Here is a 144,179-nt window from a genome sequence, read left to right as displayed (position 1 = left end):
AAGACAGCCAACAGTTTTATTTCCAGATTTCAAACCAGTTTCCTGCTAAATTGCATCAAATCATAGAATATGTCACTCTAAAAAAAAATAAAAAAAACCTTGGCTGCAAATGTATTTGTCATCTGTGAAGCAACACATCATTATCTGTCAAATGTGGATGCGTATTAGTGACAGAGCTAGCAAGCATGTACATAACAAATTGACGTTTCACATTGTGATTGACATCAGACTGCACATAAAGATTGGAGACAAGGCACAGATGTACAGTAGAAACAGATCAGGTTTTGATAGAGTAAAAAATGATTCTGAGACAATCTATTGAATATATTTAAGTTGCAAGAGAATTTGTAACTTTAGATTGGGGCAAGTTGTAGCTTTTCTTTTGCCAGCTATATTAAAAACTGCACATTTCACAGTGTAGTTTTACACATGCATACTATGGCTGAGAGCAGAGTTGAATCTAATTGACTTGACCTTAAAGTGTCACCATATGACACCACATGTTTTACAGTAGGTAACGTCAGACTCTGCGCTTCATCAGCGCTTTCTGTCAGATTACTGCAAATCTGCGTGCATACTGTATGTCCTGTTGAAACCTGTTCGCCAAAATTTGTAGTTCAACGCCTCAAGTGCTCAGAATATGAAGGAAGAGCTGCTGCTGATGTTTTTGCTTTGTTGGTTCTCAGACAAACTTCACCTGCAGCAGCACTTGGCCACAAACGTCCAACGCAGGGTGAGCGAGTGCCTCACAGCCAACTGCAACCGTTCCACTGCTTTTTGCTTACATCCACTGCGTTAATTTAAGTGTACAAGATTATAAGGTTGGAAATATAAAAGAGTTGTAAAGAGTTGAGAAGACCGGCGAAGGAAGTGCAGGATTAGGAGCATAGTAATGAACACAAAGAGAGCTGGAGGACAGGAATAAATGAGAGGAGCAGAGAAACACAAAAGGAGAGGAAAGGGCAGAGAAGGGAATTATAGGAGTAAAAAGGAATAGAAGAAAGATATAAGGTGGAGACTAAAACGGCAGGAAACAAAAGGGACAGAGCTGAAAAAGTGGAAAGGAGCAGCAACATTATATTAAGAGGAAGGTGGAAGAGGAGTGGGGATAAACAAAAAAGAAGTGTGGATGACAAAATGTAAAAAAATTGACAAAAAACAAGCCAAAGAGGGGACAGATATAGAAAATTGAACAATGAAACTGGAAAGACAAAGCACTAGTTGAAAATTTTAAAGAGTGAATCAACAAAAAGGAGTGTAACCTTTTATTGGTAGAAATTATCATTCATTGTCTTAGAATTTTGTAAGGTGGGAGATGCAAGAAAGGTTTTTTTTAGTTTTAATTTTATTTTGGCATTTCATTTTTCATTTTGTAAGTGCAGTCGAGACAGACAGGACATGTGGGCAAATATATTCAGTAAATGTCCTGCTGGCCAGTAATCAAGGTGGGAACTGGCATTTGCACCTATGTAGTATGCACGCTAGCCTCTCAGCTACTGGCTGTTCTACCCAGGTGAGTTTAAAGCACAGTTTAGAAGTTTCTCGTCTGAACATCTACATTTAAATATGACAGAAGATAGCATTTTTTTTCTTTTTAAGTTGTAATCATTGAATATGAAAACATATCCATTTCAAAAGTTTATCTACTAGATACACGACAATTCCTACACTATTGAAAGATCATTCTCAGTGTATGCGTTCTTGTTTTTCCGACGAGCTGTGATGTCATCCTGCCTGCTCGCAGGTAAACAGCTTCAACTCAGATGAGAACAGAGAAACTTTGCAGCTTCAGTAGAATAATTTGAAAGCAGTCTTCGAGTGTCAAACTTTGAACATACATCATTCTGCAGTGGAGGTCAAACATCCAAGAGAATTGTCAATGACCAAAGCACATGTTTGAGTGGAGGAAACTTTAAAAAAAAAAAAAAAAAAAAAAAAAAAGATAACACTGGACTTCTGAAGATGCCACTGCTGCACTGGTGAAATTGATGTGTTTTAACATTTGGTCACACCTAAATGATAATGATGCAGAATATCAACAACGTCTGTCACTAAAAGAACTAAATATGCTCTCTTAATGTGCAGAAGTGTAAATTCTATACTCTGCCTGGGTATAATTGGTCCTTAAAAGCACCAGTGAACACGACTTTAGTCTGACACGCTGTGCTGTCTTCAGTCCCTCTTTTGTAATAAAAGAAATATGCAAAAGCATTTGGAGCATTTGGACCAGTTTTGTGTGCCCAGGCCATTTCCTCCACTTTTGTGACAGTTGGTTTGTTTCGGCACACACAGCCGAAAATAGCTGATACAAGGGGGTGGTTGAGCACATTGCAGCTCCTCGTGGAGGACGTTGGAGCTTTGCTTTTGAGTTGAAGTAGGCTCCGATTATCTCACCACTGAATGCCTCTCACCTCGAATAAGGTTTGAGCATCAAACCTGTGGATGTATAAATCATTACTGCATGTGCTGAGGATGATTGATCCATCATCCTTCATGCACTTGTCCATAAATATTTAGTGAACTCCAGAATGTCAATTTTAAGTCTTTTCATCCAGTTGATCATGTGAGACTTGAACGTTTCATACACATTCTTATAAAACCTTGTTATGCCTCGATATCAGAGAATTAGTCGGGGCTTGTTACTGAGTTCGCAGGCCACTCCAGTGCATCTGTCCTGGTTGAAAGTTCTTAATTACGGGTTTCTGAGGTTGCTGAAAGGCAGCATAAAATATTCACTGTTTTGTCTTCCCTAAAGCTCGAGGCGATTTCTGTTGGTTGAATTAATAATTGGGCTCACGCATGAAAACAAATTAGGCTCACCCAAAGGGTACACTGACCTGTCAGCTGGAATAATGACTGGAGTGTAGCAGATCACTAATGAGAACAGTAAACAGTCAATTGTTCCATAGTATGGCGAGAAGATGAAAGGAGTTGTGCTTCGGCCCGGTTAAACTGCAATACAGTACAAGTTGAAGAACGGCAGGTTGAGACTGGAGAATGACAGTTTACATCATGAGGAAACATGCAGTCGACAATCCAGTGTGTAGAGCAGAAAACAAGAAGAAAAATGAAATGCCAGAACACTGCGTGAGAACAATTAGCACTGGTTAATGATTTGTCGGTCGAACAGAAAGGTCAACAAGGTAGTCTTTGAGAAATTATAAAAGCAGATTGACACGACAGCAAACACAGACAGAGGAGAGAGACTAAATCGACCTCAGATAACCTACCTCTGTTTTAAAGAAAAGAAAATCATCCAGCCCAGATATCTGCAAAAAAAAAAAAGAAAAAAAAAAGATAATACAAGTGTTGTCCCTGTCCAGAACAGTAACCTCTAAAAATAGGGACAGAGAGACAAACACAATCACAAATTCCACACGGGTATTTATTTGATCTTTTCGAACAACAAAATCTTATTTATCTTCTCCCAATTTATTTCTTCAACATCGCTCACATACTGTATATCTCACACATTTTACCATTATTAACTTCAGAAGTGGATGTGGCAGCTCGCCTCTTTGATATTTTACTATAAAATATGCTTTTATCACAATACTTGGGAAATGTAATTGCACATGCTTTCAACTTGTATCACTAGGGGTCAATATGACACCCGAACTCTGCACAGGTCTAATTTGTTATGTTCTCATGTATGATAAACAGTCGTTTTCTGACTCGTACGGTTCTCCTCTTTTCTTTCCCAGTGTGGACTGGCTCATTCACTATGCCATGTGTTCCGTGTCCCCGCGCACTCAAACCGTTGGCGGATGGAGGTGTAGGCAGCCGCATACAGCAGCCATGGAGTCGCATCACCCACTTCTTTTCATCTGACAGTGAGGAGCTTGACTAGGAAGGCCCTAATCCCCATGAAACTTCATGGCACACTGTTCGCCCCTGAAGATCCCATTCTGTTCAACCAGCAGGATTCTGGAGTGCAGTGAAGAGGGTGTGATCCCTCGCTGAATTCATGCCTGACCACGCTGCCAGATGTGTTTGGTAGGGCGTCTTAAGTCAGAGGAGATGCTTCTGGGGACTCTACCCGGGTTCCTGCAGGTTTAGGTGAGTGAGATTGCTTTTTTGTTTGCTTGTTTTTAGCTCGGCTCTAAGGATGACTATCTGTCCATGCATCTCTTCAGACAGGCCTGAAATAAATAGATAGATAGATAGATAGATAGATAGATAGATAGATAGATAGATAGATAGATAGATAGATAGATAGATAGATAGATAGATAGATAGACAGACAGACATACATACATACATACATACATACATACATACATACATACATACATACATACATACATACATACATACATACATACATACATACATACATACATACATACATACATACATACATACATACATAGACAGACAGACAGACAGATGGATAGATAGATAGATAGTTACTTTATTAATCCCACAAGGGGAAATTTTTTAGCTACAGCAGCATTATAGGTACAGGACAGCAATAAAACAACAGTAAAATATTAAATATAAAAATGCACTGTATATACAATAAATAGAATAAAATAGAATAATTAAATTAAATTAACACTAACTAAACAATAGTGCAAAGATTTAAACAAACAATAAAACAGACAACCAACGGTGTTATTGTTGCGTGATGGATTTTGCCAGAGGTGAGTTATTGTACAGACTCATTGCAGTGGGCAGGAACCATCTCCTGTATTGGTCCTGGTGACAGCGGAGCTGAAAAACTCTACTGGATACACTCCAGGCTGTGAGATGATGTATCCTATCATACTGATTTTAGTGATCCAATGACCTTCTGTCGAAGGCTCACATTTTGAGGTTTCCATTTGTGCCATTATTTGATTTATGTTCTCAATGCCTGACAGTCTATTGACATTCTCTTTAGCCTCAGCTGTACTTTGATTTCAGTGGTAACTTTCAAATGGTAGCATGTGAACACACCTAACTAAGATGGCCCCACATGCTAAACATTAGACACTCTAAGCGTCAGCATGTTCGTGTGACCTCTGCGGGCATGCCAGTAGTGATGATAGCATTTAGCTTAAAGCATCACTGTGCTTAAGTACAGCCTTGCTCACTTGGCAAGCATTAAGTAATACTATTCTTATCTAGTTGATAAGTGGAACCAGACTGGAGCTGCTGTGAAACATCAAAGGTCATAAAAAAACATTTTAAAAAACCATTAAAAGTAAATTAAAAAAAATAAAATAAGCAGATGGCCCTTTTCGAAAAACAGGACAGTTAAGAGGTGTGAAAAATGACCGGGTTGTTAGGCTGCTGCTTGTTTGTTTTGTGTTGCTATGCTAAGCGAAGATTTCAGGTAAAGCTGAATAACTTCATCATGTATTTTAAAGATTACTTTTGAGCAATTTATGACTTTATTTATCTGTGTAAAAAGACAGGAATTGTGTGTGTGTGTGGGGTAGGGGTGGGTGGGGGGGGGGGATCAGGGGGAATAACACAGTAAAGGTCCAGCCAACTGGGAAACAAACCGGCGGCTGCTCAGGGCGTTTGCCCCCATGTGGTATACGCCCTAACCACTCGGCTATCGGTTTGCCCCTTATTTCCCTCTCCCGTCTGTCTGTCTGTCTCGCTCACTCATCCTTTCCATCTAACTAGTCTCTCCTTGCAAGTGTGTCTGATACAACGGCGCCTCAGATTTCACACCTGCTTTTCCTTGACGTAAAATGTCAGACACAGTTTCCTCTGTCGCAGTGGTCAGTCTGCATTAATAAATCAGCTCTTTGCAGAATTGCCTTAAAGTACACATGGCAAGACATCAAACATGCTATTTTCTGTGGTGCCGCCTTTCCTCAGTCTCACCTGTGCAAAACCTCAGTGGTCCTTCAGTAAATATTAAAAGATAAACATGTTTTGATTGTTTATTATTCAAAAATGGGCATCAAATCTCCACTGGTCTTGATCTTTGATAGCATATGGGGTTGCCATCTTACTAAATATTACTAAACCTCATTAAAACTTCTGTTGAAGACAAATCTTAATCATATTAATCACATTATAACCACTATGAATTGTATTTTTCATCAAAAAATATCTTGCGTATAACCCAATTTTATAATATCTGTTTGTACTGCTTGCTAAATAAGCTGAAGGTCATAAATGATGTTTCTTATTGCACAACAGTTCAACCATAAAGACTGTGCAAGAAAACTTCAGTTTCAGGTATTACTGATCATTATCTCATTGAAAACCCTTTTTTTTTTCCCTTCCCTAATGTCAATACACTGTATGGCCAGTGATAGAACTTACAATAAATGTTTTAATGGTTCATTAAAATGTTGGCATTTGTAGAACAGGTGTTGAATACTGCAGTGCAAGCTGAATTTTATCTTCACAAAAGCAGATCTTGATTCAAGCATCGAGTGGGCAGCTGATTCACTTCTATTATAAGTCTTGTTGTGGTTAAGAGCGATGCCCTGGGTTGTCTTGAATGGGCATATAGTGTATGTGAGACTCTTAAAGAAAGGTTCTCATTTTATCAGTCCTTATAAGACTGGTCCTGTTAGGCAAACCTCGCTGCTCTTTCATGCCTTGCTCATATCACCATGGCAACACACCAGCCCCTGCAGGCGTCTGCCAAATTGACAGTGTAAAACAGAGCGCACACATCCACCCATTCATCCAACCCCCTCTCTTTCTTTAGCACAGAGACACCGCTTGTATAGTTAATTAGTTTATGTACACGTTTCTCACTAATAATTTATCAGCTGATTGTCATATCTTGACTATAAAATCAACGAGTGCTCTGTTTCTTTTTCAAGGATTAATTTGTTGGAATTCAAGAGAAGCAAATTGCAGTAGGTGTTACTGACCAAAAGCCTTACAGGTTGAGATAGAATCAGGCGTAGGAGCAGGATCACAGTGTAGGAGGATTTAATAGACCCTTACCTGCAGGGTATACAGGCATTTTCAGCAATTGAGCTGTGATGTTAGTAAGCTGTTATAAAGCTGGAGATGACACACTGTGACAGTTCACCACTGTCTCGCTACATAAAGACCATCCGTGTACTTTCAGCACACAGCGAGCATCAATGCTTTTTAGCATTACAAATCCATTATTTTTGACATTTTGCATTTGGATGAAAGAGCCGAGCTCCAAATGTGGATAATTGACATGACTAACATACAAAATTGCATGCACAAAATACAAAATACATGTCTGAAAATGTACTTTTGGATTTGATTCAGTGAACACCAAATGAACAGTGCAACCTTATTTGAAGACTTTTTCTTTTTGGATGTGTAAACTGTGAACTGATTGCTTGCAGCCTGCATGGTCTCTTTAATAGACACTCCCAGGGGACTGAAGAATGCCAAAATGCTGTGAGGCTTTTTATGATGCACTTGTCACTCTTGACTTGCTTTCAGTGCGGGAAATGCATATTATAATTAAAAAATGTTACTTTACAAAAGGTTTTACATCAGACATACAAAGACAATTGAATCATTTTCAAGGTTTTATTTTTATGTTTACAGTGTAATGTGGAATCTGACAAGACACTGCTTTGCTGTCCTCTCAAATACACACTGAAACAGCTAAAAAAACAAAAACAAAATTATATTTAGAATACTAAATAAAATCCGTATTAATTTTAAGTATGTAAAAAAACATAATAATGATACAAAATGACTAAAATAATGTTTAATGCATGTTTTAATGCACATAAATATTTTAACAATTTGAAGGTTTTTTTCTAATGAATAAGAACTAATTAATAAATTAACAGTGGTTTGGATCATAGTAGCCCAGACAGATCCCCAGCTATTATTACACACAGTTAAAAGATTTTACCATAATCAGTATATATAGATATAAGAAGATATTTCCACATATATGGTCACAAACAGTTGGTAAAGGCCTAAATATCAAAATGATCTACGCTCATTAACAGTCCCCAGTGCAGTCTAATTAGCATGTAATAGGACACCAAATCCAGCACAGGAGGCTTGTTATTTAAGGATAAAGCTCATCTCTCATTTGAATGCATTTTTCATAAGCTGCTCTAATTAAGTTTCATTAGCATTATTAATTAAACATGAAAAGCTTCTCATTTCCTCTGTATCATGGCGTCTCCACTTCAAAACAGCACAGTGACAGTTCTCATGGTAATGGAAATCTCTATCATCGTATCTAGCCTCAAAATATGATGTTCTTGAATACTTGAGTTGAAAGAGCTCGCAAAATATCTGTTCATGACATGACCAGGTTATTAAATCAGCTTTTTCCAAAATAGAATATGCTAAATAAGTACCTGTGTACCTTTTGCCCAGTGTAACCCTGTGGAACAGACTGGTGCTTTAAAACATTTTGGTACAAAGTATCTCAATGGGTGGTTGAGGACTCCAGTAATGGATCACAAAAGCCTGCTGCTCACAAAACTGCTGATCTGTATCCCCTAGGTTCACCCAGGATAGCACTGAAAGTCGCAATTATTCATTCCCAGTCAAAAGCCAAAGCACTGTCATCCTTCCCTTTTCAAAGAAAAGCCTTTTGAAACCATATTAATTCTGTTTCTGTCGCCTGTGAATCACAGAGCTACAATTGTAGAGCCCATCTGGTATACTGGCAGGAGATGGCCTTGATTTCAGGAAGCACACTCTTTTTTTTTTTTTTTTTTTTTTTTTTTTATTAACCACATTAAATACAAGCATTTATATATGATGAGAATGCTTACAATTCATTCACCCTTTAGTTAATATTAGCTGTAAAGGTCCAATATGGTATAAATTCAGATTTACTTGACTTTATTATTAAGCATGTCTAGGTGCTGTTTAAATTGTGGCAAAGCACTTGGTCCAAAGAGAAATGCTCAGTCGCAAACTGACTCTTGTGTCATAAGTCTGCCCTCAGCACGGCCCACTCTGCAACCTCTCATGTGGGAAAAAACACAAAAAACCACTGAACATTCATTTTGTCACACAGCTAGCATACTATACGAACAAAGATAACCTGTGATTGGCCTGGAAAATTGTTAGCCAATTAGAAGAGAGGGTTATTGATATCATCATGCCTTAAAGAGACAGACACAAAACTGCCTGTTCTTGGTAGAGTTCCAAAGAGAAGCTTAAGAGAGGAGATATAAAACTATATTTTCATGTTTTTTAGCACTCAAAAATATCTTGTTAATATAATGACTGCAAATAAAACACGGGAAAAGTGTAAAATATGGGACCTTTAACAAATATTCCTCAGCATGACTCTAATTAGAAAGCTGTATTATCGTTAATCAACACAATTCTAATGATCAAAATCTTATCTGGTGTTATATGATATGATAGCACTTTGTAGTTTGGCTTTCTTGAAGAAATTGTATTTTCTTGATTCCTGTTGTTCTGGGTTTTGTACCCTCATGGTTGAAATGCACTAATTAAAATATATAATAATTAGTTTGGCAAATATGTAAAATATATATAAAAATAAAATATTAACAAAATGACTACTGTTGTACATCAGTATAGACATCAGTTGTTTCTCTTCTGCACCCTCTGTGCAAAGTTTGATTCCTTTTCATATAATGTCCTGTATCACAATTTTTCTAATTCCAGTGAATATGGTTTGGGACGTTATCAAAAGGCCATTTTTCTTCTCCCGATTCTTTCTTTAGCACACGCAGAAGGAGACACAGTGCCTGTGCTGTGTCTTTCAAGGAAAAGTTTGTTGAGGAAATGCAAATAGATTCAGCAGCAATTTTACAGAGAGAATGTGAAACGTCACCCCCTGCATTGCTTTGCCTGAGCATTATAAAAATTGCTCACTGTGTATGCAAAGTTTCAACAGTCTCTTTAGTACCTCTGGTCAAATTTTGGTCTATATCCTTGGAGCTTTGGAAAATATTTGCGTCTTTTAAAATGATTATTCACTCGGTAGAATGCGCTACGAAAGACTTTCTGGCCAGATGGTGGTAGAACACTGAACAAGCCGGAAATCAGGCATGTTTTACATCTTATTGCCTTGTCAAGAAAATGTGGTTAACGTATTTGGAAACAGTGTGGACTGGGACTCGAAGGTAATGACTGAGTTTATAGATCGCAGGGGGATTGCAGAGATGGATGAAAATTCTCGAGATTTGGCACTGCAAGCAACCCCTTTAACAATATACATACTTTACCATTACAATGCAAAAAAAAGCCTTTTGGAGTGTGCGGACAGGCATATATCACATAGCCTTGCGCTTTATTGTCAAACTGAAAAGAACGCAGCCTACAAAGAAGGAATAGAAAAAAGAGAAATTTAGTTTTGTGTTCACAACAGTCCCAGACAAAGATGGAGCCCCATTGTCTGAAAAGCCTTTGCAGAACATTTGTACTTCAGAAAGTTGGCAACAAATAATGGAAAGGTAGAAGTGGCAGCGAAACAAAGAAGCGTGATTGGTCTTGATTGATATTGTGGAGGCAAATAATGAACAAGCAAGTAATAGCTAACAACAAGGAAACGTGAGCAAGGAAACAATAAACCTGTAGAATGCTTGTTTTGTTTCTATGCAGAAATATTGAAAATTACTATAACGTGCCTACTTGTGTACGAATCCAGTACATCGACACAATGTCCTTGCCTGGTGGACAGTTATTGTTTCTTGTGCTGTCTGTGATCCTTTTATTACACAATGCAGGGGAAATCATGAGGATATCAAAACAGTTTGAAAACAGCACAAACACACTGCTTGTTCCAAACAAGGTAATTACAGTGATAAAGTTGTCATCTTTGTCAAAACTGAAGGGAGCTCAAACTTTAAATGCGATCACCCTCCATTGGGCTCTGACATTCTTCCATTCTTTTAGGTAAATGACAACAATTTGTGGTCCATCAAATTAACTGTAGACATCCAAAAATACCTCAAAACTGTTTACTTATAAATTCTGTCATACTTCACTCCATGCTTACAATAATCAGTCATACTTCATTCCGAATTTTTTTTTCTCAAGTCCCATTGGCACAATTACGTCCACTGATTACACAAACACTCAGAATATACAATTAAAAGCCTTTTATGCATTCACAAATTAATTAAAAGGCATGAATAATTTTATATTATAAGTAAGATGACAGGAAATGAAGACATAGAATGATTACAGCATTCACTGCTCCACTGCATTATCAGAAATTGTAAGTGTTAAGTAACAGCTTGCATAGAGTATTTATGACTGTAACATAAAGCTGCTTTGGTCATTTTGAATGTTGTAAAGAATAGTTTTTAAAAGACCTACCTCCAAAAAAAAAAGAATTCTGGATTTGATCAGTTCTTTAAATTCTGCATCTCAGAATTTAGGAGTTCCCTCCAAACAAAAGCATTTCAAATTACTCGCACATCATCTTTTTTTTTTAAACAAAGGTGGCAAAGGCTGGAGATGTGGCATGTGCAGCGTGCACAATTGTGTGTGCTTAAACAAAAATAAATACAGACTGTCTGTCACAATTGACAGGTGATCGAGTATATAAAGATTTAAACTTCATAGAATAGTGTATTAAACTGCCCCATGCTGTTGCAGTCTAAAGATGTTCAAATAGCCTTTTATAGTCTGTCTCTTCTCTTTGTGCTTCTGTGTTCACAGCTTTCTGTTAAAATGAAAGAACACCGTTATATTTCTTTATAGTTTATAATACATGTGATTTTTCTTATGTTGTAGTTTAATAGTTATTTATTTTGCCCACAAGAATGCGCTTTGGGTTCATTGTTGTTGTGTGCTTAGGGAAACCTTGAGACTGTGAAAGCCCACATATAGCTGCGGTAGCCAAGAGAGATACATCATGTACCACTGAAGTTCACTAAAGGATTTGGGGTGCTTTTACACCTGCCTCAACATTTTTCTGTTCGGTCATATCTAAAATATCAGGTGTAGAAAGTGCCTTGGAAACCCGTCCAGACGAAAGGGCTAAAAGAGGTAAAACTAAACAATAGTTCGGTTCTTTTGCAGTGTGGAAACACTTTCTGGATGGTTTAGACTTCCGGACCAATTGCAGGAAATTGAGGCAGTGTGTCATTAAACAATATAAGAAGAAAAAGGAACCAGAATAGAAATAAAAATGAGCTCTGTTAGCATATAAAAAGACAAGGAGAGTATTTAACTGTAATTCGGTCCGATGAAAAAAATTAAACTCATCTTGAAAAACCCTTAATATTCTGGAACTGATAACTTACTTTCTGAGAGAACAATAAGTACCGATCGTAACACCCTCATGATAATATAGTGGCAACTAAATTATTCTGTTCATGTATTTTTCTCCATTCAAAAAGAAAAGGCTACACGCTGAACTGACAATGTGCTGACGTCAGATGGATACTATCTCTAAGCCAATCAATCTCAAGTTCAGGGACATAGGTATGTCATTCAAATTATTTAGTGCTCTGGAAAAATTGCAATGGTAAACCAAAATGAACCAGATCAAATGTATCGAATGGCACGGAAACATGAACCGTGGTTTGGACCTTGGTCCGGCATTTCAGGTGTGAAAACGCCCCAAAATACTGCTCTGCTGTTGATTTTGGAATTTTACACGGACAGTAGGTGTCCTGTTTGTGTTTTCAACAGCTGCTGTCATTAAAAGAGAAACTATTTACATCTATAACTAGCTTTCATTACGAATGCGCATTCATTTTCGTTATGAATAAGTTTTGAAATCCTTTGAATTTTTGCCGGACATTTCAACAAAGGCCTTTGAGTTAGACAGGGAAAACCTTAAATATTTCCATCTCACCTTGATAACTGCAAGGCACTTTTCTCATGCCACAAATCAGTGTGGCATGGCTCCAGAAAGTGGCAGAACCTGCTGTTGGGTTATCTAAAGAAGATGAAACGCATGGCAGATCATTTTGTTCTACTTTCTTTGAACTGGTTGTCTGTTACTGCTTCAAGTCTGTTGTCTCTCTGTTGGAGTTAGTGATTTTCGGTTGTACTGATTACTTCACCATGGCCGTATTACAGATTAAAGCTATCTCTGATCTTTTAACCTGACAACCTCAGGACCCCCGTGGCCATTCTGCAGTCGAGACTAAAGACCAAAGGCAATGTTAGAACATCTTACCTGGGGCGCTTCAACTGGCGAAGTCAGTGCAGCTCACAGTTTCTTCGTTACGTGGTCGTGCACAAAGTAAACCTTTATATATTTTTTTATGATTATCATAAAAATCCTTCTTATTTCTTTATCACTCTGTAATTGTACTATTTTTGTTTGGAATTCATTGTCAAATTAGTTTTATTTATTCAAGAAACCAATGCATAGCGGTGTTTGAAAATCATTCCTCTCCTTAATTATGGAATTTACCAAATTTATATGGTCATATATTTGGAAAATAAGTCAAGAAACATAAAGTAAGTTTTCTTAATGTCTTGATAAATAAAATATAAAACAAATCCATGAAGAAAAAGAAAATCTTCAATTTTACAGGTTCAAACTGTTTTTAATTACAGAAAACATCTAATCCATTTAGATGATGAATCCAACAGTGTGTGTGTCATTTATTTTATTCGCAGTATTTCATATGGTGCAGCTATGATAGGTCAGTGGTAGAACATGTTCAAACATGCCTTTTCAACCACATGACATAAAGCAAGACTGTAAAAGGGACTGTAATAAGTGAGAAAAATAGCAGATTGTTAAAGTCAAACTGAGAGTTGAAATTTGCTCACCTTTTTTGCAAAGAAATATAAACTTTAATGATACTGCAGCACTCTCCTCCATTTTTCAGAAGAGAGTCAATTATACATATTTAACTTTATACATATTTGTGATAACGGTGTCTGAGCTTCAGGCCTCTTGGAGGGTATTTTCCATGGAAGCAGTTGTGCAATCTCTCCGAAGTCATTCAACTAAGAGGTGTGCTGTCAAATTCTGTGGTATATTTTATAGCCTTCAAACATAAATACAGAATGGTTTTTTTTTATTTTTATTTTTTTTTACCTTTTTAAACAAGCCAGCAAGGCATTGGTTATGTAAAATTCAACATTTGGGTCCATTGTTCAAACAGTCTGTCTTCCAGTGGAGAAGTGGCAGTTTAGTGGTAGTAATGGTTACTCATCTCCCTTTTGTGGGTCCAATTGTGGTGATGGCAAATCACCAGACTGCTAAAACTCACTGCTAAGTGTTGTTTTGTAATTCCAGCATTCTCTATGTTACCTCACAAGTTCAATCACAACATGGACTAACACAGGGAGGACTCAAATCACAGATGGAACTAAGCAACTGCGAGCAACTTCAGGCCCACAGCTCATTACCTGCCAGTGTGGCTGTTGGAAATAAAGCGATATTACAAACTATTTTTAGTGCAAGCCCTCACACTGTAGTGTACCATTCGAGTTACCTGTCCCTACATTGTCAGTCAGAATCAAAAATACCCCCATTGTAGAACCCAGGGCGCTATCCCTGCAGACAAATGAATACAAATGTATTTATCTATTCATGGTAATTACAATTTGACCAAATGAGTGCACAAGGCAAAACAAACATCCTCGATATAAACTCATTTCTGGACTGATTTATTTGTCTTATTTCACCTAGACTTTAAAAGTTCAGCCCATGACAGAATGTTTGGTACACTCGTGATTCACTGTCCTAATAAGTTCTTTCGACACACTTCTTTTAGCCAGTTACTAAAGTCACAAGTGTTTTTACAGGCTGTGACACAGGGGACAGAGAAAATGAAGGATCTTTTATTCTGTGTCCAAGCTTAAGTCAGCAGAAAAAAAAAAACTGTGCTGAATTGCACATTTTAGTTTGAATGATAGTAAAGCTAAGCAAGTACTCCGTCTTAACAATTAAAGGTATCTTCTCATTGAGCTTATGCAAGGGCAGGCTGACCAGTCTAAAAATACAATGTACAAAGGTGGCTGAAAAAACTGCCCAAAGAATGCTTGGAGAAAGATCAGACTTCACACTTTGAACCCATTTAGAGAAGTGAAGCTCCAGTTTTTCTACCTGTGAGATACAAACTCACTCTGGGGTGTTTTAGATAGATAAGAGTGTATTTTATGTTTTCAGTGCAAGCTGCACCTCAGTTGAACTGGTCTAATTTGCCCTTATGAAATCCCAAATCAAAGAAATAAACTGACAAAATAACTTGCTTGTTTACAGTGTAGCTTTAGATTTAATGATACAGCCCCAAGTCCAAGTCTCAGCAGTGCTCAAATCATTGCAATTTCAGTTTTTTGTAGCATGTGGAGATTTTGCTGTACTGGGCTGTTCCTGTAAAATGAGTTATGAATTAACATTTAGAAATAAATGGCATTCCACTTTAAATGAATAGTTTATATTTTATTTCACATCATGTTGTCAAGTATTCCCAGAGGAAAAGAAATACCCTCGTACGTAAAATGAAAGAAATCCCGATGGTAAATCTAATTAAAATTTGGAGGCCAGATGTTTTGCCTTCTCTCTTTTCCCCAAAGTATCCTTTTGGCAGCCTGTAGCCTCTGTATTTTTCAAGAAGCTGTTTGGATGCACAATAAAGCAAGAAAAATGTCTTTCATTTTCAGCCAGGGGATATTCTTATATAGATGTCATTTTCTGAATGTTTTTCATCCGTAATGCCCTATAAGACCACGAGGGTATACACTGTTAAAGGCCTGCTCCCATATTATATCTTTTTGCTTTATTACCAGCATGGTCAACACTTTTGAAATCGCTGGACTTGTGTCTTCTGCTTTGGATATCAGCCAATATACTGGCTTCTATTGAGAAGAGGAAAACAATATTTTTTTTGACAAGATTGCAAACATAGGTTTTCTTCATTGCCCAATGGGATTATAGAAAATACTGAAAATATTATGTTCCAACTCTCCACACTCATAAAGATTTGACAGTGTACAGTTCACTGTACAGGATTTAAGAGGATCTATTGGCAGAAATGGAATATGCAAGTCATGATAATGTTTTTATTCATGTATAATAACCTGAAACTAAAAATGTTTTCGTTACAATAGAATGAGGCCTTTATATATTCATATGAAGCAGGTCCCCTTCCACGGAGCCCACCATGTTGCACCATCTATTGCTACTGTATCCCAGGAGGGTGATATGAAGTGATAATACGTATTTCTAATTGTTTTATTTAAAAAGGATAAACTGGCCAGAGACAAAATGTATAACAATCTGTTCTACCACAGTTTTTACCTTCAGTAAGTGGCAGGTGTCGGTCTATGTGTACAGGTTGCGCACAAAATAATAAAAATACTCCCTAAAAGGAAGATAGTATATTCCTGGCCGAGGTGTTGTTTGGTGCAGGGTAGTGGGATTGCATTAGACTGTTACCATTATTCTGGCCAGTCCTTTGTAAATAGTCGCTTTTTTAATCTGAGGTTTATGTCATAAATCGACCGCCCAGTTTGTACTAAACAATAACCTGGAACAAGTAGAACACATCAAATGTGACTCAGATTTAAACAGTATGCAACATTTTGCTAGAATTGTCTTATTTTTCTGCAAGGAACACTCCAAATTCATTTGCAATTAAAATGGGAAAAAATATTAACATCTGGCAACATTACATTACACAAACCTTAAAAACATGAACAGCATTGTCATTTGGATGAATAGTCTCTCCGGGTCTGATGAAAAACTGTAGACATACCTCTTGAATTCTTGTCTATGTATTCAGAAAAAAAAAGATTATTTAATAAAAAACCTAGACATTAAACTAGACATTAACTGAAGCAGCACAAGCACTGAATTGGAATAGAAGAAGTACATACAACAGAATATGTATAACCAAGGACGTGTTTTTTAAAATTTTTATTTTGAAGAGATTGTTATGCAGTGGGTTAGAGAGTGTAGAAATTCACTCTGGTGTTTAGTAACAAGAATGCAGTAATGTATTTAATGTGTTCGTGAGATGGGAAAATAGTTGATGAAGATTGCTGGTAATAGAATTAGGAGAGAACATATGTAAGTATAGGTTAGCTCAATGTGATATTCAGAAAATATGATTCAAGGTGTGACTATTTGCTTCCTTTTGTATAAAATAATTTGTTTAGCTCTTAAATAGCTGAATGAGAAGTAAATACAAATTAAACCTAATGACCTGGCTGAAAACGTCCTCTTTGTTTTGGTATTATGGTACCTCATTACTGCTCATGTGACCAAAGATCAGTAGTTTCACTTTCACGGTTGAGGTGTCATTATCAACAAACACAACAAAAAATAATGAAATATAAATTCCCTGTGGGTTTAATATTTTCACAGAAGTTCATTCATACTTAGATACCGCAGTTAATGTAAGGACGAGTTTGATAGGTGGATTGAAAGGTGAAGATCAACGTTATAAAAACCTGAAGAAAAAAGTAGAAAGAAAAGCAATGTTGCCTTTACCTGGCTACAGTGCCTTTGAATAAAGTTGTGTGGCTGAGCTTCAGCAATCATCAGATAATTTATTCTCCTATCAGCCAATATCTACAGCCAGCTAAGGCAATTAGTGAATGTAACATTTATAAAACCAATGAACCAGGGAATGGGTCATCTTCTTTCATTGGTGGCTGAGGTCTAAAGGCTGCTGTTTCTAAGGAAACACCTCATCTATTACTATTTTACCACATGTCACCGGGTTTGTGTGACAGGCTGAGTGGCAGAGACTCCTGCACACACAGACACTACGATTGTGCTGTCAGACATCCAAATAGGAAAACTGTTTTTGTTTGCGTCTCATATCTATTATAAATACGGTGTTCATTAAGTCGACTTTAATCATTTGAAAATGATAAAAAAAAAAAAAAAAAAAAAAAAGTGATTTCCTGCCATAGCCCTTCCCCAAATTTCTTTAGAGGTCGGAATCTGATTTTGAACATTATTAAACTCATGGAAATGAGATCTCATTTTACCAACATCAAATAATGAAAATAACAATACAGTTAATACAGAAGCACTGAAGTCTTTCTCTCTGCAACCCACATATTTCCAAGATATTTTCAAGTTTTATGTGGAATAATATATTGCCCCACATGGAACTTTTACAAATCATCAAATCTTCAGTGTTATATCTGGCGCTAGGACATGTTGAAGTCTTTGATATTAAAATCATATGATTCATTTTTTACCGACTTGAAAGCCATACACACCGTTCTGCATAAGCCAGTCCTCTTTTTCCAGAGCTCACCATGTTGCATTGCCATGTTTCTGCAGTAGCACACAAAGAGGACTATTTGTGTTTTTGTGCCGCAGCCTCCGTAGATTCTCCTACACCCTTGAAAACGAAGAAGGATGCAAATGGTTCTCAATTTGTTGCAGTTTGCCACCTCACTTCTAGATGCCAATAAATCGTATACACTGCTCCTTAAAGCTGCAGTGGATCTTTATTTATGCAAAACACGGCAAAAATAAAAAGCAATGCAGGATAAATCCTTCATAGAAAAGATCAAGCACATCTTGTGAGGGAGAAACATGATGCGGCAAGTCTTTTGTACAACAATTAAGCTCAAATGAAGTGACACACCATTTCTCACTTGATGCCACATAGGCTTTGTCATAATGCAGAGGACATGTGTTATCTAGCCATTCTAACTAGTGACATTAGACCAGCTAAATCCCAACTTCCTATCTGGTATTGCATTGTAGTATACGTTTCACAAATGCTGCTTGCCTGTTTGTTTCTTTTCATTGGGGTTAGACAGAATGACCAAATAGATACTGTATCTAAAGCAAGTTTTCTCGTCTGTTACCCTTATGCCATACACTTGTTCCTGTTTTTCTCATTCAGTCATCTTTTGAAGCTCTGCAGAGTTCAGAGTCCCAGTTACCATCCAGCCATGTAGATGAAACTACACCTATACTGAAGCTCATAGAATTAAATCAACTATAAGATCAAAACTTGAAATATTTCCACTGCTATTAATTCAAGTCTTTAATCAACTGAATGTTTTGGCACAAAACACAAAAAAACACAAGTTTGAGAAATTTTACAAAACAACTTGATCCACAATTTAATTAGCTGGTCCCTAATTCAGACTGCAGACTTAGATGAATGCTACCATTTGCTAATCCATCTCCAGCAATTTGTATGACTTTGTACATAATTTAATCATTTCTAAAAGAACGACCAAAATGCTAAGTAGCTTAATTTCCTCTCTCACTCTCTTTTCCTGGTTTGTGTAGAAGGTGTGAGGGTTAGCAGCTGTGCCGTGCAGCAAATGACTGTTTTTAGAGCTCACTGTTTCCCTATCAGAAAGGTTATTGTTGCTGCCATTGCATCCTTAACTGTCAGGATCATGTGAATATAATCCCGACCCGGTGGCAAACATAAACAATGAGCTAGAAAAATACATGCAAACTACTGTAGCTCGCGGCATGGCAAAACACACTGCAAACCCCCACCAACTCCCTAGAAGAGAAACACTGACATCCACCACTGCTGCACAGAACCTGGGATAAATGCACCGAATAAGAAGAGAAAGCCTGAGGATAGGACACAGAGAAGTGTTTACATGACAGTAACAGGATTACTTAGCCCTACAGTGCAACAAACTCATCACACTAAAGTGTTTGAATATTAATTTTTAAAAATCACTCCATAGGTTGCTTGTTTGAGGTCCAGTTTTGTGAGAACGAGAGACCTATTTCCGAAGCATTTTGTTTTCCCCAAATTCAGTTATTGCATTTATTTTTTTCTACAAGAAGGGAAGAGTGATGCGGATCCTCCCACCTCTTAATACTCTGCTTGCTGGAGATCCCATTCTGTTAATTAACCAAACCACATGGGGCCAAACATAAGTCCAAATGCTCTCTCTTGTTTTGATTTAAGTTCACTGTATAGTCTCCCTCCTGAATAAGAGCTAGAAGCAGAGCCTGCACATGGAAATATGCCAACATACTGCAGGCTTGTGCTGCAGGTGAGTTGAGGGTCAGACCTCAGACAGAAAGAATAACAGAGTGAGAATACATACAGCCTTAACCCGTGACCATAACCACCCTTGACTTTCTACTCCTGCCGGGCCTGTCACCTCACCGTCTTCTCCTTCTCTTCGTTTCAGACATCCGTTCCTGTCATACGACGAAGCTCCTCACCTGTCTCATGTACGCTCTTGTTTGGGAAAGATGAACAGATCTGCATGAGTTGAAATAAGAACAGAATCGACAGCTGCTGGTGGAAATATTAGCGGCAAACTGTTCAGCCTTTGTAGCTGCCAATCAGACAGACCGAGCGAAATCATGACAGGGATGATGGTGAGTTGTTCATGTGGGGCTGACAACTTTATAAACACACACCTTTTAAATCTCTTCAGATGGCAGTCTGCTGGTAGGAAATCAGCTGTCTCTTAACATATTTCAGTGGTTAGATCACATCAACCTGCAGAAAATGATGGATTTTCTTTTCCCTGGTTTCTCCCTCGAGCTTGGTTTCTTATTGACACGAAAAACATCTAAATTAGCAGGTAGAGTTTTAAGACTAATTTGTCTTGCGTGTTTATAGAGGCGTTAAGACTTTTCAGTGATACATCAACATGTTCATTAAGGTTTACAAAGCTAAACCTGCTGTGCACTGCACCCGTTATACTGTAAATAATTCTCAATTCCAGCTCTCCTCACCAAGTGGGGTTTAAAGTTATATTATGAATCCGTGCAAATCTGTCTTATTGTAAAATCTGCAGCTGGGAAAAAAAGTTTAGCTTAGACCCTCCAGAATTGCCCTGCATCATTAGGGAAGCGACATATATTGTGCACCAGAATATGGAACTAAATGAGGAAATTAGCGCTGTAGGAAATCATTGAAACTGGGCACGGTACAAAAGAGAGTTGCTTTTACGATCAAACTATTACTGCCAGTAAAATCTCAAGAAGGGCTAATAAAAGCTCATGGAAATTAAATTTAGGAGTTCAAATTGATTGAATTCTGGATGATGAATGGTGCCTTTGAATTCAACAATGACTGCACGGCACCGGCCTTTTTTGTTGTACGTACTCCTGCAGCCATGTCAGAATATATGAAGTTCGCCTTCATCAGCACCATGAAATATGTTCATTTAAATCAATTTTAAAATGAATGTTATTCAATTATGTAAAACTAATATTTTCATATGATTGAACTGTCATTGTTTATGTTTGTTTGATCAAATTAGTATTCATAGCAATTGGACATGGACATCTTAGTCCATTTGTTCAAGACTTCTAGGTGTATTTCAACCATTCAGTTCAATATTTAGCATAATCATTTACTATGTGTAACCCTTTAGCTGATGCATTTCACTTTTAAGACAACAGCCACAATAATGTTAATGTAGCTGTCTGTCATGAATTACTTGCAACTATTTAATTATTCATCTATTTAAAGCAATTATCCATGACTTTTTGCTAAGTATTTAAATCTCTCTGCTGCATGCTAACTTGTTTTCTCACACCATAGTGAAGAGGTAAAGGGTCGACTCAAAACATTCAATGACAAAATATTGATTTATTAACAGAAATAATCAAAACTGCATTTTAATTTGTTTTGCATCAATAACTTAAAACCTCATGTTACTGGTGATTTACAAACCAGATTTATATGTGTGTTTATCAAAGTTTGCCTCCTATACTGCTGACACTGTGTTCCTTGGTTTGTATGAGGGCTGAGCAGTTCGAGAATCGTTAAGTTGCCCGTACGCCTCACTGCTCTTTTAATCCGCCGGTTGACCCGTCTGTAACTGCTCCTGCTCCACAAGTAGATTTGAATGCAACATATTCTTCAACTCAGTGACAGCCCAAGAAGAAAAGGGGGGAAAAAAAACATCTAAGATAATGGATGTTTCTCGCCACAGTTTCTCTCCACAGCTGAAATAGCTCACTTTACTTTTTTTTCTTTTTTTTTTACTGGGTTGACAGAAAACTACTGCTGCACTGATGCCTGTGGGCGTAAATGTTGTCTCATCGCCAGCCACACCCCAAGACGTCACCGTGGGTGCTTTTCAATCGTCTGTCGGATGCAAAACACCTTCTGTGACATCACTGAGTGGGATGTGACCCGCCTCGCAGCACCCTTGAACATTTGCACCCACAGAGAGCAGTGCAGCAGCAGTTTGTTTGCCCAGTTTCATTTAGTGTGGAAGTGCTCTTCAAAGCACACACTAACCGTCTTTTCACCTCATCTTCCTTGCTTTAGAAGTCCATTTGTGTCGTTTGTGTGTGTGTGTGTGGGGGGGGGGGGGGGAGGGAGGCTCACTTCTGTCCTGTGTTTGCTTTTTCTCTGTATCTGCGTCCTGTGAAAGTGTGTGTGTTTGTGTGTGTGTGTGTGGGGGGGGGGGGCTCCAGGTGTGGTCAGTGATAGGAGAGTAGATGCAAACGTATACAGATCACATTCACACGCCGGGTTGCCATGTGCCGCAATAGCAAACAAACCATGAGCTCAGAATTATAACAGTCCGCCAGACTGCGAGCCTCCCGAGCATCAACGTTTCCTTCATTCGTTGACGCAATGGATATGGGTCTGAAAACATCTTTTTTTTCATTTATTATTTTAAACTTGCCAAACTTTTAATTGATATTTGCTGAATGTGCTGTCTGCACTAGGTCAGCTTTGAAAAAAAAACAAAAAAACACTCAAAGCCAACGTATGAGGCAGTAATATTCAGAGCACTGGCCACAGACAGTGTGCTGGCCAGGCACTGCACGGTGGGGCGACTCTTTTGGGGAATGTGAGAGTTTGAAGCCATTTTCTGCCTTTCTTCTGATGCACTTATTAGCCTTGTCTTCATCCCCCCCCCTCTCTTGTCCAAATATGGCCACTAGGAAAAGGTGAATGGGAATCAAACAGGCCTGCGCTTTTTAAACTCACTAATGAAGACATCAAATGGAGCAAGAGTTTCAGCCCAGACTACCTGAAACAGACAAACACCACTGTTCAATCATGTACATGGTCTGGATTCATAAATACATGATGACCTCTTACCTTAAAAAAAAAAAAAAATCCTCTGATTGAAACAATAATAAGTTGACAATACATGCAGTCAGTTTAAGGGTAATTATCTTGAAACACTGCTACCAATCCCCTAATTGGATTCATGTGATTAAAGAAGAAAAACAGATGAACAGCTTGAGACTAAATATTTAATGAGACACCAAAATATCATCAAACTTCATTTCTGTCAGGTGCCAAGAAATCTGAATCACATAAATGATGCTTTAAAAAATGCAAACTGAAATATAATAATTTGTCACAACAAGATCGGTCACTCTGTTGAAACATTGACTCACAGGCAGCATTTGCTAATTGTATGATAATTATCTTTTATTTGTCCACATAACATTTTAATTCCAGTTCCCCCGACCATTTTCACCTCTTTGTGGCTGCATGCTCTCTGCTGTGGCAAAGTATGGGCCACCTGTGAAAATACTTAAATGTTATTAGTATGGCTGTTGAAGAGCAGCATAGCGGTGGCAGTGCATGGGCGGGAGCTCTAATATGATTGGCTCAGGGACACCGTAAGCCTGAGTGGCAGCCCTTAATGGGAGCCCTGGAGAGGTAACCCAACAGCTGTGTGTTTGCAGCTAATGAGAGATGGGGGAGGAGTAAAGGATCACAGACTGGAAACATTGATAAACTCTTACCTCGGAATGGCTGGGGAAGATAGGAAATCAAGATGTCTCTGGAGGACATTGCTTAAGGCTTTCCTTTGTGACAAACCCCCGGGTTTGACTCCTTGCTCCTGGTCCATTGCTTTATGCTTAAGCAGTTATGATCACTGGCATCAGTGTTAGGGAAGAAAGGAAGAGAGTTAACTGTGGCGTGGGATGGATTGCACTCCCTGCTGAGCCATGCTGATTTATAGCCCTGAGCAAAAGCATTGTTTTTTTTTTAATTACACTGCTGCAGTTTTAACAGATGATGTCAGGCATAACTAGTTTATCCCAATGTACACCAACAGCATCTTCTATTTTTTTTTTTTTTTTCATTTGCATTAGATAGTGCTCGTCTACACTGGGAAGGAGACAACATTATAATGTGCATTATTCTTCCGACATCAAGCAATTCCCCTTAATTTCCTAAGCAGATAGAGGAGCGCTTCATTTCCTTACTCCAACCGCCTGAGGGTGGCGCCAAATGAATAAATAGTGGCCGAGCAGCTTCCATTTTAGGCCACTCATTTTGCTACATGTAATGCATATCAACAAGTAAACTGTCAGAGCAAGGCTACCTGTTACATCAAATTTAGACAAGCTGTACAATCAATGCATTTCTATCAGGTGGTGATATGGTTTGCGGCAGGAATAATAATAATAAAATATAAAAAAAAAAAAAAAAAAAAGGAGTGCAGGACAGGCGCAGTGATTGCAGCTCCATTTAATAAGGTGCATTCCCCCGGTTTGAGGTGACCCAGTTTGATGAGATCTTCTTAAATTGCAGGAATCACACAATTTCCTGGGAGGCAGCCCTGACATAATGCGATGTTGAGTGTGAAGTTGCCTGTGTGCTGCGGTGGATGGCAGCCCCACCTCCTCCCACGCTCTGATGAGTAGAGAGAGAGAGAGAGAGAGAGAGAGAGACAGAGAGACAGAGGGGGAGAGAGGGGTGCAACTAACCTACCCACAGTGTCTCACCACTTGCTCTCTGGAAATGCTTCAGATGGGCTTCTTGTTTAGAAGCGGTTAGCTCTTTTTCGTGTTGCCTTGCAAAAATGACATTTGTGTTGCAGTCGCTGAGACACCCAGTGCGTCCTTAGAGTGCGCTCGAAGCTACTTGTATATTAGTGGGGGGAAAAGCTCTGGAGAAACTTGGACCAAAGGGATGCGACAGCGAGCGCATATCTTGGCAGGGATCAGTTATTGAGGATCGGAAATGGCACACAGTGGGGCATCCCTACGGAACGACACTCTTCATTTCCCTGCTCTGTCATAAAATAGCCTCATCCAACACAAACTGCTCGTAACTTCTCATATTCCCACGGACAGAAAAGCTGCTCTGCAAGACTGCCGGACGACGGCGGACACCGGATCCTGAATTTTGATGCGGAAAGTTGTAAATACTGTGAATGGATTTTGTGACTGCTTAAGAGATTTTGATGTCAGCACTGTGACGGAGGTTTGAGGGTTAGACACCTGCCTCTGGGAGCACCGGTGGACATACCAAGCGGCCGACCGATTGGCTATATACATACGCGACAAGCGCTCCCATAGAAGTCTCCGGCTCAGGTACTGACATTACTGCAGAATTAACCAAGAAAGTTGGTTTTGATTTGTCGGCATTGTGAGTGAAGTTTCTTTTGAAAATGGTCCCGACTTGCCTGGAGTGGTGTCTATTAATACAGGGCCGTGATTTAAATAGACCGTTTATAGGCTACAACAAGTTGCGCGCCCTGCACTTTATAATGGACAAGCAGCACAATACAGCTCGGTGTTACAGGTTGGAAGGGTGCTGTGGTGGAAAGGCAACATGTCGTCTACATGTCTCCCACAGCAAAGCTCCTCCGCATGATTAATTAGACGATGCATCGCAATTAAAATACATCCGAGTCGACTTGAGTTCTCGCCTGCGTGAGTGATGGTATTGAGTCATTAAGTCTGCATATCATCGCACTTGAGCGACTATATGAGCGCATATACGCTTCAGTCTGATCTGTACTGGCGATCCGCTAATTGCATTTTATTATAGCTACCAATATGATTCTGTGAAGCAGAAAATGTGATCCATTTGTATCCTGCCTGTCTCGCCATTTATTCCAGCATCATACTAATTGCCTTTATTACTGGATCTTTATTTGGCGCTGTTTCCTAGTAACTAATCCTTGCGCAAATAATGCTGACGTATAGCCTGTCACGTTAATAAGTATTCAGGCAGTTTTCTTATGAATTCGTGCGTACACTCTAATTGGCGGACACACGCAACCTTACACACACACACACACAAAATCTTTGATCAGCGCATCCGCACGGATAAATCTCCTGTGCTCTCCAGCGAGAGTCTGGGGTGTTGTTTCTCGCCACTCCACCGACCACCAGGCGAATTTTAATAGTCTGCTCTACATAGTGATGTCGGTCTAAGTTCCCACACATAGTGCAGGCTACAAGGCTGTCAAAACAGAGCAAATCAAAACAGGCCTATAACCCACTTCTACCCCATATCTGACTGCCTCTAAGACATAAAGCTGATTATCTATCTATCTATCTATCTATCTATCTATCTATCTATCTATCTATCTATCTATCTATCTATCTATCTATCTATCTATCTATCTGTCTATCTGTCTATCTATCTGTCTGTCTGTCTGTCCATCTCTCTACATTGTCTCTTTCATAATTTTATTCACAGGTAGTTGAACAATGGGGAACTTTCTTCTGAATACTGTACAATAGCATGCGATGTGCCATGTAATTGGGTTACTGAAGGAAGGATAAGTGTGTGCAAAACAGATCAAATTGTAGAAAAGGCAAAGAAGGATTTCTTTTTCTTTTTTGTTTTGACTTGACTGCTCAAACAGGTATTTCAGCTTGAGAGCGAACCTTTACAAAACGGTACAAAAGCAGTCAAACAACCCTGTAAGGAAACCTAAACCTAAGAGGATACCTAAACTAGTCACATATAGCTGCCAACAAGGAATAATAATCATGACCTGTCAGTATGTTCATATCTCCCTCTAAAGACTGCTAATGTCTGAATACAGCCTCTTTGATCTCAGTCTATTAAATGGGATTTGTGTGTGTGTGTGTGTGTGAGAGAGAGCGAGAGATGAGAGTGACCCTTCATCAGTGTTATTGTGTGGCTCAGCCTACATATAATCAAATGCCCATGCCCTTAGCAAGTGTTTCCAACCAAAGGCCATTGCTTTCTCATTACTACTGGCCAGGGTTTGCAGCCAGTGGAAAGTGTGCAGCCTAAAAAATTGCAGTGAATTCTATTGGTAGATCAGCTGTGTAAGGAGACTCATAGCTGTGATACTACCCATCATAAATCATGCTGGTGGGAGGGTAATGGATTTTACCTGTTATACTACCTAAAGGCGCAGAGTCAGCCAATATATCAAATCACATCAGTTGAGAAAATCATTAAATCATGCGTTATCTTTCCACACTCCAGCAAAACAGGGGAGAGCACATCCTCACTGCAGAAATTCATGAACTTGATTTGGAGCACGGAACAGGTGAAAATTCAGGTGGGCTCTGGTGGTGTTTGCTGGATCAAAATCTGTCCTGTCGTTACTGCAAAACATTCAATTCGTGCAAAAGTAATCCATTTCATTATATCGTACTGTTTTTTGTTTTCCTGACCCAACACCAACCCTTTCACATATTAGCGATTTACAATGATGCCCCAGTTAATTCTACGCTTGAGTCATTTTCTGGCGGACCTGTGGAACGGCCAACTTAAAGAGCAAATGTCACCGAGTCAGTCACGGGGTTGACTCAGTCAGTGGATAGTCTGTCTCTATGGCAACCATAGCAGGCACACATGGACTGCAACACAATTATATTTTTTGTCATTTTTTTAACTACCTGTTTTTTTTTAATGTCTATTATGTATATTCAGCCCCACACGTATCCTTTTTCTTTTTTTTTTCTTTCGCTTTTATATTTTATAAAAGCACTTTTGAGCCACTTCACTGGCCTTTAAAATAATGCAGATTATTTTATTTGACAAATAAATTGTGACATTTTCATGTTACATAAAGCAAACGGGTAATAATGATGCTGTTGACAGATTGATGATCTAAATTTGGGAAATATGTGATGGTAAATTGCTTCAGTACATTTTGATAATAATTACTCAAATATATCTCCTGCACAGAATTCCTTCTCAGTCAAACTCAGCCTTTTACTGAAATGTTTCACCTTTTATTTTACCCAACAATTGTTCAAATAAATAAGCAATAAAATAAGCAAAAAGAACTGCTGGATCTAAATGTGAATATATATTACAGTTCTTTTGTGAACACACCGCAGAGATTGAGCTAATGTGAATGCATTGTGCACAATGTTTTGTTTTCAGTGTAAAAATTATAACACTTAGCTCAGAATGCACAAGTTAACCTTCTGTTTTTCTTTCCTCCCACCTATAAAATGTCAGCATTCCTGTAGACAATTTGACAACTGCCTGCGGTGCGAAAGTTCTTTTGGGCAAAACACATGCGAGACAGTTTTGAGTGAATGAGCAGGATCCTCTACGGTGGTGGAGATGCTGCTGCTCCAGTCGGTGCTGGAGTGGGTCTGTCATGTAAACTGGGATGCAACCAGTTCTTGCAGAGGTCATTGTTTTGACTGGGTTCAGCAGCCGGGGCTTCATTAAGGCAGTGAATTGTTTACTCGGGGAACAAGTGCACAATTTGACACCGGGTGGAACGTTAATTGTAGACACCAAGAAGTTGAAATGTTCTCTTGGAGCTGCGGGGTCAGCCGGTCGGTGCACTGTGTGAGGTCTCGGTGTGAGACTCAATCAGACCTTGTAGTTTGACTGATGTTTAGCTGCCAGAGGAGTCTTGCACCTTCTCCTCAGTGAGCAGCAGCACTGAGCCTTTAGAGAGAGATGGGGGTGGTGGAGATAGGAGGGAGGGTATTATATTGTAGTCAGTTACTAGGAGGAATTTGGGTGTTCACTATCATTCAAAATGGCATTGGAGGAAATGGGTACATCCATGAGGTAAGGCAGAGATAAGCAGGAGTGAGAAGGGAGCCACATCGGGGAGAGACAAACCTCTATCCTGCATCCTTTGTTGAAATTCAAGTCTTTTGAAGTTTGTTGCAACTATTCCAATATTCTGATTGGGAATGCAGCAGCTTTATCACTTTTGCATATGTTGTTTTCGAGCTCTCTAATTCTGTTTTTAAATAAAAAAAAAAAAAAAAGCTCTATGGTTGCATTAAAAAAATGTGCACTTGTAACAGATTTGTGTATTTGTAGTGGATTTAAGATATTCAACTGTTTTCAGATTAACGTAGTTTCACATAATATCGGTATTGCTTATGTTGGAGGTCTCTTTTGTCTCTTTTTAACAGCAATACCTGGACAGAAAACCTTTTTTGTTCATAGGTCAGATAGTCATATAGTCTAATATCAGTCACCACACTTCTAAAGTACATTTCAATGAAACCCAAACGAACACACAGTAAGTGACTACAGACTCCCAGGTGACATAGTGGGCATGAGTGAGAACAACTCTTTTCCTAGAGCCACTTTTATCTATACAGGTCAGTGGCAGGTGAAGGGGTATATTTGGGTGAGCCTCTCCAGCAGATTGTGACTGCAGTGAAGGCCATGCTGAGCATGAGTCACTGATTCTATAGTCTGGTTTTACACTTACACTTGGCATCCTCGATGGTCTTTGTAAGCTGGGTTTTGGCCAGGCCGTGTTCTTGTCGCGTGGCGAGCCTTCTCGGAGGATCCTCAGGGTCTTAAACTCCACTTCTAAGCAGTTTCACCGCTACTGCATTATTTGTTTCAAAGTTCAACAGCAGACCCATCAGGCAGTTTGAGACTGTCTTTGAAGGTTTACATCCATACTGTGGTGCAGGCTGCCCTCCTTTTTTTCTCTGTGTTGGAACCATCTGGACCGTTGCATGACCACAGCATGAGGGTATATGCTGAGTGCTGCTTCACTGGTAGAATTAAAGTTCTCCCCTCAGTCAGACTGTGGATGCCCTGATTGTGTTTGGAGGGATTGTGGTTTTTTTTTTTTCAGAATATTTGCTGCTTTGGATCAACTCCATAAGGTGTCTGGCTCAGTATGTTTGTTGGTTTGTTTATCTGTACAGGATGCTTTTTGCAGCAAACGGTACTTAAGGGAATTACAGTATTAGCCCTCTCGTCATTACCGAGACCTGATAGTCCTGCTTGAAGGAAATACAGTATGTGCTGCGCTTACACAACTGGTACTGCAGGAGGGGTCATCTGAGTATGAGCCCGGTCTGTGGCGCAGTTACCAAAAAGCAGTAGTGTCTAGTTCTAATTGGTTGTTCAGTGGTCAAATAAAAACAAAGATCTGCAGTGATGCTCTTTTTAGTTTGATACCACAGTGCTGCCAGTGCAAGGGCATTGACAGGGTGATTTTTAATATCCAAAAAGATCTCACTCATAGCCTCAGATGTCCTGAATATTCCAGTGTTGCAATCCCTTTGATTTTATGCTGAGTTATGGATCGCAATCTGACTGAATCAGCTTGTAGTCTTGTGGGTCTACCACACCATCTGGGATGGCAGATGATAACCAAGGTTCTTCGAGAAAAAAACGCTGAGATGCGGGAAATGTCACTCCCAGTCATGGTCAGCACTTCTAATTTATCAATTTTGCTGCTCAGGTAGTGAACTTTGGTGAGGCATGCAGTCGTCCGAGAAGTCTCACATCCTCCAGCAAAAAAAAAAAAAATCTCATCACGAGCTCCCCTTTGCCACCACCTTAAAGTACTTTGAGATGAGGAATAGAAATTTGATGCTGCCGAGCTTTTGATACACTATTTGTGCGATAGCTGAAGAATGCGAGATAAAAAAAAACCCCAAAAAAACCAGCACGGTGTCAATAATATTAAACTGATAAAAGATTCCCTCTGAGTGATGGCAAAACGCATATTTCATGAACATGAATGTTAATATAAATGTAAACAAAGAAAAAAAAAGAACACCGATTCGCTGGGCTTCCAGGCACGGTGCCATCTGGAAGACAGGCATGAGGCCAACTGGAAGACATTAAGTCATGAGTGTCATCAACCATAACAATCATGTCACTATCAAAGCACGCCTACTCGTCCTAGAAGTGGTTGTAATGGCAGGGGGACAGTTAGAGCTAAACAAAACATTATGAAATCAATTACGGTTTTCATTTCCAAATGGCCATTTTTGTAAAAGATAATTATGCAAACTTAAATTCAACAGTGCATATAAAAAGAAAGGGAGGACAAGAGATGCATGCGTCTAGCGGGCTAAATCACATATTATCCTATATGGAGACATTTTGTAAGAGGAGGATGATCATAGTGGGATCAATGAGGGAGGCTGTGGCTCAGACGGTAGAGTGGGTTGAACACAAATCAGAAGGTTGGTGGTTCAATCCCCAGCTCCTCCTGTCCACATGCCCAAGTGTCCTTGAGCAAGACACTAAACCCTAAGTTGCTCCCAATGTTGTACCGTCAGTGTGGGAATGTGCTCCTGATTGCAGCGCCTTGCATGGTGGTCTGTCTCATTAGTGTGTGAATGGAAAAATATGTTAAAGCACTTTGAGACCAAAAGGTGATAAAGCACTATACAAGTACAGACCATTTACCATAGTCCTCAAATGACAATGCATTAGATTGTTTTTGACTGATTACCCAAACATTTATTTATTTAACAAACCTTTATTCAGCATTATGTTAAATTGAATGAGGGGTAGCAATATGAAACATTTACAATTCGATTTAGAAATACCTTTACCTTTTTATTATGTCACATAGGATAATGTTTCAACATTATTCCTAGGTCATAGGTATAAGGAATGTGTTTTGCAGTGTATCTGATTATGTTCTTACTTCTTCCTATTCTTTTTGCCCCGCACACGTGAACATGCAGAAAGCATACTCACCGTTCACGCCACATTGACTAGAGGTTCCCCCTGCAAATGTAAAAAGGGACACGTCGATAACGGAGCAATTAGTGCATCAATAACCTGCACTTCCAATTTTAATGTATTCAAAAGGAATTGGATTCCTCATCGGATTTCTGTATATTTGTGTTTTACTGTCTAGCTTAATACACATTTGTTTTACTCTTCTCTGGAACGTTGTTTCATCTGAGCAGATGCACTGTGTACCGATTCTGGTCAGGATAACACTGTTTGCTTGTATTCACCACCCAAACCAGCTAAGGACACACTGATTCCACTTGACTGGAACCATTTTTGTATGTTTGAGGTAACATACGGCTTTAACTGCACCTGACTTTTTACTAAAGGAGCCTTCTTCAAAGTCATGTGCAAAAATTCAGTTATAAGATTTAAGAAAAGTTAAAACAAACTTCTATCTACCAGTATTGTTAAGAATTTGGCTAAGAAACAGTATTTGATATTAGAGTCATACCGTTGGTGAGTTTTTATGGTCATTGCTGATACCGATATTAGGAAGGCAAGGTATTTTACAGTTAACTGTCCACATAAGTGCACTGAGAGAGTAAACTTCAGAATTTTGAAAAAGGAAAAACAATTTGATAATTATTAAAGACTGTTTAAAAAAAAAAAAAATCACAAGTAGCCGTTTTCTAATTTACCCTAAGCATCTTTTTCAACATTATATTTTGTCAAAAAAAGTTTCATTTCACCGCATTTTGGCTAATGTATACACCGATAACGATACATCTTTGACAGGTCAATATATCAGTCGGGCTCTATTCAATATGGACCCACCAAGCCTGACTAATACCTGAACCATATCGGAGCCAGTAATGACCAGTACAATAAAGTGATGGGTCACCAACACAAGCATAGAACAATAGACTCTGTACACAACAGTCTGCACTGAAAGCATCAAACTGGAGCACAATATGATTAGTGAGTAGACATGGAAATACCACAGATACCAAACTTTTCAAGTGTTGCCACAATGACGGTTTTTTTTTGAGCACTGGACTTTGGTACTTAACCTCAATGTTTACACCCATTTCAATTACCAATAGCACTCTACACACACACACACACATACACACACACACACACACACACACACACACACACACACACACACACACACACACACACGCTCACATGCTCACGCAGTAGAAATAATTATAGTCTAAAATCATTGCAGCATGAAAAAAGCCCGAATTCTGTAGCTAGAGGGAATGCAGATCAAAGAAGACACTAAAATAATGGGTCGTAATTACGGAGTTGAAAGGTTCAAAATCAAACATATAATGATTACAGCGTTTGAGCTAGCCAGTAGCAATGGAGTGTGGATAGAAATTTTTGCATTGTGCATTGTTGAAAGCTGCATGTGATGATAATGGCAGAGTTGCATAATCTGCATGGGAAGAAATTGCCTCTATGACCCTCAGTATGAAAGCCGCCGTTGTTAAAGGGCTCTCTGGTAGACAAATAGATCAAACAGTTCATCTCTTTCAGCAGAGAATTCCTTGGCAGGTTAGTGAGGATTCATTCTTGAGGGCAGGTTTTATACCATCGGTTATTTCAGAGCTACACGTCTAGTAGTGTAATACAGAAATAATGAGTCTCTTCGGCTGTGAGATTTTGTATTACATTTTTATTTGATTACTCAGCTGAAACAATCCACACCGGCCCTCAAGTTTGTTTTGTGTGTAAGCTCACAAGATATCATTTCTTGTTCCTACATTTATTTCTACATGAAATTGGGAAAGCCGAGATATTCATTGAAACTCATGAAGGTCTGAAACAGAAAAGAAGCAATACTGGGGAATACAGTAGTTAGGATTGTATTTCTTTCTTCTTCTTTTTTTTTCTTTTTCTTTTTTTAAAATCCTGTTTCCCTTTATTGTTGTTGTCTAATTATTATGTTGTGCTTCTAGGCCTGCTGCAGGTTTTGGTACAAGTTATTGACACAATTAATTTTACAGCTGCAGAGCTAAGATACAACAAGAGAGTGATGCTTTTTCTTTCTTGCTGACTAAATGTTTCCCTCTGGTCTTTATAACTTTGTGGTGTGTGTTTTGTAATTTCCCCTTAAAATAAAAGTGAGGTAATTATTACCTTGCTGCTGCTAGAAAGCATGTTATAGCTAAAACTTGAAATGTGATTTACAAAACGATACAGCATTTTGACCCAGATTCTTCTTGTCATTTTACAGGCAGATCTTCTGATGACCTAATGGAACTGAATTTACGAGTAATACTGTTTTGGGTCGTGGTGGTGCACTGTGGCTCTGCTGAAGGCAGTATCCTGTACCGGGTCCAGGAGGAGCAGCCTCCCAACACTCTTATTGGTAGCCTGGCAGCAGACCAGGGACTGCCAGACTCGGGTCACCTCTACAAGCTAGAGGTGGGTGCCCCTTACCTTCGTGTCGATGGAAAGACAGGAGACATTTTCACCACAGAGATTCCCATAGACAGAGAGACTCTGAGGGACTGTCGGTCCCTGGTAAAGGGTAAGCCCTGCTACCTGGAATTTGAAGTGTCCGTGACAGATCTGATCCAAAACCCGAGCCCACGACTTATTGAAGGACGCATTGAAGTACAGGATATCAATGACAACACTCCACAATTTCCCTCTTCTGTACTCACCATCTCTGTCCCTGAGAACACAATCATGGGGGCTCTATTCTCCATACCTCTCGCTACAGACAGGGACTCAGACAGGAATGGGGTGGCTGACTATGCGCTGACGGCAGGGCCAGATGCAGCAACCCTATTCGGTTTACAAGTGGCTGATGACAGAGGAGGGAGGCTACCACAGCTTATTGTCCTGGGCAACCTAGATCGAGAGTTAAAGGATTCATATGACCTCACCATCAAGGCAGTGGATGGAGGAAACCCTCAGCGCTACAGCAGCGCTCTGCTCAGAGTGGTGGTGACCGATGCTAATGACAACTCCCCCAAGTTTGAAAAGTCGACCTATGAAGCAGAAGTTTCCGAAAACAGTCCAGTGGGGCACTCTGTGCTGCAGGTGAGACTTTGATACTTTTCTTTCTGTTGCAGAACTTATTTTAGATCAAGTTGCTGCCCTGATTGCAAAATTAAGTTGCAACCAAAATTGTTGGTGCTGGTTGAATATTTTGATTTTATATTCAGAAATACAGCAAATATCAGCCGCTTTACCAAGATGTTATTGAAAGAAAATATGTTTTGAATAACTTTTGCACAGCCTTTACGAGACATAGTGTCAATGTTTAAATTCAGATTAAATATAGATGTTTTAATCCAGTGTACTGGTTTGAAATATTCAAAATAGCCCTTATGTACAAAGTATACATAATTTAACCTCTTAACCAGGATTTTTTTTTTAATTTAAGGTCAGTGACTGTCAAATCACATATTTTTTTATACAAGTTGTATGCAAGTTTCATTGACTCCTACAAATTTAGTGGGCATTTTTGAGTAATATCAGAAGTATTACAGCATTATGCTTGTACAGGTAATTAAGCTGCTTATTGCTTTTGTTGTGCTATTATACTTGCAGAAACATAGTAAGAGCAACACAATGTCTGCGTATGTGTAGGCGTAAGATGATTTGTGTAGGATTTTCTCAGCATACTGCTGTGAAATTGCACTGACTGTCAAGAAGTAAACAGCAGTCTTAATATTTCAGCATGTGTTTTCATGGGAACCTAGACAGGGACAAATATTTTTCTTTAAAAGAAAAAGAAAAGAAAAAAAACCCGGCAATGACATAACCATCTAAGGCAGAGAGGGAAGGCAATAATGAAATAAAGTTGTTCACATGCCGTGCTTTGAAGTGAGCAGACTTCCATTGATCCATATACTCATTCATTCAATGGCCAATTATTCAGTGGAGAAAGTACTACACTGTTTTTCCTGTAATTCTAACCCTAAATTGTTGCATGTAATTCATGCCTCTAACCACAGAATATGTTTTGATTCTAGGTAAAAGCAAATGACTCTGACATGGGACCTAATGGAGAAATTGAGTACACCCTTCATCAAGCTGTAGACCCAGTCCCGAAGCTCTTGCGAATTGATCGTTCTACTGGCGTCATCTATGTCAAAGGACCACTGGACAGGGAGGAAATCAGCAGCTTGTCCTTCTATGTGGTGGCGAGGGATAAAGGTCCTCAACCTAAAAGTTCTAAGACATTTGTAACCATTGACGTGACTGACCAAAACGACAATGCTCCAGCTGTGGAGATCCGTGGGATTGGGCTTGTGACTCACAGTGAAGGAGTGGCTAACATTTCGGAGGACATGCCAGTGGGAACAGCTGTTGCTTTGGTGCAAGTTTCCGACAAAGATGAAGGAGAGAACGCAGTGGTCACTTGTGTGGTAGCGGGAGATGTTCCATTCCAGCTTCGCCCTGCCAGCGACTCGTCCAGCGACAACAAGAGGAAATATTTCCTCCAGACCACCACTCCTCTTGACTACGAAAGAGTCAGGGATTACCGAGTAGAGATTGTGGCTGTAGATTCTGGAAACCCAGCACTCTCTAGTACAAACTCCTTAAAGGTGCAGGTGACTGACGTGAACGATAACTCTCCGATATTCTCCCCAACGTTGTTTGAGGTTGATTTTGCCGAAGAAAACCAACCAGGGGAGAGGGTTTTGGATGTTACAGCCTCGGATGCTGATAGTGGCACTAATGCCGAACTCCTCTATAATATCGTGGCGGACTCGACCATCAAAGGTTTGTTTGAGATCGACCCAAATACAGGCGAAGTAAGAGCCCGAAGCCCACTTGATCGTGAACATAAAGAACGATATGAATTTCGGGTCACTGCAGCAGATAAAGGGTCACCTGTTCATAAAGGAACAGCAACTGTTGTAATTAAAATCCTTGACCGCAATGACAATGACCCCAAGTTTATGCTTAGTGGCTACAGCTTTTCAGTTCTGGAAAACATGCCTCCTCTCAGCCCAGTTGGTATGGTGACAGTCCTAGATATGGACAAAGGTGAGAATGCTCATGTTCACCTCTCTGTAGAGCCTGATGGAGGGAAGTTTGTGGTTCAAAACGGAACAGGCACCATTCTCTCAAGCATCTCATTTGACAGGGAGAAGGAAAGCAGCTACACATTCCGTCTAAAAGCAGTGGATGGAGGAGAGCCACCCAGGTCCTCATATGTGGGCGTTACCATTAATGTACTGGATGAAAATGACAATGACCCTGTGATCACCAAGCCCTCCAACTCCTCCTTCAGGCGCTTGTCACCTCTAGCTTCCCCAGACAGCCACGTTGAGATCGTGGAAGCTGAAGACCTGGACAGTGGGCCTAACGCAGAGCTGGTTTTCAGTATTGCCGGTGGGAATCCTTACCAGTTATTCCGCATCTCCCCCTCCAGTGGAGAGATCACCCTGGCAAAGGAAATGACCCGCAAACACGGAGGACTACATCGTCTGGTGGTACGAGTGAGTGACAGGGGGAAGCCTGCACGCCATGCCACTGCCCTAGTCCACATCTATGTCAATGAAACCATTTCAAATGTCAGCCTCGTGGAAGCCTTGGTTGGACACAGTCTTTACACTCCACTGGACAGGGACATTGCTGGTGATCCTGACAATGGTTTTGCTGCACAGCGTAGTAACATTTTGTTTGGAAGCCTTGCTGGAGTGGCAGGCGTTGTAATGTTGATCTTGGTGGTGGTATTTATTCGACACCGCATCCAAAGAGAAACTAAGAGTGGGTATCAGGCAGGCAAAAAGGAAACGAAAGACTTATATGCACCCAAGCAGGCACCAAAGAATGCCAAAGGCAAACGAGGGAGGAAAGGAAAACCCCAGAAGTCCCCAAAGCCACTTGGGGAAGAGGAAGAGGTCAGCCTTCAAAAAAGTCTCAAGTTCAACCTTGATGGAGTCAACGATAGCCCCAGGATACATCTGCCACTAACATATTCGCCTGGAAGCCCAGATATAGGCAGACACTACCGCTCCAACTCCCCCTTACCCTCCATCCAGCTGCAAGCCCAATCCCCCTCCGCCTCCCAGAAGCACCAGGCCGTACAGGACCTTCCCGCCGCCAACACCTTTGTAGGAACAGGAGGAGACGACAACTCTACCGGCTCAGACCAGTACTCAGACTACAGCTACAAGACTAGCCAATCCAAGTATAACAACAAACAGGTAAAATCATCCCTTACTAAATGTAACTTCTGTCTAGATGGTCTGTCTGTGGACTGGATGATTTGTGTGCTACATAATTTGAGGGTATTGAAGAGGGATCATTAAATTCTAGAACTGATATATATACTATTGTTGTTGTGTGCAACAGTTTTAAAATACCTTATAAATTAAACAACTCTCATTTTGGACTATGTTGTCAGTTACAGTAATTTGCTATGATTTACTTTAAAGGCAACAACACTATATCAAATTTGAATAGTGTAAAAGGGATTTGTTGTTATTGTGCCATCAGTCTGTATCATCAAAATGTAAAATGATCCTTAAAAATTTATAGCAGATTTGTTACTGCTACTCCTTTTTTTTATTCTTAGTTTCATTCTCTGCACACTGCCTATAATATGAGATGACAAGGAGACACAAAGCGCCTCCTTCAATGTGTAATTTATATAACTCGGTTAAGATAACAACAAATAATCTGTAGTCACATATAACTTCTCTGTAGGGTAAAATTGGATATGCAAAGAAAGTTGCTGCAGGAAAGTATTTGTTCAACTGTTGCACTACTAAAAACCTGCGATGACCTGTCGTATTTAGTTTTTCTGTCAGGTTGGCAGTAGAGCTGAGCAGGGAAGGTCCATTTCTCACCTACTTACTTCTGCTCTTCTGCCTGACCTCTCGTACTCTGATCTCTGCAGGTCACTTGCTCTTATCTTCGTGCTCCTTATGCTCTTATCTCCTCTTATCTGTACAACATTTGACTAGACCTGAATCGCCATGGAAACAGAAATATTAATAGACTCAGAGGGGATTACGAACACAAAAATTGTAGAGTCTGGGGGATATAAAGCTAGTGTGTCTCTAGGTTTCTGTGTCATCTGCAGCTGTGTGAAAGTGCGTCTTGAGCTAGACATGTATAAATGTGTATTTTTGTGTGTGCGTGCAGGAGGGGGATAAAGCAGGCATTATCCTTAAACAGTATAACCGTCTGTGTTCATATAAGACGGTGAAATGTCCAGATGTCTTGATGCCAGTTACATAGATATATTTTAGCTGTAGAAATGTATCTCTCTTTTTTTTGAGTAAATAATGTACCAAACTCTGATTTAACCTGAGAAAAAAACGCCAGGTGTCAGTAAGAGGTAAAATCTGTATCACATAACTTCAAACAGCCCACATCTCGAAAGCCAGCCGAGTGCAGGGGGATCGCAAACACGATTCATAAAAGCAGGGTGTGATTAGCAACCTATCATGACTGATACCTCTGAACATCACTGTGATATATCTGTAAATCACACAACAAAATAGATCCAACAATACCATATTCATTTTGCTCCGGCAGTACTCAAAGCACGGCCATTATTTTGCACTGAAAACATTTGACATTGATGTATACAATTTATTTTCATCCATGATGAGCTGACATGAGCTTTCAAGGCGCCTTCTACATCGCAGTGTCATACATACAAAGCAGTTTGACATTCTCCAAGGCTTTGCAGATAATGTTTGCCACATAAAAAAAAAAAAAAAAAAAAAAAAAAAAAAAATTAGCAAAAAATAGAAGGGGAAAAACGTGCTGCTGAGTTCTGAACGTGTAGGTGACACATTTTCTGTGGAGATATCTTCAGAGCCACTCTCACAGTTGGCTGGTTGGTAGCTTCAGCAGATGCTAGCTGACAGCTGAGGTGATCACAAGCCTTTGTGGGTGGAGTCAGTTTAGAGAACAGTCACCACTGTCTCCTTGATGGACAACATAAGGGACCAAAATGACTGCAAGCCACAGGGTGTGTCTGGGTATTTGTGTGTAGTGCCAATCTCCCTGTTTGTGTGCAGATTTGCTGCTAAGTGAAAGAGTGTTAATTGTAACTGCTGCACAGATGCAAGCTCTCAGCACTCGACAATATTGTCTACGTGGTGTCTCAATATGATAACATAAACGCGTATGAGACATGACTCAAGTGATTGACAGACTGTGTAAAAACATGGACAGATGTTGAAGCTCATGTGACATACCTCAGCAGATGCTGTCTCATGTATGGCATCCCCTCTCACATCAGGAAGAACAGATTGACCAAAATATATAATTAAAGTAACTGCCAAGTGATGTGACAGATGTAGAGTGGTGCCCTTGCTTTAATTAACTGTGCTTCTCTTGACAATAGCTCTTCATTTGGAATGTGGTCAGGTGTCTGCTAAATTCCTTGACGTTACATCTGAAAGTTACAGTTTGCGTATTTACGGATTATGAGAACATGAAAGATAATAAGCATTTTCCATAGAAACTTTTTTTTTTTTTAACTCTTGTATGCGTGTCTTTGTGAGCACTGCTTTGTGTACATTCATGCTGAGGGCATTTTTAAAACATGAGGATATTTCGTCAGGTGTGGTTTCGGACCACTAAGGATTGCATAATGCCACAGCGTCATGGCATCATGGCGGCATCATTACAAATGCAAATCGCGCATGTGGTGAAGTGGTAGGTTTGGCAGGTAATAGTAATTTATAATTGCGGTAGGCCTGTCATAATTATTACATCATCCCCTGATCGCAATCATTTTGCATAATCGTTAAAATAGTTTTCTTTCATCTCTGTAAAAACAGCTCGATGAAACTAACTGAAATATCAGATGTGCATCACAATTTCTACGTTATTTTCCCCATTTGTGATTGTCATCTCTTTGTGCCCCTTCTTCTGTTTATTATTTAGTGGCACATGGGAATGAACCACTGTTTATTTTTGATTAATGGTACCTTTCATTGTCAGCAATTTATTTGTATATTTTGGTAAAACTATAGTGTTTATGTTGTTGGTTACAGACAGACAGACAGATTCATCTCAATTAATCACACTGATCATCAATCACAATTATTTATAATAATAATAATAATAATTAATGTAAATGTTAATACATATGTTGCTGCATAAATTATTGATCAATTAATCTACCATGTTAGACTAATAATGGAGCATTAGACATGCCCTACTGTGCTAGTATGTATTTTATTACAGGATTACTAGTTATTAGCATTTACTATGTAGCCCTGTTTGCTGCATCTCTCAACTCTAGATTATTTCCATGCATTAATTTAGTTGTTTGTTATAAGATTACTTTGTTTTTCATCATAGGATGTTCTCATTTTATAGAAACGTCTCCACCTATGAAGGCTAGCTTTGAGAACAGCCCGGGGCTGAAATGTAGAATATTTAAATACTCGGGAAAGGCTTGTCGAGGGTGCCAAAACCCCAAACAGATGTTTAAGATGCCCTAATTAGATCAGAGTATTATCCAAGTATGTGCCAGCTATATGTGCGAAGCAATATTTGTTTTGTTTCCTACATTAGCAGCTAGTACTGCTATCAATTCCGAAACATTTTAATCTTCTCCCCAGGCTCCGTAGAGAAATTTTCAGCCCTCTAATTGCTTTAGATTAACCCACTTTGGCACAGAATTCCTGAAATGCAGTTTTCAGGATATAGTATTTTACAACAAGACACGCTCACTCCAAACACAGATGAAGGACGTTAAACCAAATATACCGATTGCCACACAGAAAATTCTAAATAAATATTTTTTTCTGTAAAATGTTTGTCCCAAAGAAAGAAAGAAATAGAAAAAGATGCAGGAAATGTCATGAATAGACTTAGACATCCCAAAACCCTTGACCACAGTTGTAACCAACGGTTGTCATGTACTGTGAGTGTCTTGAACCAATGAAATTCAGCACCATGGACAGTGCTTTTGCTGCCAACTGCTCAAAGCCTCTGTGCAGATGGAGAAGCGTTGTATCCCGGGCAGAAAGATGAGAGGCCCGTGTGAGACTAATAAAGACAGACTCCATTCCTCTGTGGTCCTTTGTCAACACTTTGGAATCGTACTAAACACTAATTAAGTGTTTGAAATGCTAAATGAAAAAAATAAAAAAAACAGAAGTATTTTACTGTAAGTAAAGAAAGCTCACCAACATCGAGAAAATCAAAAAAGACCTGACTCCTTTTCTCTCCCATTTCTGACAAGAAAGCCTCTTTATTTTGGGCAAGAAACCTCTTAAGTGCAAATGGTACCGTCAAACAAACCGAAAATGTTTCTATACTAGATTCAAACAAATATGATGAGCTCTCTGCATGATAGGGAGGATGCCGTAGCTTCCCTATGCTGAATTTAAATAGAGGTCCTTACAGTTATTTTCATACTGCCTGCACCTGTTCGGGTAATTTTGTAATTAAAGTGGGGAGGCTGGGAATTTTCCTCAGGGTGTTGACAAGTTAAACCATTCTCAGGTGTATGCTACAATTTTGTTATTTGAGCCTGGGAAGGCATTTACATTGACGATATGTGGGTATTTCAAAGGACTAATCAGGAATATAGCAATATCTTGTAAACTCATAATGTGCAGTATGTATACAGTAGATAGATAAAAGTTGTTCCAGGATTATTTCGAAATTATTTATTGATGTATACAATATATTTGTGCAAAAACATGCACACCAATTTCCTCATTGAAATTGGGTTTAATGAGTTGTTGTTTTTTTAGAACGTACGTGTCCTCAAGTCAAATTTAACCAACAGTAATATTCATCATGAGACATGAACTAGGCGGCAACATGCTGCTACACAATCATATTTTCGACAACAAAACACATCAAGCTGTACATTTGTCAGACAAGAAGACACACACACACACACACACACACACACACACACACACACACACACACACACACACACACACACACACACACACACACACACACACACACACACACACACACACACACCCCACATGAATGTGTGATATTGCATGATGGTTGCTGGAGAAACCAGTGACTCACATTAGCCATTAGAGCTGATAATTAGCCCTGTAGGGTCTAAGAGCTGCCACCTTTTTTCACACTCTACTTGTGAGAATCTTACATTTGAAAAAGAAGCAAACGGAGTAGCATGAATCACCAAGAATTGTTTGCTACATTGCAATCATCAGTCCTTTAAAAGCTGTAAATGCATTCTTTATATACATTCGTGCTATTAAAATGCTTTATTCAACCACAACAGTTGAGTGTTTTCCTCCTCGGGGCTACGTGTTCATAGCCGCTCCTGTCTGCAGTTACCTAAAGCCTATCCAGTGGATTCTCAGGGAGTCGAGTGAGTCAGTGTGAGTCTTAATTAACCTGCTTCTTTGTTAAGCAGGGCCCACACTTTGTGAACTTTAGGTATCCCTTTGAGCTGGGATTAGCCCAATTTAGTCCAATACTGCTGTTTGAAGTCAGTAGAGGTGTATTACAGACGAGGCCGCAGGCAAAATTTGCGCTTGTTCTATAAGACTGTGACACATTATTCTCTCCTACTTGTACTCACGACCAGTGAAACCTAGAAATCGTTGAAAAGATGTCATCTGCATTTCACTGAATAGTTGTGAAAGCACAGAGCGCAGCTGACTTATTTTCCCCATCTTTCCCTATCTCGGTTTCCAATCTGCCTTCCAGTATTTTTCAAACAGACACGGCACACACACACACACACACACACACACACACACACACACACACACACACACACACACACACACACACACACACACACACACACACACACACACACACACACACACACACACACACACACACACACCCAAGCACCTATGCAGCTCTTTGTGCACCACATATTTGCCCAGGCTGATTACCCAGAAAAAGGAGGCTATAGAAGGAAAGTGAGGTAATGCTGGAGTAATTTACCCTGCATGTTTTGCTTACTGTTTTATAGTGTAAAGGCATGATTCAATACATTGTGTTAGCACTGTATTGTGCTGAAAATACAGGGCATTTTGTTAGTCACCAACACTGCTGCCATTTCACAGCATTATGTCCAAATGTTTGCCCATACATACACCGGTGTGACCTTAGTCTACAATACAGTATATGTAGCACTCACTCTGTTTTTATAATTACAAATTACCTCTGAGAAATGCTGCTCGTACAGTTATATAACTGAACTACCTAGAAAACACCTACCTTCTACCCAGTGTTTGCTAAATCTATCTGTCTGTCTGTCTGTCTAGATATATATGATCAAACACAGTAGATGTATTGATATAATAGTTGAATGCTTCGACCAACATACCATCAGTTAAATCAGCCAGTCACATTAGAACATTTAGTTCTTGCTCCTATTTTTAACAATTATTTGTTTCAGCAGCATTTAAATCTAGCCAAACATCCCAGTACATGAGTTTTTAAACACCAACCAAAAAGCTTGTTGAAAGAATCTATCCATCCGGGGATACATAATGCGATGTTTGTGACATGGAAACAACCACGTGAAAGAGCGGTGTTAAGAGAACCAGCCATTAATGAATGTATGGTCTTTGATCCAGCCTTGATGCAGCTGAGGCACGGCTGAATCAAACATACAGTAACCACAAAGATGACAGGAGCCTATTCTCCGGAGGAAGATTTCCTTTTACCATTCAAATAACTGACACGGGAAAGTGCCCAATACAGTAGACAGGACACAGTAGAGCTGACAGACAGGCAGGGCCATAACAACAGGTAGTCAGGTACAGACAAAAAAAAAGATGTTAGGCAGATACTGAAACAGACAAACATGTAACGAGAGGAATAGCCAAACTGCTAGAACAGACAGGGAGTGCAGCCTGGCAGTGAGCAGCCCTCTACAAATAGTGGGACCAATTGCTGATGAGGGAGCAGCACGGTAGACAGGTGATAGGGTCAGGTGGTCTGCAGTGGGGGCAAACAGCAGGAAGAGGAGGAATGACAAACAGGAACAGTCTGAGACAGGCTGTGTCTGAATGTGTCTGTCTGAGGCTGAGAAGAAAGAAAGAGAGCTCAAACAAAAGCCAATGTGGCTCTTGCTAGATGCAATGCCCGGTGTGTGTGTGTGTGTGTGTGTGTGTGTGTGTGTGTGTGTGTGTGTGTGTGTGTGTGTGTGTGTGTGTGTGTGTGTGTGTGTGTGTGTGTGTGTGTGTGTGTGTGTGTGTGTGTGTGTGTGTGTGTGTGCATCCGCAGCTGAGCTGTGGGTTTGTGCATGAGACACAATTGGACTTTATCAAAGATAAATATTTCTTTGTGTATGTTGCTGACTCAAACACAATGCAATTTTGACTGAACAAGATTTTTTGGCAAAGTATATTTTTGAGATAATACCACAGAGGAATTGATAACATGGGTTCAGTTAGATTGTCAATACAACAATAAGCTTTGTGTCCTCCACCAATTGTCTGCAGGAAAACAGAAACTACTAAAAGCCGTGCATTACACTGTTGAGCTGCACAGATCTTGAGGATTGTTAGTGTTTGAGCTGCTCCCGTCCTGACTTACTTTCTGTCCCATTAGAAAATGAAGACTCCAGAGGCTTTTCATTACTTTCTGCTGAAGCATTGCATTTAAATACTGTGTGCGTTTAATTTCATTTTGTTTAGGGATGGCTGAACACAAAGACTCGACTGGCAAACTCCCCTTGGGACTGTAATTAAATTAAAGCATCAAACAATATTTTTCATGCATCCTGAAATGATTTGGACTATCCACTCATAAGAATATTCATACAAAAGTTTTATACAAAACATTCTGCTAAAAATAACTGTTATAAAGTTGTAAATATAATCATGAACAATGTCCACTGTTTTGCCTTTGCATTTCTTCATCATAGCAGCTAACTACTACTAAATTTGGGAAGTATTAAAAAAAACTTCAAGCTTTCCTTATTTCCATGTGTGCATCTGGCGCAAGTGAATATTCATTAGAATAAATGAAGCAAGTGAAGCTTTCAAAATGATTAATCTAATTCTTAAATCTCTCTGACTCTCTCAAATGTATTGTAAGTACTCCAGGTTGCTGCTTATTGAGGACAAAGAAGAACATTGGCTGACAAACTAAACTAATCCACCCACGTAATATTGACAAGACGAAGAGTTAGAGAGGAGAACCCTGAAATGGAATAAACAGACCAATGTCAACTTTAACTTTTGATTCATATGTTTAGATCATTGTTCAGTGTCCATCATCAAGATTGGGGGCACAACAAAGTCTTAATAGGAGATAGACAGAGTATGTTCCCTAAATCTATATGACAATGGTGTATAGATTAGGCCTTAGGTATTCGTGGTACATTTATTTCTGACTAGTCATGCTAGATGTTAATAAACCACGCTCAACAGCTCACAGTGATCTACAACAACATGTGTATAAATGTCAAAAATAATGTCTGTAGTTGATTTTCTGACTCACTTCTGCCTCCAAATCGAAGTTTGTCCTTGACCTTCCTGTTAGAGCTGCTGCCACTGCTCCGGCAGGCAAAACCTGTGTAAGTGCGTTACAAACAAGCAGGCATCTTTTTTTTTTTTGACATTTTAGACAGAAATAGCTAGCCAGCATACCAACATCTGAAGCAGCACTACAAACTAACACATCCCATCCAAAGCCTAGATGTACTCTTTTTTTTTCAGTGCCTTTGAACAAAAATCTGTCTTCTAAAATGTATGGGGAAGGAACAGCGGGGAGATTTTGGATTGTGGAAGACTAGGTGTGCACAATAACAAATTATACGCTGCACTGTTTATGTGTAACATGCAGTCAAGACAGAACTAAAACTGAAAGGAAAATAATACAATTAATACAACCACAACAAGCTGTATAAATCTAGTGGGCTACTGCCTAAAATCCTAACTCCACCCATTTGTATCTTCTTTGGTGTGTCTGCTCATTGCCACTGCAAGGCAGGTAGAAATAGAGGCCAATAATATTCACATGACATCCGCAGACATCCTTTGAAGTATCTTGCCAGGATAGAGAAGGTGTGTGTTACCTTGAGTTACAGTAGACGGATGTCAGCTGCGTGATCTGGCTCTGCACAGTATAAAAGATGGCACAGCTCAATAATGAAGGCTTATGCGGAAACACGGGTTGTAAGGACTGCCTGCTATCCTCAGCACATTGACACTCTCTTGGCACCCTCTTGACGCTGTCTGTTTATGCACACTTAAAGGCTGCAGCACCTATATTGCAAGATACGTCCTAATTATTCAGAAGCCAATCAACTGTCGAAACTTGGATGGACACTGTTTCTTTAAGATAGTGTGACTTTAACAAGTCAAATCCTATTTGATGCTGCTCATTAGTATGCACATTTATGACTTTCCACCAGCAGACCAACGCAGTGCCAGGCTTGTTGGGGGGTTCCAGGTAGTTGAAGGGAGAAGATTAAAAAAGTGACTTAACCACGAGTCAGAATTCATGGATCATGATGTGAAGTTGGACACGCCTCTGTGTACATATTCAGCACCTCAAGTGCGCATCTGGCAGGAGGCTGTATGTTATGGGGATTAAGTGAAAAGTGTCAGTGGGATTGAATGTAAAAACATAACCAATTTATACATAAATAATAAATTACTGAGATGTTAATTAGTATTTTATGTCCCAAATTGGCAACATTTAATTGAAAGGATTGTCCATATGTAGTATATTATGGATACAGTTATTTACAATTCTTAAATTATTTAATGTAGTATTTAAATATACCTCACTCCATGTGACCCAACTTCTCTTAATCTGCTAAAAGACATGACTACTTAAGGAGTATTTATGTACAAGAATGTCTGGTAGGCTTTATAGACGGCAAGAAATGGAGGTAGCAGACTAGTAGTAGACTACATTTTTTAGTATTTGTACCGGTAAAAAAGTAGCAGTAGTAACAATATAATATCTGTATGGTCCATAAAATAAGATTTTTAGAAATTATAACCAATCTGAACTGAAGTATTCAAAATAACAAGAATTTTCAAACATAGTACATCATCAGAAAAATAAATGATGAAAATGAGAAATCCTTTGCCAACACTTGTGTGAGGAGATGATATTTAGAGGTTTCCCACGAGGTAACAGAGGAGGCATCGATTCCGAATACTCCTGATGAAACCCTTTAACAAGAGGGATGATCAACATGGTGAGGGCAAGAGAGACAGCAGAGAGGCAAATGACTTCAATTAGCAGACTTGCCCTAATGAGTGAACCATCCGTTGAACTAGGACATGAGGATTGATTTCATTTGCCCCTCACTCTTGCTGAATGATCAGAGTTGGCCCTATGGGATTGGTTGGCCGGAAGACTTGGTGGCAGAACTGACAGGTATAGATAATGAGCTGATAAGATGTACAGCATGGCGTATGAAACTTTTCAGTGTGGAAAGAATCATAAACATACTTCTGGACTTATATCGAAGGATCCCTTTTGGCCCAGTTACTCTACATGTAAAATCTGTAATTCTCAACACATAGTCCTAATGCTAACTAGTTTCACACAAAACCATGTAATACATCCATCGGTCCAACAGAGCTTATCGTGTTAGTGTAACGTTTTGCCGCTTCTTGCCGTTATAAACGTTTAGGAAAACAAAACCACGTCGTTAAGGTTAGGTACAAAAAGCTGCTTGGTTTGGCGAGGAGAAAATGTCTTTCAAGAAATGTACGTCGCTTTCTCACAGACTCGAATCCCGGTGTCCTAGATGAAAGTCTTACGTTTGATCCATCCAGCCATCCCCAACTTGCCTCTTTACTAGGTCTTCAGCACTTTTTGCACTGTCAAATGGGCTCCGTCACTTAACCTTCGTCACATCCATCACGTTTTACGTTGAAGGAAGGCAAAACGCTTTTACAGTACCCTCTATTGAACTGGTGGCAGTATTACATGATTTTGCGTGATACTGCAGAGGCAAGAGGTGATTTTCTCTTCTTTTTTTTTTTTTTTAAACAAAGCATTACAAATAATATACTGACAAATTATGGTAACATCATGGGACTCTTTATTTCCAGTTTGCTCCTCGTTTTAAACATATTTTTCTGTCATTGTACACTAGGACTGATCCAAGTGATTAACATTCCAACGGCAGGATATACTCTAGTCTGTCTCCAATCAAGATGAATGCCTCAGTGTTGTGATACTCTCATAATAAAGCATTATGAACATTAGCTAAATGAGGACTCCTGATAACCACTTGAGGTTTCACTGGTAGATTTCTTTTTTGCCTCAGCACTTCCGAAGATTTTAATTGTCCGTGGCACTTTCTATGAACACTGTTTCATTCATCATGTCAGCTTTAATCTAGTTATTATGCATTAAATTGTTTTAATAATGTAACAACGTATTGATTTAAGGGCAAAAAGCATCCGCGACTGAAGTCTTACTGATGAATGGCAATAATAAGTGAACTTTCTGTGCAGCTAGTCCTCACTGCCAACCACGAGCCCTCTTGATGCCATCAAAATGTTCAGCAATGCTGACTTTCTCTTTGATGTAGAGGGAAAATAATTAAAGTGAAGCTAGTGATCTATATACGTATTAAAAAGTGATGGTCTTTCCCTATCGATCAAGCCTGATGAAATGTCTGATGAAAAGCCAGTGGTTCACAATGATCTGCTCTCATTTTTCCTTGGGCTCATATGCTTTCTGCGAGTGGCACATGGTCAGATTCCGTCATATATATATATTTATATATACATATATATGTATGTATGTGTATATATATATATATATATATATATATATAAATAAAATGAGTAACTCCTTTAGGTAAAGCTGTGTGGAGGCTCAGCTCCCTGATGGCATTGCCTTTAGCTGAGATATTATATCACCACACAACCCAGCCTCCTTACCTTCTGCCAGGCAGATTAGTGCTTTTATCAATAAGCAGCTTAGCACCAAAGTGTCCCTCAATAATATGCCATGGTATTTTTTTCTCCCACTGCTTTAACTCCTGGGCTTCTTTTTTCCACATCTTTTGCTTTTCCACATTCTCATACTCTCACATTTCGCTATTTTCCAAAATTCTCCACTTTCCAAAATCCTGGATATTAACCTCTGACTTTAGAGAAACTGCAATACATTACGTATTCTTCTCTTCGGGTCACATTAGGAACCTAGACGGGGCCCAGGAGGGCCAGAGAGCAGCATCCCCATCAGACATACTACCCATTAGAAGCCTGCAGTGCACCATAAAACCCATTAAGGTCCATTAGGGAAGTGCTCTGGCCCACAGACACCTTTAAGGCCAGTCAGCCACAAAGGTGCACAGTTACAGATGGTGTAAAATGTATTTGATTTGTCATTGAAATACCGTGTATTCCTTAGGATATTCCTTCAGAGCCACATGTCAGATCGGGTTACATAAAGAGCATTAGTTCATATGGGAAGTACAGTATATGTAATGTATTATGTTACATGATTGCAGAAATTGTCTTATAATAGTCACATCTCGTTGTATCTAGCTGTTTGGTGACAGCTGTTTTAACCATACAGTTAAAATATGACCTTTTCTGTTTATAAAACCAGCACGCAAAGCAGTGCAATAAATATAAATTAGCATAAGCATTATTGTGCTTAAACAGATCCCAGCCGAGATTTCACTCAGTCTTTTGTAAGTGCCCGAACATGTTCTCCAGCAATTGGCAGCTCTTTCACCCTCCTTCGATTGGAACAATTGCATACAGCTGTGAGGTTTCAACACGCTGCCTCTCATGTGATTAGAGCGCTGCTTATTACGTTTGATGAGCCTGACCCAAATCTTCCAGAGGCAGACACATTTTTCAGAGCGAGTTTAAAATTCTAAATCCTAGATCAAGTCAAAGGTGAATCCCTGACTTGGCCACAGATTGCTATTTCTGGTGCTTTTCTGAGGCAAAATGGGCATAAAAGGTCTGCTGCAACATGCCGTCTACCATTTGGTCTTCTGGAAGATTCTTTCTGACATTTTAATAAACATTATCAACAGCATGTGTATACCAGTTTTAAAGTAGTATTATGTCTCAAGCAAATACAGCACATTATATTCGTCAAACTAGAAGTACGCCACACGGAGCGCTGCCTAATGAATGGTTTTTAATTAGCTTTAGGGACACATTTCTTTTTGTCGCAAACTGTTGTGGAGTTATGATTCATTTCATGTGTTTCATTTCATACACTTTTTTTTTTTTTTTTTTTTTACTTCCCTCGCAGCAAGTAGAGAATTCTTTTATACAGCCAAGAAGATGTCTGGTTAGTTTAGTTATTTGTGTGTTGTATTTCTGTAATACATTTTTTTTTTTTTTAAAGAGCTGACAATTAATGGCTACACAAGGTTAAAAAAAACATTCTTTGGGTTGTGATTATATTCGTATTCTACATACAAGGCTGTATAACTGGTTATTGCGGTTCTATTGTTTTAGATTTTCACTATATGGCTGCAGCTCTGAGTTGTGTGTGCTCGGAGCATGGTTGGATTACTAACTGGGCAACGCGGTCAACTGCCCCATGGCCCCCCAAAAAAGAAACAGGTTCACTACACATCATCTGAGTCTTGAATCAATCACAAATTAGCAACATAATATAAACTAACATTTTGTGTCTCTGGTGCTGTGGAAGGACTGTGATAAAATCTACTTTTAAAACCTTAGTTATGAACTGTTTTGTTAAATTGCTTTCGTAAGGCAGAGTATTTAGAAGTAACGTAGTGTTGCAACCGTCAATTATTTCCATTATCAGTAGGTCCGACAATTACTTTCCTTAATAATTGATTGGTTACTCAGTGTATTACATGTCATTGAGTGGGAACAGGTCCATTGTTATTCCCTGAACATGTTCAAATTGCTTTTTGTTGTCTGACTAACAATCAAAAACCCAAATTAGGAGCCATTCACATTTGAATTGTTGACTTTGATTAAATATGACTTAAATGATTAATCAAGTATCACAACTGTTGCCAGTTAATTTTGTCACTCAAACAACCAAGTAATGTAGTTATCATTTCTGCTCTGGGGGCTGGTTGGTTTCTTGGTGCCTGAGGAAATAATCAAACTGTCAACATGCACAGTGGGCGTCAGTAGGGGCCCAATGCGACACATTTCTGACCCTTTGGCCCCTGGAGGTTAATCCACCATTGGATTAGAGTTTAAAGATGTTTTATATTTTCTAAAGTTGGCCTTCAAAGGATTCTGTGGGGGGAAAAAAAAAAAAATCCATTAATAATCCTGTGTATTTGGATATATAGTAATATATTTAGGTATTTATATAAACTAGATTTTTTTTTTCCAAAACAATGCCATAGAGCTTCCTAAGGAGGGAGGTCACTTCATACATATTGCCTTAGGTATTCCACTGTGCACATGAACTCTTTTCACATTACAATTTGCCAATGGTTGCCTCATTCCGCTGCTGTTCTTCCTGTCACCTTTTCCTCTTCACACCCATAATGTGTCTGACAGTATAATTTACAGACAATTTATATTTCACTTAAAGTACATTCCCTAAATTCAAACCATTAAGAATCAGAAACATGGCATTTCCAGCAATCAGAAATACCTTTTAAGTATCTTATTATAACGTGTTTTATGTAGTTTGTTGTCTCGGAGCTTGCTGGTGAATTAGTGAAGAAAAAGTCAACAATAACATGTTTGGAGCTCAAGTGTGTTTGGCCTTGGTATTATAATAATACGAAATGGCTCTATGAAAAGGGCTTTGACGGGTTTGACTCTTCCAACGTCTAATCCATGACAATGAGTAATTTAGTGTTATCTAAAAGACTTCTAAATGCCTTGTAAGTTAGTGAATGGGGCTAAAACTACAGTAATGTGACCGTGCCATTTATATTTGTGATTAGAGACTTTACTGCTCAGATGCTTTTTAATGGAATAGAGAAGAGAGAGGAAAAAAAGAAAATTGTCAAGAGGAAATAATCTCATTAATTCTGATGTGCCCATCATTTAAAATGTGAATCAAAAGATTACATCAGAATTTCTCACAAAGGTTTTACTTAATTAGCGGAACAGACAAGTTTTTATTAACATTGATGACATTGGATAGCATTAGTTTATGTCAATTTTGAATTCAACTGGAGAACATTTTGACACATCTAACACTTACAACAGCTATTAAGCAATTAGACTCTGTTCATTTTACATTTAGATACATCTGTAAGTAGTTCCAGTCTCCTCGAATAACTTCAACTTGTAAGAAGTGTCAGAGCAGCGCCTGTGAACGTGCTAACAGGCTACATGTGTTGTTGGTGTTGTTTTATCAGTTGTTTTTCTAAGAGATATTACCTATGACAGTTGTAACTATTTAAATCTCGGCAGTTGAGGTTCTCCGTCCGCTAACGACCCGACAATGCAATTTATAGATGCAAAAAAAAAAATCACTGATATAGAAGTCAGAGATGAATCAAAATTACAATTATTATTCTCCAGAATCTCAAAATACTGCTTGCTATAGATTAAACTACAGTGCATCTATTGCATTAGGAGTAGTCAATGAGGGAACCAGAAAGTGATATCTCAACACTAAGTATTGATCACACAACAAACTTTGATCCTCCAATCTAACTCTTGGCAGCAAAGCAAATGTCACAATGTTGCAGATTCCTTTAAATATGTCATTCTCGCACACTTCTCATTGGACAATGTTAAAGTTAAAACCCAATTGATAAATGGGCTGCCCCATTTTAATGTCCTATATTGGCCTATCACATATATCAGTAGGCCAATTTAAATACATTTTGAGAAAAGATGCTTGGGGGTAAATTACAAATTCTTTTATATAATATATAATATAATATCTTTGTCACGATTGTCAAAAGTGTTTGATAACCACATTTGAGAGACCATTGCAAAAAGTATGTTTATATAAACTGTAATTTAAATATGAATAAAATAATGAGGAAAAGAAATCAGTGATAAATAAAGCACCGGTAGATAATATACAAAGAAAAAATAGTGTAGCTGTCGTAAGGCAGAGAGGGCTGCAAAGAAACAGTTTTAAACTGAAAAAAAGACTCCAAAGCGAGGAGTGGAATCCTTACGGAAACAGTCATGACCATTCTTATCATTCAGAAACGCATTTGCTTGTCAGATAACTGCCCAAGCAGCAGAAACATCTCGCAGTTAGGTGCAGTAATTGCAGACTATACCTACACACCACAAACAGTTCGGGTTAATTACACCTGGTGAAGGATGCGTAGACACATTACCCACCGGGGACTGAACATGCAATATGATTGCCAACTACGCTGCGCTTTCTGAGCCAAAGAAAGTGTTTCTTTAGCCTCCAACTGAGGAAGCACCGCCACGGTACTCATTACACGGCCCAGGATGGGTTAGACACTCAGCCAATAAAAGTTTGTCGAATTCTGCCTGTGATGCATCCAGGAGTGCTATATCAGCATGCTGCCTCCGCTTCGTTGCAGGAAGTACAGAAGAAAGAGGGGCCAGGGTGAAACTGAGCTGGAAGCAGCTGTTCTACGATATTGAGTCGCAATCAAAAGTTCATCTTCTGTATAGAATGAGAGTTTTGTAAAAGACCACAATTGCATGGATATGCCTCATGAGTTATTAATTTAGATCTGAAAGAAATGCTAATATAATTTAGACATGCCTATGGAAAGAAGATTTTACTCCAGGCTATGGGTTGCCACTGTTACTGGGACATGCATTTGATTAAGCTCAGTGAGCATGTCCACACAGGCAGACATAATTGTGTGTGTGTGTGTGTGTGTGTGTGTGTGTGTGTGTGTGTGTGTGTGTGTGTGTGTGTGTGTGTGTGTGTGTGTGTGTGTGTGTGTGTGTGTGTGTGTGTGTGTGTGCGTGTGTGTGTGCGTGTGCACGCAGCGTGCACTGTAGCAGAGTTGCATCCTCATCTCCAGTGATAGGAGAGAGGGCAGGTGCTGGCAGAGGTTAGAGGATAGATGGTGATGGGTGGTTGGCTTAAGAACGGGGAGGATCGGGGGCCGGGTTGTGGGCCAGATCTCGTCCTTTGCCGTTATGAAGGAGAAACAAACCGATCTGACAGTGACAAATGAACCATCTCCTCTTCCCCAACTGCCAGTTTTATGCCTCTCCAACTCCTTTTCTCACCCTCAGTCTCCCCCACCCCCCTCCCGCCATTTTCTTCTTGAGCGCCCTCAACCCCTATCTTCTTCATTCTCACCTACCAAGCTCTTTCCCAGCCACAGTTTCCCCTGTCCTACATTTTTGTTTCGTCTGTTCTCTCTGTGATGCTCTTTTACTTCTTTTGCCTCCCACTATTACCTTCCTCATTCTTCTGCTCGAGAAGGTTTTTTTTGCATCTGAAGAGGTCCTGCGATCTAGTCCTTCTTATTGATAGACTAATTCATGCACACCAATAATTACTTCCCTGCTTCTTTTCCCTGTCACCAATGCGGCTAACATGGCATTTAAACACTGTAAATGGCCTTGCATGTTTCAACATTTTATTGCGTTTGAGTGGAATTGTCATAGCTGGGTGCCATTAACCAGGAGACACTGAATAGCACGATGAGGATGAGGGCATAGCTCAGCAGTGATTATTGTTGAGGTTTAATGACTGTCTTGCTCCTGTAATAGACCTTCTGGGGTGCTGAAATGAGATGCCAAGCAGAGAAGACAATTAATTGCTCGGCTTCCTTTTGTCCCCGCCCCCCATCCTCTGTGTATTGGACTGAAAGTTGATAAGATAAAAGCTTAGGGCCACCCTAATACTTTAAGAGACTCATTTGACCATGTTGCATCCAGTGTAGGAACATTGTGTGTTGTTATTAGACATACAGGAGGAAATGTGTGATGTTCTGCTGCTCTGCAGGTGTTCTTGTCCCAGAAAACACAGAACAATGCAAACATCAAGTAAAATGCATTGGATTATGAATGTATAGCCAGTTGTCTCATGCTGTTCCTGAGACAGACTGACTGACAGTGTGACTGAGTCATTGTGAATATCAGGACACTGTGAGCACAATGCTGTAGCAGTACATGAGCTGTTTCTTTCTTTCTCTCTTCAGTGCCCAACATGAATTCTACCCTAAATATTGATGTATGAAGTAGCATACAAATTGATAAATTTATCATGCATACTCAGTCCTTCCTTGTGCAATCTGTAAAAACGTACTTCACTGACAGGTTATTAATATAATCAAATAGCAAGCATCTAGACCAATCTATATGCATCTAAAAGTGCTCGAATACAGTATTTACACGCATCATTTCATTCAGTCGGGTAGCGCCTGGAGGAATGAAGGAGCACTGCTGCAGCGCCCCCCTCAAGCTAATCAGGGTGATTTTAAAAATTGCTAAAAGCAGTGACATACATAATTCCCTCAAGTTCTGTCAAAAGCTGATCAGTATCAAAACACCAGGTCTTCAATACTGTGATAAGAGACACATCATTAATTAGAGGTTTCTCTCAAAGGCAGGGTTACAAACATCACACTTTCTACATGGCTATGATCAAAGTCAGTGTAATTTAGCTCCCGTCTTAGGCGCCTCAAATTCTAGTTAAATATCTGTCTTTCGTGTTTCTGCTAAAGCACTTTTTTTTTTATCACAATTAGTCTCATACAAAAGCAAGAGCAATTCCATACGACGGAGTTGCTGCAAAATGTCACAACCGCATGCACAGTTAAATGGTGGCGTAAACATATTTTGAGAGAGAGAGAGAGAGAGAAAAAAAGCAACAGCACACACTCTTGTTTATGAGCATTAAAAATGCATTGGTGTTCTAAATCATTATAATGCAAATTCTGAGTCTGTTAAGCAGCAGTACACTGCACACATTAGATGAGTGCAAATCCATCAGGCAGGGCTAAAAAAGAGTGTGTACTGAAGGTAATTGTAATAACAAATAGTGGGCTATATTATTCAACATATGGTCAATACTTTACAGATTGGAGTGAGAGTAAAAAAGAAAAGAAAAAAAGAAAGCAAAATGTGCATGTTTGCCTCACCATTTCCTTTAGGCAGGCACAATATGCAATGCCATTAAGAGTACCACTCGCCACGGATAATGGGAAGTGTGATGAATAATACAGCTTCAAATAAATACTGTCAATCAGTTAGCGGTAAAGATTAATAGCAAAGAAGCCGGCTCCTAATGCCTTCATACAATTTCAATATTTTGTTTCCACATTTATATAATTTGTGTATATTTTACTCAAGCAAAAATCCTTCAAACAGCATCGATTTGAAAACGTGATCTCTGTCTCTTCTCGCTTTCTGCTAAGTGTCAGTACAAACAAAGCACTTAGAGTGAAGACTGGAGCATTGCAGTGTGGAATTTCAGCTCTCAACATAATGACTCTCAGAGGCTGCAGCAGCTCATACGGGGAAGGATTGTTTCTGGTTTTCAGTCATATGAAATGTCATCTGGAATTTGACAAGATATGAAGAAGCTATCCCCTTTGAGAGCTCCACTGAACCGCACATTTTCTTATATTGTTCTCTTGTTATAATCAAGCCCTCACGGCTGACCCATGTCATTCTGTGATAAAACTAATTATTTGCCACAAGAATTATTGTGGGCTCTGCTGTCTCGAGGTCAGAATAACTGGCAGCCGTCTTATACTATTAAAGTGATTATACTGTGTGACTGGCCAAGCATTTGCACATTGGTGTTCATATCGCAGAGCCAAGCAGATGCCGTGCTTGTTTTTTATTAGCTCTACATTGTCAGTGTAAGATATTGGAAAACCTTTTTTTTTTTTTTTTTTTTTTTTTTTTTTATGTGTATTTGTGTAATTCTTCTCTGATGTGATTATAAATGTACCATTAGGTACCAGTGAGGCAAACTAATTTTGAACTGTTATTTGGCTATGACGATGCCAGCATCAAATATTCAGACGCTTTTTGTAACACATCTGCTCATTTATTTATTTCCACCTAACATGGATTTGCAGACATTTGGCCCATTTTTCGATGTGGGTCTTTTTTGCAAGCGCTCCCTGAGGCACTTGTCCAGTTTTCTCCCTAACTTTACCCCCCCCCCCCTCTTTGTGTCATCTACTACCTTAACATTCAATGTAATTAGGGTTAGCTAGCCACCAGTGGTAAATGTTCCTTCTCCCCCCCCCCCTTTTGAAGACTTGCTCTGCTATATTTGACTTTGAAAAATGTGCCCTGATCAGATCATAGCATTACTCACTAGTTCTGTGATACATGCATCTGTAACATTCTGTCAGTTCATAGACTGAAGATCAATGAATGTTAGTTGTTCAAACCTAAGCTTTTCTGTTTGTTTGTTTTTATATTATAATTTATAATTCATTTGTTCACAAACTCTCCTGCCTCAGCCTCAGAAAACCTTACCCTTACACTGCAATGGATTGGTAATGAAACAGGCCTGCTCAGACTCGAATGTTGGCTTCCAGCTGCCGAGAGGTGTGGTGGCACAGCTGGGGTAGGTTTTCATCTTAGGCTTCTTTTGCCCAGCACATTGATATTTCCATGGCTGCACAGTTGGAGCTCCGGGGCATCCTACAGTAGGATGATTGTCACCGTCCACTTCAGTTCAGACAAAATGCATCAACTGCAGCTACATTCACTGTTCGCTCACATTGGCAGATTGAGACTGTGTCTGTCAAAGGGTTATTCTGCTTTTAACTCCAGCGAAATGTATTCACAGTATATTCCCAGAAATTCAAGTTCAGTGCAGACTAATAAGGCGAAAAAAGTTTAACCCCAAAAAGGGTTGCAGCAGAAGCAATTTTTTTCTTTTTTCTTAATGTGCTGCAAAAGAGTGGCTTTAAGTCCACACCATTCTTTGGATGAATTGAACATAAAAATTTCAGTTAACATAAAACTTTGTTTAAGTGTCCTTTTTTTTCTTTCTTTTTTTTTTTTTTTTTGCCTCCGGGGAATTTTCTTTATTGTGCGTTGTCGAAACAAGGTCAAACTAGCAACAAAACAAACCTATACATGCTTTCAAAATTGATGTTTCCTTTTCATAAGTACTGTTTCCAGTTTCACCATATTTAAATGTAGTCAACACGGTTAAATGAACTACCGCGGCTGCTACGGTTCAACTTCTTCGGCAGTTACAAATGTGATGCTTCAGGCGCTAGATCCACTGAAACTAGACATCAAAAGTGAGAAAGCACAAAAAACTTAAGGAAAATGTCACTTAATAATGTCCTCTGCAGTCGTTTACCCTCCAAAACAGCAGGCATATGTGGTATGCACAATTAAGGAATCAGAAAACAACAAAATGACATGTTGGGCATCCAATTGGGTCCACATATTACCAGTTATAGTTGTGTAACCATTGATTTTGACCACGCAGTAATTATACAAAAACTTGGAGGGTATAACGAATCATCAAGTTTTAAGTTACTGAAAGGTTCCCTCAGTTCTAGGAGAACAAATAACCAGGTATTGTCATTCTTCCCATGTGGCTTACTGAAGTCAGAATTGCTTACCTTGGATATGAAGCAAAAAAGAAACGGATCTATGATTACTTGATTTGCACAGGTGATACTCTTTCACTACAGTATATTTGTTATCAGACAGGAGCTGCTTATATCCTCTCCCACTTCCTTTGACTATTTCCACCTTGTTAACACAGCAGCAGACAGTCTGCAGAGATGGATAAGCCCAAATACAATATATCAGAAACCTGAAGATTTCAGGGTCTGTTTGTGAGAACCCCAACAATATGTCAGAACGAGTTTGGGAATTTAATAGTGTTCCTGTATGGGCTGGATAAGCACATGCCGTAAATCAATGTGCTGCAAGTGTGTGATAAGCCTTCCATTTTACTACAGCTCTCCATGAAGCCCATGTCTTTGATCTTGTGTTCTCTGTGCATTTAACACTATGTTTTTTTTATCCTAACTTGGTTTAAATGTATTTAAGTTTATGAATTATTGTTTGTAGTAGAGTACTGACTGTCTCATATCCTGACTATGGTTTGTGCTGAGGAAGGACTTTGTTGCATTTTAAACACTACAGTTGTGCTTGTAACTCTGTATGTGTCCTTCTGTGGCATAACTTTGTGTCTGAGCATAGATTAACAATATCATTGTTTTGTTTTACATTTTTTAAGATAATACATCCAGGTCTGCATACCAAACTGAATTGCTTCAGTACTATCTACTGTTGAAGATGATTTGTCATTTGGAACCAAGTTTTGATAACTACCATAATTTTTTATACATTTACACAGAAGGAAATCTCATCACCGTCAGTGAGCCACAGCATTTACCATACGTGGCTTGTATTTACGCGGCCCGCCTATACGTCACTTGGTTTTAACTTAGCTTAGTCAATTTTACATCGAGACGCCTTATTTCACTCTTTTCAAACAGATTTTTGTCATGTCTGAGTTGCGTACACTGCAGTAACCTTAGACTTCTCTGTTGCAGCTTGAAAGCTGCCATCTAATGATAGCGTGTGAGGCATCGGTAAAATGTATGTTGTACTGATACCGTCCATGTGGGGTGTTCAGGAAACATCTATACATTTTAGCATCTAGCAATAGTTTGCATGTGAGGTGTTTAGGGAGCATCTGTTAATTGAAGCTACAGGTAACAACATGGGTTACACTGCCCCCCATCTAAACTGCATAAAAACTTTAGAGTAATTCTGTAATGTGTAATATAATTTAATTTTCCTGAAAAAAAAATATTTTATGAAAATGGTCTTAAAAAAAAGAAGAAAAGAAATTATGCCCAGCCCTAACTGCATACTTTCTCATTCCTCATGTATTTTTATCTGGCTAAGCCAAAATGTCAACTTGCTCCACAGATGATGTCTGGCTGTGATAATACGGCCGTTTGGTTTATGGTTTTGCTAACAATCTTTGGGATAAAAGCACAGAGAGAGCTGTTGCACAGTATGTTTTAATATTATCAGGGTATGGATTTGATTTTAGCCATTTGCAATTTGCTTATTTTTTTTTATTTTTGTGTGTGTGTGTGCGCATGCATCTCTCCAGCTGGGAGCTTGTTTGTATCTTTCGGCTTGTCTGCCTCACTGTCAGAAACAGTCATTGACTCAGAAACAATTACCCTTATGACTTGAATATAATTCAATTAATTTCCTTCATTTCACAAGTAATAATGCATAACAGAGTTCATTATATTTATTCCTACAAAAGACAAGGTTTCCACAAGAGAGTACCATCGCCGTTGGCTTGTGTTTTTTTTTCTGCTTTCTTGGAGACACAGTTTCATTAAAGTCCTTAATCTTCTCTACTCATTTGAGATGATTTATGAGTTTGCAGAGAGACTTTAGTCTGTTTATGAAAATGTCCAGTGAAGAGTAGGACAACCAAGCACACTTATATCTTCACGTGTGTGTCTACCCCTTTAAAGTGTTTTGCTGCTGCCAGTCACAATAGTGATGATTGAATAGGTTGGGAGAGAGAATGCGCCTCACGCTTTCAGTTTAAATTTGACATGTATTTAATAATATGCCACAGCCCCACTGCAGACGTCTTGACACCTCTAATCTACATCTTGATGACATTTGCTGTTATGTAAAGAATCCCACACCAACGGGATATTTTCAAAGAGTCTATGAAAACGATGTGACTCAGGGCTTTATGACAGTATTTGATGTAATGCCAAAATTTTCATCAGCTTAGTCTCCCTGAAATCAGGCTTTTTCTTCATATCAAAGTGGCCCCTTGGTATATCATTTTCTCCGGGATTAGATCAGAGGTGAGGTGATGTCGCTGTGATGCCCCCCAGTTTTGGTCATAAGTGTTTCCGTATTGTACAAATCCTGCACAGGATTCCTGTCTTAATTGTTTGCCTGCCTTCAGCAGTTCAGGGTGGATTTCACTTTCTCTTTAGGCTTGGCTTTTCTCTGATAATTAAGGCTTTCGGTAATGTTTTCAGCAGTTAGGTCAAAGCATAGAGCAAAGAGCTTCAGGAAATGTAGGAATATCACAAAATGATGGTCTCACTTTTTTATTTTGGCTATCGTCTGGTATGTGGCGGCAATACATTAAACATGTCTGACATTTTGAGGCATGATTGATCCAGTGAGGGCTCGTGTGTGTGTGTGTGTGTGTGTGTGTGTGTGTGTGTGTGTGTGTGTGTGTGTGTGTGTGTGTGTGTGTGTGTGTGTGTGTGTGTGTGTGTGTGTGTGTGTGTGTGTGTGTGTGTGTGTGTGTGTGTGTGTGTGTGCTGGTCATTTCAGAGGGGCAGAGTTTAACGTGAGAAAGAAAATGTTGTTTTTCATATTTTATATACTATATCTGTTAACCACTAAATGCTTATATCAGTATCATCAAGTGGCAGTTGAAGTGTGCTTATGGAATGAAAAAGTCATAAACTTCAACTTTCATATTAATGCAATGCAATCTGTGTCTGAATACAAGGTTAGAGCTGGAACACTGCTGCTTCATGGTGTGTTACCTGTGTCTGCCAACCTGTGAGCTACTCACTAAGGTTAGCAATTACCGTCCTTGCTTTGTGCATGACACTAGCATTTAATCTGTAAACAAACATGTCAAACTAAGCAAAGACTTTGCATCAAATACCGTCGAGTGAGAGCAATGACACATGCAGGGTGGGTATTTTGTGTTATTAGGAGATTCAAATGACAGCAAATGACACAGCTCGTCTGTTTTGTGTCTGTCCTGACTCTTGACTCATTGTGGAAATCCAAATCTAGTATTTCTTTCCTGTATTTGAAGTCACTGTTTTGCATTGCTGAGTACAGGGAGACAGCGATGTAATTCAAGTAAACTTCTTCCCCAAGTACCAATTAAATGTTGTCTTTATTGATAAATCTGTTGTAGTGCTTTTTTGGATTAATCGTGTTTCAGTTAAATCTAATGTATAATTAGGCTTATGGATAGAATCATACATTACCATCTTAACTTCGTAGTATTGTAAAAGACATACTGTATCGCTACATTAACAATGTAGCAGGATAGAGATGTAACTTTTTATTATGACAGCAAATTTCTGATTTTCTGAGCATTAAAAGAACCTTTTTAAAAGGAAGGTTGCTTTGTGCTTATAGATAGGTAGGGACATAATTAGTAATACCATAATGTATTCAATACTTTGAATGTATTTTACTGATCAGACATATCAGATGCAAATTTATCTTTAATGACACTGAATGGGATAAAAAACTTGGTTTAAAAATGAATAACTGATGAAAATGTTACATGTTCAGGGAGGAAGGACTTTGATTTTATCAACAATTAAGAGCAATGCAAATAAAAGTATTTGTTTTTAATTACAGTTCCTACTTTAGGACAGATATTTCAGAGATTTAAATCATTTTACCCCGAGCATAACCTTTATACACATTGAAAATGTTTAACTGTTTTGGTTCTTCATTGACTTTTTAACCAGAAGATTAAAATTTTTGAAAAACGTGTACTCAATGTAATCCTCTGAACTTTCAAGAAGATCTTTTGTAACTTTACCTTCACCCGTTATTAATTGCATTTTTTCAGTTTGCTTTTCATTTCCACGACACTTTCAGCACTTTCTCTCAGAATTTATGGCCAGATTCTCCAATAAACCTGCACTTTTCTTTCCTCTTTCATTATCTGATTTTAGGGGAGGATGGAAATTGTTTATTTTAATATTATAAAAGAAAGAACTAAATGCGTTAAGCAGGAACATCACGAAGGCTCCACTTACTGTGAGTGGAAGCTGAAGAGCAGCATAACTGGCCTGCACTCTGCGTGTCAAAGTGCACCCGAGATAAAAAAAAAATCCCCACCACACAGTTTTTGTATAGAATACATTTAGAGAAGAGAAATGGAGAAAAAGCCGAGGAGCTTTGAGGTTTGTCTTTATTCTTTTATATATGTGTCTCTGCAGAGAGAAAAAAAAATGAGTGGGTTCGGGTCAAGGTTAAGGAAAAGTGTAGTAAGAGATTGGAGGACGCAGCTCACCTGGGGATGGGGTCAGGTGCAAAGAGCGGAGACAAAGGGCAGGGAGGAGAGGTACGTGGGATTGCCGAGTAGGAGTGTGAATGTTACAGTATCGTTTGAAATGGAGGGGGTTGCTAGGAGACGCGGCAGGAGATCAGATACTCATAGAGAGCACACACAATTTGTCGACTGGTTTGGCATTAGCAAAATTAGAGCCAATGATTACTACTTGTTTAAGAGAAAACTACGGGGTGTTAGCATTTTTTGTGATCATTAGGTGCACTGTAAAATCAGCACTTTACCACCTAAAAATATGCAGCGTATCTTGCATAGCGTTGCAAATTAGTTCATCCTCACACTTTACACAGAGCAGGTGTTGAATACAACTTTTAGGTGCTTGTGGCTACAGGCTACAGATGTCCAATTTGACTGTGATATATTTGGCCTGAGTTGGTGCGTTAATGAAACAAATAGGTAGCTTTCTCTCTGAAGAGGCCAGTCTGACACAGCAGAACACTCTGCAATGTGTCAAAAGGAGAAATCACTACACACAACCTTATCAGCTCTGTGTATGCATAATTTAAAGGGGAGATGTTCAGTAATTGGCAAGGTTTAAATATCTTGAGCAATGGTAATTGAATAGTCTCCCCACTAATGGAAATGTGTCAGACATGCTCTTACACTCAGCAGACCGCAGACAGTGAGTGACGGAGCACCAGGGCAAGAGAGTGAGGCATGGAAAGAAAAAGAAAGGAAATTCTGTCTTATTATTTGCTTGGCTGTAGAGAAGAAGATGTCATGATGAGAAAGAGTGGCTGGGTCATGTTGTTCTGCTGCCATCGAGCTGCTTGGAATTATTCCATCTTTTTCTTCTAATATTTATCTTATGATAAACCCACTGTTAGCTCCAGGGCTACCCGAGTCCCGTTGATTTTGTTCTCATCATAACCCTCCTGGCTATTTAGTTAGGTCTGACTGCAGACTGAGGAAAACCACTTTTTTCTTTCCCGTGGGAGTTATCTTTCCAAAATGAAAAATCTTTTTCAGAGATACTTAGCTGATCCGGTATTCATTTTAGCTGAGCTGCAGTAGTTATATGTCATTCCAAAATCTGAGGCTGTCTGCTGGGAACCACAACACTGAGAATTTAAAGTTTTGGAAAAGGCAAACAAAGTAAAATGCTCTTACATGAACTCAGTCTGATGCCCTCCTTCATCATTAACAAAATAATGCATTAATAACTTTATCCATGTGCTCAGGTTTGCACAATGATTTCCCTATGCAGTATGTTAAAAACTACTATTATTGTACCCTATTATATCAGTTAGGTCTAACCACAGTCTTACAACATTGTGATCTGCAGTTACAATAATCATATTAAAGTACAATACATATATTAAGATTTTCTTTCAAATAAATGTTGCCCAATGAGGTAACACAATAGTAACTGAGCCTGTGGCCCACTGATGAAAGTCCTTGGATTTGCATTATTATAAACTGAATGAGCTGGGTGTCGGCTGTGACGTACCTGTGAATCATTTTGTGTGTTGTACAGTTAGTAACGCATTTCCCATCCCCGAGCAGTGGTTATTTTCCAGAGAGCGTAGAAAAAGCTTACACAACACGCTCTCTCTGTCTTTAACTCACTAATGTCTGAAATGGTGAATGAAGCAAACGTTTTTCTCTACACAGTCTCAGACATCACGATTCTCTTTTTGTTTTCATGTGTACTGGTGACCTCGAACTGTTATGGAGGTTCCGCACCGATGTCCACTGCCAGTTGACTGATTTCGCACAGGCAGCACTGTTTAGACCCGAGAAGTCTAAAGCTGCAATTATTTGCCACAGGTAAATTTCTTGTACACTAAAGAGTACAAGAAAATCTTTAAAAGTGCAATTTGTAGAAAGTAAATCCCATATTGTAATACCACTCTGTACATTAAGAGGCGATAGTGAGTCACTGTAGCACCAGTTCTGTGTTTCACTGAACTTTTTTGACCAATCACGTTAGGTGTGATCATGAGGAGTGAGGTTAAGAATATCAGGGCAGGTCACAGAATCGGGTGGGGGACAGATTTCAGTGTAACACCGGCTTTCTTAGTTTGGTAGACTGCACATCTTCTACCCCTGAATTCCATGTCCAGCAGGATAGGATGAGGCAATGGTGTATGCTACTGTGTTGTTTTGGAGGGTGGTTAGCTCCAGTTTCCTGCAAGCCAGCAGATTATCTTGCAATATTGACAGTGCCAGAGAGGTGTATCAGAAGGGCTGACTATTTCATATTATGAGTGAGGTTCAAATCCATGTTTTATGAAATATATTTCTCCTAGAAGCCATAGCTGACATTTTAACATGGTCAGAAATTACAGTGAAGCTGAGGTGAACAGCCCTGATCTGCTGATATTTGAGGTAGACTCATGATATGGCATGAGTTAAAATAGCGAGACGTGACAATGACGGCTGAACTATGAAACAAGTATGAAAGAACAGATTATACCACCAAATGGGATTAGAATGTAAAAGGATGTGTGCAGATCTGCATGTGGTTTCTCCGAGATCAAAGCCACACTGAGGCACAAAGTGGATTTTTGTGGGTGTGTGCATAGAGCTTCTCTGCAGTAATTTTGTACAACCCCTTAGAAATTGCAAAGTTCAATACATCTTGTTCTTTATAAATCAAATTAACACATTGATCAGCCAGGAAGCTGTCTAATAACAACACAAAGTGGGCCAGTAGCAAATAGTCTCATCAGTCTTTTGAAGTCTGCAGCACTTGCTTCTTTTATAATTAATTCAAGTGAGCTTTTGCCCCTGTAGGAATCTTTTGTACCTCGAGTCGAGCAAAACAGCAAAAACCTGTTTGCATGCCGAGCAAATATGCAACTGACAAATCAACTCAAGAGCAAATAAATTAACTGGCCTTGCACAGACACAATGTGCTTTCACAATAAATTCACTTTTTTTTTTCTTTCTGAATATTCTAAGTTTGCTAAGTGTGAGCAAATGATAAAGGAATTCTAACCTGAGCTTTGTTAAGCACTCTGTCTTTGGTGAGGTGAAATCCAAAATGTCAGCAGCCTCTCCTGTCAAACTGCAGGAGCTGCTTCAGAATCAATGTCGTGAGGACGGTTGAAACTATTTCTGTTGTGATTGACTGGCGTGCCAGCAGCCGAGCAGCCATCAACAGCTGCAGAAATAACCCCACATGGGGTTATAGCTGTTTGTTTTATGGTTTGATTTTTGTGGGTCAGGATGCAGAAGGAACATTACTTAGAAAGGAATATTTAACAATCTGCCAAAAACTGAATATCAGGGGACGCATACTGTTGAAACCAGGACATATTCATCTATTTCAAAGATTCCTCTGGACACCTACTGTGTCACTGAAACTGGAGACACAGGCTATATTTCAAGTCAACTGTCTTGACAGTTCCGACTGTGACAGAATGTGGAATGATTTTTGTCATTTAAGACAATCAAATAAATGGGCATTCCTTATTTGATCAGCAGCAGAGCACAGTTTAGTCAGTGAGCAAGAAAATGTCTAGATCTTGCTATATCCAAGACATAATTGAGCTTTGTTGCATTAGCACCGCCAGATATACTGTTTCATTCACTCTTTGAACCTTCGATTGCATCACCCTGCAGCATAATAGGCCCACTGTTCTTTCTGCCTCGGTCCCCAGTGCAATTAATGAAACCCTATATGTGCTCAAAAAAATGCTAGAATTTGACTGCCGGTGTCTAAATCATTACCACCAAGCACAACATAATATAGACTGCAGTATATCAGAGGAATGTGCTATCGTAATATTCAGACCATTTGTCAGGTAGTGGACAAATAATTTTGCTTCACACTATTAAACTAAGAAATGGGAAAGTCATTGTAGATAGAGTGCGAGAGAGAGATGGATTTGATGGGGGTTGGGAATAACAGTCTGACACGAAAGAAATTAATCCTCAATATCCACTGCTCCCAATGCACCTCCACAATTGCAGGCTCAGGCTGTCTAGTCCATTCATGAATCACTGGGCCTAGGAGACACGCAGGAGAAAACCACTAGCTCTCATAAATAAGGCAGGAACCTACTACTGTAGTGCCAATGAGTCATCCAGGTCTGTTCTCATTCAGTTTTCGAAAGGGGGGAAAGCATGACAAACCACCTCCAACACTTGTGCAAACCGACCATGGTTGTACTCTAAAAAAAAACCTAACCTCCCTGCCTCTGCTTCCATCAGCCCGGGAGCAGCATTAGCCACCATCACATCGTGATAACACACTTTAGTTATGAGGGAAGCTCTATGAAGATTAGATAAAGAACACATTTAATTTCCTCCTATTGATTGAGGGTGGTCGTTGTGGATTTTGGATTCCGCGATCAATCGGAGATAAATAATACGTGGTGGTTATCGGGCGCAGAACATTTTTTATTTTTTTATTTTTTTTATTTGAACATGCACTAGATTTCTGGCCAACTCACCAGAGATGCTTCACATCAAAATGTCACTAAAATGCCACCAGGGAAATAGAGCTATTTTTTTCCTCATATGCCTCTAATGTCTGAAGGAAGAAAAACACAGCTGAATTTCTAGAGTGGCTGCTCATTATCTCCATCAAACAACGTGGTTAGGATGAGTCACGGTATTTGAAATTTGATGGCAGTAAAAAAAGTTTAGGTTTACAACAGAGGACAATGTAGTTTTATTTTCAGTGTAGCTTCAGATTTCTGTAATTAGCAGAAGACCCTTGTTGCATACTTTTGTAGCGGCTGTTGCAATGTATAGGAGCCTGAAACTTCACTAGTTTAAGCATCTTCTATGATAATCAAGACTCTTAAGACTCCTTTGTGAAACAGTCAGCACTCACCAACTCCACTGATATATATATATAAAAAAAAAGAAAACAAAAAAAGCTTTGGGATGGTGCGCTAATAAGACCTCATTATTCACATGTTCTCAAGACATTAAGCATGACAACTTGCAGTGATTTTGCAATGCAAAACTTGCTGTATGTATAAATATATAAACTGTTCCTTGCACTCAGTGACATGGTGAAACCTTTTAGGGTTACTTGGCTTGCTACAGACCTCAAAAAGGCCTCGTAGCAGGAACCATTTTAAAGGCAATTTCGAACTATTTTTGCATAATGATTAGGAAAACCTTACTGTACTTTTTTACTGCTACTTTGCAAAGTTAGATATGTATTTTTCATTGCCCTGAATATAAATTAAGAAAAGAAGATGAGAGTTGCAAACTATATAGCCTGCACACACTACAGTGTGTGACATGATTCAGTTCAGTGAACTCTCGTTGCTGTGTTTCTGTCACATAACAAAATGAATAAACATGAGATGTCAACTCATGTTTTTCCCGTCCAGTTAAATTATTTAATTCCCACTCGACGAGCTCCATGATACACACTGTAAGGAACTGTGTCCCTGGATACACCACACTCTATGGAAAGACCTGAAAAGTATTTCTTGCATTCGGGGTATAGCTTTATTTTGAAAATGCTTTGAGTTATGGCATGCATTATTTCGCCAAAAATCTGAAAAATAAATGTGCAAAATGAGTTAGGAGGCAGTCCACAGATGGGCTCCCATTAGATTGTGGGGACAATAAAATATTTCCAATCATAAAACACAGACTCACCCTTTAAAAATCCCTTCCACATCTATTAATTTTATTAATTGCAGCTTTGGGTGTTTTCTCTCCAGGAAAACAGAACATGGAATTAATAAACAGCTATCTACTTTGAGAAACCACTTTGTAGTTATAAATGTCAATAAAGATAAAATACTACTTCCTGCAAACTATTAATAATCTGCAGTTTTTCTTTCCTGTGTAAAGACGCAGGTGTCCAGTTTGTGTTATTAACGAAAATGCCCAATAAAGGTCATATTTTCAGAGCTCGAGGTCACTGGTTCGAGCACCGACAGTATGCCCATGGCTGGAGGAGTGAGATCCACGCTCCCGCTGCAATCGAATTCCTGTGATCTTCCGAAGTTATTTCCTTTCAGGTAGTACTGAAAAGGTCTAGCAGATGGTGATCAGTATTGACATTTAAGGTTGTTGTTGTTGTTGTTGTTGTTGAATGTTTTCAGGGAACAAATATGGCATCTGTTTGATACACACAAACATAACAGGCTTCCGGCATTTCCCAGTTAAATTAAAAACTGCGCTTTCATTTAATAGATGAAATAAAAAGGTCAAATAACCGAGCAAAATGCAGGAAAATTGAGGACTCATAGTTGACTCGGCCCAGTGGCCCCTGAGGTGTTGCAAACTGCCGCTATTATTTCGACTTATTGAAGTGTGGCCCTGTATCTTTTAGTGACAAAGGTTGGTTTGTGACTCTATAGTGCAGAAGCCACAAGCCTTTCACTGTGCTGATGGACAGGGTCAAATACCATGATCTGTATTTATCAGCGGGATGCTGCTCCTGTGCTGTAAATGTGATTTTAAAGCCTCTTTATCCTCTTTTTGAGGATTTGCAGTATAGCAGATCACATGTGAGTCCCTCTGCACTTAAGCTACACTATCAGCGGCTCAGTAGGCTATCCATAACACACACAACCCCTTTTCATTTTGTGTATTTTCTTTTTTGCATTTATGGAGGAGCTATACTCACTGGATACTGTTCAAATTCATGAAGCAATCTGCTAAGTGCCTTAACGTTACTACTTTAAGTCAATGAAAGTACTGTGAAAAAAATATCAGCACTGCATCTGTCTTTGTTGCCTAAGAAGCTCATTCGTAAATCACTTGTTCCCTCTTAAAAACAAAGATTAGATAACCAGCAATTTATAGATAACATTATGGTGTAGTTTGTATTGGAATAAGGTACACGTTAAAGGCTTTTTTTATGTTTTCATTCTAGAAAGTCTTAAACTGCTTGTGTTTGTGGCAGGACACAGTGAAATGAAAACAGATGGAGACGGGAGGCAGCAGCATGTTTATTCATTTAATGTTGAAAGCATCACAAAAAGTGACAGTTTGTCGATCGTATTAGGAGAGCTCTACTACGTCTAATACGTCCTTTGTGGTTGAGGTTCATTACAGGATACTCAAAAACTTTTGTTTACTAATGAATTAGTAAACAAAAGCGGATTACTGATCTGAACTTGATTTTTAGAGATCTGCTAGATCTCTAAAAATCAAGTTCAGATCAGTAACCCGCTGAAAGCACGCCGAAATCAAATGGAGATCAAATGCAGCATGGCACTGTAAAGCTACAGGCCTCTCATGGTAATTACAGAGCACTTTATGTTAAACATATACTAATGGATGTCCATTTTATTAGACCATGATCCAATAAGCCACCTTGTCTTTTCATTCACTGAAGATTAATAGATTAATTTACGTTATACTAGCCTATGACCGGCCACAAAAAAAAAAAAAAAAAAAAAAAAAAGCATATTTGAATCGTAAAGGTTAGATTTGAATGCACTTGATGGCCTGTTGGTTCTGATACAAAAGCAACTCCTGGATATGTGTAGTTATAAATACCTGCTGATGTCAGAAGAATATGGAAATTGTATAAAATTTGTTGATCAGGGCTCATGGTTATTATTGTTACATCTCCCAAGCTTCTAAAGCTCCTCAGCGGTGTCATCTTATTGTAGAGATGGCTTTCTAACATGACATTATACAAGCTTACAAAAAGCAAAGGTAATATGTAAGTGAATCTATTTTGGCAGCATGTTCTGTAACCACCCAAACAGACTTCATAGGGAATAAAGAAAGTGGGGAAGCTGGAGGGCGAGGCAGGCAGTGAGGAATCATGGGCTGTCAGAACCGTGTCTGTCTTAAGCTTCAGGAATCCAGGAAGCTAATGCTGTTTGATGTATTAACCATGATGGAGGGGGCAGTGTCTGTGTGTTCATGCACAGTCCTGTAAGGATTTGGGTACACTGTGCCTTGTGTGTGCGTGGGGTGGGGGTGGGGGCGTGGGAGGGTTGTCTGTGCATATGTGTGTGTGTGTGTGTGTGTGTGTGTGTGTGTGTGTGTGTGTGTGTGTGTGTGTGTGTGTGTGTGTGTGTGTGTGTGTGTGTGTGTGTGTGTGTGTGTGTGTGTGTGTGTGAGTTTGTCCCTGTAACGTGGATGTGCGTGTGCACTCGTTGACAAGTGGAAGAGGAAGGAGAATTGATGTTTGATGTATTAATCATGCATATGTGGGATTGAGAGGCTCTGTGATGGGTTGCTCGGGCACTGATTCTATCTTCAATCAAGGCTCATTTGGGCCCCTTTGTGTAAATGCTTAACATTGTTTAGCGGAAAATAAGCAGTCTGCCTATTTGTGTGTGCGGCATTTGAGACACAGGAGGAGGGGAGCGATGGGAGGCTGGAAGGAGTGTTTCTCAGATTTTTCATCTTGTTCATACATAAAGCATATTAGCAGTATTGTTTTCTACGAATCGGTTTTTGATATATTTATCATGCAGCATTTAGTGGCCAAACATGAAGAGGAGACGTGTCGTTCAGGCCGCAGTAGAGTTAATCAATTATTGTATAGAAAAAAAGGTATGACACTGATCTATATGCTGTCATGATTTATCAGCTTCATGTCCCTTCATAGATTCAAGTTGAAGCTGCATGAAGTGCACTAATTAAGGCGGTCCATTTTAAAAGTATACAGGTAATTAGTTGTGCTTATTTTTCTTTCTCATTCAACCATCCACATCCAGGTACGAGTTCATAAAGTTATTGACGTGCAGAAAATAATTTGCCTTTTTCCAATTCACTTCGCCCACCTTAGCTATTGAAGAGGCACTCCTACTGTCTAAAATTTAATCCATGTTGCCTTTGGATTACAAATGTATTTCGTTTGACACTTTAATTCACTGCAGAGCTCTAGTTCTGTTGCCAGGCAACTCTGTTAAGGTGCACACAAAGGATCATTATGGATTTCTTGGGTGCAACTGTTAACTTGTACTTCTTTAAAAAGATATTGTACCAGTCTGTAGCCTGATAAAGCCTCTGTTTGCTTCCAGTATGCTTCTTGCGTGCCATTCAGTATAAAGCAGTCAATCTTTTCTTTATTCGACTAAATAGGCCTCCTTGCAAATAAATAAATAAATAAATCATTCCTGCCAGTAAATTCACCAACTCTGGGCTCCTGCTTCTTTTCAGCACTAGGGAAGAATCAAGTTGAGTGCCTCTTCTTATGCATCTATCAGACATATGTTACTAACCGGAGATGACAGCATGGCCCACAGTATTTAAATGGTTCATGGTGCTTGTACTCTGATGGCTACGATATGACATGATGAGCCATAAATATGTCAGATATGACTCAAATGAGCTCTGAAAGGATATGGCAATAGACTATTCATACTAGATATTCTGCTCTGGGGCCCTGTCTAAATCCCATTGTGGAGGACTCCACCAAAATTTCATCAGCAGATTAATCAAATCTGTCATCAATATCCTACCATATCTGTATCAAGTGCATTCCCTTGCAGTGTTACCAAAGTTGCAGACAGACACAAATATAGATTTTTTTTTTTTTTTAGGACTTCAAATTCAAAACTTCCTACATTGATATAGTTAAGACAGTTTGCTCAGATATTCTTTAGTGATACATATAATATTCAGAAATGTTTAAACGTAACCAAGCCTTGGTGACGTCAAGTACATGTACAAATGTGGAAAACAACCCATCTGTTGTTCTGTGCCTGGAAATCAGTAGGGCATCTATTTTCTTTCTGGATGGAAGTTGTAAGTCATCTTTTGTTGAAAGCCTCCAGGAAGATCATTGCTCACACGCAGACTGGTGTTGCGGAAAGGGGAGAGAGAAGGGTAGCGGGGATGCAAAAGGAGAAGAGATCAAAAGTAGGATCGGAGAGCGAGAAGTGCAGCAGGATTACATGTGCATGTCTGGCAAATGGGCGACGAGACCGAGGGCAGGACTCAATACTTGTGGGTGAATTTGTTTGCACTGCGACTGAGATGCTGGATTACAGAGCTCTTCTCACAAAAACACACGTTAACTCCTAAAAGGCCTCCACACACAGAGCGGCTCACTCAAACAGTGTAATCTCTTCATCTGATGAGTTTGATATGTTGTTTTTCTGCCTCGTTTCACCGCGCCGTGGTCTTCTCAATATCCGGGTCTGCAGAAAGAGAACACATTGCCTGTTCATAGCCAGAGATGAAGAAGGTCACCATGAATCTAATTAAGCATGATGTTTCAGTTCCTTGATAAGATGGCGGCACACGAGGGCTCCCCATCCAGTTGCATCGAAAGGATTACTTTGAGTGCAAGAATAAGATGCAGACCAAAATCGTCCAGCTCTCAGAATGTATTGCCAATCGGGACATCTCGGATGCCGGGTAACAAATCAAGACAAGCGAGACCGTGAGAGATGCTATTAATAGCGCGGCATACGTGTCGACGGGCACGCACGCGCGCGCACGCGGTGAGATACCGAATTGCACACTCTCATGCACATATTAGAGGAAGTTTTAAGTATGGTTGAAGGCTTTTTCATCCCTCTCCCCAATCCAATTATGTCCCAGTTCAAACAAATGCAAGTATATGCATGCTTTTCAGCCAGATGCGGCAGCAATAGAGATATTAACTCAGAAGATGGGAAGTTTGAGAGGCAATAAGGTACCCAGCAGGGAGTGGGTATTGAGGATTAATTTCTGTCATGTCTGATTCTTTACTTCCCCCATCAGCCCATCTTCTTCTCTGTCTATCTTTCGCCTTCAGGCATTATTAGCTCCTGAAATGTCTTTCGCAGAGACCGTTTCGACGATGTTTATTTTACAGGATATTGTAGGACACGGAGAAATAAGATATATGTAAAAACCTTGACAATTTGCAACGTGTATCCGAAGTATCAGAAACCTGAAGGAGGTTCTTGACGTAAACCTTGTTCAACTGAGTTCACCATTCTTTGCTGACACGAGTTCACTGACAAATTGTATAGTGGCCCACAGACAGCTATTAAGGTGTGGTGACTGCAACTTCTGCTCTGGGCTTAAAAACACTAAATATCGATTGGTTTCACAGAACTTGAAGCAACTGCTCACAAGGATAAACACATAGAAAATGTATTGTGAAGTGCAAATATCACTGATAATCCATGTCAGACAAGGCTGTGAATTGATACCAAAAAAAAGCCCCAAGGTTTCAGTAGTATATGCCAACACTCCAAATGAGCCGGTGGCTGTGACCCGTTTCTCCTTACTATCAGCATGGTGGAACACGGGTCCATTGACTTTACTCCTTTTCCCGACTCTCTGTTAAAGTATTGCCCTTAAATTCTGTTTGTCTTTAATCCAGTTTTGTTTAGCACCACAGCTCTCACAGATTGAATTGGAAACTTGCCCTTGGGACATTTATTTAGATAAAAAATAGAGCTAGTAGTGACCATTAGAGGGCTCTGAACCTATAGGCCAAACACACACACAGACTGCAATTGGCAAAACTGCCAAAGCGTCTGCTCAGCAACATTCCAGAGCATGACCAGATGTGATCTGACAAACTTCGGGCCAATTCCAGACAGTTATGTAAAATGTGGTTTCTCTTGCTTTTGGCATAAAATAAATTATGGACTCTACTTTAAAGTTCCAAAAACAGATGCTGGCTCGAGTTTGTAATATTAGATCACCATAATATTTTTTTTTATACATGCAGTACAGTGATGGGGGCTTAATTAGAATACATTGCATGTCATAGCCGTGGTAAAGGCTTCTATCTTTGTCAATGAATTCAGATCCTCTCACTCCCATAAAAAGGAGTAAACTTTCCACTGGTGGAGTACTGAATGTTTCTCCAGAGGAGCTTCACAAAAGAGGCTAGAGCTGTGCTTGTTTCAGAGGTGCACAGTCACACAGTGCAAATATATGCCTCCTAAAATATCCTGCTGAGGTCAGATGGTGTCAGGTGAGAGATGAAACCAAATTTCTGAGAGTATTAAAATCACTGTCACTGTGTTTTTCATGTGTGGTGATGTGAATCCATAGTTCGAATGGTGGGAGACAGCGATCCTCACAACAACATATTATAAAGAGAGCTGCCGCTGTCTTTGTAGTGTTCCCACTGCACACGCTGTTTATAAATTAAAGCTGTAGTATATTGTATATGCAGATAAAATTAAAACTAGATCACCTTCTATGTAGAGTTTAGCCCTCACCCTAATGAGAACAAAGATTAAATTTCCTTAAATAGTACAGGTTTCTCAACATCTGTCTACCTCCGTGCTTCTCACTTCTCACCCGGCCCTATCCAACAATGTCGCTGCCGCTCTGATTGACAGCAGTTCTTCTCTAAATGCAAGCGTTGGTGTGGAATTATTTAAGCTGCAAATATGCTTTGGCCTCCAAGAGAGAGTCGACGCCTGGGTCAGCGGATCAGTTAAAAAAAAAAGAGTTGTTTTTTTAAGTTGTTTTTTTTTTTTTTTAGCTTAATCACTCAAGGAGAAAGTGATGAATCTTTAAATCTGAAGGAGAGGATGCAAACATGAGCTCCTCGCACACACTCTACTGGTGCAGTGCTTTATTCAGTGTTTCCCATAAAAAAAACAATATTTCAATAAAAGCACACCAAATCCGTGTACATTTTATCTGCCACTATTTATTATGCACTTGCGGTATGTTCTGGTTTTTGCATTCTTTGTAGTTGTAAAGTGTATTTGGACCATGTTGCATGGTGATTCAGCACTTATTTTTAATATATATCTTTATATTTAAAGTTCACAAGTGGGGAAAACAAAATATCTGAATTTGTAGCAGAATGGCCAAAGCAGTAACATTTTTCTTCCCTTTGAGGCAGGCGAAAGCTCCTGCTGTTCCTTTCCATCTTTATATTCTTCTGACTCTCTTTTCTTCTCCTCCTTCATTTCAACCTGTCAACTTACATCATATTTTCTGTGTTTTGGACATTGATTCATTGTCTGGTAGCACTTTCCTTGCAAACCCTCAACTCCCCCCCCAAAAAACACAGTTCTTTTCATAAGATTTCCTTTTGGCCTCTATTAGCCCATTCATATTAGCATATTTAGTCCCCACAGTTTTAGACAATGAGAGTGTCACTCGAAAGACATCACAATCTAAACCCTAAACCAATCAAAACTTTAATCCTGTGCCCTTCCCAATTAAGTTTCACCACTGATCCTTTCTCTGGCTTCCCCAAAGCTCATCCCTCGCCCCCAAATCTCTCCTGACACTGAAGAATATTACATTTGTGTTTCCCCATTCCATCATCTTATTTCATTATGTCAGAAAAATACCAATTAACCAAAACCATATTGTGCATAAAAAAAAAAATCAGCTCTGACAATCTGCGAATGTTCTTAATCTGTGGTAACTTTAACATTACATCCACAAAAAGTGAAATACATATTTTTTTAATTGACAAATCTATTGCAGTTTGACTGAAGCGCAAACAAAAGGATGAGATGGATATTAGATAAAGAGTAAACATGTTAAAATAACAGTCTGTCATACAGTCATGATGCTCAGAGTGGCAGGTATTATATAACTTTATTACATCAGCAACTGTGGCTGAGAAATAGCAGTCGAGATTCCATATTTTAGAGTTTGGTTTTGTGGTTTTATGGTTTTGTTAATGTTCATGTACACGTGTGCCGTCATTAAAACAACACACAATATCTCCACATGTCACCTGCGTAGACAAAGACTTCATCAATTAGTTCTGCGTAGACCTGACTCTCCACTGCACTCCTCCACCTGCGTCAGAACAGATGATTGCACCACCAGCGCAGTCCTGGCATGCCCTTAAAATTACCAAATGGGAGCAGGTGTGTGTGTGTGTGTGTGTGTGTGTGTGTGTGTGTGTGTGTGTGTGTGTGTGTGTGTGTGTGTGTGTGTGTGTGTGTGTGTGTGTGTGTGTGTTTGGGGGTGTGGGGGGGCACTTATGTTCACATAACTACCCAGTTTCCCATGAACAAGAGTAGAGCACAGAAGATTACTTTCCAGATTTGTTTTTGTGCATTGGAAGCTTTTTACGCTCTCATCAGCTGCTAAATGAACATAATTGATTTCAAACCAGGTCAGCGGAGGTGGGAGGTGTGTGTGTGTGTGTGTGTGTGTGTGTGTGTGTGTGTGTGTGTGTGTGTGTGTGTGTGTGTGTGTGTGTGTGTGTGTGTGTGGCTGTGGCTGTGTGGCTGTGGCAATGGCAGTGGCAGTGGGACAGGATCACTGCTGAATGATGCCCCGCAGCCGACAGCAGCAAACCGACCAGAATCAGTTTCATACACTCGCTTGAAATGTGTTTCTATAGTGAGAAGTGTTCTTGTAATGGGGGGTTGGGGGGGCGGGGGGAGAAAAAGCCACCCATAGCTCATTGTGGGACAGAGAGGCTGACGGAGATCTTTTTGTCAAGGGGTGATGCATTCACACCAGCACTCCCACTTCCTGTCATATGGAATGGCATGAACAGTCAGATTTGTCATTAGATGTGGCAGCTATATTCACACTTGGTGGGTCCTGCTGCAGTAATACTTGGTATTACTGTGACAACATTATGGTATTTCAAGGCCAGCGCTCCCATTGAAATCAAATTCTCTCTGTAGTGTAAAAAAAAAAAAAAAAGAAGAAAAGAAATACTCCAGAAAAGGCGGCGGCACAGACAGTGAAGAATGCAAATCCAGTCTTGCCTATCAAGACCATTAAGGTCTATGTGATTGTTTTTTAATGCATTCATTCCAGTGCTTTTCTCTCTCTCTCTCTCTCTCTCTCTCTCTCTCTCTCCATTTACAGTAAGCGAACAAAGGGGACTTCTGGTCTTTATCCACCCCTCACCCTCACCCCTCCCCTGTCTGATCACTTCATCCTCCACCCAAACCCATGCTGACTCCTACTGCACTCTTTCCCCCTCCCCGCCTCACGCTTATGTTCTTCCCTCCCCCTCTCCAGCGTGTCCCCTAGTTTTCTGGTAGCTGTGTCTCTTTGATAATCCAAGACTCTTTGAAGACTCCAATTCCACGCTGCTTGCCTCGGAGCTATTGCACCTACAAAAACAACTGTGTGTGTGTGTGTGTGTGTGTGTGTGTGTGTGTGTGTGTGTGTGTGTGTGTGTGTGTGTGTGTGTGTGTGTGTGTGTGTGTGTGTGTGTGTGTGTGTGTGTGTGTGTGTGTGTGTGTGTGCGCGCGCAGAGAGAGAGAGCAGTGGATGGGAGGAGAATGGAGGACATAATGGTGGAATGAAAAATAAAAACAGTTCCATATGCATTTCCTTTGCAACCGCTTCAGTCTTTATGATTTTATGCTTGCTGCATACACTGAGAGGTGCACTTCTTCATTGTCATATTTGTTGGTGCAGCTCATTTTTTCTGTGCCTTCAGAGGCAGCAGCTCATTGATTCCTGCACACACGCCCAAAATGCCAGAGCCAGGATGTACTCACAAACACTTTAACTGAATGGAAATTCGAGGTCCCACGTTGGGGGAAACTGTCCCAGGCTATCAAAAGAGGCACATTTTCTAGCTAATGTTACACTTAGACTAACACAACATGTAGATACTGTAGGTTTTTGCTGTATACCAGCGCAGAGACGTTTGTCCCGTTAGATCTCGACAAAAAAATAAAAAATTCTCAGCTTTTGTCGGTTGCTGCAGATAAGTTAATTAGAGAAAATTAGTTGGCTACACTTAAAATTCCAGTGATCAAAAACAATCATGACAAAAAAAAAAAAATTCTTCCATCCACTTCCCCTCCACTTTGCATCGCTGCCTCCTCCTCTTACCTTTCGCTCAGTGTGGTTGCTCTCGGTGACTCCGTCTCCATTTCTCCATTGTTTCAGTCTCAATCTCCTTCCCCTCTCCTTCCATCTTAGTCTCCAGCCCTCCCTTTTTGTCTCTGTCATCCTGCCTCTCTCTGGCAGAGGAGCTTGCCATTGGGATTTAGACGAAATTGAATTGAATTATGAAGGAATTTCTCTGCAGTACGATTGGCATCATTTCCTCCACACAATAGAACATCATTCTCATATCTCTCAGTGTGAGGGAATGAAAATAGGCCGTGCACCATTCTTTCTCTCATCCTTTTAAATTGAATTTTTCATATCACAGGGGCACTGAGACATCAGCCGTTTCCTTTAACATGGCCAGAAAACCCATTTCATAATATCAGAGACACATAACTGTGATTCAATAGGAGAAGTCTGGCTTCCAGCACCAGTACACATACGATATACCTGAACTCAGGATAGATAAACAGGGCCACATAGGTTTATCTGCAGCTTGAAAAGTTGAGGGTATTCCAGGAGAATAGACTATTGCCGTTTGGCTTCATAACTGGTTAAAAGCGCTCCATTGTAGACTAACTGAATACAGCTCGCACTCATACCCCTATACATTCCTTTCTCCCCTCTGGGCTCTGCATATAACATGCAGCACAGTGTGCATTATTTGCCTTCTAAAGCCTCCCATTTCACCAGTTTACTTTTATTAGTAGAATAAAGTTACTGCTCCCTAATTGTCCTTTGCAGAAGCTGTGTTTTCTGCTCGCAAATTGCACCCAAGGTACAGCAGTGTGGCAATGACTGCGTTTAGTTAGCTATCATCCCTGATCACGAGTCTTTCTTCAAAGTTATGAAAGTGAGGCCATCGCTGTGCTTTGCTCCTCCAACTGCAATTCAGGGATGTTCGCCGTGTTTCTCTGGCCGCAGTGACTCAGCTTGAACAATACCGCTGTGTAATAAAAAATTTAAATAAAGACATTTAGCAACAAACATACTGTGACACATACGTTGTTATCCAGCGGATGTGGGAAACAACAAGCAATTTTACTTCTGTTGTTGATTGTTTTTGCTTTTGGGAAAATAACATTCTCCTGACATAGGCCTGGAATATAAAGTGGTAATATTTTTAATTTATTTTTCCAGCAAGTAGCATATCTATTTTTTACTCCTCCACGCCAATTTAGCACATGTCATTATTCAGCGCTGCAGGAAAATGGATAACTAGATTGATTAAAAAGGATTAGCTTATGATTAATTCATAAAAATGATGCAATATTTGACTGTGATCCGGATATGTTTTAGCCACAAAGTAGCATAAATTTAGATGCAATCAAAGTGGCATAAATGGGGTATCAACCACTTTGTCTTAAAATTTCAGAGGTTAATGCCGCCAAGATTAAATGCTTTATCAAGCCTTAAATCTCAAGTTCCATATTTAAAAAATGTACAATTATTAATATTCATAAGAAATAGGGAGGAGGGTACATCTGTTGAACCACCAAAGTGTTATTCTCCAATAATAATAATATTGATAACAATAATGTCATCCTGTGTTCAATTTGTTAAAAGTATTTTAGTTTTATGTGAATACCTCACTGCCTCTACACTACATGGATTGTGTCTTGTCGTACAGCCATCCACTAATATCATGCTTCCTAAGCGAAACAATACAATTTGGTTAAAGTATGTACAGTGCAGTCACCAGCTTGATCACCAAATGTTCCCCCTGCAGAACAGTCCAAACACAAATGCAAACTTGGAAGCACAACACATGGATTTCAAGCACTAAATCTAACTCACCTACGACTCTGCTGGGAGTTTGCACCAAACGTGGCAGAGAAGATGGAACAGCTCTCCCATCTGCATGAGTACCAGCAGCCCCCGTTGCACTGGCAATCAGTGAGGCTTGGCTGGATGACAGGACACCTGACGGCAGAGTGGTGTCAGGTAGCTCCAGGGCAGCCACAATGGACTGGGGACTCAGTGCAATATGAGAGCATAACAGTAGTGGGGTCTGCCATCCCATCAGGGATCAGTAGTGCAAATCAGCAGTGGCAATAGAGACACTCCACAGTCACCAAAATGCTGCCCGTGTTGCTTATTAGCCCTGCAGGAATCTCTTTTTATCCCTTCATCCGTGCTGAAGGCAAATACATTATTTTTGGTTTCAAATCCAATCTTTAGCACCGACTGCGCCGACTGTTATGTGCAAGTGATTAGATATAACCATTAACCCATCTGCGTCCGTTGTCACGGAAACAGCATAGGCGTGAGTACATTCACAAACTGGTGGTGCATTTTTCCAATACAGACACAAAACAGCGAGCCACAGGCTGGGGTGAATAATGGAGATGTATCCTCTCGCTCTTCACACCATACCAATATCTAGTCTCAGTGCAGAAGTCCTCCATCACAGCCGACAACATTAGAGACAGAGGTGGTTGATGTATGGTTTTCTGCAGCAGTCGCAACCAGCTAACGGGGCTAACAGCTCTCTGGACGTGACGTCACAGTAGCGTGTCAAATAGAGAATGATGTAAAAGGTAGCTTGAAAAGCAGATTTTTAAATCGGATATCAACTCCCTCATGAATTTGGTTTAAATCTGATCTGATGAATGAAATATTTATTCGGATGTCTCAGTGTGCCCATTTAATATGGACTGTCAGTCTCGTCATAACCGAAAATGCACTCTTAACTTCAGACCAGCAGGCTTCTCTTCCCTTAACCTCAAGCTCGTGATTTAACTCACAGAGCTCATCACTTGATATTATCTGCTTCAAACTATTTCACTGCTTATCAGTTCAACCATAACCAGAGCTCGTTCTTTTGTGTCCCATTGATTTGATATCTGTTTGATGTTTTATCTGATATATTCGTCAATTTATCACATGAAAACAGTCCAATCCTGACAACTCACCCCACTGCAAAGATGTATAGTGAGTGTGCATATGCTATACTGTATATCGGCTTCTGCAAATCAATAAAAGGATGAGAGAATGTGTAGCGCTCACGAGCTCAAATGTCTTTTCTTATCGACGTTTTTTTTTATATTACATCAATAGTTCTGTTAATTAACATCGGTAAAATCAACTTACATAACAGCCTCAAATAAAAACACATCAAAATGCTTTCAATGTACCTTTTTTTTTTTTTCTTCTCCTTGCTGTTTGTTTTCTTTGAATTTGACATTTGGTCATCGTAAATAATGCAGGAATACCACCGTTCCACCTGGCTGAATATTTACCATGGGGCTGGAAACATCACTTAGCTCCAATTTTAGTAGAACAGATGTCCACACGCTTAGATCCATGCAGTATATCACTTTTATTTAAAGGTTGTGCCATGTGAGATCTGATGAAGGTCTGCTATACTGATATACTGCAAGGATCCAAGTGTGTGGATATCTGTTCTACCCTGTTTGTGACATTTGGTCATCAAAAATCCCAGGATAGGGTTCACGTATTGCGTTGTCAACTTAAAAAAAAAAAAAAAGCTCAGGTATTGACCCATTTTTTTTTTTTAAATTACCACTATTATGTACCTGCGAAGTAGCAGACAGGAAATAAAGAAACAGGTTGTCGTTCAGTGGGCTGTGTTTTCAAGTGAATTGGGTTCAAGGCATCCCGGCTCTAAGGGAATAGGTAGGGTGGTTTGGGTGTCGATGGATCAGCCGTACTGAATAGCTTGAAGCAAACAGGTGAACGTACAGTCCCAGCCACTCTCTCTTTTTCCTGTTGTTATCAGGCTGAGGCCGTGGAAGACTGCCGGCCTGCCATAGTTTAAAGAGGAAATTTATGTAAAAAAAAATAGTACACTTGATCATTTTAAATTTTACACTAGACCATAGTCGTGTCATGCATACAATAATGAAATGAAGACGTAATAATATTATTATCTAATTGAGGGCTTCTCTTTCGGGCTGCCAATATTGAATATTAATATGGAGCTGTGACCATGTTTGGCTTGAAATTATTCCGTGGTAGCAAGTTATAGATAATATATTTTTCAGTATGAGATTAAAAAAGGAGGCTCTAGGTAGGCAGAGGGTGATGGCTGTTTATCACAACATTAAAATGTGTCCTGGGCGTCTTGTGAAGACAGAATCCTGCTGTATCTTTCCATCTGCTTTTAGGATTGCATTATTGTAAACGAGGCCATTTTTGCCCCATCTAAATGGGGTTATGAATTCAGATGTCATCGTAAATGTCCCCCTCTTTCATTCGCAGCCCTGTAGCTTTTACTCCTACAACAATGCCCAAACAATCCCGCTCTCCCGCCTCCAGTCTCCCAGAATCTAATCCGTCTGCTTGTCCCCTCCAGCCAAAGCGCCGCCCGTGTCTGCCTGACCAACTCCCCGTTCCTGCTCAGCCTCCCCTTTCCATCCTTCCGTTCTTGCCGCATCCCTGCAGCCCCCAAGGCCTGGCAAAGGATTTGTGCTCTGACTAAAAGGAGAATCTATTTCCCATCTCTGCAGCCTTAGCTAGTTATCATACTCAGGAAACATGCTGACTCTCTGGAGTGATGCCTTGAGGAGAAGTTTAAGCAATAATCCATATTTGAACAACTAAATGCCCCCTCACATTTCAGTCGTCGTCGAGCCTGAGAGACGACTAGTCAGAATTTGAGAACGCACCATTGGCATATATAATTTGTCTGGTCCAGTCACATCAGTCAATAGCAAGTTTATTGAAATACCGCAGAAGAACTCATTGTCACCTGGTCTGATGGAGTCCTGTGTTGATAAGTAAGGTCCATTTTCCCCATTTCTACTGGAGTATTTTCAGAACTTGAATTAGATCAATCAATGCAATTTATATTCTTCTTCAGTATTAGAAACAACGTGTTCTTACTTTGTGTTTTTCCCTTCCACACATAGCTGATAAGCACTTTTTTTTTTTACAGTTGAAAATGTTTTATGTGTAGCTGCATCAATCAAAGAGCATGTTTAATAGGAAGAAAACAAACCAAAACCTTCCATCGTCCTCTTTTTTTTCTCATTTGTGCACCCACCACACAAATCACTATCTGAATCAAAGACATAAAAAGTCACCGCTTTTCTTGGGTTTCAAGAATATTGTTTCTGAAAATGTGGTTTTTAAGTTCTGTTAAATGTTCCAGATAATCAAGAAGTCCGAGACAGCTTTTACTCTGTACTATTTACGGTTTACGGGTGTAGTTTTGGAGCAGCACTGCAGGAAAAAAGAAAAGAAAAGACACTCTAATAGTTATTATTTCGATGAAAGTCTGAGATGCATCGATGCAGTGGGAAAAGTATTACAGGTTGACGGGTTGATGGGGAGATGAACAGGTTTCAGGAAACATTTCGAAGTCCACTAACGGTATTAAGAACATGGTGTTGATGGCACTTAGAGCAGCTCTAAAAGCATTTCTCAATATCTGGTGTGTACGTAGTAAAAAAGCTGACGGTTCAAATGATTTCTGCCATGGATTTGTTTGCCAGAAAAGGGGTTGAACGGTGGAAAGCGCAGCCCCATTGTATCGATTGGGGCCGACTCGTGTAGCAAGGGTGGGGAGGTGGTGGGAGGAGGGGGGGGGCAGGCTTGTTCTGCTGTATCAGTGCTTTCCTGACTTTTACGAGAGGTGCTCATGTGGGGTGGGGGCGGTGTGTTGGTGGGGAAGAGTGTGTGATTGCATGTGCCCTATAAGGAGTCATCTTTCTGTTATGGATGGGTGGTAAGTAGCCATTAGTAAACTGATCTTTGGAAGAGGAAATTTAATGGTATCCTAACTGTATTTACAAGCCATTCAATTTGATAAAAAGTGTGATCTCCAATGATTTATTATATGTTGCTTTGCTCTTCTTCAAGCTATCAAGTTCAGGTTCATCTGTTAGTTCATTCATTCATTTCCTTTCTCGTTCTTTCATCGAATTTCATCAGCATAAACCAACATAGCACATCCAATAATCTTTTCTAATGCCAGCAAAATAAAGCCTGTCACAAACTATATTTCCAGTGCTGTGTTTTGATCTTTTGGTTAGTCTTATTTAGCTCCTTCTTGGGATCCTTTTTTAGTTAAATTCTGGAAATATTGCATAACTTTCTGCTCAGTTAGACATGAAAAGCTGGGGAAAGAGAACTATTAAAATATGGAGAAAGGAAGTAGCTCACTGGGGCTACTGATTAGTGTACCAATCATTGTCATCAGAATTCATTTGGTAGTGGCAGATTTAGAAAATGAAACTTTTGTCTGACTAGTAATGATAATAACAGCGGTAATATTGTTCACATTCTCAATTTCTGTGACCCCCTGAGACACCTGTTTTATAATGGTTGCTTCAATGCCCATATAAATGCATAGATAATGTCTCCACACATAAGAATCTCTGCATATGCTGGCTTTATCTATATACAGGAGCTGCTTCTATTCAGTTGTTAAAGGGACTTGTCTGACTTCTAGGATGTAATACATTGGTGTAAGCCTTCCAGTCGATTATTTCAAGTCGACAGTCTCCTCTCCTTCCACTATCTGTGTGTTACTGTTTTCAAAACCTCAGGAAACAACAACAACAACAACCCTCTGAGCCAGCCAGGCTCCACCCACCTATTGCTCACAGCTTCAGTCCTGGTTGTGATTATAGTCTGGAAACCCTGTTGACATTAGGATTGCTCAGCCACTCTATAGGGCAGACCAATCAGTAGAAGTCAAGCGTTTGTTTCTAAATGTAATTCCTATGATAGAGTTTTGGCATACAACATACATTATATGGTGGTCAATACTGAGCCAGACCCATAAACTCACATAGTGAATATGGGTCCGGTAATACCGGGCTACCTCTTACTTTTTAAGTTTGGAACATACAATAATGCAGGCCTGCTTGGTTCTTTTTGGTCTTTTCTGGAGTTTAGTCATTTTAACATCAGTGCTTGCCTACCCGCATGCAAATGTTCACCAAGATGTTTGGCCTGACACTACTTTGCAAAGACACTGGTGCTACAAGATTGTGCTTGGCTTAAAGAAATACAAACAAGCCAGAGTGTTTTCCTAAAAATCCATTCCCCTACACCAGAATGATACATGGGTGCAGCCACACCCCTCTCCAGCGCTGGCATAGCACGGTGAAGAGAGGTCTGGCTTTGTCAGACTAAAAAACAATTGGCAATAGTGCACATAGCACTTGTGCCTTATTATTGTAGTTATACTTCTGTACATACTGTACCTTACCTCCACCTGGAGCCCCTGATAAGATGGAAAATGAATAAATTAAATGCACACCTTTACATTTTTCACCCAGGATCAATACCTGCTATTTTACTATCTTGGTTAAGGTGGACAAAGTTTGACATGTCATACAACATCAACATGCTAGAATTCAATCTGTAAAAATACTACACATGCTGCACATACACTTATTTTTTTATACAGTGCATATAGAATGATTTTGATCATCCATTACTTATACAGGCTAGCATCATACAGCATATTTAAAAGCATGCCCCATATTTAGATATTTAAATCATGTAGTATGGAATATATTGTACTTTAGTCGTATTCATTACTGCTGCTGCTAATTTGCACGCTCGTATTATTGAAGTCAGTAACCTCACTCAGTTAATATATTTCTACTTTATATAATCTTCAGAATAATAATCGTGCAAAAGGCTATTTAATATTTAGGAGTGTTTAATATTTAATGCTATTTTCTGGCTTTCTGAGAGCAGCACAATTCGGACAGTCGTCTTAAATGGGTGAGTTTTGAACTGTAACATTTACAATGCAGCCATAGTGAAACCAAAAAGGAAAAGTTTAGTTGGAGCAGTTGCATCTGTACGTTCAGGGAAGTCATGTGTCGTCTCTCTCTTTTTTAGCATCCCCATCGGCGAGTGACCTTTTCTACTGCCAACCCAGTGCAGGACCTGCAGGATGCCTCTCAGCACAGCTACTATGACAGCGGCTTGGAGGAGTCAGAGACTCCCAGCAGTAAGTCATCGTCTGGTCCTCGCATCGGACCTCTGACCCTGCCTGAAGACCACTATGAGAGAACCACTCCAGATGGCAGCATTGGAGAGACCGAACACCCGGAAAACGGTACAATGACAATCCCATCCATTCTGCCTCATTCTTTATGAATATGTATTGAAATGTAAATGGCTCTAATAGGCTCTTGTGAGTGTGTGTGTGTGCTGCTGTTGGTGATGCAGACATTTGTGGGAGATTTGTTTGTGCTCTGTGGCCGTTTCACAGCGGAAATGTTGTGGCACCTGTGACGCTGACTTGCTGCCGTTTGCCGATGACTGTGTGAAATGTTATTGGGTTTTAAGCAGATCTGTGCTCGTGTGTGTGTGTGTGTGTGTGTGTGTGTGTGTGTGTGTGTGTGTGTGTGCGTGCGTGCGTGTGTGTGTGTGTGTGCGTGTGTGTGTGTGTGTGTGTGTGTGTGTGTGTGTGTGTGTGTGTGTTTGTTTGTTGCTTCAAGGCCAGAGTAAGCAGTGTCTCCATCCCCCTCATCAGCAGGTCCTCTGTCAGACATCCTTAATGACCCTCTCTCACAAGTGTGCTAATTAAAAAGCCCAACTAATGGAGCATTTGCCCTCTAAATAAATCTGAACCATGACATCTGTGCAGGCAACAGTGTGTTTACTCAAAGCATTTTCTTACCTCTACTTGGACGCTCACTGACACCGCAGCTTAGGTGTGCAGGTGCCATCATTTCTAGGCTCGGTAATCAATCCACAGGCTGAACACTGATGGCCTCAGCGTAGGTCCATATTAGAAAAAAATATATCATAGCCGAAGCTGTAACTGCCATTCTGTGAACTGCATGTCATAATAACAATTTTGCTGCCTTAAGCTGCCAAACATAATCCATTCCCTGTCTTGTAACACGCTATGATAAGTGATTCACATGGTACATTTCCAGTTATTTTAGTACTTAGCATTGCACTGCTCGCCGGACCAGACACTTTTCCCCGGTGATATTTCGTTGCTCACCAAGAACATCTTCTCCTTATGTCTCTATATCATTAGTTTGTTGTATCTATGTGGTTTCATCTCAAAGGCATGCAACGGCTCTGCTTTTTGTGCATAAAGTATGGATTTTAAGGTTCAGGCTTTTACTGTCCTGTGCAAAACGGGAAAGGTATCGGCAAGGACGCGATGGAGTTCGCTGATCAATGCTGTCAGTAACGTTGACTCCCTGTGAGTGATGAACACACAGACGTATCTATTATCAGTGGGACTGTACACCGTGAGAGCAGAGAGATTTCTGGCTTCTTTTTTTTTTTAGAGGAAGGAAGAAGGAAAAAAAAGGCCTATTTCAATCTCAAGCACTCCCAAGTTGCAAAACATCGCTGGATCAAAGGCTAAAATGTGTCACCGTCACGCCAAAACAGCAGATGACAAAGTTATATTATTAGCATAGCGTCTTGCATTGTGATGCATTGCCTCTTTGCGAGACAACTGCGTTGGATCTCATTAGTTAGTTTATTCATCTCTATTGCAAATGTTTATTTGTTTGTGTCAATTAGTGACACCATAAATCAAGAATGGAAAGGGTGGCGGGTGCAGGAGAGGATGAGTCTTGCGAATACTGCACTTCCCTCCGGCCATATTGAGGTCAGAGATTACTCAATATCCTGTTTAATAGATAGATGCAGTCAATCTCTATACAAACTAGTTGTTGATAGTCCGGGAGTATGCAGCTGACTGAATTATTTCCATTTTCTTCCCGAACTACAGACGTGTAATATATGCATTTTCTATTTCTTTTTTTTTTTTTTTTTTTTTACTATTGTTGTGACTTTTTATTGTGTTTTTCCCATCTGTAGAACACAGGTTTTTGTGCGACAGAGTGCTCTTTGTTGTCAGCTGCAAGAGAGCAAGATTGTGAGTGGAGATGGAGCAGTTAAAGAATGAAAAGGTGGCACAAGATGGGGGAGATGTTAGACTGTGACAGGGAGCGGGGACTAAGAGTCTCTGACAAGCCAGCAAAGCCCATAGGATGAGCTCATAGGAGATGCAAAGATGAACCGCTAACCAAGGATAGACCTAATTAAAATGTGATTCCCACTTCAGGGAGATAACAGCGAGCCCACATAAAATGAAAGATTAGACAGAAAAATCAAATGAGACAGAGGAATTCCTCCCCAGCTCCACCTGAATAGTGACATGAAGTCTTTTTTTAAGCGTTTGAGTGACAGAGTGACAGCTTGTACTGGTGCAGAGCTTTATTCATTGCAGTAAAGATGACTGACAGGCAAAAAATGGGGAGGTGAGCATGATGTGTCACTCCATTTAAGTTGGATAAAACGCAGTATATGAACCCCCGACTGTCAGCCTTTGCATCACTGGGCTCCGGAAATATCGACATGGATGTGTGTTTTGTTATACAAGTTGAACTTTGACACTGGCGAATCTACATTTTTAGAGATAGTGGATACTCCAGATCTATTTCAGCTTGGCTGTTTAATGAAATTACAGTTTCAGTCAGGCGTTTCCGATATTAAACTGGTATTAGGCCAACTTTTTGAATCTGAGTTCAATGGGAATCTCAGTGTGGGTGCATCCAAGCCCATGCCATTCCTTTAATTATGGCATGCTACTATTAAAGATGTTAATACCAGAGGTGTTTTATGAGTGGTGAATTAATTCATCATCATTAATTCATCATTAAATCAGCTGATCTATATTTAGTGGGGATTTTTTTTGTTTTGTTAAATATTCTATGTTTGCTCTCTTTTAGAGAGTCTTGCAGACTGAAGTGAAATGACCTTGGTTTATTGGACTGAAGAAAGGAAAGTGTGTGCGTGGTCCGTAACAGTCTCTCTGGTTCACTGAAGTAGACATCAACATATTCCCTCATGGTTCTCGGTTTTGGAATTAAGTGTAGATTCAAACTCCACCAATAAAATGTCTGATATATGACATGTATGCTGCCTGATCTGCAGCAATTAATTTCTGGAGTTCCTTTTTTTCATATGCCTGAGCAGCTGCTCCCTCCTCCCACTTTTTCTAATTCTTGTCTTCAGGCTGTGTTAGAGTGCACTCCATTTCAGTTTCTCCATGTGCATTTCCTTCTCTGTTACGTCCGCGAGTGTATTGCGTGCACATTGCTCAACTGTTCGTTAATCTCATCAAAAATGTTTGTCCAATCGACGCGTGTCCATGCATGCGTGCGCGCAGATCTGTGTGCGTGCGTGCACCTGCATACATACATGCATCTGTTTGCACTGGAGGGTGTTGCATCGCACCCCAAATCTCTAAATCATTTTGATTGCAGTGCTATTTTACTTTAATAGACTCTCATCATAATCACTGAGCTCTGTAATTCCTTTTAAATTGATTGCTTCAGACAGCATGAAAACTGCTTATCTTGTATGTCTGGTTGCTGTCAAGATGCATGATTTGTCATCCACTGTGAAATCAGAGGAAGACCAATGACTGGTCTATGTCTGTCCCATCTGCCCGTCCACTGTATCTCTGACATCACCACTAATCAAAATCTGATCAGCAGTGTCCAAGTGATTCACACTATTCATTACTGATTGGTTCACAGGCAGAATGCATCATTGAGTATTTTTACATGACTTTGAGACCCTGTAAAAAGACATCAGTATAAAAAAAAGTTTGACTGATGTTTTATTTGGAGGAAAATATCAGTTATACAGATGACATCAGGCAACTTTAATCAGCTTTAATCCCCAAGATGACTCGGCTTGATTTAATTTCACAAGGTTTTTCAACGGCCTCCATACATTATATTTCATGACAGTTATTTTGCTCTTTTACACATTTTGCTTTAACATTAGCCCAAGCTGGTGAGTGTGTGTCCAGCCTCAGCACATATCTGGAGTCATACAACACATTGCATGAATAGTTTAACTTCCTGTTGCCCAGACTGACCCGGAGCATGAGTCATCAGGGACCTATGACAGGACCCCTCCTGTCTTCTTGGGACACAAGTTTAACCAGCAATCCCGTCATGTCCATTCCAACCTAGACAGTAATCACTCATCCAGGGATCAGTGGTTAGGCGTCTTGGCTGTGAAATGAGGGTTCGCACCAACACAGTCGGATTGAAGACGGGTACTAGCATGGACACACACACACACACACGCACACACACACACACACACACACACACACACACACACACACACACACACACACACACACACACACACACACACACACACACACACACACACACACACACACACACACACACACACACACACACACACACACACACACACACAGAGAGAGAAAGTCAATTGACCACAGATGGAGGAATTTTGATGTGGCCGCTTGCCCAGCATGAGGTCTCCCTGTGTCTTCCTCTGTGCACACTCACCGCCATATGGGCTATTGAGAAGGGTGAGATAAAATGGAATAAATGGCATTTGCATGATAATTAGGTTCTTTAGTAATGCTGTCTGATTTGCCTGCCTTAGATGTTGCAGATGATGCATGCGGCGTCATATACTTGTTCCGTTTGAACTCCTGTCAGGGGTTTTCCTCTGCTTTCAGTGCCTGCCATATCAGTGCCATGCAGGATACCTCTGTTTTAGCCATTACTGCTTCGACGTTACGAGTTTCCCATGAACATCTGGTTCGTGTTTACCGAGCGCGAGGAAATATTTGAACAAATGAAGACGCAGAGGAAGACACCGTGCAGACCGAGAGGTAGAATGTCAAGCTAATGGGGCTTGTTGGTCCTGAGTGCCAGCTTGGGCCCCTGCCCGGGTGCCAGCATAGCGTGCTGATGCAGGGGTGTGGGTTTCCTCAAACAGATGTCATCATGCCTTGTCACTGTCTCTGCCTGTTAGTATTATTGGGGGGGAGTGGAACATGCAAGCCTGTACCAGCACCTCGGCCTACGCCAGCCTCTGCTGGAACCGCCACCACCCAGAGAAGGGACAGGTCACGGGGCTGGCAGTTTTGTCAGAGGCTTCTGTGGATGAAAAAAAAAAAGTCCTTACAAGTGGTCCCCTGAGGCAAGTTGTCATGAGTAATACGCCTGTAATCCCAAGCTCATTCTAGCACACGCATTATGCTCTGCTCACATCAGCTGCTGCTGTTTGGTACCCCCCCCCCCCCAATTGTTTGTAGTTTCATTTCAGAGCAAATAGGTCACTGGAAGAGCCTAACTGGAGCAGAATTAAACTGTAACCTGGATAAGGCTTTGACACCACAGACAATGGTTAACTATAGCCCCTTTACAAATGACTTCATGCTGCCGTGTCCAAAATGGCTCTGATGATGTGTCAACACGTCGTAGTTTTGAATGTGTCTACATTTCTGCTCGCCCAATTTGAAAATGTGCTTTCGCTTACGTGATCACTAACAATGAGACCTACGCACTCATCCCAAACTTTGGCCTCACACACACATTACAGTATTCTTTAAATGACTGTCGACAGGCCAGACCTTTGAAAGGGGCCTTTTGTGGTAGAAGGGACGTGTTATTACATCTCAGACCATTAACTGTGGCAAAGTATAGAATTGGCTTATTGTCTTTTACAGTGAACTGACTTATTGTGTGGCAGAGATTGCAGCCACATGTGAAATCTAGATGGAGCCAGAATAGAAGTCCCATTATCCCAATAAATCTACCCCCTTGCGTTCAATTTCATACTGCCTTATTTTGCACATAAAAGTGATTTCTCTGCAGTTTCATCATTGTGTCCAGCTGACTGGAAGACTCTGGTAACCTCACTGATAATAGCATCTTTTTGTCAGACCCTGATTTTTATTTGTGCTTATAGTCCCAGTGTCTGCCTGCTTTTTTAGTTATTATAAAATCATGAGATATTTAGTAGAAGACTTTTGGACCAGTTTCCTTAAGTCAGATTCCCAGTCCCCTTCATTTTTATTTAGACCTGCACACGCTATTCAGCTCTTATCCACATGTATACAACATGGATGAAAACCCAGATGAGTGTTCAGAATTATGAGCAGAAAGAGAAGTACATGCATATAAGCGCACATTAGGTTCCATAAATAGTGCTTTTAACACCATGCTGCCACTGAAAATGTCTGGTTTTAGCACTAAGCTTGTAAAATGAATGAGTGAGCCACTATGCCTAAGCCAGTATCCCTAAGCTTTAGATGTGCTCATGTATTACTCTAACAAAAGTGGATGGCTCTCTGTACTTAGGCAAAAATTGGATACTGCCTACTCTCGCCACGCCAGTGAGTCTGGGCAGCAGCATGCTGAAGCAGCAGGTTTGGAGGTGGCAATGTGTGTTTATGTGTATGTGTGTGTGTATGTGTGTGTGTGTGTGTGTGTGTGTGTGTGTGTGTGTGTGTGTGTGTGTGTGTGTGTGTGTGTGTGTGTGTGTGTGTGTGTGTGTGTGTGTGTGTGTGTGTGTGTGTGTGTGTGTGTGTGTGTAAATTTGGGTTTTAAAGTACAAGTTTATGAAGATACATTTCTTAATTAGCCTGGTGTCGCTCATGGCGATACGAGACGCTCCTTTTAGTGTCCACTGGCAGGTCCATGGGTTCCAGCGTTGAAAGTTAAGGATAATTATGGAGGCAGAAATAGAAAGTGGTGGTAGTGCTCCGTTGCTCTCTATGGGTCTTACCCAGTCTCACCCCAGATGTGATTCGTAGAGCAGGTAGAGCGCTGTGCATCGGGGAAGGGGGGGGGGACGCTGGCTAGGGGCCAGTTCCACTTCAACCTCACTTGGTCCGGGCTGCTCAAGCCGGCATCAGAGAAAGGCCCCGGGGGTCATCTCTCCATCATAATGTGATGGGGACAGAGAGCCGCTGAACCTCCCTCTAACTAGTGTTCTGCCCTTCAATGATGGATGGCACTTGAGGGACTGGATTGTACTGTATGGGCCTGACATGCATTTCCTTATTTCCAGTGAGTCTCACAGGAACGGAGCAGCTCTCGCTTTAAGGCTTTATCACAGATATCTCAGAATTCACTGCAGTTCAAGGACCTTTCAAACTCAATGAGAACTGAATCCAGTGAAACTGAAAATGTCCTCTTCACACCAAATAGAAAGCGGCAGTACGTTTTTTTTCTCTCTCTCTCTTTTTCCCCAGCTGGTGAAAGAATCAATTCTTAATTTGCAGTTTTGTGTTAACATGGTATATCATGCAGTCAATACATTGCATGCCTTAAGCTAAATACAAAATAGCTTGAATAATTCTTGCTTATCCTCATGGCCAAGTGTTTTACTGTGTAAGACATTTAAAGTGATATAACAGACATTTTACTGCCCTATCAACCAAAATCATCAGAATATTTTTTGCCGGGTCTTGACGGAGGTTTTGAGCAATGCTCAGTGATTACTTCAACAATTCTAGAAATGTTCTGCCTTTCAAAACTCACTTTAAAGCCTACTTTCTGTGAGCTTTCCCTAAAGAGTCCTTGTTCTCAAGCCAAAAGTAGAGTAATTCTGACAGAATATTGCATGACCATGTAGCTTGGTTCCACCATGCATTTCTGCTGGAACTCCTGTCTAATTAGCGAGAGTTCATTGTAAAATCGAGACACTTTTTTTTTTTTTATAGCTAGTTCCAGACTGCAGAGCCATAACAGAGACACAAACTGTGGATCTTAATGCAGTCCCGCGGTCACTGTCAGTATCACTATCTTTTTACTTAAAGAAATTATACGGATTTGTTCAATTTCCCTTTGGGTGACTCCCTCTCAGATGGTCATGCCATGTGCAAAGCCCCAACACTTGTCACTCATCTTGATGAGCTGTCTTCTGAAACAATATCTAGCCTGGAGATGAGATACCCATCAAACATACAGCCACCACAGGCGCTGAAAAAAACAGATGGCAAGAGGAGACACTTCAATAAAATAAAAATAAAAAAAGCAGATACCCTGACGCTTACTCTCGTTGTGCATTTGCTGCATGTTTTTTGGGTTGTTGTTGTTTGGGTTTTTTTTTACAGCTTTTCCGCTTTGTTGTTGCTATTGCCATGGCCTTGATTGTCCCAATCTGGCTCCCAACGAGCCGCATTCACACCGCGGAGCGACACAGTGAATATCACCAATATTGCTTACACGTGAAAAGGAAAAGTCACCATGTTAAGCCAAACAGGAAGCCGTTCACACTCAGGGTCGCAGACAGACCCAGGCTACGGCTCTGCACATGACCCAATTTACTCATCAGCGCATTAAATTTTCATTTTATTATCCAGAGTGTACGTTCTGTCCATTTATGATATTTGAATGCAATAAAACATTTATATCTCCACTTTAATGCCCCTTTAATACACACGATAGCACTAAAGTGCAGGTGTGGCGGTGATTTAATTAACCAATGCGTTGCCTTCCAGACATGCCCAAGTCTTGTTGTCACCCCCCCCCCCCCAACTCACACACACACACACACACACAAACACATTTACCTCCACATCTGAGCAGCTACTAGGTTAATGGTGTTATTGTGCTGGATGATTAGTTCTGTCGGAGGATTTTGACAACATCAAAGAACATGAACGTTGACCCGTCCTCACCACACTGAAGCTTCGAAAAGTCAATCAAACACAAGCAGTGGAATGCAACAGATTAGTAAAGAACAACAGGGGAGGGAGAAATCACGCTGGCCTTAAAACCCGTCTTGATGACCCCCCACTGCCTTCTGTGTTCTGCGTTTCTCTTTAAGTCCATATTTAAAGACTGGAATTTGCAGTTTCCCTGAATAATTATGTGTTCAATCATGTTCTGGATGCCATGTGATATTTTTTTCTCTCCCCCCACCCCTCCATCCCCTCATCAAAGCCTTCTCAGAAAAGCTATCGGCTGACAGAGAGTGTAAGACGGGAGGAGCAACATTGGGAGATTGCTGCTGGTCTTTTCCTGCAGCCTCTCTGCCACACAAAAAGGCAATTTTCATATTCCATCACGTTACAAATTTGAATTGTCCTGCTCCGAATGCCTAGCTGTATTGTTCAGAGCATTGTGGGAACAGAGCTTTCCATCTGACTGCGTTAATATGCTGACTCTCCCAGAGAATTGTCAGTCAGGCAGCAACTCTCTATCTACAGTAAACGGTCAAATAAAGCTTCCACCTCTCCGGGGTCATCGTTTAGCCGCTGCACGGACTACTTACATGATTGTAAAGATCAGATTACTCAGATGTTTCTCCATACTGGGCGAAAATGATGTTCCTGCTGTGACGGTATTATTTAAATCTGTGTGTACTAACTTTTATCACAGTTATCGCTTCATATCAATTGTGCTGATACGTGCATTCCCCCCCTGCAATGCATCCATACTACAGAGCGCTTTGATATAAATCTGAGCCTGACCTCTTGGTTTTCTGGCTGAACGATATGATGTATGATCAAATGATGTAAGTCGTCATAGCGCAACCACGGCCACAGGCAAGGTTATGTTGCCCACAAGATATGGGGAAAAACTACAGTGAAGTCACTGAAACCACGTTTGCCATTTCCTATATTTTCTATACTTCTGTGCCGGTGTTGGCTAATTAGCTGCTAATGTTAGTGCTCTCATGTTAACCATGTCTCACACTACAGACTGTGGAGATCAAAGGCAGAATTAGCAAAGACATCTTGATCGAAAGGGGAGGAAGAACAACACATGGATCATGGAAGACATCACTTTTACATGTCAGTAAGATCAATGCGTGAAAGATAGCGAGCATGAAAGTTGTGCATGGGAATGTACTCGGGGGGGAAATCATGAGAGGAAAATAATTCCGTCTTTGATAATAAGAGATGGAGATCGCGTAAAAGGAAGACTTTGATTTTTCTTAATGGTGAAAATAAAATTGTAAATGTAGCCACATTATTTGGTGTTATTTGAGCACAGAACCGCTAATAGACACTCAATATATTGGATACCAGCCTATTACTGCAAGTGCTTCAGACCGACGACTGAATGTTTGGGTTTTCTTTTCAGCTTTTGCGAAATGAAACATCTTGTACCGGCTAGTATGAGGCCATGGAGCGCTGCCACAGTGAAAGGGCCAACGAAAGGGGCCCAAAGCAGGAAGAAAGCTTCAAAGGCATGGACCAAGAAAAGAGACATTCAGACAAGAGGAAGAAAGGACATTTGGGTTGTGAGACAGGAATAGACAAGTAACTCTTCAAGTATGTCACGTGGTAATCAGAGTACGGGTTGGGTGATAAAACGTTCAGTTTAATTATCGTGACAAAAAAAAAAAAAATCCCATGAAATCAGTCATAAAATTCACAAAAATAAGGATTTTTCATGTTTCGGGTTACTTCCAACTTCAGTCGGAGTCTTTCATGTTTTTTTTATTATTAACTCATCTGCGACAGAAACCGACCTGTGCTGCTTGCCATACACATCTACATATGAGCACAAAGTCAACCAAGACATTCAGGTAGAAATATAATCTTACAATTTTTTTAAGCAGGTATCTTTCAAACCGATGAATAACCTGTTATTGTAATTGCCAAACTGATGATTGACCTATGCAAAATCTGCAATAGAGTTACACCTTAAAGAAAAACAAAAATCCTCCAGCTATTGAGCGTCCAGTCACAACCTCACACCACAGGGATTTAGTCTACATTTCTTTGAGCATTTCTAATTAAATTACACAGATAACTGAAAGGGAAATGCAGGGTTTCCTATTTCAGGAGTGAGAGAAACACAGAGAAGAAGAAGCAGAGTGGGCACAAATGTAATTATGCAAGCAAGTATAAATATATTATACGATTTCAAAAACTGTTTGCAAAAAAAAAAAAAAAACTATGCAGTAATTTTCACCCTTATTCAATCTTTCATGTTGTTGTATTGTAATTCGACAATGCCCAATGACAAATAATTCCTGTTGTATATTATGTTAAACTGTACTTACAGCTATATTTAACATGTATTGAGAACCGGTTTGTTCTAATGCTATATTTTAATCCTAATCAGCATCTCTCTGTTTAGTATTACATTGTTCATCAACTGTGGCACAGCCCACAGTAAAGATTTAAATGAGCAGCATTCATAAAATACCTGTATTAGCCCAAGGAGCAAATGCAAATTTCTAAATTTAAAGTAAAGCACTGATGTCTAAACTTAACGTGCACATTTAACGCTGTCCCTGAAGCCCTCTATTTGAATGAACATTAGATTGAATACAGCATATAAAGTAATGCTGTTTATAATTTCTAAACCGTCTGCGCTAATGGAAGATTTAGGTAAAGCAATAGAAGCAGATATGTAACGTTAACAGTATGGTGAAGACGTACTGCGCTGAGGAGGGTGTGACCACTTAATGCAAATGGGTGGTTAGATTATCTGGAGACATATTTGGTGTTATATTTCAGGCTATTTTATTGATTGCTAAAACAAAACTGGCATTATTTGATCTCAGTGAGTCGAGGAACTGGACTTATATGATTATCATAAACCTGAATCTTTTTTTAAGTTTATTATTGCATTGACAGGTGCTACGGATCAATATTTTGTTGTCAAGCTTCAGAATGCAATTTCCAGTCAGTAATTGGCCAGCAAGCCAAACATATAGCTGTGGGCAGAAGCATGAAGCCGTTCTCCAAACTCACATTTCACGAACACCTTTGCGCACCAACAGAGAAACAATGATATTAGTTACAAAAACTACTATATCATTATTTAGCACCCTTTACTTCCAGTCCTCCACCAATGTTTTGAATCAATTTTATCCCAGGATGCCTTATGTGTGTTTGTGTATGTGTGTTTGTATGTGTGTGTGTGTGTGTGTGTGTGAGTGTGTCACAGTTTGACAAAGCCTTAGTATTGGTTGACATATCACACTGCATATCAACTTCTCAATTGGAGGAGCTGGTGCATAGCGTGATCTGTCAGCAGGTGCTAAGGCTTTGTCAAATGCAGTGATACAAAAGGCAGTCTTCAAATAAAGGATGTCTTAGACAAAATGGTGGACGGTGAGAGAACTGACAGGAGGTGTACCATCACCCACTGAACCATCCACAGCCTCTTTTCCTGACGTGCCTCTGGCCGACATGTCCACTCATCAGGTTTTGTCAGCGAGAGGCTGGCCTGCTCAGGAAGCCGAGAATTCAGATCTTAGTCAGTCTGCGAGGTAGACTTTGACACATATGCTTTAAACCTCCATAACAATTCGTATCCTGGCGTCACCTTGTGCAGACACACTGACTGGACATCCAGTAACCTGTTTCCACCAAAACATTTAAGCATTTATACTAACAGACAAAATGATCATGTTTTTGTTTTTTTATAAAGTGATGCATTTTCTTTTTATTTAGTTTGCATCATAGACTGTATGTACAAATGGACATTGTCACCGGGTCTGAAAAGTGAAGCCAATGTGCAAGTGTTTTAAAGTGCAATACACCTGAGGGCCACTAGGGGCTGGCTCATTAAATACAAAGTCAAAATACGTACGTGTCACGTAGGGATGGGCATTTGAAGCGCAAATTGGCAAATCGCTCTGAACTAATCAACTATTAATTCGCCCCTCACAGCGCCACACAGTTTTGCCTGGCAGCAATGTGTTCTTCTTCTCCTTATGTTGTTTAATGGCGCTGGCAGACAGCTTTTAGGTGCATTACCGCCACCTTCTGATGGGAGTAACGCATTACAGCCGGGCGCCTGTAAAAACAGGGTACACTACTTGCATATACAAATCAATTTTCTATATTTTGATGACTATTGAAATATCCCAAAATCATGACCCATTCTTAATGTCACAGTGTGTTGCCACTTGGTTTTCATACAATAAAAAACATTTACAATTGGCTTTAAAAGTTAACTTTTCCACCAAGGCTTGTCTAAAGGGGCAAATGTTGCTGTACAGTATATATGAATTATTCTGCACATTATTCTGCACAAAGCATGCTTTCAGAATTAAAGTACACCAATCATCTACGGAGCGACACCACAGTATTGTTAAAAACGTGGTTTTCTCCCTCGTCACTCTGTTGAGATAAGGTGACAAAGCGGGAAAACCTACACGTTCTAATTTTGCTCCTCCACTGTTCTTTTGGATCCCATTACAATGAGCAGGGAAAAAAATGTGCATGTCAACTCGATGTTTGTGTACTTGTAGCAACTTTCAGACTCTTAAAAATGTACCCCTCTGGAGAAGGGGAAAAAAACAACGTGTTTTTTGGTAGCTTCTGCTTACTGTGCTTCCTGAGAGCACCTGAATAACAAGACTTGACATGTCATAGCTAAAGAAATACAAAACCCTGGTTTCTTGTTGTTTTTCTTCACAGAGGGTGACAACCACAGAATACATTCACACCCGGTTATTATACTGGTAGCCACCACAGACATTAATGTCTGCTCAAATGTGGGCTATTTTGTCTTTCTCTTTTTTGTTCCTCGGAAACTTCTTAAGTCATTTACCACATAAACTGTTTGCAGGAACCACAAATATACCATTAATATCACTCACACACTCCCAAACAATAGTAGCTGCCCCCCTCCACCCTCCAACCCCCCCACCCCCACCCCCCCATGTTATCCCTCCGTGAGCTGTGGATCTCTCATATTTGTTTGCCATCGATCATAGCGGTGTGGCGCACACGCTGGAAAGCAGCCGGTGGGGAGAGGCAGCATTTGCAATCAAACAGAGAGGGAGCAGTGTGAAATCTCAGGAAGAGGCAGCTTCCCCCATGCCCGTGGGCAGGGGATCAGACGATGAGGAAGCCTGCCTCAGACACTCAACACCTCCCACTGGCACCCTGATGCAAGCAGCATGCAAACCCACCCCTCACATGTATCTGTCAGCCGGGGGGTTAAGCTCTGTGTGTACCCCCACTCTGTAGCTGCACTGTGGAGTGCATGCTATGCCACTGCAGTTAAGGTGCTTTTAGAGGTTTTGCTAAGGTTCACTGTGAGTCGCTGACGTGGTACTGAAGGTGGGAGAGGGTAGAAATTACTGTTCTTTTTCCTGATATTGCTTTAAGCAAGCAGATGGGATTGACCTAATATAAAAGGAGAGAGCTACAGGTGCAATCTATCTCCAAGTCGAGAGGAAAAGAATTCCGCTGTGCAGAGAGGAAGAAATGTCACCGAGTCACCGCTCTTCAAAACCAAATCACAAGCTCTCTGAATCCAGTCTGCCTGTTTCAGCCAGTAGCATAATAGCGCTGTGGTTTGCCCATCTGTTCTCCGTTGTCCACCTCGGCTCTCCATCCATGACATAGAAGACTATAAACTCTAAAGGATTTATTTCAGGTATCGGTGCAGCAGAAAACGGGGTTGAGTGGGTGAGAAAATACCAATTTTCCCACAGTGTGTTTGGCTGGTCCTTCAACCAGTGGTTGACTCATTTGCTTCATCATGTCCAGCAAATATTCAAGCGGTGATCGTTCCAGCCGAGTGTGGGAGTATGTTTTGATGTGCACAGTATTCTACCACACTGTAAGTGGAATTCACTACAGCTCCAGATGGCTAATGGCCGCAGCAAAAGGCAGACACAAAAGTATAATTATCAGTATTGATTTTTTGCTGGAAATGGATTCGAGTGTGACAGAAAGGTCAGGGCAAGCAAATGTAAAAACTTGTGCTTTCACAATTGAGACACCCTCGCATAACATGCTGTCATAACCGCACAATAACCAATTCATTATTATTACACGTTGAAAAACGAGCTGACGTGTGACTGGAAATTACATGCACTATTGAACGTCACTGACAGGATGCAGCAGCACGGCAGGTCGCGCTTGAATATAGATCTCTCATTTGTTAAATTTTTAAGAACAGGCTGTACGTGACATTAAAAATAAAACCATATGAAATTTAGATGAAACACTAACAGACACGGTAATGGCCTGCTAAAATAGCTGGCATTAGAGTATCTATGTTCTCTGTTGATGACGTGCGATGTGCGGCTTGGCACCGTTGGCAAAAAAAAAAAAAAAAAAAAAAAAAAAAAAATGGCAGACTTTGGCATGCTAGTCGGCGTATTTAGCTGTCATCGCTGATTTTCTGGCCCTTGGTGATGATGATGAGCTCGGTTTCAGAATGTGCTCTTAATTCCTGTCCCGCATGCTATCATTTTACATGACATGTTTTCTTTTGGTTGGCATTTCATGAAATAAGGCTGCATTATATTTTCTAAAAACACAGTCGACCTGAAGTCAATTGCCAACCTGACAGTCAGCGAAGATGAGGCAACAGTTTTGATGTCTTCTTTCGCGAGACTGAATGAGTTAAAAGAGAAATCAGACAAAGGTGGGAGCCTTCTGTGTTCAACTGTGACTTTGTTCTGCTTGTTTTCATACCAAACACGATCGCATGCACACATATAATTATAATGTCTAATTCCTAAAGAAACGAACCAATTGTGGCATGTGAAGTGTTTCAGAAAACCTGCATAATTGCCCCCCTTCCCCTCCTCTCTCCCCACACACACACACAAACACCCCACCCCACATCCCAGTGATTTGTAGATGTGGAGCTGCGCCGATTTTGAACATGAGGCCTCTTGGTGTGGCGTAAACCTCCTGGAAGCTGTGGAGTGGTTTTAATCAAGTGTGAAATCCTTTTGGGGGTAGATGCCTACACGACTGTGCTTGTGCTTAGAAGCGTACTCCTCAAACCCTTCTCTCCAACTCTCTTCCCATGAACATCTTTTGTAGCAAGAGTCCATTTCACTGCAGTGATGCATACAGACAACGCTCTTAGTGGAGCTGGGAAAATGAAACTGCAACACACACACACACACACACACACACACACACGCGCACACGCACGCACACACGCACGCACACGCACGCACACGCTCCTGCTTCGGTTCCCTGTCGTTTCTTATGGCTCTAAATTCACTTTTCTTGTTCTTAATCAAGCATAAAAGTGTAGTTCATTCATTTGAGAAGAATCTCAGTTCATCGACGATGACCTAGTAAACAAAGAGAAGAATTTGCCACTGAAGCATAATGATATAATTAAGCATGAATAAGGCAGAACATTGCTCAATTGTGAAGTAAATGTATTTGACGGCCTAAACGTCGAGCTCTTTAGGATTACAGGAACAATGAGATTAACTGCGACAATAGATCAAGCTATGCATTCTTCTACGTCCGGTTATTATTATTTTGATAAACAACGGGACAGCTGTATATGGATTACCCCATGAGAGATGAATAGTTTTGACACCATTGAGGAAATGCAAATAAATAACTGCCATTAATTTGTATTACACAGTGAAGCGTTTCAAATGTTTAACACACGAGCTGCATCACTTTGGCTTCTGATTGACTGAACCAGATGCATTTATTTTTTTATTTTTTTCCTCCCTCAGAGGTCTGACATTTTGCGGGATAATTATCTCGCCACTGGTCATGAGTACAATACTGATGCTATGTCTCAGGCTCACTGTCAAGCTGGTATTTTCTCTATTATCTGTGAACTCTTAATACCGGCCCCTACAATACGTCATCTCACGTGGTTCCATCATCCACATGCAGCAGCGTCTTTCAGCTCGTTGTGTGTGTGTGTGTGTGTGTGTGTGTGTGTGTGTGTGTGTGTGTGTGTGTGTGTGTGTGTGTGTGTGTGTGTGTGTGTGTGTGTGTGTGTGCGCGTCGCTGAGCTCTCCTCTTTTGGCTCCACAAATACATTTCCACTCATTCACACACCGTCCTGTGGCCACGAAACAAGACGGCGCTCCCGTGATGGACGTGTTCTTTCATGGTAGGGACAGTGCTGTGGCATTACAGTAATGCATTTATCACAGCAATTAAAACTTCACGTCGGCGACATCACGGACACACGGATCTTAGTCATCTGCTCCTCTCGCAGACAATTGATCTGGCTGTCCCAGCCCGAGTCTGAAGGGATAACAAAGATAAATTGAGTGGTATTTCCATTTAATCTGGGCTGTATGTTTAGCTTGTCAACAGGTGGGCTGCTTAACAAGTCTATTGGCTGCCAGCTGCACGTCTCTGGTGAACAAACACACGGCTTCCTCTCTTTTAGAGCTGTGTGATAGCCTTGAGTGAGTGATGGCTAATGCAAACTTATTTTGGAGCCCTCCCAGCTTGTACATTTAAAATGAGGTCACTGGGTCATGGACCCATTTATTTAATTAGGAACAGTTGGATAAAAAAAAAATGGGTGATAATCAAGGGCAGGGAACTCATTTCAGCACTGTCAATCAATAACTCATTCAGCAATGTTTTTGCCCAAAGGGATCCAGCTAGTCTCTTTATAACCAAACACTACACGTCTCCGACATGTGTCCATTCCTGTAGTCTTTTTCTATGTTGACACAGTACCATTCACAGCACATGACTCTCCTGTAATAGAAATTAGCACATGTTAGGAAAATAGACCAAACATAGCAGACGAACTGCCGCTGCACACTTCGAAATGACATAGTCACAGCACGCCATGTCTTGAATGCACCACATCGGCTCGTGGACTACACACACACACACACACACACACACACACACACACACACACACACACACACACACACACACACACACACACACACACACACACACACACACAGGAGCACTCATTACACAGTGCATAGCAACAGCTACATAGCAACTGCTGCTCACTGCTTAGCAACAGCTGCAAAGACCTCAAGGAGGGGAGTGGGTTTCATGGGGTGTTTCAGATGAAACCATTTCTGTGCAAAAATGCCTTTTTACAACTTTTTTTTTAAATGAATATTGTTCCGATGTTTACGAAGCTCTCCCTGATGACGCCGTCTCCTCTGTCCTTGGCTGCAGATATCCGCTCCCTCCCTGACGTGGCGATGACCGGGAACTGCACGACCGAGTGCAGCGAGTTGGGCCACTCAGACGCCTGCTGGATGCCCGGGCATCCCTCCCCCGTACGCAAGACCAGGAACCCCCCGAAACTCTCCACCTTTGTGCCTTACCAGGAGAGAGGGAGCCTGGGACGCCTGGCGAACGGGAGCGCCAGGCTCGTTGGAGAGGAGCACCGCTCGCGCCTCCCGCCCTCCCGCAGTGCCTATTCCAACAGCGGTCATGACGCCAATCAGGACTGCCCCTTGGAGGAGATGCCCCTGAGCGTCACCTCCGAGTTCCCACCCACCTCCCCCTCTGCCCACACCCCAAAACGAGAAATTTACCTGTGAGGAACATCAGATCGGTAAAAAGATACACCCAATTCAGAAGGAGAAACAGGCTGTCCACACAAGCCAACGCCCGTTTTCTAGGTAACATAGGCTGTGACTCATTCACCGGCTGGAGCGCTTGTTTTTGTCATTTCCTCCTTAAATTATTAATTTATTAGCATATTTATGAATCATTCCACAAAGTTAATCGATGCACTCACTCATTTATTTATTCCGAACCTTGAAGGACAGAATTCAGACAGACGAACAGGAAGTGCAGATGGTAATTGCTACTTTAGTAGTAACTAATTATTGTTGTAGTTAGCCAAGTCCCATTCTGTGAAGTGATCTCTTGAATTTGAAAGTTGTGATCAGTGCTCTTGTGCCATTATTAGATATAATTTTACTACACAGCAAGTCAGGCCATATCAGAAAGGCAGAACACTTTTGACCAACAGTCAAGTGAAATGGTCTCGCTCAATGTACAGTGCTGTAAATACATTTGAATGGCGTGTTCTACATATATTTTTGTCTGGCATAAGCTGAAAAAAAACAAATGCCTCAGAGTTTTAGCATATTTAAGCTTTTCTTTACTTGCTACTGTTTAAGAACTTGATTGAAACCATCTCCCGGAGTGGGGCTCAATATTGTGAAAGGTATTTATCCGCTCCACACAATCACACACACACACGCACACGCACACACACACACACACGCACACACCTTCAACCCCCTAATCATAGAAGAATGGCCTTTACCTCCGCTCCCTGTAGAGCTCTGCCACTGGTGGAGAGAGCTGTGTGGCAGCATTTAAACTGACATCATGTTCCACCGACTCGCAGCACTGTGACCTATCGTTCATCATGAAAACGGTTGACTCGGCCACAACGCCCCAGAGTCACAACGACCAAATGCAGAGTACTCACTGAGCACGTTCTGATTGGCTTTTTTTTTTTTTTTTTTTTTGCTCAGTTGACGACACGGCCCCGCCAGATCGGTTTAGAAAAGCTCTCATCTCTGTTGTGAAAATCAGGCGGGCTCGACGTGTAACTCCCAAACCGTTCCCCTCTCCCCCCGCAGCTCACAGTCCACAGGAACGTCTGCAAATGGAACGATGGCCTGAAGAATTGTTTACATGAAAGGGTCACTCGAGCGTCGAGAACCGCTGGAGAGCGTGAGCACTCACGGAACATAATATCAAGCCGGTGTAAACTAGATAGGTGCCCAACGTTAAGACTACTTTTGATTTTGTTTGTTTTCGAGGATCCGCTCTCACTCGGTGCATCTTAAGAGGTGAACCCGGCACACAGAGCATCCACTGAAAGGAGCGAATTACCAACATGGACCTGAGATGACAGATTCTCCCCCCCTCCCAAAAAAAAAAAAAAAAAAAAAAAAAAATTGATATAAATCTTCATGTCAGTAATTAATATGTGGAATTGTTGAGCTCAAACAGACAGCAGGAGTCGGGCTCAATTTACGGCGACTCCTGTTAATTATCATCTTCCTTGTATTGAGGACAGCACGCTTAATAAGTTATCAGGCATCTTTCCTCCTCTGGCTATTGAACAGAGAATAAAAATAGGGCATGCCCGTGGGCTTCATTTATCTTTACAAAGATTTTCCAAGTGAATCTGAAGGATATGTCTGAAGGACACTATGTATTAGTCAGTAATTGGATGTTAATGATGACTCCACTAGCCTGCCTTACAACATCGTAGAGCTAGTCGGCGTCTTTGATTTAAACATTGATGTGATTAGATTTGTAGATACCGCTCACCTCTGCAGAGTATTTCCATCGTGAGATTGTGTCTCTGAGTAAGAGTGGAGGAGCTGGGAATGGACATTTCCTAATTAGGGTGAGTAATGAGTCCTGAGCGAGGGCATGTGTGAGCACACCCCCAGGACAAGGCACCCACCAGATAATGCAAATCCACCCACAGAGCTACAATCAGTTAAAAAGGGGGTATTTTTTATCAGCCCTTACCTCATCATGCTGCCATTGAAAACCACGTTTAGAATAATTAAACTGAAAACATATGGAAATTACTGGACATGATTAAATAAGGTGGGCGATTATCCTGCCTTGAGGGGGACAAGGCACATTATGCTGTTTTCAAAGCCATTTAGCAAGTGGAATAAAAATTCAAACAACAGCCATGATACACTGTGATTAAACCCCCCCCACCACGGCTCCCCCGAGCTCCCGTCTCAGAGCTGTGGACGAGCTTCACGAGCCGAGAGCAGCGGGAACGATCGCTGACCTGGAATTAAAGACGACTGTGAAAGATAGCGATGAGTGATAAAACCAATGTCACCCAGGCTCAGTCACAGATGTATCTATCGAAACGCTCCGACTCCATTCAGACCCTCAACTGCTTTGCGTCGGGGTTCAAATCTGAACCCGATTACAGCTTAAGTATCACTTCAAGTGAGTCTGGTGCACATCTTGTGATTTGTCTCTTTGATCGCCGATACACAAAATAAACAGGGGGTGGGGAGGGGGGGGGTAACCCTTAGCAGATAATCATCAGTTGTCAACAAGAGTGTTATTTAAGTCCTCTGCAAAACAAAACAAACAAAAAAAACCTAGGCCTATTCCCTCCTCTCCCTCTTGATGAGTCGGACTCCTCCTCTCCAGTCGATGATGACCTCCTGCTACTCATTTCTGGAACAATATATCACCAGGTTTGACCTTTCTTTTGAACTCATGCTGAATGATCTGTGTTTACTTCTCTCTCAAACACAGAGCGGCTCTCCTTGATCAAAAGTAAGAGGACGTCACGAAGCACCTAAATACACTCAAAAGTATGTTGAATAATGTTTGATTTGTACTTAACATTGATTTAATGTTGAATTCACTTGAGTATCTTTTGCCTCTCTGTAGTGTGTATTGTATGGTGATCATTTTTGTGGACAGATGGACAAATTACCGTACTGAAAAATTGGCAAAGGGATGTTTTTTTTTTGTTTGTTTGTTTGTTTTTTCTTAACTGATCAAAGACTTTTAGCAAAACTGGTTGTGTGAAAAAATAAAGAAATCTTTTTGGTGGTGTAGTGTACATAGATCTCCACAACCCCGTGTCTGCTGTCAGGCAGACGGTGATTTTAGCATGGATTCCAAAGATAATTGGTAGAAACTGTTTACTCTTTTTTTTTTTTTTTTTTTAACTTTCTGAAATGTCAGTGCTGGTTCATATTCAAATGGCCCTCTCCCAAAACAAACTGAAATTAACTGAACATTTCATCTTTTTTCACAGTTCATCTAGAACAAAGACAATTGCCTTGAAAATATGTCTTTGCAAGAGAGAATCTAGTTGTTATCCTAATTGTTGGTATATTTATATAGGATAAAATGCTTGTGATGCCATGTTTTTGTACAGTTTTATGTACATACAAGTGAAGCTTTCTAAAAGTTCTGAGAAAAGCCGATGGCATATAAAAATTGTAACATGTTTTCTTGAGATGTGCACATCTTGCCTTGGTTGGATTGACCTTTGCTGAGTCAGTGTGAATGTGGCCGTTCTATGCCTGCACTGTAGTCATTCACCGGCTCCCACCTCCTGAGGACTTTATCAGTTTTTATGTTTATCGTGAACAGTGGATCGTCTTATCTTACCAGTTTGTTAAACTCCTGTGTTCTGCTTCGTTCTGTTTCCGCATGTTGACAAAATTCTCTTGTAATACTGTAAGTCCTCATGAACTTTGTAATAAAATCACTTCAGGGAAAAAAAAAAAAAACAACAACAAATGCTGTCAGTGGTTTTTATTTTGTTTTTCAATTATTATTCATCACTTTTGACTGGTTTTTTTTGTGGTTTTTTTTGTTTGTTTTATAAGCGGTTTCAAAGCCTTGAAGCTACATTGTGTAAAATGTTTCCCACTCTTGGACCTAAGCTCATTAAGAAGAACTAGTATTCTCGTCATGTGGGGACCAGCACCTCATTTCTGAGTCAGGAAGCCCCAGAATGTTGAGAGAGAAGCGTTCCAGGGCTTCAAGTAGGAGAGTCCCAGGACCTGTGTTCACCACTTCAACTAGAAAAACAATGCGCCAGAAGTACACAGGCCCCGTCCTGCACTTAGCTCAATACACAGCATTTCTTCAAAGCATTGATGGGCTGCCCGAGACTTATTTACAAGGCCGCCGTCTTGTGATGTTAATTTTGAGCTGTTTGTGTGCCTTTTGCTTCGAGTCAGAAAGAGTAGAATTTTTTTAATGGACAATAAGCTACGGTTGAAAGCACCCAGTGAAAGAGGAACCCACTCTACGTCTGGATGTTTACGCTCTCTGCTGCCCAACTGTGTTTGATCGTTTGGCACAATAAGCTGTGAACTTAATTGACTTAATCATTGTCGCGCAGATACCGTATTATTTAATTATGTGTGAACTGCAGTAATGTAACGAGTGATTAAGCAATTTAAGGCCTCTTTCGCAAACCGTCACTTTTCTGTAATGTCGTCCTATAAATTCTCTCACATGAGAGAATATAGGGCTTCATGCCGTCACGCCTTTTCACTCCAAAATCATTGAAAAGTCAGAGGAGTGGCGAGTTCTCGGAGTAACTTCAGAAATCTAGAAGTTGAATGACATGAGGCAGCCGTGAATGAGAGACAGTGAAAAGCTGCAAATAATTTATGGGCATGAATTAGGATCTAAAAACTAAACTGTTCCAGAGATAAACACAAAACTCTTCACGTACAGTTCTCTTCTTTCATTTAGAAGCTTTAAACATTGTTAAAAATCCTCTTGCTCCTCACTCATTGGCAGTATCAGCTTGTTGCAGCTCTTCAGTAACTCTACATCCTGGGTACACCGACAGATACACTTTAATACAAGCTTTTTATGAAGTGCCATCTTTTTCTCATTTCTTAAATCATTTATATTTTGAAGCTTCGTGTCTTTTTTGGATCTAGCTTTTTTTTATGAAGGAGTCATCAAATAGAAATAGTCTTGTATATCATTTTCTATAAACTTCACCAACACAGCCTGATGTATTTGGTCTCTCTGGTCAGGATCTAGACCAGAATTTAAAACCGTCTAAACTTTTGTTTGTGGCATATGGAAGATTTTTGCCGACCTACATCAGGCGTGTAGTGAGAGATTTAAGTGCTGAGCAATGGGCATGACACTGAGTATTCCTCACATGTTTGTGGTATTGGTTGTGCTCTCCACTGGAGTTTACTACTGATACCGTCTTAGTTTAACATATTCTTAGTCATGCTGTTTCCATTTCCTGTTATTTTCATCTCCTGTTTTATTTTGGTGACACCCTCTCCTCTTGTTTCAGGTGTCTTCACTTCCTGCCCTGGTGTGTGATTACCTCCCTCCGCCCTCATTGTTTCCACCTGTTTTCAATTGTCTTGTGTATATAGCCTGACTGTTTCTGTCAGTCTGTGCCAGTTCCTTGTTGTCCATCGTGTGCGTCATACCGGGTGTTATCGTCACAGTGTTCTCACGTGAGTTTTCCTGGTTTTTGATAAAACTCTATGTATTTATTTTTTGCCTAGCCCTTCTGTACCTCAGCCTGCCCTCAACATTGATTAGGGTTAGGAAAAGATCAGAGTTTAGATTACTTATCCAAGTAATCGATGTTGTCTTTGGCTTTATCATGGACTTGAACAATGCTCTCCTTGGTAAAAGTCCTGAGTTTGTTCCAGTCAACCACCCTAGACCTCCTTTCTATATGGACCCCCCCCCCCCCTTTTTTTTTTTTTTTTTTTTTTAACTTTTTCACATCAGCTTTTTCTACCCTTCTCGTCATGGCACATAAAACACAAGGTACCCTATGCGCAGCTCTCTGACACCAACAGCTGTGACAAAAAGGAAGTATTTGACAGACCGGACCACCATATGATGGTCCTCCCTAACGATGTAAGCGAAGTGCAATGTCATGTTTTGGAATAAATTATCTATTGTTTTTGCTCCGCCTACAATTCCCCAAAATGTGTTAGCTGTGTTTCAACTGGTTTTATTGCTTTATCTTGCTCTCCCAACACCATGATTGTTGGAGCTACCTTTTGAAACAAAAGCTTGACTTATTGCACTTAGCCACCCCTACTGATCACTGATTTGTCCACCCTCCGGAGTCCCTGAGCAAACCCTTATGTTAACAGGGTTGCTTGACTTTAGTGGGTGGAGCTTGGCTAAATCAAAGCAACAGTTCTTGAGAGATTTATGTTTGGACTGAAGTGATGAATGGCCCACCCAACATTGCCACAATACTGTTGGCTGACAACAGATGGTGTTCGGTTATTTAGCACACTTTGCAATTTCCTTTCTCAACCCAGTACCAGCAGACTGGGCTAATACACCTATATAATATTTAATTCGAAGATCGAACATATGCTACGGGCACTTTGAGACTGATGAACAACTGCACTGGCAGAACTGGAGGTATTAACTCTCCTGGAAATAGATAAAGGCAACAATCTCCCTTGATTAAGCCTGTTAATCTACATTCATTAGTCCCATCGTCCTCAGTCATAGCTGCCAGAGAACATTACGGCTTAGACTTCAGTCAGTGTGCTGTATGGTTTTGTTACATAATGGTTTGTAGTCCAAATTCAATGCTTGCTTTTTACATATCTCAGAGAACACTGGCAAATAAGCAACACTGGGTGTAAAATGGCTCCACAAAAATAGATCATCACATTTAATTGGATCTTGCAGGTGTCAAAGGATCACTGTCTTCCCAAAATAATTACTGTACATTCCAACGTCACATTCACTCTGACATCAGTGTGGATCTAACAGTGTAGTCCAGTAAACACAGCACGGTGAGAAGAACACTTGAGGAGCACTATATTAGTACTTTCAAATGGCTAATTGAAAGAGAAGTGCATCACATATTTGCTGGTGCTGCTCAGCACAGGGTGTAAAATGTGCATCAATGGGGGCAAAGGGCTGACTTGAACCATGATTCAAAATAGGCCCTAAAAGAGACCCTGACACTTTGCATGCTTTGGCAAGCACAGGTAATAACAGTTTTTTTTCGTGTGTGAGCATCCAAGTGAACCATCCAGGACTCGAGAGAACTCCCAAATGCTTTTAGGTAAGAGGGGCGGGTCCTTCCTCAGCATGGCACAGCTCCAATCCAGTCTGATGAGTTTGAGAAGGGTTCGGATGGAGTCGAGAGAGCAAAGGTCTCTCACCCTTTTACCCGATGTTCAAGCAAACAGCAGCTGTGTCTACACAGAGAGCAGCTTGAGAGGGATTCAGAGGATGTTGCCTCGAGGGATTGTCTGCAAATGGAAATGTTTCTTAACATCAATAAATCTCCATACACTGCCTAACAGACCGGACATACAACATGTATACAGGTGGACAGTTGTGGAGTCACTTAACAGACGTTTAGCATAATCTCATCGATTACAGTTAAACAATATCTCGCTGATTGACCACTGAGAAAGTGGCGCCTCACTGATGTGTTGCATTACTCACACAAATGCAGACTTAATCAGAAAAGCAGATGTTGATCTTGAATGGTGTTTTTTTTTTCATGGTTACACGGGTGGACACCTGCCCCTCTTGTGATTTGATTGCCCACACATGTCCTCCCTCCCAATTTTTCATTCGCTCTTCATGAATCCTTGTGTGCTTCGAACGCCACAGAACAGCACATACTTGGACAAGTTTGAAGATGTCCGTTCTGCAGCAGCACAGAGGTAAGAACAATATATTTGTAAGGTCCTTTGTTTAAGATCTTAGTTTGTGTGTACTGATTTATAAGTAGCTACAGGTAACCTAGTCGTTTATTTTTTTGTGTCAGCTCTCTAGCTCACAATTCATTGTCAATTAATCCTTAGTTAACAACTAATCGATTAATCGTTGTTGTTGGAGTCGTTAGTTTGTCAGTTTCACTGAGAATGTAGTAAGTGCTGCTTATTATGTGAGAATTCTTTTACGACAAAGTTGAAGATTATGATTGATTGATCATCATTATTAAAAATACTAATATAATGTGTGAAAATGTACAGTGCTCTTGCACACTTCATTCCACCCACGTTATCCACCCTCGGCTGCTGTTGGTGAGTTTACTAATCGCACATAAGAGCCAGATGTTGATGAGAATATCCTGATATTACAATTTTAATGTTGATGTGCAAAATGAAAAAGTCAAAGGCATCTTCCTTGCAAAGTGAAAGTTAACGTAGCCAACAAAAAATGATGGAGACATAAATGCGCTGTGTATTTCCACTTAGTAATCCAAATGCTGAGGAGAGAGGTTGGTGGTAACTTATTTTTGTCGTCACTTTTAGCTGATTTAACCTGTTGTTCCCCGCTGTGCAACCAAAATCATCTGAAAATGTGCATCTGAAAATAATCTGGATCCAGCCCTGAAGCCCAGTAAGTAACTACATTTACTTAACAACTGTACTTAAGTATAACTTTGAGGTACTTGTACTTTACGCGAGTATTTCCATTTAATGTTACTTAATACTTCCACTCCGTTACGTTTAAGAGGGAAATATTGTGGGCCAACTTCGTAGTCCACATTTATTTTAAAGCTTTAGTTACGTTTTAGATGAAGATTTGACTCAATCAACAATAGAACAAACTTTTAAAATACAACACATTGTTAAATATTAAACAACCTTTTCAGCTTCTAACATCTTGGAAAAAGCAGTGTGTTGCCAGGTTCACATTTCATATGTCTGACTTGTTAACCGCTTCACCAAATATGGATCTTTCGCTCCCAAGATTCTCACTTAATTTATTTTCAATAAAAGTTTGAATGATTCAACTTCTCACCAAAAATCTAAGATTAAAGAAAACGTCCGGAAACTTAAAACAGTTCTGTGGATCGGAACTTTGTTTTCTCTTCTTTCCTCTCCAAGTATTCATCTGGCAACCACCGAATTGATCTGCTGTAGCAGCGGCTGCAATAGTAACACGCTGCTTACACACTATGTACCACGCTGGGACACGTTGTGGGGGCTGTGCATTAATCTACCTTGCTGTGTGTGTGTTCATACATTCATAGTGTTTGCTGCGGTGTTGCTAATGCAAATCTTTCTACATTCAGGTTTCCCTTTTTAATAATGGCCATTAGTGATCAAATGTTCCAGGACTGATAAGAGATGAATTGCAGCCAAAAAGCAGTCACGTAATTTTTGTTAACCTTGGTTCAGAGAACTGGGACACGGGCACACAAACAGAGATGGAGAGGGGGGAAATACTGACAACTTATTGACATGGCATACTTAGAGCCGACATTGGGTTTCCGCTGCGATCATATGGTACACGTGATCACAGATCTTTTCCTGGGAACTGTATGTGTTACGTGTGAAAAATGTTGGTAAGACGCCTATTCTCCCGATCAGGGCTATTAAATGTCAAAGCAAGATGGCCACATAGGAGGCTCACTGGGAATACACAGAATGCACAGAATGTTTTGCCAATAATGTCTAAAAAAAAACAAAAAAAACGGCATAATGTCTGCAACAACACACACTTTTATGTGTGGTCTAATAGATATATTAGCAGCAAGCGGCCACTGGTGCAGCCCACAGGCCTTAGATTAAATAGGCCTGCTCCATATGAAGCCGGGCATGACTCCATGTCATTCATACTGTGTGGCTGCTCTCACCTCTTACCAAGGGCACCGAAATGAAAATCAAGACATTTCTCGAGCACCATGCTGCCAGCGTGTCTCAGGCCTGATACCTCAGTGTCAATGATCTAATGATATCATATATTATAATATATCAGTCAGAGGGACCGAGTGTCGGCCGGGATGGGCTCCAGCTTCCCTGTGACCCTGTTCAGGATAAAGCAGGTGTAGATAATGGATGGATCAGTCAGAGGGACCAAACTATTACTTTCACTTTAATACTTCAACTGCCTTTTGCTGCTCGTGCTTCTGTACTTTTACGTCCGTAGGATTTTTCGTTCAGGACTTTTACCCGTGATGGAGTATTTTGGCTTTGCTGCATTAGTACTTTCATTTCAATAAGATCAGAATCTTTCGTCCACCACCTAAAAAAAACACACAACTGAATCAACCTAAAACTGAAGCTCAGGTTATCTAATTAGTCTCTCTCACTCCAAGCAAGCCGAGTTGAGGAGAGACAGAAGTTTTCTCTCCTTGGTTCGCTTCCAATTCTCTCCTTGCAAAAAGAACCTGCATGAGTAACTTTCCTGAGTTTATCAGCTCTGATGCCGTGCTTACCGTGCTGCTAATTTTAGCTTTCCCAGCTTCCTGGGGAGTGAGAGAAAGCCAATATTATCAATACCACCTAACCTTAAAGCTGGGCAGGAACTAGTGTGATAGAAACAGAAAAACATGACGCTTTTGATGCCGCATGCATGAACTACAGCACGGAGGGCTGAAAGACTGGGGGTGATTTTCTACCTTCTATAAAGCAACTGTTGAGATAATGGGAAAGTTTTTAAAGTATTATTGCGAAAAGTTAACAATTAGATTTCCCATATTTTTTGCAGCTTTTGGCTGAACAAAGTTTTTCTTACCGTTCAGTTATTTAGTGATCCGGACATCACTGGTTCAATTGGCATTATAACATTTGTACTCCCTACTGAAAATTAACTCTGGGTAAGGGGCTCCATTTTCTAAATTATTAGTCTACAAGACTTGCTCGCCATTTAATTTCGCTGTTGTAGTGAAATATGACATAACTGGCACCTTCAAGACCTATTTGCTGCTGGACATTTCTCCTGTGGCAGCCACTGTGCTTGTCCAAATTGCTGTGTAACACTGTCTTTCTATCTATCAATTATTAATGTGTCTATGTTCTGCTGGAGACCCTCTTACTTGAGGGATGTGCTGTCTCAGTATCATGGTTATTATCTGCTTTTTGACTCATGGAAGTGTTTTGCTATTCAGGGGAGTCACCTAGAATTGGGCGAGGGAGACCTGAGACCATGTGGTAATTGACAACGCAATAAAGATTAGGCCAGGAAGATGATAAATTGAAGAGGTTAAATTGAATCAATAACTGCATACATTTCTCATGAGCAGGCTGACTTATAATTCAGTTTTAGGGATCGCATTCCCTTAACAGTGCAGTGGGCCAGCATTAAGTGTGCTCACATTTGAACCTGTTTTAAAGTTTTAAGTGTGAATATCAAACCGTGGCCTCTCATTGAATCTCATGAATTTGAGACCCTGCCATTAATATGAAGCACCTTACAGTCAGGGACATTAGATGTTTGTCTGTGATGTTTTCTGATTAAATTTATGGACTGAATGCTTCTACAATCCACTGAGAATCTGACGAGAAGAAACAACAAAACTAAACACAAATCTCTTTAACTGTAACTCAAGCATGCTGTAACTGTGGCAGAATCCTCACATGGGTTGAGTTTCAATACACTGACAGACTACCAGTCATGAAGTAGGTTTGAAAACTTCTTAGTCCATATCAAACTCAGTATTGCTTTTTCTCAATGCTCACTACATCCCTTCTTGAACTTGACATGTCCAGATATAATCACGGATCATAAAAGGTCGTAATGTTTCAACACTGAAGGAGCCGCTTCCTGAATCACTGGGGATTTTGAGACTTCCCCTGTAGCAAGTTTTGTTTTTGCTTTATTTCATCCATTACTGGCCGCTAGGCTAATGCAACAAATCGACCACGCTCTGCCTCTCCTTCTCTTCTCCTCCTGGGCAAAGTGTGTCCTACTTGGAACACATGACGCACATGGATGCGGACCATTGGCAAGAAGAAAGAGAGAGCGATTTCTGTATAAGACTTGGTTTAAAATAACCAAACTTGAACACAAGTTGAGGTTGCACCGACAAAATAAAATCTAATATGTTGTTGCAGCCTTAGGGCTCAGGTCAGCTTGCAGAACTGTTCTGCTGTGATGATCCATTGTGAACTTCAGTTGTTGTTGAGGCTGGATTCCAACGAATTTGCAGCTATGTACAGTATATCAGTGAGACTGGCGTTGCAAAAAATTACGAGGCTGTTTCTTTGTTCGAACCTTAAGACAGGACGCTGTCAAAGCTCTGTACCTGCAGAGTTCCTTAGAGCTTGTGCACTACTGCGCCTGAGAAGTGGCCTGCACATGTCTAATCCTCAGGTTTGGAGGAAGGTTTTTCCCCTGGTTGATTGTACGGGTCTTGCTCTACAGGTTTGTGTGCATTTTGCAACCCTGCAACAATTCTACAAACATATCTATTACTGCATGGATGTTCATTATGGAGCTGCAGGAGACACTGCAGGGAAACACCGCTCTCCTGTAGCCTTTTCTTCAAGATGAAAACACTAGTCAGCTACCGCTGCTGTTGCCTTGGAAACCTGGTCACTCTCACTCTTTTACCCACACTCTTCACCACTCGCTTCATTAAGTGCGTTGTTGCTGGCAATTAGAATAAAACCAGCGGCAGGGCTGGCTGTCTTGAAATGCAGTCTCCAATTAAATACTTTCAAATAGCAACGTTTCTTCAAGCTACATCTGCTCTCTATATAATAAAGCATGCACCTGGGAGTTATTCACTGGTATAGAAACCATAGCGCAGGCTTTTAGAAATATGACTTCAAAAATCTGTCTTGGGAACGTGAAAATAAATGTAACATGGGTTAGACGCTGCCTTGCTTGCAAGCGACTGCTCCTGCTCAAATAAGCAAAACAACGCTCCATACAATGTCATGGTTATTTCACACGAGGAGGAAAATGCCAGAGTGATCAATTCAAATCTGTATCCTTGTGTGTGCAGCAATATTTCAAGTACACAGAGAACCAGAATATTTTTTTCTTACATTCAAGGTCGGATTCTTTTATAAATGATTGATAACCGAAGTATAGCTGAATGATTGACGGTCTCGAATGACACCTTTTACGGCTGATCAAACTCTGGTAATTCCTGTTACTCCGCAGCATTTTTTTTTACTTGAACTGAGTGACTTATTACTGCATCAAAATTGATGAAGTAAATTAAAGTTAATCATCATTACGGGATGTTTGCTTTAAGTAAAAAAAAAGTACTCCAGAGAAGTGCACTTGATATGTTTCATGTACAGCATCATCATTCATTTAATCTTGCCCATCGGTTGCTCTCACACACTAAAACCAGAAAGAAAAAACATACACACACACACACACACACACACACACACACACACACACACACACACACACACACACACACATGTGTATCAGCGGACACCGAAAGCAGTCAATCTGTGAAGCTTTGCATCACTCATTTACAACTCCATTACTTGCCACCTAAGCACATTCTCTCAGGCTTTGCTGGATTACTTACAAGCGATCCATTTGCATTGACAGAGTTTTATTTGTAATGAGGAGACAAGCTCTCGGACAGACTCGGGTCAAACACGATTGCTGATTTCAGAACAACTTAAAGTGTGGGTACTTTTAAACCATCTCCAAGACAATTTCTTCAACATAGTTTGTTTTTGTATTATGTGAAGACTTTGACCCGCTGTAGCTATAGATCTGAGATATACCCGTTTCTGAGTAGCTCCCCAAAGGTTCGCACAATTTGCATTGTTTCCCACACAGACTTACTTGACCGGTCCGCCCAGGTATATTGACAGCCGCCCAAGTGTATTTGGCCATCAATTTAAAAAAATGTTATAATAAATTTTAACCTGTCCGAGAGAACGACGCTATCGATGCAATCGATTGTGGACAATGTCCTCTGAGTCTCCTGCACTTTGTCAGTGTAGAAGACGTTGAGCTCTGCCCTGAGTGAAACACAGAAATCAGCAAAGTGAATAATGTTAATGAACATATTCGCTCTCAGACACTTTTATTTTGTCAAAGTAGCTCTCAGAGGAAAAACGTTTAAAGACCCCTGCTATAGATAAACCAAAACTACTCCACAAAACCCCTCACGAATATTTACTGCCACTCACTTTCTCCATGAAAATATGAGAAAATACATTTCTCAGTTCATATCTTAACTTCAGCAAATTTTTTGTTTTAAGCAAGTTTCCAAAATTATTTTAAAAAAACTAGACACACTGCCACTGAGATTGAAGCCTTGCTATTATCCCGCAGCACCGAATGAGATTGAATATTAGTTTTTGTTGTACTGCTTTGTTTTAACAAGGATAATGACTGCAAGGTTGAAGGACAGAAGCTTTACTTTAATCAAGGATTTTGGTATTAAATAAACACACATTTCCAATAGCGCACAGTTCACATTCAATTACGTCAAAAGTAATTGGTCAGAGAACAGGTCAGAAATCCTCTTGTTTAATTACTGTGAAGGCCAACATGCTGTATTCTTCCCAGGCGTGTTGCTTTTCAAAGAACTCAAATGGGACTAGTGCTTGGATGTGGTATGTAAAATGTGGTTGGGAAGATGGGTGGCTCGATGTGAAGATTTTCTCCTCACAAAATAATCAACTCTAAAGCATAGATGGATAGATAGATACCGTAGATAGATACACTTTGTTAATCCCTCAGAGGGACATTTTTATATATAAAAGAAACTAACTTAACAACTTCCCAGGATCATTTTTGCTATCTTAATGTAATACCAGCCTGTGTTTGAGAGCTCTGCAATTAGATTTGTTTTTCTTTACAGCATCGGTACAGTTGTTACACAAAAAATATCAGCCTTTTCTCATTAATTTAATTGAGATACTGAAATATATTTTAAAGACAACAAAATTGAATAATGTTGCGCAGACAGGATGAAACTTGCCACATGACTGGAAGGTAACATATATTATGTTAATTGGAGTTGTATTATATCTGAATTATAATTATTTAGCCAGAAGCAACAAATTCCTATTGCATGAATGGTTAATGACTTTATTGGCACATTAAAACATCATCAGTTTTAACACTGTACTCTGCACATACATCATTCAAAGCTGGAAGGCCCTGTTGTTTATATTTTTGATAAGAGGTAGCTCAAAATTAAACCAAAATCTGAACGTATCACATATAGGGAGTCGAAATGTACATGACAGGAAATTAATGAAACAACTTTTGTGTCCTTTGACATGAGCCAAGTCTTTGTCCACAGGTACCATGTCAGCCCCCCCCACCCCGTGCTCCTCCCTATCTCGTGCACCTGTCGGCTCTCCGGGTCGGGGCTGACGAGTTAATGCGGCTCAGGTGTTGTAATTGAAGATTGCCACCAGCTGGTCGTGGTGTAGCTTGGCAGGGCCGAGCCGAGCATTGGCTGCTGGGGCTGAACAGGTGAGCCGTGTTCCAGCGCTCGCTGGCCTCGGCTCACAACAAGCCCCTTGTTTATGGAGAGGCACTTGTGTCTCCAGGCACGGCTGGCACATAATGGCTCTAACAGTAACACACAAAAAAAAGAGAGTTGTACGAGTGCTTCATTGAATATTAATTTGAATTGGAAGATCCTTTAAAATTAAAAACCAACTAACCTCATTAGCATCATCTAGTTGAACATTTGAAGTAGGAAAAGTCAAAATATCAAACAGTGCTTCATTGACCAAATACTTTCTGGGCTGACTGGTAGCACCAAATATTCACTTAGCTTAATGTAAACCACCCACACACTCGAAGGCATGTGGGCCAGTCGCAATCGGTATTTAAAATCAGCCACATATTCGGTTCCAAACTCGACAGCAGCTCTCGGTAGCCAGGGAGAGCTTGCTCACTAACTCTTTGTAGCCTTAAAGGATACATTAAATTCCATTTACATCTCTAAACCTGATAAACATGACATTTATGCACTAATCTAATAAGCCAGCACTGCAGGTCCAAATGGAATTACGACAGTTTGCCTAAGATGTGTTCAGCATATGTCTTCAGATGTCTAAACTACATTAGCACTTTCTCATTTCTATTAGCAGCCTAAGCTGTGCATTTACAATATCAGAGGTCATTGTGGGATTTTCTCACTATTCTCAAGTACCCGCTTAATTCTTATTTTTTTTTATATATATATACTTTCAGAACTTCAGCCAAATCTATTAAAAACATGCATGTATGATTATAAAATTCACTGCCTTTCATTTAGACCTGATTTTTCCATTTAATGTGAATACATGAAAATTATCCAAAAACAAAAATAAGCATATCAATAACAACGCCTTATGCAACTGGACTAATCTGGAGTAGGCAGGCACACCACGGCACATGCTCACAAACACTCATTTTTCTCATCTTTTTTTAAGGCCTTTTAATTTTTGCTGCCGCTGCCAGAGGGACACAGAGAATATGTGAGCAAAGAGAGAGCAAATAGTGCCCAATAATGCTCAATGGAAATGCTGCGGGGAGAGAAGTTGAGATTCTCTGGTTATGGTACAGCTTGTGCAACCTTCGGCATTCCCCGTAGCTCTCCAGAAATTTGAAATCGATCATTGGGTTTTACACACTGTGGCACCTGGGTGGGGAGATGGGTGCAAGCCAGCGTCTTGTGTGTCTCGAACAACTACAGCGGATCTGCTGCAACCACGAGGAGCAAGCAGCCTCTGCTCTGTACGGAGACAAGTCAATAAACAGTTACTCGGGCCAGCGGGTTGTTTGTCAAGTGCAATTACAGAAAAAACATTTTGGAGACTGATGTCACCCAGTTCAAAGCAGGTAGAGATTGGAATAGGAGGTAAACCCTAAATGAACAGAGGATAAATTGGAAAAGGTAAGCAATATGAGCTCAAGTAAAAAAAAAAAAAAAAAAAAGGGCTTTCACAAAAGCAAAGGCTGAATGAAGAGAGTGTGCATGAAATGTGCATATCTATCATGAAGTAGAAGCAGATGGGTATAAAGACTTAAAAATAGGTAATCAATAGATAAATATTTAGATAAATAATATGCCAAAGAGTCTAAATCAAGAAGGAAAACAAAAATAGGTCCCGGTATCCATTCATCGTATTCCTTAAGATTCAACATCTGCCGGCACGTGAAACAGCATAACACATCCAAAGTCGTTTGTAACAAGAGAAGGAATCTCACAGCAGATTAAATGTTGAACAGGAGCTATGTGTAGAACAGTGTAAGGCCTGAGGGCATTATAGTCTGTTGTTGCAAGATAGTCGTGGCCTATTATATTTTTACAGGCCATGAATGGTAATTAAATATTAAGTCTAATTAGCGGAATCACTCCTGGTGAGTAATTCATCGCATCAGAATAATCTTCAGTAACTTCACATAATAGTTTGTGTAAAAATATCAGATTTACAGTAGGAGCTCTCACTTCTAAGTTATTCTGTTCACTTTTATGCCTGGTTTCGAGGTATTTGACGGAGAAAGCTGTTTCAACATTCCGAAGCGTTTCATTATGTTTATCAAAAAAAGTGGGAGAAAGCTTGTTAGGGAGTTTTTTGGAAGAATATTAGCTTTCCCTCTATTCGTTCCAGTAATAGTTCTTTAAGTGCAGAGTTCACAGCCCAATCATCTGACACTTAAAACTAATCACCTGCCTCATGCAATCCGTCAACCTTTTGCAGAGGCCTCTAGGTGATGGAATAATTGGTTGTGGTTCACTTTCTTCCAAGAGGGAGATGTTGTAGTTCCTCTTTGTTGTATGCGTCTTCCCTCTCTCTGAGGGTATTTCGGTTCAGGAGATGGTGGAATTGGTGTGCAAAACGGAGACACCTACGGTGACATTTCCAGGCAGCGAGTTGACTTTGCTTGAATGGCGATAGCCAACGTGTCAACTTGAGCGGATCCAAATAATTTATTGGCTCGTTATCCTAGCGCCATATTTTCTCTGTGTGAGGTTCAATATTATTCGGTTGCAGGGAGTTATTATTTCACCATGGGTTTTATTGCCGTCTCAATTTGCGAGTGCTTACCAATCTCATAACTAACATACTGCACTGTTTCAAATGTTGCTGAGTTTCTTCATAATTCAATGATAAGTTCGAAAGTGACTGCTAAAGCATGGTTATTTTGGGCTGGACAAAATGTCCAGCAGGCTTTGGACGTATTTATTGAATCGTACTATCTGTACTGAGATGGTCTTCTGGTGGGGATCAATATTAGATACCGTTGCATTTCCATATTGAGTAAATATTATGTATTTCAAGTATTCCTATACCACAGACTTCCCTATCCAAATCTTTAATTGGCCCATCATTCCCGACACACACACATCCCTACTGTACGGCGATTGGTAGGTGATTGTAATCCTCATGAACAGCTGACTCTCTTCCCTGGAGTGACAGAATGTAACCTTTAGGAGGAACTGACCCATCTCCTCAGGAACAATCAGTGTAGACAGCAAATTCAGAGACCAAGTCTTTTAAGAGGCAGCTGAAAGGGCACCGGCTTGTTGAAGGGAGGGAGGGGGCAGGGCAGGGAGGAGGGGAGGTGGTCAGATGGGGGTGGGGGGTGTAACACATAGCTCACGAATGTCAAACCCTTGGAGCTTTGCCTGTTCACCGCTTGATAATTGGTCATCTATCTACTCTCCTGTGATCACCAGTTTAGTTCCAGCTCCGTGGGTCGCTCATTTATTTCTAGTCTCATTGCTGCTTGTTTGTTTCCAGTTGTGTAGTCAGCTGTTTATTTCTGGTTCTACGATCAGAAATTTATTTCTGGTGCTGCAGTCAGTGGTTTACGACTGGTTTCAAGGACAGTGCAGTGGACGAGTGGTGCTGCAGCCGTTTTCTGCCTGATTTTATTAATTGGCTTTAGACTTGCCTAATGCAGAGGAAACATCGTGTTTTGGTCATAAATTCTGACCGCAGACACAGAGAAACAATGTCTGTGCTGTGTATTGGGCTGACATACTGCTGTGTGAATGCACATCTGTGAGGATCATTTTCTGCTTTCATGCCTGCAAACAAGCATGTCTGTGTCCTCCCTCAGTACTGCGAGTCCCTTCAAGTACGAAAGCAGTTGAGACTGTGAAACGTAAATAGAAAAGTAGAGCATATAGAGGCGTTTTATTTTTTTGTTTTTTTTTCACAGTGAGTGGGCTCTGGTTGTAAAATGAGTTTAAATGGGACACCCTCGTACGGAGTATTGAATGGAGCCATGGGAGCAGAGTGGGATCATGGCAGGATGAGTCAGCTCTATGCAGAGAAATAAGTAGTGGCTCAGATATTGACTGAAAATTGGGTTGATCTTGAGATCTATATAAGCAATACCTTTAAGCCCTTTGAGAAACTCTGTCAAGATTACAAACTGCCGGCTATGCAGGGACAGAGGTATCTCTAAACATGCAGTTTCCTAGACACAATATAGTTCCTGAATATTGCTGCTTTATTAGAGAAAACATATTGATCAACTGGTACAGAGCTATGACTTTTTTTTTAGTAAACAAGTTTATTAAACCCTCTGCTTTAACTTTCACTATGGGGGAAGATTTCAATGTTCAATTTACAGTTAATGATTGGTTCAATTTATATGAATTCCAAAATAGTTTCAAGGGAGATAAGAACTCATTTCACTTTTCAATCATTAACTAGCTTTATTGAACTCTCCCAAAACAGTTTAGACTGAATTTGAGAGAGCATCCCAAGTGAGGAAGGCACTTTAGGATATTCTCTCCGATAGGATTTTAGTTACAATTCAGGATTGGTGTGAAGACTGTAGATGTAAAACATCCAGCCCACAGGATCAGACTGCAGTTCCTTCTAAGGAACTTTTTTTAAACTCATTGTTTTGACATTCTGGTTCACAACTTTACTGTTTTGGTTCATCCGCAACAGACAAATCGTTGTTTTAGTATAAAGCTGTTCAGACCATCAACTCAGCATCAAACAACAGATAGATGAAGATTGGGATTAGGTGATGAACATAATGGAGAATTTAGTACCATAGAGGAAGACATTTCCTTGAGGTGATGGTGGAGACCAAAGATAGAGCTAAAAAAAAAAAAGAGAGAAATATTGGAAAAATAATCATCATGACTCCAAATAAATGCTCATAATGTGAAACAAAATCATTACGATAACTAAAAAAGTAATTTATTTTATAATTTAAGTAATGATGTGTTGTGTTCCCTGTTTGTTCCTGATATAAAAAACAAACAACTATGGCAGGTTTAAAATGTCTAAATCAACCCATCCTCCTCCTTTAAGTGCAAGACATCAGCTTTAATGTAAGATGCATGGAATTGCATCAGCTACACATAAATCAATCACTAAGTTCGAACATAAAGCGCTTTCAAAGTCCTTCATGACTACTAGCAAGTTTGAAACCGCCGATTTACTGAATCTTAAAGGGGAAGTTATTGTAGCATCAAAAGTAAGCATAACTGACCTGTTTCAGAAGTGCAAAATATATCTTGTAATTAGTAGGAAAGTACAGTATGTATTACTTTTTTCCATTTAAGTCTCTATACAGACATTTAAATATTTGTGTTTCAGGGATAGCTGTAATTCTATAGTAAGTAGGGAACCAATTATGCTAACCTATGTTATTTAGTCAATTTTGACTGGCGTTTGTAATCTGAGGTATGTTGTTATTTTTTTAGTTCAGATTTTGGATCAGGTTCGTTTTTAATTTTTCAAAGTAGAGAGTGGACAAGGTAATAAAATATTTAATAATAATGAATTTCGACGCAGGATTTTGTTTGCGTGGTGCAACCCTTTTTAATTTAGTGATACATTAAACTTTCTTAGCACATTGGGCTAAGTTTGACTGAATGCATGAATAGTTGGTGCAACTTCCCACTTTTTATATGTTTTCTTTATCATAGTGGATAGAGTACATTCTCTGGTTTTTGAAATGTGGTTTTGTCTCTTTCTTTCTGAATTACTTGCATATGTTTGTGCAACATAACTTTTGCCATGGTATTCATTAGTATGCCAAGTCATAAATACCCAGTGCTTACCAATGGCAATTCTAATTCTAAAAACAGATATGGGGCGTGATGTACCCTAAGCCTTTCACCAGAACAATGTGTATTCTTTTATAAATAGTGTTTTTTATTATTTTTAATTTTTCTTGAATTATATCCACATGATTAGTAAATTCATAGTTCATTAAAAAGTTTAAGAGAAAAGAAAAATCAAACACACTTTGTTCAGAGAGTGTTTTTGGCTTATGTGGGACAAATATCTACTGTATGTTGTGCTAAATTTCAAAACCAACCATAGTGCTCAGACATTTTAAAGCATTGGACAATATAGTATTAGATTCTAAATGAACAGATTTGAATTGATATTTTCCCTCTGCCATGCTGTTGCTCCTGATGTCACATCAGTACATTACATATTTGGTCATTTTGTGGCTAAATATGTGCTGGCAGGGAAATACCTGCTCCCGGTGAGACTGTCACATTACAAGGTCACTGAGCTTGCTCTGCTCGGGTACAAAATTAGGGCCCTTGGTCACATGAAAATTAAATTGACAGGAAATTTATTCACTAATGAAACGGACAAAAGAATTAATCACTTGTTATCCAAAATGTCGCCTATAGTGATTTAGTAAAAAAAAAAAATACACCCTCCATCTCTCACTTTCCCAGTCTCTTTCAGCTTTAATGAAGTCTCTCATTCAGTTGAGTGATCTCACATTCAAAACCGTTTTTTTCAAACATACTTAATTGGACTTCACAACCTCTAACTGTCGATCTTGTCTAATTAAAGGTCTCTCATTCTTCCTCTCACCTTGTGTGCCTAGTACTCATCAAATAAAGGTCTCACTCTCTCTTCTCTTTTCGCTCCCAAAAAAATAAAAGCTCTTTCACTTCTTTTTCCCTATATCCACATCTTTAGTAAATTAGAAAATCCTTAATTGAATATCACTGTCTCCCTGCATGGGCTTTAAGCATTTTCTCTGCTCCTTCAGTGCACCTCTTACCTCACTTCCCAGCCAATAAGGTTTTCTGGCTTGTTTACTTCCTCTCTGCAACTCTAAAGCTCCTTTTTTTTTTTTTTTTTTTTTTTAAACATCCTTTAGATGTTTAAGATCTCAACATCTCGTCTGTTTCCTGTATCACTGCTGCGGCTGCTTCTGGTTGCCTCTCAGGAGGTCTCTCTTTTGTTGCCCTAGACATATGGGACGCAAATCTGTTCAACGAAAAAAGCCAAAGCACCACATCTTATCTTCTCCATAGTTTTTCCCAGTTGTAAAGCCTGCAACAATAACAGAGTCAGTGTATTTTTTATCTCGATATCATCTGATGTGAAATTCTGTAATTCTAAAAGTCTGCACCGCATTTAGCTTTTCATGTCCATCGAATATAAAGAAACAAAAACAAATTACACATTTTCATTATCCACGTATTCATAAACAAAGTATACAAAAGAAACTACACAAGATTCTGCTTTCATATATCTTATGGTTTGATTTATCACAAAGATATGATGGTTCTATTTAAGAGAAGAGAAGAATCAAATATTAATGCCTTATTAATGCACAAATTGCCATTATATGTGAATTAATTGATACTATAACTGTACAGTTACTTTCAAAGTTGTCGTGTGCATGTTTTGCAGGCGTTGTATAAACATTTTAACTACTTCATCTTTTATTTGTATGTAAGACATACTTCCATTTGACAAGTTTTATTTCATTTTAGTTTCAGAAAGACTGTTTGTACAAAAATAAACCTCATATTTTTAGTGGTAGTGGAAATGCACCTTTGACCAAGGGATCAAAACTAATACGTCCTGCTTTTACTTGTTTATTTGGGAGCAATCCCTCAAGCTTTGCACTTCATGCTGTGCAGGTATAGGGGGCATGGTCGGCTGTGGCTGTAGCGAGGGGGAGCTGGGATGTAATGTTAGGCTGTAGCACCTGCTCATGTCCTCCAGCCTGCTGTTTATCTCCTACTGAGCAGCAAGTACATCAGGAAAGTAATGTAGTCTATCTGGCTTCCAAGTAAAAAATGTTTTACTTCCCACTTCCTCCCAAAAGGAATTATTCAAGACTGAAGATGGCTTGGTTTTTTGCTGCCCAATGAGCCCGACCTAAGTTCTTGCCTATGCATTTGTCCTGCCTATTTCAGCAAGCATAAATTGGTGTGATAGGACTTTCTTGAAACATTTGGAGTACGGTATGTCTGAAGACAAATTCACACACACACACACACACACACACACACACACACACACACACACACACACACACACACACACACACACACACACACACACACACACACACACACACACACACACAAAAAGGCTACGTGAGCTACAGCTCTGAAAGTTGAACAGTTGGAGCTGTCGCTTGCCAAACATTGAATGGCGGCAGCTAATCAGTTTTGGGAAATCAGGACTCAGTTGATTACAAGTATTTCTGGAAATGCAGATCAGAATTTTGAAGTTGTGTCTGTGCGCGTTTGGCACCGGCACAATCCATCGATGATAACTCATTACACAGTATTTAAGGGAATCTTAAAACAGTAAGGACATGTGAGTTTAGTTGAAGAGATTTTACCACAATACCTGCTATTGTTTACTTGGATTACAGTTTGTTGTTTGGATTCACTTGTCTCCTTAGCCAGCCTCAAAGTTTGTAAAACCAGCAAAATGCCCTTAAATGCAAACACATGCAGAGAAGGATCGTGGGAGACACAAATGATACAGTGTTTGTTCAAAAGAGAAAAAAAGGATGATTCTCAGGATGGGTCCATAAACCACTGGAAAATAAATATTTTTTTTAAGCTTAAGTTTCACAGTTGTTTTTTAATTTGAATAAAATGTCTTATACTCAGGAGTCATCAAATGTATACTTAAGCCTGTAAGCCTCTCTATTCTCAGCATTTCATGTCTTTCAACTAATATATTCATTGTGCCAGGACAAAAGAATCCTCTAGTAGAAGCATGTTCCTGGAAGAATACCACTTATTAAAAAAAAAAAAAAAAATAAAAATAAAAAAACCCCAGCAACCTTGTGTTCCTCATATTTACAATACTGTATGCACAATATGTTACAGTACTGAATGTATACTGTAGCTAGGACTGTCTGCTGTCTGTTTTACATTTTGCACGGCACCTGCAAGGTGTCAAAAATGTCCCTTTGGTTTTCAAACCACCTTTTGTTGCTTTAGGCAAAATGTAATTGCATCTCATTGCTTTAATACTTTTACTATTTATTATTTTAAGATTATACTATAATTTAAAAAAAAAATTAACACTGCAGGTAATCTTCAGATATTGTATTCATTTCTGATCTTGTCTCATACCAGTGCATACACTGATTCCACAGTTGTCAGACCATAAATCAGATCTTGTTAAATGTGTGTCACATGAAACACTGCCAGAGGGAAACGTTTTTTTTTCTTCTTTTTTTAAATGCAAATGTTGTCACCTTTGAAACATCCCCTGTTATGCGATATAGGAGCTAATTATCAAGACCATATGTTAGTGTTTAAAAAAGTTCACAATTGTTTAACAATGTGGTGAATTTTAAAAATGTCAATTCGGTAGCTGCCAATATGACATATTTCACTTTCATAATGAGACGTTCTTTCACACTCGACTAAACCTGTATTTCCCCTCCGTACTCTTACGAGATGGAGGCCATTTTTGCTCTCTTTGGCCATCACAGTAACAGTCAAGAAGATTTGACAAGCATGGCAGGTTTCTCCTTCTCAGCTTTGAGATGGAGGGCGAGAGAGCTGCAACTTCTGAAGCCAATTACTTAAGTTTTGCCTGTTTTCTTTCATTTTCTTCTCGAGAAAGAACTGAATGAAAACTTCCTCCAGTCCTCTTATCATATGGTAATAACGCAGCATGGCCTGCATGTTTTTACATGCCAAGTCATCTTCACATCATTTATTTTCTTTATTTTGCAATGCATTCTAATCTCACTTCGTAAGGAAAGTATTTAGAGGATCCTTCTGCAGAATAGCTGGTTTCTATGCTGCTGAAGTGTGCCAACGGGGAACATTTACTCAGAGATTCTTCGCAGTGTTTAGATAAGACTTTGGATGCTGGTGACAAATCAAATGCATGTCTGTGGGAGTGTGAAAGGACGGCAATACAGCCAATCATGCAAAGCTGTGCTGCCTCTCTGCCAAAATGAGATTCATATCGGGAGTGAATAGCTGCTCTCGGAAAAAGCAGGACTGAATTGTACAGAAATATCCAGTAAACTGTTCGAGAACATACATGTATATTCACGCCAAGGAACTGTGATCTCAGTGAATCAGTGCAAATAAATATGAAAAGCTGTTCTATTTACTGGGGGAAAAGGGATGTACACCTACCTGCAGCACCTACTGCTTCATTTAACACAAAGTACAAATAATATTTAAAAAATAATATCTAATTTTAAGTGTTAAATCAATTGCACGAATTGATACTTTTTTGGTGAAACTAAATGCTAATTTACCTGGAAGCAGAACAACATGTTTGTGGTTCTGTGCTAACACTGCCTACTTACATGTATTTTTAAATTTGTACTTGCATAGTTTGAAAAGAAGAAATATGGTGTCTGTAGCTTTCTAATGAAATGTTCTACCTCAAGGTCCGTGACTCTGTCAGAGGGCTGGAGTTCAAATGACCCCTTTCTCATTTTTTTTTTTTGCGTGTTGGCGTGTTGCTTGAGTAGCCAGAGGGGATGCAGAGGGAGAACGGAGGAGGAAGAGCTGCTTGCATATCACATGTCTGTGTCTTCTAGTATTTTAACAAACAGCCTCTCGTGTTCTGTGAGAGAATTTAAGAAAATTATAGGTGTGCCTCTGACAAATTTCTTAAGTCTAAGTGCTAAAAGCATATTCTAAAGGCGGATGGTTCTGTTATGATGGGCCCAAGGTACGTGATGATCATTTGAAGATAACTACTCGAAGAAATAGATTTTTTTTCTGCAGTGTTAGAATTTTGTTGATAGATCATGTTGAAGGGCAAATACATATAATACATACAAATAGAAATATGCTTGTCAGAAAAGTACATTGAATGATCCATGTATATATTTGGATATTACTTTACACAGAGATGTCTGAAACCTATCACATCACATTTAATACATATCAAGTAGGCCATTAAATGACCAAAGACTAAGCTACTATAAGTATAACAAACTATTTGATTGCTGCAAACAAAAATCTGCAAGTGAAAGACAACCCATGTGCTGATGTCTTCAGACCATATGCAATATAACATTATACAGCAGTATGCAATAGGGCGTAGGTGTACTGTTGTATGTTCACTGAAGGCTAGGAATGCATCTTAAACACATAAGTGCAAATATAAAAAGAAATGCAGCAAAGAATATTCAATCCTATTGAATCTATCCAATTTCACTGTCATATATTGATTCATTAACGTGATGTACGGAAATTTGGAGATAGAGAGGATGAAATGGCCAAAAAGAAATACCAAAGTAATTTTTGTCACTTTTGACCCCATCAGTTCTTCTGTCTCTCCAGGTGTTTCTGATCTGTGATGAGTGGATGGCTCCGCCCACTGTAGCCTATTTATGGGAGGCTGAAGAGAAGGAGCTGTGTTTTTTTGTGCCTATAAGCAGCCATCTGAACACATACTACAGTTTGTGTTTGTCTTTGTTTAGACAATAGAGGCCTGATAGTCCCGTTTTTTTTTTTAATTTTTATTCGTTTAATTTCTCTGTCTTGGTTAGTTTTGGGGGGAGAAGTTCCAAGTTCTGCAGCACATTGTAAGCCTGACCCAGACTCCCCCCTCTACCCTTTTTTTTTTTTTTTTGGCCAGCCTCCAGACTTATAGCTGTGGCTAAGTTTTGATATTGTTTTTGAATAAAATTAGTTATTCCCCACTGGTCCTTGGGTATGGTTTCCTTTTTATATGCTGGTGGTGACAAGGTTGAGCCAAAGGTATTGTTGTGACCATATTTAAGCAAACGCTGAACATTTTCACACCATCCAAAAAGTGTTATACCATATAATAATCTGACTGTGACTGGTTTGGATGTCACAACAATGTTCACAACCCAATATGAAAGACCTGTCATGTGAATTTTAACCTGTATATTTATGATAAATTGCACTCTCTGCCCCCCTAAATCTAAATGACTCAATATGAATATTTATAAGAAAAACTATTTGTTAACAGACAAACAAGAAAGATGTTTGTACATGAAAACGCCCGGCTTCTCAGCCCAATAAGTTTGATGAATCATCACCATCACCAACACCATGATGTCTGTTGTGTCACAAAGATGTCTGTAAAACTTTGCTCAGACTGATTGATGGATGGCACTAATAAAGTTACAGTCTATTCTCTTTTTGATCGGACTGTCACAGAAGTTGTCACTTTCATTTGGAGCCTCTCCACTGGCCTGTCAGTGCTCTCATTCAGTAGCAAATGCCTCCCTTGCCATAAAAAAAAAAACCCACTTTCATTAGAACATTTTAACTGTAATCTATTAAAACCCAATCACGTATTTCTTTTCCTTAATTTAAGTTCTTAAAAATGATCAGTGCGGTTTGGCTCAGCAGGTGAGACCTTTGCCTCTTAAGATCCAGTGGACTAAACAATTTTGAAATCATTAAAGAAGATCTACCAGTCGGGGATCAAAGCTCAGTCCTGCTGCCCGAAACTTAAAGGGGCACTCCACAATTATTTTTGTAAAGCTTGGAAACGCCTTCTGCATATTTCAGGGAGCTGATAAACTGCCCCAGGTGATGACAAGCTTGAAAAAAGAAATATATTTGGGTCTATGGAGTTAGAAAGGAGTAAGATCACCAGACACATAGCCGGCTCTTCATCTCTGCTTGAAGCTAGCGGCTTGTGGCTAAATTAGCCGCTGCTGGCATAACCCAACTGAATTGGAACCAGTGGTACATTGTAGGTAATGTAGGCACAATTTTACAGTGATGAAGAATGCTAAAAAGACAAATCAAAAAAAAAATTCTGCTCAGATTTTGGGATCTGATTTTGTCTTTCTTTAAACAGTCGCGCAAGTCTAACAATGCCTAGGAATGAAATGCAAAATCTATGAATATGCTACTGTTATTGAATGAGATACAGTAAGTGTTCCTGGAGAAGGATTTTTGACTTTTGTGAGTTGTGGCCTTATATTTCAAGATTATATTTTGTGTTTTAACAAAGGTGTATAAATTTAACGGTGAACTGAAACCATCACTTGTCATAGAAAAGAACCCTGAAGAGCAGAGCCCGTCCTCTTTTGTGCTTTAAACTTCTGTTGCTATTTTCTTCATTAAAATATATATAATTTGGTGTTCACTGTTGACCAGTAATATTTTGAATGGCGCCTCGAAAATCAGTGTGGGTTCCAATGATCTAATTGTCATTGTGAGCAGTTTGTTTGCTGAAATGTTTTTGTTAATTTTCATAGCAAGGTCAGTGTTTTATATAATTTCTGAACTACAATATTACACACAAATTGCAAATTACAAAAATTACAAATTACAAAAACTACAAATTGCATATTTTTTTTGGTACTATACTTGCTCAAGTATAGTACAAACAAAATATGGAATTTGACTTGACATGAATTTAGCAGATTGGGATTCACAAACTATTACTTTGGAGTTAAAACGCTGACACAGACTACAGTTAAATGTGTAGTCATACATGGGGCTCATGGGCTCATGCGCTATTGGCAAAAGAAGGTATTCTGTTGGTTGACCCGAAAGCCGAGTGGCTCGGGTGCATACCACATCGGTGCCAGTGCTTCTGTTGGACTGCAGGCCGGTCGGACCTTTACTGCATGTCATTCTCCTTTTCTGTTTCCCACTCCCTGCTTCTCTCTACTGCTGCTGCCTCAGTGAAGGCAAAAATGCCAGAAAAAATTATCTTAAACAAATATGTGTTGCTCATTTTGTGTGTGTGCGTGCGTGTGTGTTTGTTTGACGTGCAGTGAGCCTTTTAATCATCTTGTGGCTGTGCCTGTTCCTCTCTGTCTGTTTTGAGACTTGACAGATGCTGTTATTTCTGAAATATTTTGTCAGGCTCGACTCTGAGTGGCACGGCAGACCACAACATACCATCTAACCGCTAAAGCACACAGAGTATGTATGGGACTGTCAAGTTGATGTACAAAATCTATGATATTATACACAGAGTGCACATTTTCAATCTAATAAACCTTGTTTGTGACATTTTCAAATAGGCCAGTTTATTTTATTATAGACTGACAGCTAGTAACTATTCTGACACAGTCACTAACCTTTTGTCGAGCATGTAGATCCAAATCATGTCTTTGACCTTTCCCTCATTTCACACATTCTGACAGGCTGAGCTTTATACTGTCAATATTTAGTTTAATATGGATAGTTTGGTGTTGCTCTTGCAAATTAAGCCACACAAAGCCTTTCTCCTATCTCCATATTTTCCTATCTCTATTAATTCAATAAAACTGTCTGCTTCTTGTGATGATTTTCAACAGTTTTTGTGTTTGATATTACTCATTGTGCATCAGCTTCCCTCCTAGTTTGATTGCATACACTTGACTGTGATCACCCATTTGAAAGCAAAAGCAGCACAAATGTGAGAGCTGTTACTGAAATAATACCACAGACACCTTTTAGAAAAACTAGATACCTGTTCTTGCCTGTCAGGTGGACCTGTGAGATGATTGCTGAACCTCATCACGGAGAACATTTGTTTACACAAATAGATGCTTCCAAACATACTCGACGCACAGGCAGCCTTAAGGCGCAGTTGTGGCATTGTGTCTGAGATGAAAGGGGCAAACTCTTTTGCCTTGAGAGATTCAAACTTGGCCCTCAGTGAGCTGTTCCACTGTAATTAATTCAGCTCTGTGTGTCAGTATTTGGGAAAACTCTCTGCATCAACCACAAATGGATTTGTAAAACTTTCAAAAGTCTATTTATGTGCATCAAAGTTCGCAATCCTCCTCCAAATTTTTTTTACTTCTCCTGTTGCATTTTGGCTCTCCCGGTGAATGCAGTTTTGTTTGAATTGCCTTTTACTGCGCCATGCATATTCATGATTGCCTGGTTTGTGTCCTTCCAGTTTTCACATTCAGACGTTCGGGGCACTAAAATACTCTGTTACATCACACAGAAAAAGACAACTTGCCTCAGTTTTCATCCTCAAGCTCCATAACTACATTTCTCTTGCAAGCCGTGAAACTGGTAATTTCCTCACACATCTCACAGAATGTGAGCTACGCTTCGCAGAGCAAACATGACTTCTCTGTGCTCTCCTTCATTTCATGCACCAGTCCAATTATCAATCAGCAGTTTCACCTTCACAATTTGATTTTACTTTGTTCCGGTAAGATATGTAATGGTATATAGTTCTTACTTACACTACAAGGCTCTTAAAGTATGTTGGTGGTGATGGTAAAACAGAGAAAGATGTCTTTGTAGTTTTTGCTGGTCTGTGTGTGTTGGTAGGGGGTGGGGGTGGGGGTTTGCGAGAAGCAAAACACTGTGTATCAGAATACATGCGGCTGTTTATACCCTCCCGGCCGGCAGTGGAGGCAGCGGATAGACACTACTGGGAATTGGCCAAAAGAAAAACCCTACTTGAGTTTTAGTGACAAATTAATAATAATCAGAGTATGTGTATTCCCGTTGGGTATGAAATTTTATGAAGTGAATCACTAATGTATATTGGACTCCCTTTCGTAGATAAAGTTGTCACTATGTTAATGCTCTTGTCTGATGTGAGTGAGATGCTGGGAGTAATTGAACGCAAATGTGTGTGTCTCGTTGGCAGCTGAGCAGCCGCCTCTAATAGTTCTGCAGTGTTGTTTTTGGCCCAGCAGCAGCACAAACATGTTGCCGTGGAAGCGGCTACTTCCACTGTAATGTATTTACTGTCTAATTTGTGTCTCAGTGAGAGACCATATATCCTGTTTAGGGAGTGACACCTCTCCTCCTCCACTTTATGGAGCGGTGCAGGCGTTTGATGGGGACTTGAACATGCTGTGCTGATGGATGAGCTTGTCAAGGCAGCCCCATGATGCCCTCCTCCCCACAGAATGCACAGGACTGGGGGAACTCAATCATATAGAGGGGCATCGCTCGAAACATAGTTAATAACTCATTCATAACACCTGAAAATAATCTTCTTAACAGTATAAGCTTCACGTGTGAGGATATGTTTAGAGTTTACAGTCGCTTAGGTGTCAGTTTTTTATACCATAGTTAAAAACATGACATTTGGCACGAAAATAAAATGCTAATATATTGTGTCGTGACAACTTATATTTTTCAACTGATAAACAAGCCTAAGGTTGGGGGTGTACATATGTCAACAAGCTGTTTGTTTTTTTAACACTTCCGTGCCTTCACCAGTCTGCCGGTGTACAATGTTGAACACTATGCCTTTAATGTGAGGATTTCAGCTCGAGACTGAGAGTTTGATTCCCCGAGGCAGAAGTTCTGAATCGCTGACAGGTGTTTCAAAGTGTTCAATTTGTGGATGTTCTAAAACAAATTCTTGAAACACAGCGCTTTAATACATCTCTTTGAGTGACTTTCAGCACTATTTTTGTGCCTCTATTTTTGCTCTCTATTTTTTTTTATGTGCAGAGTTCCAATCAATGGCAGTCCTGAGTGAAAGCTTTTATAAGGGGCTGAATAATTGACAACAAGTAGTGTTTCAAATTATAACTATAAACTATGGTGCTCCTGTATAACTATTGGCATATATTACATATATTCAAATAGAGTTATACTGTAGGATCATGCTACAGTATACATATACAGTAATAGCATCATGCAGTATAACTGAACTACCTGCATGACTGCGTGTCATCCTGAGCCAAGATTGCAACAAAGGCCTGTCTTGACTGCAGTAGCTGAAGCAAAAAGGTATTTTATTTACAAAGACTTAGACTCATATAGTGTTGTTAAAAAAATTGATAATGCAGATGGATCACATGCCAACACTGGAACTGAAGTAAACACATGCAAGCTCTTTCGGGGATGCACAAAATGTTGCAAATGGAGAGTAGATCTTTTTTTTTTTGAGCATTCAGTAATTTGTATATGAAATCAAATTTAAGCAAACATTTATGTTATTTTTAACCACTTCCGATTTGATTTCAGGAACCGTTTAAAATATCAATCCATGAGAAATGTTAGCTGAATGAACTGATGTCTCAGCTGAATTAAAACATTAGTTTATCTGCATTGTTTTCATACTGATCATGCACCAAAAACAGCCAGTGGCCTCGCTGATTGGATCATGTTAAATCATTATGACAACATTTCCAATGTGCCGTTAACACACGACCCCTTCTTTACTTTATTTCTCCTGTATCCAATATGTATTTTTTCCTTAACAGCCTCCATAGACTTCAGGGGAAAGATGCATAATAGTGTTGTTTCAAGGCCAAACAACTGTGTGTGCAAAAGCCGACTATGCAGTCGCTGTATCAGATTGCCGCAGGTTATACACATCAGTCACCGTTAAATTATGCACACATGCGAAACCCAAGGTCTGGACCTTCTGACACTGGATGTGTCCTGTTAGGCTATCACATAGCCTATAGCTGCTTTTGTGTTATCATTCACAGCCATCACTGTATACTGTTATCTGAGTCATAACACCACATTGATCAATGACACACAATCTAAAATTTCCTATATATTTTTCACACATTAATTTAAGAATTTAAATGGCAATACATGTTTCAGAATAACAAACAACCACAGTGGTTGCAAAAGCAGATGTGCATATTTTCTTCATATTGTTCTAGTTGCTACCAAACAGGTTGTTGTGCTCAAACATTTAAAACCCTGAATACAATGTCAGTCAGTTTTTGTGTGAAAAGTGGCGCATGCATGTATACAGGCCGCCCCTGATGTCTATTAAACCTCTGACAGCTGACAGGTAAATTGTGAAACATTACATGGTTCTGTCAAACAGCTTATATCCACCTCCTCTTTCCACTCATGGTGAACTCAAGTGTGGTTTCCTCAGTGAACACAAACGGTATTTACGGAGGGGAGTGATGACAGGCATCATTTTTGTTTTTCATATGATGGAACATTAAGTAAAGGCCAGAAAATAGCTAGTTGTTGAAATTGTCTGGGAGAAACTCAGCTCTTTACCAGTCTTACTTAACCATTTGATCAGGAAACATTTCCCTCCAGAATGGGTGTTCTTTAGTTGGAAACGTTATTAATAATTAACAGTTCTCTGCAAATCTTAAAAAACACCACATATTGATTTTTGCTTGTTTCTAGTGACGTACATGCAACCCCACTCTCCTGCCAGACAACAATGTCGTCACTGAAGAACATCTTGTTTTCTCTCAGTGATGCTTTTTTCAGATGCATCGCTCAGTGCTATTTGAAAGGATGGGATTATTTTCTGGAAAAGTGGTTTATTGCAGTAATGTACGTCTGAAAAACAACAAACATTTACATTGCGTGACCAATGGAAGTCCCGCAACCATTAAATCCACAGTGGCACTGATTTTCCTCACTTGCACAAGTTGTCCTAAAAATATATACTGAGTATTCCTGTGGCTGTGTGACCCTGGAAGTTGTGTATGAGACATTTTATGACACTCACAAAAAGATTTGCCAGTTTTGCTGACTGCATGTCTTGCGCTGTCAGTGGTGCATAACAGATTTCCTCATTCAAAACCTCTAATATATATAGTCTCCACACAGCAAGGGAAACAAACTCAGGAAACAAGTGTTTGGTAGCAAGGATGATACACCAAGACTGAACTTGGTGAATTATCATCCCAGACATACAGAACCTTTTGATTGATTTATGTCTCCCTAAATGGCTCGGAGTGTGTTCTCTTTTTACTGTGGTGTTACACTTTTACTCCACAGCTAACAAAATAATACAACTGTCTCATAAAATTCATCCTCCTTCCTGAAACTGTATAACGTGTTTTATGAGAAGTGTTGAAAGCAGTATTTTCCTGGTTACTGGTAGTATTAGACAGAGAGTTGCCCAACAATATTTTCTGTTATTGATTGACAAAAACAGCAACAATTTGAGGAGATGTGTGAAATGCACATTTATTTTGATCAGTTGTTCAGCTGCATAGTGTTTTCAGAAGTGTTCTCAAGCTGATAAAAATGTAATTGCATGACTGCCGTTGTGTCTTGCTCATATTTTAAACTGAATGCAATCATACACTTTGTTGGATTTTGTCATATGGCGTATTCAAAACAAACCATTAGTGTTTATTAATTTAGGCATGTTTAAGAATTTAGCTGCCTCTTCATTAGCTCTTGTTTTATTACTTACTTCATGCTTTCACTTTGTGTGACTTTGGAGTTGATAAGCCTGCGTAGTAGAATGTATTATAGTTAAATTCACATGTCAGTGCATGATGTTTTCACAGTGGTGAGGGTGGTTGTAAAGTAGAGTGACTCCCTGTCAAATAACTCCCTCATCTCCTTAAGAAGTGAACTGTGTGTGAACTTTACAGGAGTGAAGCACTCCTAAGAGGGTGAACAAGTGTTTTTGGCTGTAATGTATCCTTGGCCACAGACAGCTGTGTATATCTGCTTCTAGCATGTCAGAAATTGTAGGGCCAACACTTATAGACAGATGGAAACGAAGACCATTCATGCTCTCATTCACACCTAAGGGCAATTTGTAGAACCACCAATTAAGCTGGGGTGCATGTTTTTAGATGGTGGGAGGAAGCCGGAGTACCCAGAGAGAACCCACGCAGGCACAGGGAGAACATGCAAACTCCGCACAGAAAGGCCCAGGCCCGGATTTGAACCTTTTAGCGGTGAGGCGACAATGCTAACCACTGCACCACTATGCCGCCAAATGAGAGTCTATTAGAGTTTTTTTTGAGAAGCTCTTAGTGGCCCTCAGTAGTATTTCAATTCAAGGCACTTCCAGTCGGGCTTCACTTTTTAGACCCAGAGACGACATCCATTTTAAAATACAGTCTATGGCAATACTTGACAGTGCAACATGGTGAGCTCAGTGGAGAAGGACCTGCTGCCGCTGTAGCTATGCTCATTCTATTGAAAACACAACTGTTCTTGGTTTCAGGTGATTATACACTGATAAAAACATAATAAGAATATTATTATCCATTTCTGGCAATAAATCCCCCTAAATTCAACACACTGAACCTTTAAACAGATCAAATATGAGCACTAGGGGGGAAAAAACAGCATACACTATGAGCTAATTTATTGGAAGAAAAAAAAAGAGTCCATTCAGTGCATGTTTGACTTGGATGGTTCTTCCAACAGGGGAGCCAAACACCACTGAAAGGACCTCAAAATGTGAAACCCCCTTGAATTACTGCACAGACAAAATAAAAGTGGCACTGGCTGAAAGCACCTGCTCCACATCCAACTAAAATGAAGTCAATCAGTGAATTAAGGATTTGGACATTTCGAACCATGGAAACAGTTTTTGGAGCTCTGTTTTTTTTTCTTCGTATTTCACAAAACTCCAAAAAAGCTCTGGCTTCTGTGAATTCCAATTTTCACTCCGAGGCTAACTTTCTTACACTGTGACATTTGTATGCCTGGAATGAGATGTCAAGATGACAAAATGTAGTGCATCAGAGTAGAAATCGGACCAAATGATTCGCAGAAGTACATCACTCAATCAAACGACAAACCACACAGACTGCATTTAAGACAAGGATAACGTGACGGTTGCGAATCGAACACAAAATAACAGAGCTGGCATGATATGAGGATGTTCTTTTAGCTCAAGATAAGGAGGGTGTCAAGGGAGTTTTAGGCAGCACAGATAAGGGATATGTGACCTTTACTAAAAGGTTGTTGAGGTTTAAAAATCTAAAATGCTCTTTATATAAATGTTGAGGAAACTCAGTGAGATTGGGGTTTGACTACGATTGTGAATGAGAAAAGTTTTGGTAAGTGGTAAATAGAGGAGTTACTGGTAATAGCATGACCTGTTTGCCCCTCTTAAAAAAAAACCTGCGTTAAGTTTGGTTTTAATAAGGATCTATCTTCCTGGATGAAAATTATGGGAATTAAAGAGGCAGTTTATGGAAATCTTTAAGCAGTGCAATGAATAAAAATAATGATTCTGTATAGCACATATCCCCATCTAACAAGAGAGGGCTGGATACTGTGGATACAGCAAAGTTAAACAAACAACACTCGATTGTTGATGGTGGAAGGAGGTCGTTTCTCTCCGATATAATAATTGGCAACATTTGTCATTTTTTTCATTTTGTCTGCAACATCAGCTGTGTTCAACTTCAGAAAATGCTAAAATTACTTGTTAAAATAATACATGTATTGATATTTCTAGTCAAAAAGAGACATCAGGAATGAACATATCGACACTCAAGTATTGATCGGCACATTTTTAGCACTCTGGAGGGGTTCCAATCGATCCCAGGGATAAAACATTGATATAGACAAACGTAGTCACACTTGTGCACAGACCTGCATAGTTTCTAGTTTCCAGTTTAGCTGCACTGCATGTTTTTGGAGGGGGGGGGGACTCACTGAGCAAATGAACAAAACACAACAGCAGAATTCAAACCCGGGACCATTATTCTATAAGAAGACAATGATAATCACTGAAAAAAATGGTGCTGCTTAACATAAACAGATATCTCGGCACACAAACGGCAAATCCCTAATGAATATTTTTCATGCTCTGAATTGTACAATAGCCTATACATAAAGGAATTTACAAACCAGTCACACTTCACTGTTGACCCTTTTACAATCCTGACATGCCCTCCAGTTTCCTCCGTTGTCATTAACAGCAGAATATTTCCATCACCATTGTTCTTCCTGCAATCACGGCCTCAATCAAAGCATAATTCCATGTGCTTCATTTCACTTTGCATACGGCATTCGTGGGAAGTCATTTCAGTACATTTCTAATACCACTAAGCATAGAGTAACTGGATCAGGAAACAACCAAACCCAACTTGTCAGTAATTCAATGTCTCCATTAAAGGATCATGATCTGTTCTATGATTCATGATGGCCATGCAGGAAAGTCATGTAATTGGAGTGTATGAAAAGCGATGACTCTCTCAACAGGATTGCAGCTCTGTTATCAGAGGAGCACCGTTCTAGTGTCACTTCTTCTTTCCCTTTCTAGTTGCACATCATATACACATCAAAGTCATATTCCAGCAGTGCACCGCAGTAATGAATGTCCCACATTTCTGCTGTTTAAATTTGATGATGTCCCATTGAAGTCTTCTTTTTCCACAAGTTTTTCTTCATGTTCTAATTCCATCAGGTTACTGAAAATGCAGTGTACCGTACGGCTATTATCTCATTGTAGTGCTGCTGTTAAAGTTGTGTTGCAATTATTTATTTTCAGGTCATTTTCCTGACAAGGACTGCACATTTGTTAATCATTTTCTTGTATAAATAAGAGTAAAGGGGCTCAAATGAAGGAAACTAATAATGTGACTTCTGACAGCACAAGGTGGAATTTTTAAGTGAGCCACTAAGCCCACACCCTCTGCTTCAGATATTTTGGTTTTCTTTCATTTTTGTTGTTTATTTTTCAGTTTTTGTGTCATATTCTATGATCTACTTGAACTAAATATATTTTCAAAGATATTGGATTCATACTATATCTTTTGCATTTCATTTTTCAATATTCATTATTCATATTAATGTTCTCAGCGCAAAATCAGGATACAACTAATGCTATTTTATGTATCTTTTTTTATTGTCAACAAATGCTCAGAAAGATTTCAGTTCAGTTGAAAAACACAAATAGAGAAAACCAACACGCTGCTGCTTTTGATCTTTTAATAAGACTTGCTGATAATAGACAACAAATAGAAAAATGGCAGTCTCATCATTTGATTCGATCTCTTCCAACAGGTCCAGAAGGTTTTTTGCTTTTTGTTACATTTGCATCAAATATTCACTGTGCAGAATGATGTGCGAAAGATTTAGTTACTAAATGTAAACTGAGATGGTTTACCATATAAAGCCACCATTTTTTAAAATTTCTATTTATAATTCTAATAAAAATTTCAGTAAACAGAAATAAAAACTAAAAACCTGGAGATTTTGAACATTCTTTGTTTTGTTTAAAAAAAACGACAACCACCAATTCTCCTTAAATACGTAAGTTGTTCAAAGTACCCTGGAAAACTTGACATAGACTGTCTCCAAGATGTTGAGCTTAGGGTTCTGTGAGGGACAGACATGAAGGCTTTTGGCACACTTATAGGCTTAAGGGAGATGGATTTCAGTTGAACATGTTTGTGTACAGGATGATTTTGTGACATCACTATCCTCGTTACAAATTAAAGGAAAAGCCTGAGTAAATTGATTGGACAAACATAACAAACGCAGATGCTTCTACATAGATGCACTGCATCATACAATTAAGCAGTGAACATCCAATCATGCTCTGCGGCATGTTTGAAAATGGTGAGCAGGCCCAGTTGATTGTTATTTCTGAGAAAAAGATCTCAGTGACTTTCAGAGGGCATTCGGTTTTGGGTTACGAACGGCAGGATATTTAGTCTCAAATATTACTAGGAACTGTGACTAAATGACATCTGCATTTAGGTCTATGGGAAAGTCGTCAGTAAAAAGTGTCAGAAATTGTGCACATTAGATGACTGTGATTCATGTGATTTAGTGCATATCACACCAAATCACAAGAATCAGTCATCTAATAAAATATGGAGAAACAGAAGTGAAACTTTTCCTTAGGTGACTAAGCATGTCAGTGCAGGACGTGATCAGACTGTTTCTGCAAGAACAGTCTGTCGACAATTACATAGAGAGGGATATTATAGTACATAGTAAGATGAGTCATTTGTAGCATACACCAAGAGAATGATACAGGCCTGACAGCTTGATCCCTACAGAGAGATCCATTATGATGTGGGTGATGTTTTGCTGGAGTGTTTTAGGTTCACTTGTCCCCTCAGAAGGAAGGGTCACTGTCAATCAATACAAAGTTGTTCTGGGTGATCACCTTTATCCTATGATGAAACATTTCCATCCTGATGGAAGTGGTCTCTTCCAGGATGACTGTGCCCCCATTCATAGGGTCACTGAATGGTTTGACGAGTATGACAATAATGTGAGTCATTTGCTACAGCCTTCACAGTCACCAGATCTCAACCTGATGAATGAACACCGATGGGAGATTTTGGAGCAACAGCGCTGTCTGAATATCTTTTGGAAGAATTGTTTTCCATCCCCCCCAGTAGAGTTCAGAGACTTGTAGAATCAATGCCAAGGTGCACTAAAGCTGACTTACACATTAAGACGCCATATGAAACTACCCTGATGTCATTTGTGTGCTGCACAAACATACTTTCTGGATTCCTTTCAACCAGAGAAACCTCAGCTACTTCTCAATTGAGCACAGTGTTTTTGCGGGTTGGCATCAATTGAGTAGTCCCGTGAATAAAAAATATTTCGCAGCCTCTATTGCAGCTTGGCTGGCCTGTTTGTGAAAGGTGTGTCATGCAACGAGGGGGCGCTGCCCCAAAAAAGGTGAATTTATTGAAGTTGAGCCATATCATGTGGTGATACAGCT

At 39.9% G+C, this 144,179-nt stretch overlaps 1 protein-coding gene across 1 annotated transcript; it reads left to right on the top strand.

Annotated features, from left to right (window-relative positions):
* The first annotated feature begins 24,516 nt into the window (after nt 1-24,516).
* Nucleotides 24,517-105,967, top strand: pcdh1a (protocadherin 1a). Its single transcript, XM_069700586.1, has 5 exons — nt 24,517-25,102; nt 33,682-34,496; nt 35,435-37,621; nt 86,808-87,027; nt 104,611-105,967. Exons 2-5 carry the CDS (start codon nt 33,702-33,704, stop codon nt 104,979-104,981), a joined length of 3,573 nt encoding a protein of 1,190 aa, XP_069556687.1. The 5' UTR covers nt 24,517-25,102; nt 33,682-33,701; the 3' UTR covers nt 104,982-105,967.
* The last annotated feature ends 38,212 nt before the right edge of the window (nt 105,968-144,179 follow it).

Source organism: Brachyistius frenatus, unplaced genomic scaffold, assembly GCF_029030835.1.
Source record: "Brachyistius frenatus isolate BFR_SWC_R1_liver_20210118 unplaced genomic scaffold, ASM2903083v1 Contig_34, whole genome shotgun sequence".
NCBI lineage: Eukaryota > Metazoa > Chordata > Actinopteri > Embiotocidae > Brachyistius > Brachyistius frenatus.
The sequence above is the reverse complement of the archived record's forward strand: the minus strand, read 5'-3'. Positions and strand labels throughout refer to the sequence as shown.

What these genes read in the sequence shown, in the direction of transcription:
- pcdh1a (XM_069700586.1), top strand. Translation starts at nt 33,702, where the DNA reads ATGGAACTGAATTTACGAGTAATACTGTTTTGGGTCGTGGTGGTGCAC. An exon ending in TGGGGCACTCTGTGCTGCAG is followed by an intron (nt 34,497 to 35,434) that starts GTGAGACTTTGA and finishes TTTTGATTCTAG; the next exon opens with GTAAAAGCAAATGACTCTGA. An exon ending in CCAAGTATAACAACAAACAG is followed by an intron (nt 37,622 to 86,807) that starts GTAAAATCATCC and finishes TCTCTTTTTTAG; the next exon opens with CATCCCCATCGGCGAGTGAC.